Source organism: Castanea sativa, chromosome 7, assembly GCF_040712315.1.
Source record: "Castanea sativa cultivar Marrone di Chiusa Pesio chromosome 7, ASM4071231v1".
In the NCBI taxonomy this organism is placed as follows: domain Eukaryota; kingdom Viridiplantae; phylum Streptophyta; class Magnoliopsida; order Fagales; family Fagaceae; genus Castanea; species Castanea sativa.
This window is the reverse complement of record NC_134019.1, coordinates 43,781,407-43,907,771: the sequence shown is the minus strand read 5'-3', so window position 1 is coordinate 43,907,771 and position 126,365 is coordinate 43,781,407. Positions and strand designations below refer to the sequence as shown.

Sequence of the window (126,365 nt, the reverse complement as noted above, 5' to 3'; positions counted from 1 at the left end):
TAACTGGGCTTCTGATGAGGGGGAGCTAAGGGATTGGATTAAAGAAATCCAAGATGAGATTAATTAGTTGAGAATGAAAGAGATTGACTTTGATGAGGTGTTCTCAGTATTGGTAAAGATAATGAAGAAGGCCAAGCCTTGGCTGGCTTGACTGACAAAGAATTGAATTGAATTGAATTGAAGAGATAGAATGAAGATCTCCTCCCACCAGTGGACTGGAGGGGGAGATTGTTGGGTGCATAAAGCATGTGGTTCATCCCACGAAGTAAAAGCCCACATATGGGCTTGTATTATTCCGTGGCTAGCAGGTAGTAGTATAGTCGCCAAATTCAAGTGAATTAGGATCTGTGTGCTATTAGGAGTGTAAGTCGGTTGGGTAATATATAAAGACAATATATATTAAGTTTTTGGGTGTGCCGGAGATTGAAAAATAGAGAAAAAAGATTGTTGCACATAGGGGTGTCCAACTAGACTCGGTACCCGACCAACCCGGCCAATTCGGCTCGCGAATTGGCCAACCCAACGCCGGCAACGGTTGGTAGTGGGTCTCCATCCCTAAAACCCGAGATCGGCGGGTCGGTTGACGGGTTGAAGCATGGAAAATCGATTTTCAACCGACCCGACTGGAAAACACACTTGAATTGCTGTTCTCCACAGATTGAATTATTAGCTGGTCTGATTTTGTCCGATCTGTCAAGATCCGGTGAGATCTCATTGAGATCTACCGAGAGCTCTTCAAGTTCTAGCCTAATCTCATTGGGATCCACCAAGATCTCTTCGAGATCTCGTTAGATCTAGCAAAAATCAGCAAATTTTGGCAAAATTCGACGATGATTCGCACAGTTCGAAACCGACTGAGACTCGATTGGAAACTGATGACATCTGACCACCCGAATTGCTGCCTTCGGCGGGTTGGCGGCGGGTCTAGGTTCAGGAGACCAGAAATGATTGGATTGGTTCCGAATTGGGTACAAACCTTACCCATACCGACTTGTGGACAGGCCTAGTTGCACAAAGAGCAAAGGTGAGAGTAGCAACAAGGACTGCGGTGCAAGGAAAAAGAGAGTAGCCAAGAGGAAGTCGCTTAGAGAAAGAAGACAACCAAGAAAGAGAGTTGTGCGTGGAGAAGAAAATAAAAAGGAGAGAGCAAAGTGTTGCAGCCTTTGAGAAAGATAATTTGTATGTGAGAGTAAAGAAAAATAAGAGAGATTTTTTCTTTAGCCATGAGGCATATACAAGAATTATTGTAACTGATTTTGATCCCATCAGATTTAATAATGGTAAAATTATTCGGAGTTTATTCCGTAGTTTTTCCATTCAAAGAGAAAGGGTTTTTCACGTAAATATTTATATTCTTGTGTGTGATTGCTATTTTGAATTGATAGTTTTTTTGATAATATTATTTGGGACCCAACACTTGGAGTTCTTGAGTACTACAACCATGGAGAGTTGAAGTATTCATAGGAAGATTTTGCTACTGGCTTTGTGGTGAGATTGTATCTTACTCTTTGAGATTTAATTTGTTGTGTATCTAATTTATTGTGGACTCAAGTTTAAACTTGATAGCTGTAATTTCTATTTTATAATAGATATTTTTCGGAACTGCCCCATGGTTTTTCCCTCTACACTGGAGGGTTTTCCATGTAAGATTTGGTGTTTTTTTGTGGATGTGTTTATGTGGTGTTTGCTGGATTTTTTTTGTCTTTATAATATTGCTATTACTTGGTAGTTATATATTTTAATTCACACATAGACATTATATTGAAGAGATTATGATTTTTTCCCAATGCCACACACACACACACACACATATATCAAATCAAAAGTTATAAACATAAAAACACAAAGATTGATCACAAAGTGAAAAACTAAAGATGAGAAATCTCTCCAAACTAGGGGTGTCAATTTGGTTTAGCGTGTCGGGTTCGTGTCATGTCGTGTCGAGGTAAGGATATTCGACTAAATGGGTCAACCCTAATTTGACTCATTTAATAATCGTGTCATGATTCTTCAACCCTAACCCGACCTGTTAATAAGGCAGGTTGACCTTACCCAACCCATTTGACCCACTTAATAAATGAATCGTATTGGGTTGACATGAATGTAAGACAACCCATTTCAACATGCATAATACTAAATATAATATCTATCTAGAAATAATTTTTTTTTTACATCCCAAAAACAGTGCATACACTTTAAGTTTTCAACCCACGTTCAAAATAATATAATTCAACAAAAATATAATATTTATCTAGAAATAAGTTCTTTACTTTCCAAAATAAGTGCATACACTTCAACCCAAATTCAAAATAACATAGTTTAATAAAAATAAAATAACACAGTTCAATAAAAATATAATATCCTTAGAACTTGCCAAATGCTAAGTATCAATATTGAAAGAATTGGAGCAAACAGTAGGCCAATCCTGACTATGACTACGATTATCAAATCAAAAGTTATAAACATAAAAACACAAAGATTGATCACAAAGTGAAAAACTAAAGATGGGAAATCTCTCCAAACGAAAATCACTATGGGAACAAACAAAAACAGTTGATAAGAAATTCACTATATATGTAAGGAACATTTACAAGTGCCGACGATTTTTCTTCTCAAATAAAATAAAAAGTTGTCAACGATTTACAAAATTTTTGCTAGCCTAGACCCTAGACCCTATGTATTGGAGTATTAGTTAGGACGATCACGTATATAGTCAAACCAGAAGAGTAAAAATGATTTTTCGATTCGAGTCTATCTTGAAATACTTAGCAAATTTAAAATTTTGAGTCCAAATCCACCCCGTATCTAAATTTAGCTAGAAATTTTAAAATTGTCGGTGGGATCAAGAAGCCCACACTTATTGCCGTCCTTTACGTCTCAAATCATCGATTTTTGACAAATTTAGCTAGACAACAAGGTTTGTTGAAAAAATCTATCATGCTGCTTGTCGTTTTCTGGTTACAAATCCAGTGCTTGGATTTTTTGTTTTTTTGCAATAATAAATCTCAAAGGATCGTCATCAACAACACTAAAAATAAACAAAAAACAAAAATCTACACAGTAAAGGCTCAAAAAATATTCTTAGCTTTGTAAATTAAAAAATAGGGAGTGGAATGCAAGATTCAAGAGAACTGATTATTGTCTCGCAGTCTCAATGTGCACATTCCATATAAACTCGACAACCAATTACAAAGTAAGGGCATTAGAGCATCCACAGCAGTGGATCTAAAATTTTAGCAATTTAGCTATACAAAAAGTTACTTTATCTATTTTACCTATACACTTTACAAAACATGCTGCAGCAGTGCATCTATTTTAGCTTTCAACACAATAAAATAATATAAACATCACAATAAAATAATATATCTCCTACAATAAAATAATATATCCCACAACTCAAAAAACATTTATACAACCAACCACAACCACCTTTACCATCAGCCACAGTCACAACAACCACCACCACCACCACCACCACCACCACCAGTCCACAGCAGCAAAAAAAAAAAAAAAAACCAACCGAAATCTCCAATCTTTTTCCTCAACCCAGACCAAACAAAATCACCAATTATAAACAAAATAAAAATCATCAATCATAGAACTGGGCTTCGGTGAGGAGGACAATGTCGGCGTGGGTCTGATCGGCGGCGAGCTTGCGTGGAGCTGAATCGGCGTGGGTCTGATCGGCGGCGAGCTTGCGTGGAGCTGAATCGGCCTGGGTCTGATCGGCGGCGAGCTTGCGTGGAGCTAATCGGCCTGGGTCTGATCGGCGGCGAGCTTGCGTGGAGCTGGAGGACTGGGCGAGATGGGTCGGCGGCGGCGAGCTTGAGAGAGTTGAGAGCTTCGACGGCGTGGGCTGAGGTTGATCGGCGGTGAGCTTGAGAGAGTTGAGACGGCGTCGGCGTGGGTCGGCGGCGAGTTTCAGAGAGCGACTGTGAAGAGAAGACGGCGTCGGCGGTGAGCTTCAGAGAGGGCGGTGATTTCAGAGAAGGAGAGACTGAAATGGATGAGGTTTGGTTTCCGGAGAGAGAGCGTGAAATGAAAGAGGGAGTCTGAAATGAAATGAAATGAAGAGAGGATGAGCTTCAGATATGCGTTTTTTAATCCAAGCCGAATAAAATAGTATTTTTTTTTTTTAACTTTCAGCTACAGTGCTCATGTATTGATACATGAGCACTGTAGCGCAAAGCTAAAAAAATTTAGCTTTGCCTCCACTGCTGTGTATGGGATTTTGTGGTTTGAGTGGAGCTAAAATAGCAATATAGCTATTTAGCTCCACTGCTGTGAATGCTCTTAGGTATTTACATTTTTCAAATTGAGGTGTATATGAAGTATGAACATTAGAAACATGAGACAATAATTTGCTTAACTTCTCAGCACCTATCCGCTGTCCATTTAACATAATAAAGGGCACAATGCCATATAGCCCTATGGAAATGGTGACACTTGCTTTATTGTTTCTTTATTTAGCAATATTATATACACACAAAAAATTTTACAACAGTTTAGTTGACAACTTCTCATTTCCTTCCTGTAATTACTTCAAAGGGGGAAAAAGGTGAATGCAATAAAGAAGACCATAGTTTTGATTCTTTTCAACTATGATTTTGTCGGTTGGGTAAACAGACTCAACAAAAGGAGTAGAAAAGGGCACCACTTGTGTCATTACAGCTCTCTGCTACATGCATAAAAAATGTCACACTGTTTTTTTTTTTCCAAAAGAAATCTCAAATATGGTTATCAACAACACTAAAGGTGGGTTTGGATACCGCTTATTTTGTTGAAAACTAAAAATAATAAAAAAATAATTTTCGGTTACTATTCACATTAAAAAACAATGTTCATATGCCTTGATGCACTGTTCATGGATATGAACAGTGCACCAGGCGTTGCTCCAATAAAAAAGAAGCCAAAAACACAGAAACGCAGGGTTGAAGACACAATCCAAATGCTCACTAAAAATAAATATAAAATAAGGCGCATAATAAAGGCACTCAAAACAATATTCTTAGCTTAAAAAAAAAAGAAAAAAAAGGAGTGAGTTGATCAGTGGAATAAAAGCACGCTTCTTCTATAAAAAAAGAAAAAAGAAAAAACACAAGTTGAGCAATGTAGTGATAAATGATAATTGCACCATGCCATGGAGCCCTACAGAAATGACGACACTCGGCTTCACTGTTTTCTTCAATGAGATATGTTTTTATTTTTGGATAAATGAGATAAGCATTATGATGTATCTAACTCATTAAATTAATTAATAAACACATATAATACCTAAAGAGACGGTATATTACTTGGATTTATTATATAGAATATGCTCTCTCCATTGATGTAATTCTTTTTAGTTTCATTTTAATGAAATTTCAGTTTCTTATCAAGAAGAAAAAAGAGATGAACCAATAGAAAGGCCAGAAACAGCTTTTTATAGAGAGATAAAATATAGTTTAATTAGAATTTATTTAAAGAATACAAGTTTTAGAATTCATATTCAGATTTTGTTTAGTGTTTATTTGCTTTAAGTTAATTAAATTTGTGATACTAAAGTTGTGTTTGGCATTGGCTTAAAAAGCCAGTTTTTTATTTTATTTTATTTTATTATTTAACTTATTTTTGCAACTGTTCATGGATCCTATTGTATTATTTCAACTACTTTTTAATTTTATTTACAGTACTTTCAGCAAAAGATTAACCTTTCTGCCTATTTTTTCTTGGGATTTACTAACATGTGCTCTTAAGGCATACATTAGTAAACTATATTAGAAACTTTTTATGAGAAAACGAAAAAATAATTCACTGTTTTGACAGTTTTTTTAATTTTTCATAAAATTTTTTCTAAACTTGATGGTTAACATGCACACATTAACCAAACCATTTTTTCTTTACCTTTTCAAACGTTTGAGTATTTTTTTTTTGGTGGTAAACTGGATGCAGAGTTTTAAAGTTAACCCTAGGAAAGTCTCCCCATAGCCTTTTTTTTTTCTTACTTTTTGATTGGGTCATGAGAACTTAATCACCTTTACTTTATTTTGTTTTGTTAATTGTCTGAAAAATTAGTAATTAGAAAGAAAAAAAATTGTAGGAAGTGGACCATTAGAAAAGAATTCAAACAGAGAAATTTGGGATCTTGAGTTCCAAATATTAACTCTTTATATATAATGGTCCACTTTCTATTCAAATTATTTATAATTAAAAAAATCTCTATAGATCACTTAAAAAAACCCTTTATAATAATTTTTTAATTAAAAAAAAGGCCTTAGCCCCACGCCACCTGCCTTATCGGCTATATTGGGGGCACCTTCTAAACTCAGAAGGCCTATATATGCTTGGGTCCAATAATTGATACATAATTATATATGAATCACTTATTCTAATTGTTGTTACCTAATATTTTCTCAAAAAAAAAAAAAAAATTGTTGTTACCTAATATGGAATTCAAATTCAACTACTTCACGGGGTCCGTCACAATGGTTGATCCACTTACCCATTTCTTTCACCAATAATAATAATAATAATAATAATAAAAATAATAATTAATTCAACCACTCAACCAAGCACATTGTACTAAAAAAAAAAAAACACACACACATAAACACAACACAAATTTGAAAAATCTAAACGATACAATTAATGTCCACTTCAACATGTTAAAACATTTTTTTTAAGAGAGTTTTAACCTATGATGTCTGCTCTTAATGATAACTCTTTATCATCAGACTAAGATACTTAATTACCAATTTTTGGTGTAAGCGGGGATTGAATCTCAAATTTCTTATTCAATAATTAGAGATTTTACTAATTGAGTTAGCTAAAACCCACTAAAGCTAAACGGATAATCATGTGAAATAGCGCCTGTAATAGTTTTTTTTTTTTTTTTTTTTGTATTCATTTTAAATATCTTAAAAATATCTTGTTGGCAAAATATGTAAAATCCCTTTATTTTGCAAGTATAATAGCTAAAAAGCTTGATAAAATTCTATTAGTATGATAAGACTTTTTTTTTTTTTTTCACTGAGCGTTTAAACCCACCGACCACCACTATCAAACTCCAATAACAGAAACATGATATAGAACAAAATTATTGCAACTTCATAAAATCATAAAAATGATATGGACAATTCCATATATAACTATATTTGATACTAATTACCCATAAGGGCTGTGGGGAGTAAAAGGACCTGAATGGGCATATGGGCCTTTGGACTGTAGCATGGAGGGCCGACCTACTCCAGAATTAAACTCTACAAATTGGCCCATACGCCGAGGATCCGAGGGTACATCCGAGAGTGAGCTTCTCCTTGGACAGATCCAAGAAAACTCAAGACTTCATTATGAAGGTCAAGACACAACTCTGGAAAGACTAATGGTTAAAAGGGGACACCCTGAACCTTCTAGATGCACCAGTGTTAAAGAAAATATCAAGTGCAAAGGCTGCCACCTTCGCATTAAAGGCTCTGCACCTACCTCCCTGGCCGCATTAATGGAGAAGTGACCCCTGAACAGTAGGGCTGAAACTTCTAGTCACTGTCCAAAAAGTATCAGGGAAGGAAGTATTTAAGGGGGGTGGAGGCCAGAGAAGGGGGGGGGGATCAGCAAAAAAGAAAGAAACTAAGAGTTGTAATTTCTAAGGAAGAAATATTAATAATACAGAAGTGGTCCTCGGCTTACGTCCGAGGAGGCCTTTTTTCAGTTATCTTTTGTTATTTACGTGTGTTTGTAACTCTTAGCCCGTTATGAAGTTCTCAGCACTTCTAATCTAGGTTACAAGTCCACGCTCTACAAATTTTATTGTCTAAAGCTCATTGGGCCTGAGCTCGTAGTTGTCTTTGGGTCCAGGTGTAATTGTGCACTTACAAGGGCCATAACTAATAAAAAAAGGGAGACATAAAATAATTTTTTTTATCAAGAATAAATATAAAATAATGAGTTAATGCATAATTTCAATCGGAATAAGGATCTTTTTGAGTTGTGCTTGATCATGAGTTTCCTTGAGTTGTGCTTGCACATTAGTTAGGACGATCACGTCTATAGTCAAACCAGAAGAGTAAAAATGATTTTTCGATTCGAGTCTATCTTGAAATACTTAGCAAATTTAAAATTTTGAGTCCAAATCCACCCCGTATCTAAATTTAGCTAGAAATTTTAAAATTGTCGGTGGGATCAAGAAGCCCACACTTATTGCCGTCCTTTACGTCTCAAATCATCGATTTTTGACAAATTTAGCTAGACAACAAGGTTTGTTGAAAAAATCTATCATGCTGTTTGTTGTTTTCTGGTTACAAATCCAGTGCTTGGATTTTTTTTTTTTTTGCAATAATAAATCTCAAAGGATGGTCATCAACAACACTAAAAATAGACAAATAACAAAAATGTACATTGTAAAGGCTCAAAAAATATTCTTAGCTTTGTCAATTAAAAAATAGGGAGCGGAATATTGTCTCGCAGTCTCAATGTGCACATTTCATATAAACTCGACAACCATTTACAAAGTAAGGGCATTAGGTATTTACATTTTTCAAATTGAGGTGTATATGAAGTATGAACATTAGAAGCATGAGACAATAATTTGCTTAACTGCTCAGCACCTATCCGTTGTCCATTTAACATAATAAAGGGCACAATGCCGTAGAGCCCTATGGAAATGGTGACACTTGCTTTATTGTTTCTTTATTTAGCAATATTATATATATACAAAAAATTTTACAACAGCTTAGTTGGCAGCTTTTAATTAGTTTGGACCCATTTTTGACATTACTTTTTTATTTTTTAATCTATTACTAACAATCTGTCATACAGAAATTGTCAAATTTTGTTGTCAATTTTTTTTTTTTGTTTTTTGTTTTTTGGTGCCTATGAACTACATATTCTCATTTCCTTCCTGGAATTACTTCAAAGGGGGAAAAAGGTGAATGCAATAAAGAAAGACCATAGTTTTGATTCTTTTCAAATATGATTTTGTCGGTTGAGTAAACAGACTCAACAAAAGGAGTAGATAAGGGCACCACTTGTGTCATCACAGCTCTGCTACATGCGTAAAAAATGTCACACTGTTTGTTTTCCCAAAAAGAAGTCTCAAATATGGTTATCAACAACACTAAAAAAAAATATAAAATAAAGTGCATAATAAAGGCACTCAAAACAATATTCTTAGCTTTTAAATAAATACAAAAATAAGGAGTGAATTGATCAATGGAATAAAAGCACGCTTCTTCTATAAAAAAAGAAAAAAGAAAAAACACAAGTTGAGCAATGTAGTGATAAATGATAATTGCACCATGCCATGGAGCCCTACAGAAATGACGACACTCGGCTTCACTGTTTTCTTCAATGAGATATGTTTTTATTTTTGGATAAATGAGATAAGCATTATGATATATCTAACTCATTAAATTAAGTTCAAAATGCAAAATTTACCCTCTAAGTTTCACAACTTTTCATTTCAGTCCTTTAAATTTCAATATTTCTCAATTTAGCCCTCCATTAACATTCCATCCATTCTTGCCGTTAGTTTTGACCCTAATTTAATATTTATTTCTTAATTTAAAAAATACGTTAAAAAATCCATAAATTAAAATAGCAAACTAGAATGGCTTCAAAAAAAAAAAAAAAAAAAAAAGCAAACCAGAAGAACACGAATAGAAACCCAGCCTAACCCATTGATAATTGACTAAGAGGGGGAAAGAAAGATCAAGAGACCGAGACGAAGAGTGAGAGACCGAGAGGGATATGAGAGATAGATCGAGGGATGGCTCCGGCCAATAGTCGGCAGCTCTAGGCCGGTATGACAGGGCAACTCGTTTCCTTTTGTGCACCAATATGTCGATGCCACCACTTCTTCTTCTTCTTCTTCTTTAGTTCATTTACTGTAAAATAGGACATTATATAATCAACCAAAAACCACACCAAAATCACAACAAACTACCCATCAAACTTACTCATATTACACCCAAACCAAAACCACAAATCCAACCACACCAAATACAACCAAACCAAATAGAAGTTTACAAGAAAGACAGAAACATCTCAAACTTGACCCAACCTCACTACTGCCAACATCACATCGCCGTCAACAACCTAAGTAAGCCCTGATTACAGTGACCCACTTCCTCTTGGTTTGCTATGTTAATTAGTCTCTTAGTTTTCATGGTTTGCTATTTTTTATTCCTGGTTTTTTTACTTTAATTTTTCAAATTAAGAAATAAATAGGAAAATAAATATGAAATTAGGGTCAAAACTAACGGCAAGAATGGATGAAATATTAATGGAAGGCTGAATTGAGGAGGATTGAAACTTAGAGGACTAAAATAACAAAATGCAAATTTAAAAGACTGAAATGAAAAGTTGTGAAACTTAAAGGGTGAGTTTTGCATTTTAACCTTAAATTAATTAATAAGCATATATAATACCTAAAGAGACAGTATATTACTTGGATTTATTATATAGAATATGCTCTCTCCATTGATGTAATTCTTTTTAGTTTCATTTTAATGAAATTTCAGTTTCTTATCAAGAAGAAAAAAGAGATGAACCAATAGAAAGGCCATAAACAACTTTTTATAGAGAGATAAAATATAGTTTAATTAGAATTTATTTAAAGAATACAAGTTTCAGAATTCATATTCAGATTTTGTTTAGTGTTTATTTGCTTTTAAGTCAATAGAATTTGTGATACTAAGGTTGTGTTTGGCATTGGCTTAAAAAGTCAGTTTTTTTTTACTATTAAGCTTATTTTTGCTACTATTCATGGGTCTGATTGTACTTTTTGATACAATTCATGAGTACCATTGTACTATTTCAGCTACTTTTTAATTTTATTTACAGTACTTTTAGCAAAAGATTAACCTTTCTGCCTATTTTACTTGGGACTTACTAACGTGTGCTTTTAGGGCATATATTACTAAACCATTTTAGAAAATTTTTTTATGAAATAACGAAAGAAGTAATTTACTGTTTTGATAATTTTTTCAATATTCCATAAAAACTTTCCCAAAATTGATGATTAATGTGTGTCTTAAAGGCACGCATTAACCAAACCATTTTTTTTTTACCTTTTCAAAAGTTTGAGTATTTTTTTTCCAATTTAGATTGCGTGGTCTCCTCTACACAGTCTTGGAATCTTAGATTTATGAGAGTTTTAAAGTTTTTTTTTTTTTTGGTGGTAAACTGGATGCAGAGTTTTAAAGTTAACCCTTGGAAAGTCTCCCCATAGCCTTTTTTTTTTCTTACTTTTTGATTGGGTCATGAGAACTATATTACCTTTATTTTATTTTGTTAATTTTCTGAAAAATTAGTAATTAGAAAGAAAAAAAAATTGTAGGAAGTAGACCATTAGAAAAGAATTCAAAGAGATAAATTTGGGGTCTTGAGTTCCGAATATTAACTCTTTATATATAATGGTCCACTTCCTATCCAAATTATTTATAATTAAAAAAAAAATCTCTATAGATCACTTAAAAAAAACCTTTATAGTAATTGTAGGGACACAATTTTCAGACCAAGCCCAAAATATAAGGGATCTTGGCTCAGTAAACCCAGTACAATAAATTTGTAGAGAGTGAGTCAAAGAACTAGGCTTTAGTGCATGAATAACAGTTAATATGATTTTGGATGATGAGCCAACAAGAATTAAACCCGGTTTGTGCAAGAAAGTTTGTCCTCGGCACAGTCCGAGGAGCTCTGTTCTAATATATATTGGATGAAAATGGTTACAGGAGTTGTTGAGATTGCTATAGTGTTTTCTCTTCTCCTTTTTTCATCCCCTTTTCATGAAGGGCCTCTTCCATTATATAGTTCCTTTTGGATGATCTTAATTCTACACTTGTTGATCCTTTGAGCCACCATTTGAGTGCTTGTTCGATCAGACACTCTTTCTGGTCTTCTGTGAGTTGTGGTTGCCAAGGTAGCACTGTTTAGGGGTATTTTCCATATAAATGCGGTCAGAAAGTTAGCTGCAGGGCATTCAATGCGGTGTAGCAGCTTTCCCTTAGATATTTTTGAGCCCTTATCCCTCTTGTGTGTTCATGATGCTCGTCCCTATCATTAGAACTTCTTGGAAGGTCACTTTGATCATTAGGATCTATATCTGATCTGCGTTTAGCATATCCGAGGAGATATTCCTTCTCGGACTCGGACTACTCACGATCTCGGCCAAAATCCCATGCTCTCGGTCGAAGCCCAAGACCCCACAATAGCCCCTCAAAACTCCGGTTTTTTCTTCTTATCCGAGGAAAAAAGTTGGGTTTTGAATTCTTAAGAGTTAATTATGCTTTGATCCTTTGATTTACACTCGAGGGAGTGCCGTTTCACGCGCCCCATATTTGTACTGTAAATTGCTCCTTTTAGAGCTACCAATCTAAGGATTTGGTTATAATCTTGGGTCTGTTTTGACACTTAGTGAGAAACAAATAGATATCATGGAATGTTAATTCCCCAAAGTATGTGGTCCGATGAGCCATGCATAGCTAAGGTTCCGTTTGAACACTTTGAAACTTGTCATGGAGTGTTAACTTTCCCACATCATCTGGTCCGAGGACCGAGGCATAATTGAGTTATAGTTTAAACACTTGAAGAGAGATGTCATGGAGTGTTAACTTTCCCACATCATCTGGTCTGAGGACCGAGGCATGATTGAGTTATAGTTTAAACACTTGAAGAGAGATGTCATGGAGTGTTAACTTTCCCACATCATCTGGTCTGAGGACCGAGGCATGATACTTTGAGAGTTGTTATGGAGTGTTAACTTCCCTAAAGCAGGAGGTCCGAGGACCCGCATAGCTAAGGTTCTGTTTAACCACTTCTAAAGATGCCAGTGTGTGTTAATTTTCCCAAAGCAGGAGATCTGAGGACCCGACATAGCTAAGTTTTTTGTTTAACCACTTCCAAAGATGTGTTAATTTCCCCAAAGCAGGAGGTCTGAGGACCCGGTATAGCTAAGGTTCTGTTTAACCACTTCTAAAGATGCCAGTATGTGTTAATTTCCCCAAAGCAGGAGGTCCGAGGACTCGACATAGCTAAGGTTTTGTTTAACCACTTCTAAAGATGCCAGTGTGTGTTAATTTCTCCAAAGCAGGAGGTCCAAGGACCCGGCATAGCTAAGGTTCTGTTTAACACTTCTAAAGATGCTAGTGTGTGTTAATTTCCTCAAAGCAGGAGGTCTGAGGACCCGACATAGCTAAGGTTTTGTTTAACCACTTCCAAAGATGTGTTAATTTCCCCAAAGCAGGAGGTCTGAGGACCCAGCATAGCTAAGGTTTTGTTTAACCACTTCTAAAGATGCCAGTATGCGTTAATTTCCCCAAAGAAGGAAGTCCGAGGACCCGACATAGCTAAGGTTTTGTTTAACCACTTCTAAAGATGCTAGTGTGTGTTAATTTCCCCAAAGCAGGAAGTCCGAGGACCCGGCATAGCTAAGGTTTTGTTTAACCACTTCCAAAGATGTGTAATTTCCCTAAAGCAGGAGGTCTGAAGACCCGGCATAGCTAAGGTTCTGTTTAACCACTTCAACAGATTAGAAGATATCAATATATACCTTCGAGAACTAGCCCCGTCGCAGAGCCCCTTTGAATTGCTCATGTGTTGCTGCCACTTCCTCTAATGGAGGTTCAGCGAACTCGGCCACCGGATTCGCGAGGACCTGACCCTTGACAGAGGTACGAGGCATGTACTTGATGTCAGAAGCCCCTAGAACTATGCCCCATTCAGCAATCCTCCCTGTATAATTAGCACTTCGTAGTATAGACCTGAGCGGAAGCTAAGTTAGGACAACAACTGTGTGTGCCTCATGTAGTGACTTGCTCACATAGTAAACTGGTCACCATAATGGCTTTCCCCAGGGACTCTTGCTGATGGGGGCCTTATCCTACCATATTTAACCGTTGCACTCACTATCACACAAGCTCTTCCCACAGACGGCGCCAATTGTAGGGATACGATTTTCAGACCAAGCCCAAAATATAAGGGATCTTGGCCCAGTGAACCCAGTACAATAAATTTGTAGAGAGTGAGTCAAAGAACTAGGCTTTAGTGCATGGATAACAGTTAATATGGTTTTGGATGATGAGCCAACAAGAATTAAACCCAGTTTGTGCAAGAAAGTTTGTCCTCAGTACAGTCCGAGGAGTTCTGTTCTAATATATATTGGATGACAATGGTTACAGGAGTTGTTGAGATTGCTACAGTGCTTTCTCTTATCCTTTTTTCATCTCCTTTTCATGAAGGGCCTCTTCCATTATATAGTTCTTTTTGGATGATCTTAATCCTACACTTGTTGATCCTTTGAGCCACCACTTGAGTGCTTGTCCCATCAGACACCCTTTCTGGCCTTCTGTGAGTTGTGGTTGCCGAGGTAGCATTGTTCAGGTGTCTTTTCCACATAAATGCGGTCAGAAAGTTAGCTGTAGGGCATTCAATGCGGTGTACCAATTTTCCCTTAGATATTTTTGAGTCCTTATCCCTCTTGTATGTTCATGATGCTCGTCCTTATCATTAGAACTTCTTGGAAGGTCACTTTGATCATTAGGATCTATATCTGATCTGCGTTTAGCTTATCCGAGGAGATATTCCTCCTCGAACTCGGACTACTCACGATCTCGGCCAAAACCCCATGCTCTCGGCCGAAGCCCAAGACCCCATAGTAATTTTTTTAATTAAAAAAAAGGCCTTAGCCCCACGCCACCTGCCTTATCGGCTATATTGGGGGCACCCTCTAAACTTGGAAGGCTTATATATGCTTGGGTCCAACAATTAATATATAATTATATATGAATCACTTATTCTGATTGTTGCTACCTAATATGGAATTCAAATTCAACTACTTCATGGGTTTCTCAAAAAAAAAAAAAAAACTACTTCATGGGTCCGTCACAATGGTCGCTCCACTCACCCGTTTTTTTCACCCAAAAAAAAAAAAAAATCAACCACTCAACCAAGCACAATGTACTACAAAAAGGAAAAAAAAAAAAAAAATATATATATATATATATATATATATATATATATAAAATACAAATTTGAAAAATCTAAACAATAAAATCAATGTCCACTTCCACATGTTAAAGCTTTTTTTTTTTTTAAAGAGAGTTTTAAGTTATGATATTTGCTCTTAATGATAACTCTTTATCATCAGAGTAAGGTATCAATCGATTTTTGATATAGGCGGATATTGAATCTCAAATCACTTATTTAATAATAAGAGATTTTACCAGTTAAACTAATTGGAACCCACTAAAGCTGAACGGATAATCATGTGAAATAGCGCCTGTAATGTTTTTTTTTTTTTTTGTATTCATTTTAAATATCTTAAAAATATCTTGTTGGCAAAATATGTAAAATCACTTTATTTTGCAAGTATAATAGCTAATTGTGATAAAATTCTATTATTATGATAAGACTTTTTTTTTTTTTTCACTAAGCGTTTAAACCCACCGGCCACCACTATCAAACTCCAATAACATAAACATGATATAGAACAAAATTACTGCAATAAGGACAATGCCATTTATAATTATATTTGATACTAATTACCCATGAATAATAAAAAAAGGGAGACGTAAAATATTTCTTTTATCAAGAATAAATATAAAATAATGAGTTAATGCATAATTTCAATCGGAATAAGGATCTTTTTGAGTTGTCCTTGCACATGAGTTTCCTTGAAGCTATATCGACAATAGAAAAATAATATAAAATGAATATTGTATAATAATTGAGAAAAAAATGGTTCTCTATAATTTATAGAACAAAATTTACTACAATAAGAAAATTAGTTATAAATAATTGTAGGGACACGATTTTCAGACCAAGCCCAAAAATGTAAGGGATCTTGGTCCAGTGAACCCAGTTCAATAAATTTGTAGAGAATGGGTCAAAGAGCTAGACTTTAATGCATGGATAACAGTTAATATGGTTTTGGATGATGAGCCAACAAGAATTGAACCCAGTTTGTGCGAGAAAGTTTGTCCTCGGCACATTTTGAGGAGCTCTGTTCTAGTATATATTGGATGACAAAGGTTACAGGAGTTGTTGAGATTGCTACAGTGCTTTTTCTTCCCCTTTTTCCTTCTTATTTTTCATGAAGGGCCTCCTCCATTATGTAGTTCATTTTGGATCATCTTAATCCTACATTTGTTGATCTTTTGAGCCACCATTTGAGTGCTTGTCCCATTAGACACCCTTTTTGGCCTTCTGTGAGTTGTGGTTGCCGAGGTAGCATTGTTCAGGAGTCTTTTCCACATAAATGGGGTTAGAAAGTTAGCTGCAAGGCATTCAATGCGGTGTAGCAGCTTTCCCTTAGATATTTTTGAGTCATTTTCCCTCTTGTACGTTCATGATGCTCGTTCCTATCACTAGAACTTCCTGGAAGGTCACTTTGATCATTAGGATCTATACCCGATCTGCGTTTAGCTTATCCGAGGAGACATTCCTCCTCGGACTCGGACTACTCACGATCTCGGCCAAAGCCCTACGCTCTCGGCCGAAGCCCAAGACCCTACAATAATTTTTTGATTAGCCTCAAGCAAGAATTAAAAAATTATGTAGTTCAATTGCCACCGATGATTCTTTATTTAGAGCATTTAGTGTCTGTCAGGGTCCTTTTTTGGATGGTACCCCAGGCCCAAGTTGAAACAAGGATCTTGGGCCCTTTACTTGTTGTTTGGTGGACTGGGCTTGGTTCACCGCAGCTAAATGAGGGCTAATTATGAACCAAGTTGTGCGCAAGTCCATAAATCTCCTTAAGGCAAAAATGCGATTCCTCCTAAGTAATAAAATACCATTATAAGTGTTTTAATGTCATAAAATGACCATTTACTCTTACAAAATAAGTAAAATAAGTATTCTTAATATTCACAATAAGAAGGAGATTGAAATAGAGTATTTGAGACTTATCTTTTATTGTATAAATATTTAGAAAAATTTCCTTCACTTGGTACCCCAGGCGTATTGTCGTGGTACCCCGAACGTGATGTCGTGGTTCCCAGGGATATTAGGCCTGTAAGAACCCAGAATACTAATTCTCTGATCTATACGATTTTTCTCCATGCTTATTATGCAATGAAGTTTTTATTTCCTTTCCCTTTACTTCTATAGATCCTGCATAAAAATATACTGCACAATACACATATCTTCAAATAATTGTTAGTTTCTTAAGTTAGGATATACAATTTAATACATAAACATATATATATATATATAAATGAATTTCATGAGATTGATTCAGCCACGAGGATCCTGGCCCCAATTCTCACAGACTTAGTGCTTTTGCACAAAACTTGTAGGATTTGGAACTCAAGTCCAAGTGGCTTTACTTGGGAATTGCCTTCCAAGATAGTTAGGTGAGGAGGATTTTTGTGGGAGAGAGTGATATCTGATGTGTGCATGTTTTTGGCTTATGTTTCTTTGGAGGTTAAATGATATTTCGAATAATCTCAAGGATATGGGATAAATTCCTACTCCTTGGCTCTCTCTTTTTGTTTATTTCCTTCTCTTCCTTGCTGGGCTTTTAAGGCTCTAAGAATATGTGTTTTAAACCTCTGAACTTTTCCCCTAAATACCCATTTGTCTCCCATCTGAATCCACCCTTTTCTTCTATGCTTTGTGTTTCTTTTATAGCAGAGCTGGTCTGGGACTTCGGGGGAGGACGTGCCAGGTTTCTTGGGTAAAACTACGTCCTCTGTGACTTGAAAAGGTGCATTGGGTAGAAGTTTAGCTTATTTAGGCAATTATAACTCAAAAAGGGCATTTGACTTTAGCTATAAATGCAAGATTCCTTCTGGGAAAGTAAAAGGAATGGGTGGGTTGCTCAGTGTATTGTCACAACTTTGTTGAAAATGACATAGCAGACGTGGTCTAGGACCCCGGGGGACGACGTGCCAAGTTTGCTGGGTAAAACTACGTCCTCTGTGACCTAAAAAAATGCATTGGGCAGAGGTTTAACTTATTTAGGCAATTATAACTCAAAAGGGGCATTTGGCTTTAGCTATAAATGAAAGATTCTTTCTTGGAAAGTTAAATGGAATGAGTGGGCTGCTTGGTGTACTGTGACAGCTTTGTTGAAAATGACAATTGAGAGGAAATTGTGGGTAGGTGTCATGCACATAGAGGAACTGAGTTTTCCATTAGTTCATGCATTCCAAGCAAATATATGAACCAAGAGAGTTTCGGGATCCTCCTTTCACCAGAAATTACTCCCCTACCTACCAAACCATTCCTCCCTTACTATTCACTCGGGTTCCTACGGGCTTGGATCATGGGTTACAAAGATAATACCTGGTTTTTTGCTATATTTTTAATGGCTTGTTTTTTTGCTAGAGATCTGAACAAACATAAGGCCTTGATGTTGATTTTTCTTGCTGCATATCCTCTAGCCTGACCGAGATCCTTGCTGCATGTCCTCTGGTTTGACCGAGATCCTTGTCCGAGATCCTCTTCTTTTTTTTCTTTATTATAATTATTATTATTATTATTATTATTATTATTATTATTATTATTATTTCTTTCTTTTTTCTTCTTTTTGGGATTTTGAGCATTCATGGTCCTTCTTAGCTTCATGAATTGGACTTTCTTTGTTAAGACCCATGGTCTTTTCTTACTTTTCATGGAATGAGCTTTCTTTATGAAATTTTAGCTCTCAACCGTGTTTGATTTAATTTCAATTGAAAGATGGCTAATCTAACATTGGGGTGGACCTCATGATTCTTCCAAAAATGTTGTTAAGAAGAAACTTAATTTTCTTAGGGATAAATTAATTACTATACTAGCTCATGAAAAATGTTGCTAAAGGCCAATAGCAATTAGGTAAAATTAGATTTCGTGAAAAATATTGTCATAGAATTGAAAGTGTTCACCACATAAAGGCAAAAAGATAATGCTTTTAAATTTTATTATGCACTTGACATAACGTCAGACACTCTAAACTTTTGTTCAAATTGAACATTGCCTCAAAAAGCTTCTTTATATTTCGACATGGGGTCTATTGGTTGTTTTTCAATCAACATTATGATTTAAATTTTTTATTTTTATTTTATTGAAATCATGAATACGAATAACAAATTGAATAAAAAAAACTAGGTAGATAAAGCGGGGTAAGGATCCACGTACGAAAGGAACTTTTTTATATATAAAAAATCACAACTATATCCTTCTCAAAAAAAAAAAAAAATCGCAATTATATGATATAAAATAGCCTTTGAAACTTTTCTTTGGGCCCAAAGATCATAGTCGAGAATCTTTATTTACAACAATTGTAACATGTGGATTATATTTAGAATAAATCAAAACGTAAAACATGATTTTCTCACTCTATAAATTAGGGTTACAACTCAATTACAAGTTCACAAATGCAATACAGCTTTAATTAGTTTTTCTCACTAAAACTATGGATCTAAAGGTCTTCTTCAGTCTCCTCCTTCTAATACCCTTCTTCTATCTTTACTTCAAACGCATTTTCTCTAAAAATCCACCACTCCCACCAGGTCCATTTGCATGGCCTATTGTAGGGAACTTTTTCCAAATGGGAAGGCAGCTCCATTCCATACTAGCCAACTTAGCTAGAATCCATGGCCCCCTCATGTCTCTACGGTTTGGCAACCAAATTACTATCATTGCATCATCGCCAGATGCAGCAAGAGAAGTTCTTAAGACCCATGACCGAGATTTGTCAGGCCGGTACATCGGAAACGCTGTGCCACTCATAAACCCAAAACTCAACATTGCATTTGGAGCTTCCCCTGAGTGCAGCGATTATTGGAGGGGCCTAAGGGTTATTTGTAAAACTGACCTTTTTTCAGCCAAAGTATTGGAATCTCAAAACCACATAAGAGAGAAGAAGGTGAGTGAGTTGGTAGGTTTCTTGGGTTCTAAGGAGGGTGAGGTAGTGAATCTAGGGGATACAGTCTATGTTACTTTTACTAATATTTTGAGTAATGCAATATTTTCAGTAGACTTTTTTGACTTTGTGGGAAAGGGTATTGGTAAAGAGTTGAGGAAGCTTATTGTTGAAATAGTAGAATTAGGAATGATTCCAGATTTATCAGATTTTTATCCAATATTAACTGGATTGGATTTTCAAGGTATACAAAAGAAACGTGATAAAATAGTTAAAAATTTTATTACCATTTGGGATGATATTATCAAAGAAAGACGGAAACAAGAGAGAGGTCAGAGAGATTTCTTGGATGCTTTGATTAAAGAAGGGTTTACAAATGATCAGATCAGCCAATTGATTTTGGTACTCTCTCTCAACCCTAAGTTCGCTTTGTTAGTGAAATTTAGAAAGTATGTCATATGTATTTTCATAAATTTAAATTTGATAAAAAAATAATCATCTTTATTTCTCCATGTATAGGATCTACTTATTGCTGGCACTGATTCCAGCAGTATGGTAACTGAATGGGCAATGGCAGAATTGATGAGAAACCAGGATGTCTTGCACAAACTACGTGACGAACTTAAACGTGAAATTGGAACAGAAATGGTGAAAGAATCCCATCTGGCCCATCTTCCTTACCTAGAAGCTTGTGTCAAAGAGACACTAAGATTATACCCTCCAGGACCATTACTCCTTCCTCGCCGTGCCTTAAAAACATGTCAAGTAATGGGCTATACAATTCCTAAAGACTCCAAAATTCTGGTTAACATGTGGGCAATAGGCCGAGATCCTTCAATTTTTAATGATCCATTGAGGTTCAAACCTGAGAGGTTTCTTGACTCATGTTTGGACTTTAAGGGAACCAATTTTGCCTATACGCCTTTTGGAGCTGGAAGGAGAGTTTGTCCTGGACAACCTTTGGCTACTAAGCAAGTTCCACTTATTTTGGCAACATTAGTCCACTCATTTGACTGGTTTCTTCCAGGTAGTATGAAATCAACTGAACTAGACATGAATGATCATTTCGCCATAACACTGAAAAAGAAGCAACCCCTACAACTTATTCTTAAAGGAAGAAAATAGTTGTGTACCGTTTCTTGTGTATTATAAGTTTTTAAGATTATGTTTTGTGTGTCATTTCTTGTGTGCTATTGTATTATAGCTGTTACCATTAAACTAAACTGTTGTGTATTATTTCTTGTGCAATACTAGTTGTAAGGTATCGGTCTTGTAATAATTATTTTCCATGTTAAGTAAAAATTTAAATGCCCAACTCAACCATTGTTTTTTGTTTTGGCGTAAATGCATTTTTGGTTCCTATATTTTGACATTTTTTCATTTTAGTCCCTACATTTTAATTTTACCACTTTTAGTCCCTAATTCAATTAACGCGTTTCATTTTGGTCCTTTTCATCAGTCAACCGACGGAAATAGCTGACGTGGCAAACAGAGTTTACTGTTGAGCTGACATAGCCAATGAAATAATATTTAAAAATGCCACGTCAGGATAAAATAATAATTAAAAAAGACACGTCATCATCCACTAATCTTTTGATTTAAAAAAAAAATAATTTATCAATTTAAACAAAAAAAATGAAAAAAAAAAAAATTAGAACCTAGAATACACTAACCCCACAAACCTAGACACAGCACAATGCAAAAGGAAAGTCTCACGAACCATACCTCTCCGATCAAACGCCCAATCTGAATTCCTCTCATTTCCGATGGCCAACGTGTCGGTGGCTGCTAAGTGGCAACTTCTCGGCGACCGTTATTACCGGAAATCGGAACTCTACCACTCGATGCAGTGGAGGCACATCGATCTTAGCCGCAACAAAGTTGCCTGTGCCCTATTCGGCGGTCCGGTCGCTCTCATCTGCGACGATTCCAAGATCGTCTAGCTCTACTTCGATTCACGCTTCGAAAGCTCTGCCTCTTCTACTCCGCCTCTAAAAGCAGCTAAACTCTCCGGCGAACCATGTCACTAACTCTTCGCACACCAAGCCAGCAAAGAAAACTCAAGTCGAGATCTGCATTGCCGACCAGTCAAACAAAGAGAACATCCTCCACCATCTGACTCAGATCGAATCTCTGGACGCGTTGCTCGCGGAGGAGTTGAGTGCAATGAGGAAGAAGATGGAGAGGCTGAGGTCGGACAAGAAGAAGATGCTGAGAGAAAGGGACTTGATGTTGGAGATGAAGATGAAGATGAAGGAGGTCGAAGAGAGAGGAGAGATTCAGAAGAGCCTCGAAATCGAGCTCGATAGATTGTACAGATTGAAGTAACTCCAATCTCAATCTGTGGTAACCCACTCACTATTCAAATTTTGATTTCTTTTTTTTTTTTTTGTGTTTTGAATTCGTTTAATTTTTGAGATATTTTGTTTAATTTTTTGATATTTTGTTAACTGAGTTTACGGGTTTGATTTGCTGAGAATTTGGTGTTGATTGTATTAGAATTCGGGAAAGAACATGAAGAATTTGATGATCTTGATTTGTGGTAGATCTGATGGTGCTGGGTTTGATGATCTCTGAGGTGTTGAATTTCAGTTTTTTCTTCTTGTTTTCATTTATGTCCTAGTGATTTGGGTTTGTTCTTGGGTTGCTGGGTTTGTGTTCTTGTGATGAGTTTGAGTTCTTGGTTGCTGGGTTTGATTTGGGAAGAATATGATAAACAAGTTGTAAAATGAAGAATAATCTGAAAAAGACGAAGAACAATCTTAATTCCTGTGAATTTTAGTTTTTAATTTTATTATTTAGTTAAAATTAATAAATTAATTTTTTAAATTTATATTCTGATGTGTCATGGGTGATGTTGCATTTTTATAATATTTTAATTCCTCCGGTTGCCACGTCAGTTATTTCCGTCGGTTGACTGACAGAAAGGACCAAAATAGAACGCGTTAATTGAATTAGGGACTAAAAGTGGTAAAATTAAAATGTAGGGGCTAAAATGAAAAAACGTCAAAATGTAGGGACTAAAAGTGCATTTACGCCTTTTGTTTTTTATAATATGGTTTTGTTGCCCTTTGTTCTCTCTCTCTCTCTCTCTCTCTCTCTCTCTCTCTCTCTCTCTCTCTCTCTCTCTCTCTCTCTCTCTCTCTCTCTCTCTCTCTCTCTCTCTCCTTTTAGTAGTCTTTACCTTAACTTGTGTAAGTGAGACTAGAAGACAGCACAAGGAAAATCAGTTTCTCTACAAAGGGATGATCAGTTATTGTTACGAGACTAGTTTAGAGCATCTCCAGCAGACTCTAGAATGATTGAGTTGTAGCCGTTGTGATTGTTAAGTAAAATTGAATATTATAATGGGCGTGTTGAATTTTTTATTCGCATTAATTCTTTTGCTAATGAAAAGTAGGTTATTAGGCCAAAAGAGCCGCTCTTCATTAACAAACAAATTTTTGCTAATAAACAGTGAATTAGAGAGACTGTTGGAACAAGTTTTTGTAGGTTTACCTTCCAAATTTTGGGTTTAGAGAGCTTGTTGGAGATGCTCTCTAAACCCATTATTATCAAAGTATTCGTACTTAATTAGTATCAAAGTACTTAGAGCATACTCGAATTTTGCCCGAGAGCAAGGCTACTTGACTTCAATTTGCAAAGCCACTATAACATTTTCTGTGTTCCTTCTACAGTATTACCAGGAGGTGCTGAATTTGCATTTCTGAAGCATGCAGTTCGATTGATTCAAAATAATCTCGATCTATCAAAAACTTAGTTGTTCAATCGGTCGACTTGCTATCAAAAAACTAAAGCTTGAACTTGTTATGCAGAAACCTGAGTAGCAGTCTTGAATTTAAAGATAAACTTTCTAAGACAAATTACAGGATACTTTTGCTCACGATCTACCAACCTAAACTCTATTTATATTCACATCAAACACAATTTAGAAAACTAAAAGAAACGAAAATCCCAACAACAAAAGCTTTGAGTAATTGAACTAAATTCTTTATAAAAAGCAAACTTAAATACCATTACACAAAGATTCATCCCCATCGGATTTTTTTTTTTTTTGGTTACATTGAGGAGGGGAGGAGGATGACTACAAACCAGAGAGCTGTGGCGTAGAGGACAATGTCTAGTGCTGATAACATAAAAGCCACGCCAATAATCCTGCAAAAATATTCAACCCTAGGCTTGTGTTGGATCAACATAGAACCCATGGAGCCCAAAAATGCGCAGAGGGCAGAGATTAGAAATATGCGATAGAGCGTCGGACGGTCTTTGAACAAGACTGGAACTAGTCTTCCTTCGACGTTTTCCTGTGGAAGAACCATAAAAGTTGCAACTACCATGGTGGAGATGCAAGCGATTAAACGTCCAACATCCTTTGAACGGAGAGCACTTTCTTGAGGAAATTGTTCCCAAGAATTTGATTTCATCTCGGTGTTCGTCTTGACGAATTTCATCTCGGTGTTTTGCATCTTATAGAAAGAAAACGTTTGACTAGAGTTGTAGAGATTCTAGGTTAACCTAGAGTTGTAGAGATTCTAGAAAACTCCTCCAGGCCAGGAGCTGTGTCAATTTTAAAGTAAAGGATCCCATATTTGATCCAACGGCTTCAAATTCATCTCAGCAGCCACTTTTGACTATGACACTTGGCGACTAATATGTAATGTGTACTAACCTCATTGCACGCGTATAGATGAGGTTTTTTATTTTAGCAAAAAAAAAAAAAAATTTGGTGTTTTTTTTTATGAGAGATGTTACGTCTATAATATTTTTACAACAAATCACAGGTGATTAGTTGTTATTGGTTTAAATTTGAATTTAATACAAAGATTACTTTTTTACTCCAAAAATAACAACGGGTAACAACCTTCCATTTAAGATTTGTTGTAAAAATGTTGTAGACATATCATTTCTCTTATTTTATATATATAATTTTTATTTTAAGAATTTAATTTATAAGTGTTTTTTTTTTTATAAAATGAATCTAATTTATAAGTGGATAAAACAATTTGAAAATTTACAGGAGAGTAGTTCTACTTTTTAGGCAATGTTTTAGTGAGAGTTAGAATTGCATTTTTACTGAATTGTCTTTTAGTTTTGTCTCTACTTAAATATAGAGGTGTAAGGAAATTTTTGAACTGAAAAATGAGAAATCCAAACAGGAGAAGTCCCTTAAATAATAGTATAAATACTAGCATGCTTTTTTTGTAGCAATTAAAAAAAAAAACTGTCTTTTCTAGGTTTAGTGGTCCTATTTTATAGCCAAAAAAAAAAAAAAAAACTTGTGTCTTTATTTTTTATATATAATTTTTATTTTGAAAATCTAATTGATAAGTGGATAAACCAATTTAAAAATCAACAGGACAGTGGCTTTATTTTTTAGGCAACGTTTTAGTGAAAATTAGAGTTATATTTTTACCAGATTGTCATTTAGTTTTATCTCTACTTAAACGTAGGAATGTAGGGCTATTTTTGAACAAAAAATTGAGGAATCCAAACAGGAGAAATCCTTTAAATAATAGTATAGATAAGCAATCTAAAACTAATTATTCAATGATCAACCTAGTAATCTTCTCTTCCCCCACTTCCCCCCCCCCCCCAAAAAAAACCCTAGTAATCTTCTCTAATTCTCTCTAATGCCCTTGGATGCTATCTTGTATATATGGCTCTCCCAAACCCCAATAATATTCTCAAACCTACCTTTTGGTATACACTGGAATAAGTTATTGACTCTTTTGATAGTCCTTAGCTCGGCTTGGATGACTTCAATTACATTTTTCGAGTGTTGACAAGTAAGGTGACTAGGTTTTTGCTTCTTCATCTAATGGAGGCTTTGGAGGCCTTATGGAATTTAAACTCCAAAGACCTCATAGGTTCATATATAGCCATGGGATTCTAGGGAAGCCCCTCACCTGGTCCAATAATACACTATCCAAAACAAACATTACCCAAAATTCTAACAAATGGATTAGGAGATATTGCAATAATATACAATGTTAAACAGGTTTTCTACTTGACTACGTTAAGATATATAGTTGAAAGTTAATTTAAATAAAGAAAATTCGAGAATTTTTTAAAAATTTTAGTATGGAATATAATTGTTTTTGAGCCATGTTTTGTGCCTAGAAGGCTATGAAAAGCGTTCTCAATATGAGAGTCAATTATAACCTAAGAGCATTCACTTGTTTACGGAAAAATTACTTATTATTTTAGAATAATAATATACTCTTTTTTTTTGTAAACAATCCATACCAAAACATCCACATTTGATTATCTATTCTATATTCTAGTCCATTAATAATAATAAAAAAAAAAAATTTTCTTTATTTTTAATCATTTCTCTCTCTTCACACGCAATAACTAGCATCCTTCACACAAGAAATAATAAAAAATTATTGTGTATAAACTATAGTGTCTCCTAAAATTGGACAAGCACCGTAAAAAAAAAAATTCTTATTTTTGCATAATCGGTTCATTATTTGATGTGGGTGATTTTTAGATTTCATTAGCAATATTTTGGGTTTTATAATATTTGGATAAGCTTCTAGCATTTTGGTCTATTTAGTCCATTTTGGTCCATTCAGTCCTATTCCATCCATTTCGGTTGTATTAGTGCATTTGGTCCTATTTAGTCCATTAGGTTCTATTAAGCCACTTCGGTTCTATTCAGTCCATATTGGTCCTATTTGGTACATTTTGTTCACTTTGGTTCTATTCGGTCCACTTTGGCCTTATTCGGTCCACTTCAGTCTTATTCAATATGGTTTTATTTGGTCCACTTTGATCTTATTCGGTCCAATTCAGTACTATTTTATCCTCTTTGGTCCTATTTGGTCCATTAGATTCTATTAGGCTCACTTAGGTTCTATTCGGTCCAAATTGGTCCTATTCAGTCCATTCTGTCCACTTTGGTCATATTTAGTCCACTTTGGTTATATTCCGTTCACTTTCGTCTAATTCAGTCCAATTCAGTCCTATTTAGTCTATTCAGTCCACTTTTATTCTATTCGGTTCATTTTCATCCATGTTGGTCCATTCAGACTACTTCGGTCCAATTCGGTGCATTCAGTCTGGTAGTGTCCATGTGGTCTAATTTGGTCTAATTTCGGTCGATTCAATGCATTCAGTCCATTTTTGTACATTTACATAACGTAAAAAGACAAGTCTGAGTTGAGAACATCTATATATACCTCAAGCTTGTAATCTAAAATCTTGAGTATAGTATTTATTGTTGTTATGAAGGCTATGAATATACAAATGTAATCTTTAGGACAGTTACTTATTTGTTTTATCATCTTTGCTTATAAATGAATTGCATGTTTGATTATACTTTCAAGCAAAATAAATATATTTATATTTATAGTGACTATTTTATATATATATATGTGTGTGTGTGTGTGTGTGTATTTATTTATAGTGACTAGTGACTATTCGATGCCACCTACAAGATAGTGACTAGTATTAATATTTGTCAAGAGTATATAATATTTGTCAATAGTCTTGTAATTTAACTAATTTAAATCATATCATATACTATATAATAAAAGTTGGGCTTAGAAGCTGTGGTTACGCCAAGTGGCTTCACTAAATTGTAGAATTTTTTATTTTTTCTTAAAAATGATATAATTTTTCTTCTCCTATAATTTTTAAGTTGATAAAAATTATAATTTTTAAAAAAACCAGAAACATAGTACACGTTTATATGATTTTAATTTCTAATATAATTTCTAAGTTGATAAAAATCATAATTTGATTACAATCTAAATTCTATTTTATAAGAAAAAATCTTAATTAGAAAAAACTAGCAACATAATACGCGTTAGAGTTGAAAAAAGAAAATCTTAATTAAAAAAAAAAACCAGCAACACAATACATGTTTCTATGATATAAAAAAAATAGATATAACTACACTTAAAAGGAAAATAGCAAATAAAAAAAACATGTAATAATAATACTACATGTACAAAGAACCATAATTTTTATAAAAACCAGCAACATAGTAGACATTTATATGATTTTTACTTCTCTTGTAATTTCTAAGTTGATAAAAATCATAATTTGATAACAATCCAAATTCTTCGTCTAATCCTTTATAAAAAAAAATCTTAATTAAAAAAAGGTAATTTTTAAGTTGAGAAAAATCATAATTTAATTACAATCAAAATTTTATCTTAATTTGATTTCAATCTAAATTCTTTATCTAATCCTTTATAAAAAAAATTTACAAAAAAAAAAACTTGCAACATAGTACACATTTCAGTGGAAAAAAAAATCTCATGAAAAAAAAAGTTGAAAACAAAATCTTAATTATAAAAAAAACCCGCAACATAGTGCACGTTTATATGATTAAAAAAAAAATTGATATAACTACACTTAAAAAGAAAACAGCCAATAAAAAAAACATATAATAATACATGTAAAAAGAAAGCAGCTCTACAAATTAAGTTTGAGTCCAAGAGAAATTGAGTTGAACTAAAACTTTACTTCAACTCTACTAAATCTACTCTACTCTACTATTTAAGAATGCTAAAATCAATAAATAAAAAAACCAAAATTAAGTGAAGAACTACTAAAAGAAGGATTTGGCTTTTTCAGTGAGAAGATTCAGATTATCCAATTAAAAAAATCATTTATAATGTTTTTTTTTGAAGTATTTGTGTAATGTATGACCTTATCTTGACCGTACACGTAAGGATTCCCAACCAAGGCAATCAAATTCAAGGGCACGATGATCCGAGTATAAATTCGGTCCCAATTGAATTCAAATTCCCTCCCTCTCCTTCAACGGCAATATTTCTCTCTCTCTCTCTCTCTCTCTCTCTCTCTCTCTCTCTCCAGTTGAATTCAAACCCTGCACATTCTCTCTCATGCTGAGCTGAGCTGAGCTTCCATTTGCGAGAATTGAAAGGAGACCGTGCCTGATGATTCCTCTTCTGATTCCAGCATCAAGGTATTCCTTCTCGTAAACCTAAACCTAAACCCTAGGCCTTTTCACTTTTGGCTTTAGTTCCATTTTTTTTTCAATTACAGAGAGGATCTGGATTCTACGTATATGTGTTAGGTTACCGATTGGGAAAGCTGAATTTGGTGAATGTAAACTTATATTATAGTCAGCTTTGTTTTGTGGAAATGCTTGCACTAGAATATAGACTTTGAATTAGAAATCTGCACTAATTTCAGGAAGATCTTGTGACAAAATTTTAAAGTAAAGTTGATGATTCGCTATAAAATTAATGGACAAACCCTCATTTTTGACCCAGTTGCTGAAGTTCTCCTTCGATGTGATAGTTTTCATGTATACACATTGTATGCGCATAATATGGATACACATTGTATTTTGGTTGCTGTGACTTTGCTGTGATTTGGAGGAATGTTTGTGAACCTCTTCAAAATGTGGGGTTAGTCATAGAGAATTTGGTTCATTACCAAGCATTATTGGGTAAATGGTTGTGGAGATATGCTTTGGAGAGAGATTCTTTGTAGAGACAGATTGTTGAAATAAAATATGATACTAGGCCTGTCCACGAGTCGGGCCCGGTCGGTTTAGGGCCTGAACCGAACCTGACCCTGTTGGATCGGGTGACTGGGATTCGAACCGTATTCGACCAAATGTTCAAATACTGTACATGGACCATATGGGGTATGCCTTTGGAAAAGTATAAGGAAGGGGTGTGATACTTTTAATCGCTTTGTTAGCTTTAAGGTGGGATGGACATTCTATTAAATTCTTGCATGATTCTTTGGTTTGGGGGCCTTCCTTTATAGGAGAATTTCCCTGAGTTGTATGGCGTTGCACATAAATAAAGAGGCATCAGTGTTGGATCTAATTTCCTTCTCAGGGCATAGCTATCATATTTCATGCCCTTGTATGAATGTATGATCTTAAAGAATATTCTACATATATTAGGTTGTTAAGGCGTACTGCAATGGTTCAAGTTCATGACTTAGGGTAATGGGAGAAATGAATACAAACTTAATTGATTTGAGAAAATCAGCCTCCAAGAATTAAAAGGAAGAAATGAGAAAATAAGAGGAAGTGAATAAAGAACATTATGCCTGATTGCTTGGTTAACGTTTTACACTTTGAGCAAGTACTTATATAGGTTTAGTTGACCTTACAAATTAAGATTTATCCATCCTTGCCATTTCTTATAACTAATCTTGCAATTATTATATGTTACAACATTTAGGCCCATTACAGATACAATGTTGTGACAGACTATTTTCATAACTACTGTGATAAGTTGTTAAATCATAAATGTGAGATCTTTGAGGAAACCCTTGTACCTGTACAAGCAACTTCTTTCCCAAGAGGTTGCCAACTGCCTTTTCCCACTAAGCTCAGAAAGGTTCTTTACCCATTCAAAAGCTCTAGAGACAACCTTTTTTCACAAAATATATACAAATATTAAAGTGGCAAATTATTGATGGTAAAAAGTAAAGTGATGTTAGTGATCAGGCCAAACAAAAATCAATAAAAACCTCTCAACTCAATTTTTGTGAGAAATATTGTGAAAATTGTTCTGTTTATAGTGTTTCTCCTTCTGACACATGCATTTCACAAGATTGCCAACATTATGAAATAACAATTGCATCATGTATGTGATTTGGGAGATTCTCTTTTAGCTTAGAAGTGGAATAGGTTGGTGTCAACATTACCTGTCCAAGATACCAATACAAAATACAGACATCTATATGATGAGTTTTGTCATACCAAACTTTTTGTTCTTGCCCTACATTGTTGTATTTCTCTTACTAACATCAAGGAGAAACTGCTTTCTAAAAGGAACTAATTTTGGTTTTAAGAAATTTAGCGTGTAAAGCATGCATTGGCTATTGCTCGGCAGAAGTATCACCATAGACCCAAGTTTGATGTGTTCTAGGGTGATGATACTACCATAGACCAAGTATGTTTTTAGTTTTCAAATCTTTCCTAGACTCAGTTTTGTTTGCTATTAGAGGAGAGTCCAAGAAGCATTTTGTGAATGAACAAAAGAAAATCATAGCAAAACTAAGCATCCTTTTAGATGCTACGTTCTGTAAAAAGAATAATTAGCTCAGCTTTATTTCTTAACATATTCTTAAAAGAACTATTTTACCTAGAGCACATCAAGTTCCAAGAACAAATGTTGGTTTAGGTTTATGAACTTTATAACAGTAACATCTAATTCCAATGCAAAAAAACTTATGCCCATAATTTAGATAGAAATACTATTTTTACATCTATTATGTATGAAAAACAGAGCAACAATTTATGTCTTAATTTTAAGAAAGTAAATTGTTTTCATCCTTAAATTGAGTGTTCTCCAACCACAAAGATAACTATATAACTATATAAGAAAATTCAAGGATTAAGATAATCCTTGATCTCTTTAGTGGCAGCTTCTTTATAAAGCTTTGCCACTCAAAACTGCTTCTGCTAGCAGAAATATAACCACTAACCACCAGTGTAAAGGAAGCTAAAGAGACCAAGGATTTTTCCAATTAATTTTTATGAAGTCGCCCTGCTGTGGCAGTTGCCACTGCTGCCACTGTCTAGGCCACCACCGCTGCCTGAAGCACCGCCTAGGTCATCCATGGAGCAAACATTGGAGTTCTTTTTCTCCTCCCCTCTCTCTCTCTCTCTCTCTCTCTCTCTCTCTCTGTGTGTGGAAACATTCTAGTGATGAATGAGCCTGAGAAAAATAAGGTGCCATTAAATAGGTCAGTTGATGTGACCATTAACAAATTTTTAGTAATGACATGGCCAGTGGTATATTTTTCAACCATTAGATTTCTTATAAATCACTTATATATATAAAAAAAAAGCTGTATCTGTTAAGAATAAAAGTGCATCTTAGTTTTGTGGTTTTCATGGTTTCCTCAGCACATGAGACATTTCTTTGTGTTTGATATATCCTTTCAATGAAGTTTTACTATTTATCAAAAACAATAATAATACAGAAACTTTTCCTATCCTAAAATCACACAAGCATATGACAAATACTTCAAAAGGTCCCACTTCATTGCAACATTAACACCTACTAATGATATTAACTCAATTTTTTGTTTCTTCCACTGTTAATTATGATCAATCAGGATTCCACTGTTTTACACTTCTAAAAGGAAGCATTATTTAAGCTACTGCTAGTTGTTGGACTCGAGAACGTTTGACAACAATATTCTATCAGAAATAGTTATGGAACTAAACATTACTATGCAGACCAATTAGGCTAATGGGTTTTTGAATGGTCAACAGCGGAAGTACTGAAGAACAAAATTGCATAGCTATCTGAAATCCCCATTTGAACACATTTCGGAGTTGCTAACTACAATGGTATACTCTTAAATACATCTCGTTGCTACTTGTAACATTGATAGCCCCTACAATGTGTACAAAATTGCTGGATATTCTCAGCAATAATAACAAAATCTATACAAAATAAAGTAGACAGTACTCAATGAAAATTTTCCCAAACCTTAATACACATTGTTACCTACAATTACTTTCACCAAACACAGGCACAAACAGCTAAAACTATTAATATTTGCAACCTCCACATTCTCTCTAGTCCCTATTGATGTTAATTCAATTAACTGGTAATGCAGAAACTATATAAACACTGACTCAAAAAAAAAGAACCAAACAAAATGAGACTCAAAACAAAGCCAATATTGAACAAAATCAAGTAAATAAAAAAGTTAATCATTATTAAACTTTGTGTCCAAAATTCTAATTAATGACAGTCACTATTTGGCTGCTGAGAAAGCCTAGGAAAAGAAAGAAACATTGTAAAAAAAAAGTGAAGGTGATAATTTAAATTCCAAAATTGACTTAAGTTAGAATTATTAGAACAGGGCCAAGGATTAGCAAAAGGCAAACCTAAGTCTAGCATTCTCTGCTCAAGCTGTTAATTTGCTTATAAGAAATGCCCACTGAAAAGAGAAAAACAAAAGCAACAAGATTGACCTCAATTCAACACTTCGAACTATCATTCCTCAAATGCAATTTAACTAACTTCACCCATTCATATTGAGAGATTTCTTAAACTCAAGGATGGAAACAATTGCAACCTTAGTTTCAGCATCAAAGGTACAAGCTAAAGTTATATACAAATTATGCTATGCTAGCTAAAGTTAATTTTCACAATGATGGTGGCAAAACTAAAAGTGATATTACAGCTAAAGTTAATTTTCACAGTTACTTACCCCCATCAAGTAAAACCAAGCTCTCCATTGAATTAGTCGAGAAAGCCACCCAGGTAGCATCTTCAATGTCGAGAATGTTCTGATTTTGACTCTCAGGGTCAATCGAAACCAGCCCAGTGGCATTCTTAATGAGAAGTTCACCATTGTTAGTGCAGCCAAAGAAATTACCTGCCCAAACCCATTCCATTGGTATCACAAATTTTCTAGTCCAAGACTTGGCCACACTGTACTTCTCCATAACCCATATGTGGCATAAGTTTCTCACAAAAGGCTCATTGCCATCATCAAGAGCGAAAACAAAATCAGCTGGCAATCCCTTGTACGCTGCAAGTTCAGTGAAATTTGTAGTCTCTGAATCAAAGTGATTAGGAGGCATCATTATCTCATGGAAGCTCTCATCACTAATGTTAAAGGACAAAATGAAAGAATAGCCAATAGTATCAGCTAAGGCGTGCAGAGCCCCATTACAAAATGTAAAGGGACCCCAAACACAACAAATAGTCCCAAGTTTGGGTTCAGTCACTTCACACCCTCTTAAGGACTGCATTGATATTACAACCTTCCTCCACGAATCTGAACTTAACGTGTAAATCTCTGCTTCAGCTTCTGATTCATTGAATATCGCTTTACACACAATTCTCAGAATCTTGAAGTCGTTGTTCAGAGAATCATAAGCAAATCCAATAGCGGCTCTTTCATTATTCTTGCAATTAAAGCGAGTAGCTACAAGTTTCTTACACATTCTAATACTTGGGTTCCACAAATAAATAATGTGACTGATGAATCACAGGTTCGTCAGTTGTAGTGAGGTCGTCCAGACGGGACCAAAGGTCTGCTTGTGTCACGACGAAAGAAGAAATTCTCCAGAATGGTCATCGGTGTGGTGCCTGCCACAACGCCTCCGATGCCAAAGTTAGTACAAGGGAGTTTATAATAATAGACTATAAGAATGATTAGGGATATCTTGTAACTGTGTTCGTACATTCTGTTGGCAATGCGTGGGCTTTATATATGTTGTTCTAGATTCTAGCCGTTGTGGCAGTTATTGTGACTTTAATGCCTCTTTTAGTAACGCTTCTTGTTGAGTAATGGGGTTTTAATATGCCTTCAACGGTTTGTCCAGCTGGTTAACCGTCCGGGGTATTATTGGTGGCATTGAATAATCCTGATATCCTCGTCGGTGACGTTGATACTTGCTTAGGCTCGTCTCAGAGAGCGGTCTTGTCAGTCCCATCAAATACCTTAGTCTCGTCGGTAGTTGATCTCGTCAGTCCCATCAGATGCCTTAGTCTCGTCGGTAGTTGATTTCGTCAGTCCCATCAGATGCCCTTGGATTCTGTGGTTGTCATGATGTGCCATGACAACCATAGAAGATGAAAGGTTTTTTTAAACAAAATAATCTTTTGGCTACGTCAGTAGTGTACATCCGTCTAGGCGGAATCCGTCTAGGCGGAATCTTATCACAAAGCTTCGTCAGTAATGTACATCCGTCTAGGCGGAATCTTATTACTTACTTCGTCGGTAATGTACATTCGTCAAGGCGGAATCTTATTACCTAGCCATTTTCGATGATCTTTTGGCTTCGTCAGTAATGTACATCCGTTAAGGCGGAATCTTATTACCTAGCTATTTTCGACGATCTTTTGGCTTCGTCAGTAATGTACATCCGTCAAGGCGGAATCTTATTACCTAGCCATTTTTGATGATCTTTTGGCTTCGTCAGTAATGTACATTCGTCAAGGCAGAATCTTATTACCTAGCCATTTTTTATGATCTTTTGGCTTCGTCAGTAAGCCGACGATCTGGATGCTCCCTCTTTCGTCCTTTACGTTCGTCCTCCCTCTTTCCCCTTTCTTTTGTTTTCTCCATATCTTTATTGGCGGCTAGCGCATCCTCAGCATTCATGTACTTTTGCGCCTTTAAGAGTATTTCTACCATCGTCTTAGGTGGATTTTTTGCCAGCAAAATCACAAACTCTCTAGACTTCAGCCCTGCTATAAAGGTCGTCAACTGTACTTTGTCATCAGCGTCGTCCACTTCCAGGGTTTCTCGGGTAAAGCGTTTCACGAATGACCGCAAGGTTTCTTTCTCTCGTTGCTTAATAGTGAGTAGGTGGTCCGCTGGTCTCTTAGGACGTTGCCCTCCGACGAAATGGCGCAGAAAGGCGCAACTCAACTGTTCGAAGCTATCAATGGATGAGGTTGGCAACTTTATGAACCACTCTCTTGCAGCTCCCTTAAGTGTGGTAGGGAAGGAACGACACATTATTTCATCAGGGGGTTGTTGGAGGCCTAATGTCGTCTTGAAGGTATTAAGGTGATCCTGGGGGTCCTTAAGCCCGTCAAAAGGCTCAAGCTGAGGCAACTGAAACTTCGCTGGCACTGGTCGTTCCAAGACTGCCACGGTGAAAGGGGAATCTGTTGCCCTGATTAGGGATATCTTGTAACTGTGTTCGTACCTTCTGTTGACAATGCGTGGGCTTTATATATGTTGTTCTAGATTCTAGCCGTTGTGGCAGTTATTGTGACTTTAATGCCTCTTTTAGTAACGCTTCTTGCTGAGTAATGAGGTTTTAATATGCCTTCAACGGTTTGTCCAACTGGTTCTGTAACCGTCCAGGGTATTATTGGTGGCATTGAATGATCTTGATATCCTCGTCGGTGATGTGGATACTTGCTTAGGCTCGTCTCAAAGAGCAGTCTTGTCAGTCCCATTAGCTACCTTAGTCTCGTCGGTAGTTGATCTCGTTAGTCCCATCAGATGCCTTAGTCTCGTCGGTAGTTGATTTCGTCAGTCCCATCAGTGACAAAGTTCTTTCACACGACTAGCTAGGCAGAACAAGCCATTACAGAAACCAACAATCATGTACTTGTCAAAAAAAGAGGGGATTTCAAACCTAGAAACCTGGGTCAATGTGCGGTCGTTGTTGCAAACAACTGTACACAATTCTTTGGAAGATGATGAACCATCCTTATCCTCTGTAGTATATAGCAAATACCCACTGTGAGTGTTTGCGGATATTGATGATTTGGATTGGTTGAGGTTGAGCTTGAAGTGTTTGTTGATGAAAGTGGGGTCAGTGATGATGGAGTTCCAAGATTTCGAAACGCACCTGAATCGGGTTAAGGATTTTACAGGTAGCCGAGCCAGGATGTCTTCCCCGACGTCGTCTAAAACACGCTCACGCATTGTTGTAGTTTGAGGTTGGACACTTTTTTTTTTGAGGTTTGACACTTTTTGAGTGTGAAAAAGTGAAATGCAGGAAGGACGAGGAGGAATATCCTTTATATGAGTCATAAAACTCATACTGAGGAGAATAGTGAAGAAAAAAAAAAGAGAGAGATGGAGATTTGGCAAGTAAATCTATTGGGCCCAAGCCTCGGCCTAACCAGAAAGCCCTATAAGGCTTCATTCAAGCTAGAACAGGTTTGAAGCCGTGTATGGCTAATTGGCTATACTATATTGTCAATTTATCTCAATAATCATAAAGTAGACTTGCCATTTTCAAACTTGAATGAATCACTTTAACCCCATTTTTTAACTCAAAAAACCAAAAAATAGTTTGGATGTGCATTAATAATCTTTTTAGTAAAGCAAATTTCATGCTTATTAGACTTTTGTCAGACGCAAAATCTTCAATCATGGAAGAATTGTATGAGTTTTGGGACTAAAAATTTGGTCTCAAGTGCTGAGCTTGCTATGGTTTTTAACAAAATGCCACTCTATTGCTTAAACATCTCCCAATTTGGTGGTGGACTAAATGACTTAATGTATGTGGAACTCATTGATTCAATATCTAAGTAGAACTCAATTCATTTAATACCAAATTTACAGGTAACTAGTGTGTTGACGAACCTGCAAGTTCTAGAATTGATTTTGACCACACCACACCCCTTTGTATTCTCTAACCCCTGTTATCATAAGACATTTAAGCCGCTCCACATCTTCCCACCGCCCAGCTTCAGCATACATATTAGAAAGCAAGACATTGCACCCGGTACTATCATGCTCCAAGGATAAGATGTGTCTAGCTGAAAGTTTCTATGTTTTGGTTGTTTCTGCTTGCAGTCAGTATTGATCCCATATCCTAGCTGTAGGGAACAATGAAATTTCATCAACGAATATCTTGGCTTGCTCAAGATTGCCGTATGCCCAATAAGGTCAAGCATACAGCCATAGTGCTCTATTCCAGGATCTATACCGTAGTCCCTACCCTTCTTCAACCATGCCAGAAATGCTACAAGATGATGACAGGGACACAAAGGCTCATAAGGTTTGAAGCCCTTTTCCTTCATTTCAGAAAACAATTGAACAGAAAATCTACCAAACCCATGGATGTCATATGCCATGATGATTGCGTTCCATGATATTACATCCCTATGTAGAATGTAATCAAAAACTTCTCGTGCAGCCCCTATATCCCCACATTTTGCATACACGTAAACAATTGAATTCAAGATGAAAGTATTTGTACCAAGCTCCGACTTCATAATAAAACCATGGATTTGCTTTCCCTCTCGCAATGAGGCTGATTCGGAATAGGCAGGTAGAATGCTTGCAAATGTAAATGCATCTAGTTTAAAAGGCTGGTGCCAAATATCCTGAAACAAAACCAAGGCTTTATTGTTCCACCCATTCTGTACATAAGCAGCAAGCATGGCATTCCATGAAATCAGGTTTTTTTCGGTCATCTGACCATATACATGTTCTGCCATATTCAACTTCCTGCATTCTCCATACATGTCAACTAAAGTAGTTTCCAAGACTGGATAAGGGAGAAAACCTTTGTTTTTATTTTTTTATTTTTTTTTAAATATTACCAATTTTCAAATAATTTTGTTAGTTAGCATTATTTTTAAATTATTTAAGAAACTAACATCTCGAATGTAAAAGTCAAGTGTACTGTAGCAACTCGAGTCTTACAGACTGGAGTTCCACAAAACCCAGAAATCAAAACTTAACACAGCATGGGAAGCTCAGATGGAGAACTTTGGTAGTAGATCAAGATCCAGAGTGATAGATCAAGACCCAAAGAGAAAATCAACAACAAGAATGAAAAAACCCACCCAATGACTCTGAGAACTTGACTTCAATTGCCGCCGCTGCCACCTGGTTTTGATATCTCTAGTTTGTTGTTTTTGTCTTCGTGGTTTGGGTTTTGTTATAAAGATCTCTTTGGTTTGATCTCTCTATTTTTTGTCTTCTTGGGTTTCTGGGTTTGATCTTTCTCTGTTTTTTGTCTTCGTGTTTTGGGCTTCTATTTTATCTTTCTCTGTTTTTTTGTCTTCATGGGTTTCGTGGTTTGATTTTTGTTTTTTGCTTGTGTACGTTTGTGTGTTTTAAGTTTTAATTTCTGGGTTTTCTTGTGAAACTTGAGTCTCACAGATTCGATTTTCACGTGAATTTTCATAGAAATCGAGTTTGTGATACTCGGTCACAAACTTGATTTGCTACAGTGAACTCGAGTCTCACATACTCAATATGTTAGTTTTTTAAATAGTTTGAAAAAAATGCTAACTAACAAAATTGTTTGCAAATTAATGTTATTTTTAAAAAAAAAAATCCAAAACCTTTTCTAATGGCATAACCATGGACAGATTTACCTTCCAAGAGAGGTTGTGATTGTGCACAAGAGGGAAGCATGTTTATCCTTGTGATTATATCTGAGTTGAGAGGTGTTACGTCTACAATATTTTCACAACAAATCGTAGGTGGTTAGTTGATATTGATTCAAATTTGAACATAATACTAACATTACTTTTTTGTCCTAACAATAACAAGCAGTAATAACCTGCCACTTTGGATTTGTTGTAAAAATATTGTGGAAATATTGTGGACATATCATTTCTTATCTGTGTTCAATTTATCAGCATCTTGCATTTTTCTCAAGAAAGCCAACGACTCAAGAAAACGAGAACTTAGAGCGAAACCACCGATCATTGCATTCCAAACCACCACATTTTTCGGAGATATAGACCATGAAAAACAAAAGAGCCTTTGAGCGGCTTGTGGTAAATAATTATTTTGTGTTTTCCAATGCACAGAATTAAACATGTGGGTATGACTTTCAATAAATGAATAAATAGGATGAACTCTGTAGAGTTAAAGCAAATGGCCGCAACACCCATGACTCAAATGGAGGTCACACAGTGGCTTGGAGTCGTAGAAGTTTGAATCTACTAAAGCCAGCAGTGAAGCTAACAATATAATTGATGTGAGCAAGATAGAAACAGTAAATTCAGATTCACAACTGACGGAGTTTGAAGATATAAGTTTTCATGAGTCTCAGCACCACACATCTGGAAGTGGATGTATGAAGGACCAAATTTCTGAGGATACACTATACAGATGTTAATATGGAAGGAGCATTTGAACAGGAACAGGATGACACCATGATTATTGATTGTGCGGAACCAGTTAAAATTACCTCACATTCTTCTGAAGAATCACGAAGCATAAATGTGAGGGATAATCTTGTGTGCAGAGTCTCTAAACCTCTTGATGGAGTGTCTGTTCTGCTGTCATGTCCAGTTTAGATGCACCTAATGATTTCTCAAATAGATCATTGAATTGTGTGTCTCCTCCTAGTCTCAGTGTAGTTTGATCTGAAGTATCTCCTGCACTTAAGTCCAACTCCAAGTGTTTCACCCAGAATCAGCAACAGAAAAGGTTCAGTACTTCATCAATGCTGACTGCTTCCCAAAAAGATCTGGTGCTCTGTTTACTAAAAAAAAGTTAAGAACTTTCTTACACCACCTGAACATTTGGCAACAAGAATCCGTCAGGACCTTGAAATTACTGATAGTTGTCGACAAAGTCAGCTCTAAGGTGGTCATTGTGCACTTCAGATTTCCATCCAAACCTGAAAAATTCCAAGCCAGTTTTATCAGTTGACAAAGTTGATGTGCGTGTGTAGACCTTTCCTGGTGATATACTATATAAGCTGATTCAGTCATATGTACGTGTACTGGTTGTAAGAATAGAATGCAGCTTGAGTGACAGTTCAAACCTACAAATAGTACCTGTTGATGGATTAGAGTCTGCTGACAAATTGAAGAATCAAGTTCCCAAAGTAAGTATAGGGACAGCTGAGTTTCCAAATATTTTTCTGGGCTCTTAATGTGTATAAGTTGGTTGACCCCCGCCTTTCCAAACAGGCTAGTGAAGTATTTGGCAGGAACCATCAGGTGAGATATGGCAATGGGAAGATTATTGTGCTAAGCAAACTTCTGAGATTGTGCAGCCTAACTGTTTGGTAGGTTTCTTTCAAGTTATACCAATACCCAACTATAGCCATTAGTTTTCTTCTAGTGATGCATGACTTCTTCATTGATTATCTACCGGGGCAACAATACAAGCATGAGAGAGACTGCAACACCATATTTGCATGCATAGACAAGGGAAGAAGAGCTTAAGGTAAAAATTTGTTCTCAAAAAGTTCCCATTCAGTATATTGTGCATATATCTTGCCTATTATCTCCAGATTTTTAAGGAGAAATATAAGAATCATCCTGAAGTTTTAAGAACAAAAACTGAGTATAAAAAAAAAAATCAAGATGAGCTGAATTTGAAGTTTTAAGTAATATTTTATTATGGTATCAAGGTAAATAATCCTAAATTTGAACCCAGTTTCTGAACTCTCTAATTTACATCTCATTTAAAAAAAAGAAGAAGATGTTATAATTCTTAAAGAGAATTGAAAATTTTTAATAGAGAACAATTATATTATCAATAGCAACCCAAGTTTAGTTATAACAACACTCCCATGTATAACATCACATGTCCCCAAAGATAGCATTGTTTTTCATCCATTTCAATATAACTATCCAATATTGCTATTTGTTAGGGAAGTAGACTCAATGGTTTTTATTTTCCCATTTTTCTTCGGTTGGATATTAAATTTGGGTTGGGCTGATGAATGATGGAAATAAAGCCACCAAAGTCTCAGCCCACATAGAGACAAAAATATTATTTATTATAAAATATCACAATCAATTTCTTCCACACAAAAAAAAAAAAAAAATCACAATCAATTATACTGAAAAATTATCGATATTATATTATTATGGACTTAAATAAACCCCTCTTTAATAGCTCACCTACATTATTTCGATTAGTGTGGCTTACAAAATCTCACATCAATAGAGTCATTCCTACCAACCCTAGTGTCAAGTTAAACCCACCACATTGGGCTATATGCCTCTAGTTTCTTAATCTTAAATCCAAATAAAACAATTACGAACTAAAATAGCCAAATTTATCATTTCAATGACTTGCTTATGCATTCCACACCTACCGTCAAATTTCATGGCAGTAAGTTTAACCATTAGTGTCCCCGCAAGAGACTTAAAAATAATAGAATTGAAAAAATTGCATGTGATACCCACATGTCAGTGAGACATGCGTCTCATAGGTTTGATGGAGGAGATACTTTCTCCTAAAACCCTTCAGACCTTGTATCACGACTAAAAAAGCACAATAACCCAAAAATGAGTCTGAGAAATTGTTCGAAACCACCAGGGACATGGCTGCGCTTTATCCTTGCTTGTGTATACGGACTCTACACCACCAAGGACATGTTCTGTTTTCTACATTTTTCTAGTTCGGTTGTCTTGGGCCTGCACCTCCTTTTCCAAGTATTAACGGTTGTGGGTAAATAAAGTCTTATTGGGCTTTCTGGTTAGGCTGAGGCTTAGGCCCAATAGATTAACTTACCAAATCTCGATTTTTTTTTTTTTCACTGTTCTCCTCCGTATATATGAGTTTTATGACACATATAAAACATATCTTCCTCCCTTCATTTCACTTTTTTCACAGTCAAAACACAAACTAAAACCTTAAACCTTAACTTGGTCCCTTCCTAGTGTCTCAAACTACAATGCCTGAGACTGTTCCAGACGACGTCGTAGAAGACATCCTGGGCCAGTGAAATCCTTAACCAGATTCAGGTGCCACCGCACACTATTAATGAAGAACATAGATGGGTCAGTGTTTGGTTTCTAAGGTTTTTATTTATTTATTTTTCTTTTCTATTCTTATATAAATTTAATAAAGAAAAGAAAAGTTTAAGTTGGGCCCTTGGGCTATGCTAGCCCAGCCCAACTAAGGCTACCTCAAATCTTTTATACCGAGCACTTCTTGTCTACTTAGGTCCATTACATTCTCATTCTTTTGAATCCTTTTTCTCAGCTTTAGGGCAGAACATAACTACCCTCTTTAAAACGGAATTAACGGTCTTTCCCACAAGCGAAATGGCAGCAACATAAAACTACTGGGCACGGCTACTTTTTCAGGGCCTAAATTTCAAAGCTCCATCTTATCTGAAAATGGCAGCAACACTTTCTGTTCATCTCACCTACTTCAACGACTCCAACACCCCCCAAAAAGCTTGGCATAAACATATCAAAACAGGCAGAACAAACCGAAACTCCAGGATAGTAAACAAGCAAAAAGTCATGAAATTTGGTCCATTCAATAGGACCCAATTGAATACTGTAAAAGCTTTGGTTGAACCTGAACCAAGCACTTGCTCGCTCACACGGGCTCTTTGTAATATTGTTGATTCTGGGTGTATGGAAAATGCACTCTACCTGTTTGAGAAAATGATTCAGTTGGATACATATATCCGGAACACATATATCTGGAATGTTATGATTAGAGGGTGTGCCAATAATGGGTTGTTTAGAGAGGCGGTTGATTTTTATTGTAGAATGGGATTTGAAGGGGTTCAAGGTGATAATTTTACTTACCCGTTTGTGATCAAGTCGTGTACGGGGTTGTTGTCCTTGATGGAAGGGCAGAAGGTTCATGCAAAGTTGTTTAAGATTGGTTTGGATTTGGATGTCTATGTTTCTAATTCCCTTATTGTTATGTATGCGAAGATGGGGTATATTGAGTTCGCTGAGAGGGTGTTTCGAGAAATGCCAGTTAGGGACTTGGTATCTTGGAATTCTATGATTAGTGGATATGTTGCCTCTGGGGATGGTTGTAGCTCATTGATGTGTTTCTACGAGATGCAGGCTCTTGGGATGAAGCCTGATAGGTTCAGCATGATCAGTGCACTTGGTGCTTGCTCTCTTGAGTATCGTCTACACTGTGGGAAGGAGATTCATTGCCAAGTGCTGAAATGTGGGTTTGAACTGGATGTTATGGTTCAGACATCAATTATTGACATGTATGGAAAATGTGGTATGATGGATTATGCGGAGAGGTTGTTTGACAGGATATCTCCGAGAAATGTGGTGGCTTGGAATGCTATGATTGGTGGGTACGCGCTAAGTTCTCATTTTCTTGAGTCGTTGGCTTTCTTGAGAAAGATGCAAGATGGTGATAAATTGAACCCGGATATAATCACAATGATAAACATGCTTCCCTCTTGTGCACAATTACAAGCTCTGTTGGAGGGTAAATCTGTCCATGGTTATGCCATTAGAAAAGGTTTTCTCCCTCATCCAGTCTTGGAAACTGCTTTAGTTGACATGTATGGAGAATGCGGGAAGTTGGATATGGCAGAATGTGCATATGGTCGGATGACCAAAAAAAACCTGATTTCATGGAATGCCATGCTTGCTGCTTATGTACAGAATGGGTGGAACAATAAAGCCTTGGTTTTGTTTCAGGATATTTGGCACCAGCCTTTTAAACCAGATGCATTTACATTTGCAAGCATTCTACCTGCCTATTCCGAATCAGCCACATTGCGAGAGGGGAAGCAAATCCATGGTTTTATTATGAAGTCGGAGCTTGGTACAAATACTTTCATCTTGAATTCAATTGTTTACATGTATGCAAAATGTGGGGATATAGGGGCTGCACGGGAAGTTTTTGATCGCATGCTGCATAGGGATGTAATATCATGGAACACAATCATTATGGCATATGCCATCCATGGGTTTGGTAGATTTTCTGTTCAATTGTTTTCTGAAATGAAGGAAAAGGGCTTCAAACCTAATGAGAGCACCTTTGTGTCCCTGTTATCATCTTGTAGCATTTCTGGCATGGTTGAAGAAGGGTGGGAATACTACAATTCAATGAAGAGGGACTACGGTATAGATCCTGGAATAGAGCACTATGGATGTATGCTTGACCTTATTGGGCGCACTGGCAATCTTGAGCTAGCCAAGATATTCATTGATGAAATTTCATTGTTCCCTACAGCTAGGATATGGGGATCATTACTGACTGCAAGCAGAAACAACCAAAACATAGAATTAGCTGAACTTTCAGCTAGACACATCTTATCCTTGGAGCATGATAATACTGGGTGCTATGTCTTGCTTTCTAATATGTATGCTGAAGCTGGGCGGTGGGAAGATGTGGAGCGGCTTAAATGTCTTATGATAAAAGAAGGGTTAGAGAAAACGAAGGGGTGTAGTGTGGTTGAAATCAATTCTAGAACTTGCAGGTTCATCAACAACGACAGGTCACATGCTGAAACAAACATGATTTATGATGTATTAGATATTATCATGAGGAAGATAGGAGAAGACATTTTTGTTCATAGTTTTACCAAGTTCAGACCTTTAGATTTGAGGAAGAACAGAGCAAACTCACCCCAGAAACATAGTGTGAGATTGGCTATTTCTTTTGGCTTGATATCCACTACGATTGGAAGCCCCATTCTTGTAAGGAAAAACACTAGAATATGTGAAGATTGCCACATTGTAGCAAAGAAGATTTCAGAGATCATTAGAAGGGAAATAATAGTGGGGGATTCAAAGGTCTTTCACCACTTCAGGGATGGGCATTGCTCATGTCGGGACTATTGGTGACACCCAGTTTATAGGAACACTAGGAAAAATTGTAAAACAAACCTTGCTAGATATGTTGTATTAGCACAATGAGGCTAAAGATCTACCTGACAGTGTATATATTACTTAAGACATTTAATCACACGAGTACTATAATTGCTAAGTTTATTCAATGTTCATGACATTGTCTTATGCAACGTTGCTAATCAACAGCATTTTTAGAATCTCCCTATTGTTTTGCGTGGGCCACTTAATTATATCCTAGTTTTCTCAGATATGTAGGCAGCGTGATAGACTACTGACTTGATTGGAACATTCAGCCAAATGTTGAATCAAAATTTGTCCCTAATTGGCCAGGTTCTGTAACATGCAAAACACCCCCTATATATTTGATTGCAAATAAGAAGTTGAAAAAGAAAAGCCAAATTTTGTAATTTTATGCATTGGTTAGTTCGAATCCTAGAACTGCTCTTCTTTTTGTTGTTGTTGTTTTCCTAGCAAATCTCACCTAGACCATTGCACACAAAAGCAATGAAATTAAACATTTTAATTATATAGTACTAACAGAAGACAAATAAAAAAATTTCAATTCCTTAATTATGCATTTCCTATTTTTCTATTCAGTCTATAAAATCCAAAATTATTTTTGACAATTCTATATACTATTTCAAAACAATTCACAAAAGTAAAGCTGAAAGTAGTGTTTGGAAAAATTTGAGCTGAGACCCAATGGTGAGATTCTTAAACATAACAACATAAAAGCACCCACTGCTCTCTATTCTCCTTGCTTTCTATTCTTGTACAGTTGTCTTTTTTTATCAGAAACCAAACAGGAAGTACGTTTGAACAAAATTGTAAAATTCAAACATTGAGTACAACAACATATTATATAAAATAATAATAATAAAGAGAGAGAGAGAGAGAGACCTGAGTCATGGATATTATTTACCTTGCATCAGGATTCAACAACACTAGATAAAACAATATCTAAGAAAGGGGAAATTGTTATTTTGTGATTTATCAAGTACAAAAGATGAAAAAAATGTTGGGAGTCATGGTGCTTCTGGTAGCTCTGTAGGTATCGAGGTAGTTATTGTATGCCTTGGTGGCTTTTTTTGCTTTTGCTAGCTTTTATTCAAGATATGGCAGAAAAAGAAGAGAGAAGAGCAGCATGCTCGTCCTCTAAAGCTGTTTGAGGATGATGATGAGCTTGAGGTCGAACTTGGTATTCACGACTGAGATCTTTTCTCATTCATGTCTTGACTGTAATCAAGAGGTGCGCCTCATGGCTTTTGTTTTGCCTTTCATTTGTAACGATCACTGCTTTGTTGATATAGGTTGTTTGAAACTTTATATTTACAGCCTTTTCTGCATGATATCTTTATTGAATACTGTTTTGTAGATCTTATACTGATTATGGTTATATGTGATCTATTCCAAGGGATTGTCAGTTTTTCCAAGAAAGGAGTTTTGTTGTGAACCTAGAGTTTTTCAAGGCTTTGGCATTACAGTTCTACTAGCTCCTCCTCATCCCCCCTTAATTCTATGGATTATACTGTCATTTTCTTATGTTGACATTTCCTGCCTCTAGTACATCTTATTGGGAAACGATGATGCTATTTCACCCCACATATGTGCACCATGATAGCAAATCAGCAAGCTCTATCATTTTCTACTTTTACAAATTAAAATACAATGTAAGAATATAAATGCACCACCTCTATGTAGCTTGTAAGAATAACCCATGAACTGTATATGGACATTGAACAAGCGGGGTAAAATTAGTTGTTGGAGAACACATTGGAGGAAGTATAAACACCTTCCAAATTTACATCCCAAATTATGGATGATTACACCCCTTTTCACTGATTGATCTACTTCCAGATACATTTTAGGCAATTCTAACCTAAGGCCAGCCATCCTCACCAAGCTTTAGGAATACATGGCATAATGATGAATTATAACTTATAAGCAATTTTACTATCAACTTGCATTTTAGAAGGAAATCTTATATTCTGTCACATGATTGGGAGTATTTAAGACTATTAAGGATTTAATCATTATCTGTGGGGACCCTGAGTTTATATTATATATATGAACATTGCCTTTGAAGATTGTGTTTTTGAAACAAAATTCTTATTGTGTAAAATCTAGAGGGGACATATTTGGAACAAGATGATTGGAAGTTGTCTAAGATAGTTTGGCATGTATTATGAAGAAAATGATTGTTATGGTTCAACCTGAAACAAAAGCAAGACCAAATAGAATGTGGGCCGAGTGGTGAGAAATAATATGATGGTCTTATGACTAAATGAAATAAAAGAATGTTCATGGCATTGGTTTTTTGTTGGTTGTGCAGTCTATGATTCCATGGAATAAGAGTGTTGCTGGAGTAGTTAGTTGTTAGGTGCAATATCACAGTAATTTTGATGGGGAAATTAGTATTTATTTCAATTCAGGAAATTCTTTCTCTTCTTGGTGGCATGATTAGTGATTTTGATGATGTTGGTAGGGGTGTCCATGTAACCCATTTACCAAACCAAACCGAGAAACCCGCTCAGACTGACCCGCTTACTTCCCGATCCGACAACTCTAGCGGTTGGCGGCGGGTCTCAACCCTCCAAACCCGATTCTGGCGGGTCGAGTGGTGGGTTTTCTCCTCTAAAACCGCAGCTACCTGACCCACCCGACCACCACTTTAGATGAACCCTACTCCGTTCAGATCTGGCGACGATTTTTCTCAAATCTACTTAGATTTGATGATTTTGGCTCAGATTTGGCAATATTTTTCAAAAAATTGCATAGATCGGTGACGTTTAAGCTTAGATTAGTGACATTTAAGCTCAGATCGGTAACTTTGGCTTAGATCCGGCAATGTTTAGGCTCAGATCGATGACATTTCGCTTTCCTCCAACCAGATCCGACGACGTTCCGTTCTCCTCCGCTCGTCGCTGCCGTTCGTCAATTTCAACCGAACCGACCGATCGTTTTTTAGACTCTGATCTGACTCGACCCGTGGTGATTGGCGGTAGGTTGCGGGTCTGATTCTCTCCCACTCGACCTAAGCAGGTCAAGTCTGGGTTAAGTCCAAACTTGACTCGGACCAACCTGTGGTTAGCCCTAGATGTTGGTGTCCCTTCACTATGGTAGTTTAAAACATCAATTAGTTTCTCTTTTTGTTCTTCTGCATTTAAATAGAGGCATGAGTTTGGTTTTGCTGGGAAAAGAAGAAGAAGAGAGAATTAGACAAAAAAGAAAAAGATTATCATAAGAAAATCTAACGCATATTTTTTTATTAAAATACTTTAGATTGGTTTTATGAGAGATGATGATGTTGGCAATTTGCATTTTCATTTTGAAAGTTTAGGACTACAATAACGAGCTATATGGTTTGTCTTCATTTTTTATTCAGTTGGGTGATACTATAGGAAAGTCAAAAACTAGGGTTCTAATGTTAATGAGAGATTTGGGGATTTTTTGAAATTGGGCTAAATTGGACAAAATTGACATGAGTGATTGATAGTTTGAGTAATTATAACATGATTTATGATTGTTATATTGTTTGTAAAGTTTTAGACCCCTTAAGACAATATGATTAACCTAATATTAAGCCAAGTTGATTAACAAGTTTGTTAATTAACACTAGGTTAAACCAATATGTGTAACATAAATATAATGCGGAAAAATATAAAGAACACAAAATCTGATGACCCAGGAAAACCAAATCGACAAAGAAACTTAGGGGGATTTAACCTAGCTATCTTCAAGGTAAAATAGATCCACTATAAAAGAATTGAAGTTTGTACAATAGAACTTAGACCACTAACATCCTATTGCTACATCGAGTAGAAAACTTACTACCACAACTATGTGACAGCTCCGAGTCCACGGACTACTTGTTTCTTTTGATCCACTGCAACCACAAGTTCTCCTACTTGTGACTTTGAGACTCCACTTAAAGATTTTGGATCTTCGTTAAGTTCTTTATGCAGCAGCTGAAGTGATCACCAAGCTCTTGACATTAATCTTGATCTCGATAACCCTAAGTGTGTATGAAGGTAAACACCTCTGAATCTCATAAGAGATTCAACACACAGCACATTAAAAAGCCTCTAAAACGTTGCTAGGGTTTTTCTTTTTATATGAGAAGTAAAACATAAAATCCTACACGTCAAACAAGCTTGGGCTGAGTTGAAAATTCTGCAGAAAATTAATTCTGCACGATTCTCGATCGATCGAATCTAATTTTCGATCAATTGAGCCTTGCAAAATTTGTCCACTAATTTCTGCAATTACTCAATTCCAACTTTATAATAAAAATATACTTTGAGTAAGCCTAAACCTAGACTCTATGTTTTGATCATGGTTTGCCAATACAATACACATTGAAGTTCTAATACATTAGTCCCTAAGGTCTTAGAACCTAACATTGTTCAATTGATCAATATGAAGTTAAAAAAAAAAAAAAAAAAATTAGGTTCTTCAAAATTGGGGTTTTGAGAAATTCTTAATTTTCTTGGTCAATTTTTGAAATTGAGATGAAATTAGGTTGTTTTGGAGCATTAGATCATGCATCATATGAATTCTAATATCATGCATCATGTAGTTTTTCAAAATTTCATGTTCTCTTGTCTCTAACCCTTCTTAATGCAGTTTGCCATTGGTTTTATTTTGTTGTTTTTGATTCTGTCCTTAGTCATGGCTCCTAAGGTTGGTAGGAGGTTTAAAACTAGAGCAAATTGGAACCCTGGGTCTTCCTCTTCTGGTTCAGCCCTAGTTGATAGAGATCGTTTTCTGTTTGCCAAATGTGAGGAGACATATGAGACCTTGACTAAGTATAGGTCTATCTGGGGTGAAAAGGAAATAGTTTTGAGTGAGCTAGATCCTTTCATTCATAGAAACTTTGTGTCTAGGAACTGGGTTTCTTTATGTGAGGTGTCTGATCCTCCTCTTGCAACTTTGATTAGAGAGTTTTACTCTAATCTCTCTATTTATTTTAAGGTCACAGGTGGTCATTACTTGACTTCTAGGATTAGAGGTTAAGGGTTTACCATAGCTAAAAAAACTGTTTCTGAAGATTTAGGAGTACCTTTACTTCGTAAACCCATATACCCGTACTTTGAGTTTCCATTTGTTGATGACAGGATGTCACTTCTTTGTGGTTGACCTGTTTCTTGGGGCATTGAACCAAGAGTTAATGATTTTGAGTTTATAGAAAAATATATATATTTGAGGATTTCCTGTCATAACATCTATCCTATTTCATGTGTTTGTACTGTTCCTATAGATAGATGTGCTTTTCTTTATGCTCTTGTTACTGATGGTTCTATGTGTTATCCCTCTCTTTTTATCCAAACCATTTTTGATATTTCTAGGAGTAAGAGTAAAGGTCGGAAATTGTTTTGTCCCATGTATATTTATAGGATTTTGAGGTTTTTAGAGTTGTCTAAGTTTCCTCCCTTAGAGTTAGTTCATATTACTGCCCCCATTGAAGCCACCTTTCTTAAACAGTGACAGACGCAAATGAAGAGTGCTGAGCCAAGCATTGAGACGTCAAAGAGAACACGAGGAGAAGCTTCTATTGCAGCTCTTTCCTCAGGTTCTATCCCTCCTACTGAGGAGACTTTTGTGGATCCGACTACTGCTGTGGATCCTTCTGTGGTACTAACAATGCAGACCCTACTGTTGCCCGTCCTCTCTCACTTCATGCCATGATGGAGTCTTTCATGACTACTCAGGTGGCTCATGGACAGCTTCTAGAAGAGTTGTTGATGGAGGTTGCTTCCTTGAGAGCGGATTTTATGGAGTATAAAAGTGTTTTTCCACCTCCTCTACCCTCTGATGACTAATGTTGCATTTGGCAATTCATAAATATCGAACTGTAAAATTGTATCATTCTATCTCAAAACCAATTGGTGATGAGGAAGACACTCTCAAATCTTTTATGGCATTCGACATCACACCACACGGGCTTGTTTTTAGAGTGGTTGTAGGGAGTCAAATTGTGGTCCCCCCCTAACAATCCTTCCCTCACAATGACACTCCCATGACTCGAACCCGTGACTTGAACCCATGACCTTGGCTCTGATACCATTTGTCGGACCATGAGCTGTGTCATTCCACCTCAAAACCAATTGGTGATGAGGAAGACACACTCAAATATTTTATGGCATTTAACATCACACCACACGGGCCTGTTTTTAGAGTGGTTGTAAGGAGTCAAATTGTGGTCCCCCCAAGGGTAACAAAAGGGGGAGTAAGTTTTAGGACTTTTTATATGTAAGGGTAGTAGATTTATTGTATTTAGGGGGAGTTTGATGTATTTTTTTTTTATTTTAGTTTTGATGTTTATATCAATGTTATGAATACCGTTTTGGAACCCGTTTCGGTTTGTCCAGTGGAATGAAATATTTCGGTACCGATCAATTTCAGTGTACCGTTTCAAAATGTTTCGGATTCCAAAATATATAAAACTATTGCTTTTAAAAGCATATTACTTTATATATATATATATATATATATATATATATATATATATATATATATATATGTTATTCATAACCTATTACTTTTAAAAACATAAGAGTTATATTTATAAAACTTGTTATTTTAAAATTAATCTAATCAAATTAATTAAACTACTATTATTTTAATTAAAATACTAATTAATTCTTTTAATGCAACAAACTGACAAACCAAGGCTAGGCACACTGCACAAACCATCTCTATTTCCAACATTTTATTATTTTTTATTATTCTTTTTTTCCTCACAAGCTATATTTTACTTTTTTGTCTTATTATTTCTCTGGTTTTTTCTCATCCCACACGTCTTCAATTCTGTCCTTCATCACATCTTTCTCTACACTCTTCATCTTTATTTACACATTGAGTCAGACATGCAATCTTAGCTTTTTCATCTTTCTTTTTATGTTTTTTCACTCACAAACGCAGCTTGTCTTTTTACTCTCTCAGTCTATCTTCTCTATTCCCTCCTCTCTCTCTGTCTCGGATGGAGATCTGTTAAGCGTGAACCATAATATTGCTTTAGTTCTGCTACTGCTATTCTACTACAACTCATGAAGCAAAAGACTACATCGTGTTTTAGGAAAGGAATGGTGGATCGATTTTGGTCTAGTTAGAAGATCCAAGTTTTAACTTTTTGTCTTTTTCTGCAACAATTCATACCGGCCGAATATTGTATTTCGGCCAAAATTAACCGAAACAGCCCGGATCTTCCGAAACACACCGGAACAGGCCGAAATCTTGTCCGAGGTGGAATGGAGGGGCTTGCCGTTCCAGTTTGCTTGCCGGTATGAGATTTTCCGGCCATTTCGGCCGGAACGGAACGGAATCCATAATGTTGGTTTATATCTATTTAGTGTTTATATACTTGATTCACAATCATTGATGTGCTTATTGTTTATGATAGTTATTGATGATGAGGTTATTCATTATTGGTGTGATTACTGTTGTATGGGGTTGGGTCCTAGGCCCCATAAGCCTTGAGCCCAAGCCTCAGTACGGAGATGGGCCCCAAACCCCATGGGCCTTAGGCCCAAATCTCGCAGTGCATTGTTTGGCCCTACATTCATTTTCGGTCCATTGGCCTTGATCCGGACACTCTGATGGCCAATCTATACACCAAAACTGGAATAAGACCTCGCTAACTTAAATACCACGAGCACATTCCCCCCGATCTTCTTTAACATGGTCGAGGATATCGTTTCTTGGAGAACCCTCATACTCGGTTGCTCGATAGTGCCTTTGGGAATATCGCTGCCGGGCGAGTCATGATGGTGGGAATCATTTCCAGTGCCACTATCACTTTCCTACGAGAAACCCACCTAAAGATGATAGAATTGGACCCTCATTTACACTAGGAAGGAGAGTAATCATGACACCTCCACTTATCTAAGGCTATAAATAGAAGAATGGAAGGGGGAAATGAGGTTGGCAATTTGAGAGAGAAACACAGAGAGAAGAGAAAGTCTACAACAAGAAAAAAGAAGAGAGATTTAGAGAAATAGAGGACCTCGCAGAGTCCTAAGTGATGGCATGGGTCTCAAAGCCAACGATCACCCATAGTAGGAAACTCAAAGCCCACGAAACAAGTAGATTGTGAGCCAAAAAATGCAAACTACATATTTTTGGCCCACACAATTGGCGCCGTCTGTGGAAATCTCCTACAAAACTGTGGTTTTGTTGAGATCAGAGTGAGAAAATGTCTAGAGGCTAGTTAGGGAGCTACGCTGAAAGTGGTTCTAGGAGATCTTCCTGGGGATCTACTGGGCGAGAAAAAAGGCAAAAGAGATGCGAAGATAAGGAGCATTAGCAGGAAGAAGAGCAGTTCGGCCTCGGGGATAGGTCGTATCAGACTCATCGGAAAATGTTGGGCACTTCGGAGCGTCAGCGTGCTGATGAGCAGGGCAAAGAACTCGAGCAATTACGAAGGTTGGTGAGACATTTGGAGTTGGAAGCAAGAATGTGGCATCAGAGGAGAGGTCATGGGGAATGTGAGAAAGGGTCAGCAAGTGTGGGGGGTCGATACAGAACCGGATCTTGTTAGTCCGGTCCCCATCTTCACGGGGATCACTCGCGGTCACGGGAATATGCAGATATGGGTTCAACTTCCCTTGAAGAGCGAGGGCCTAGGAATGCCGCCATGGACGCTATGAGCCGAGCCCTACGTTGAGCTGCTCGATCACCATTCTCCGAGGACATTGAGCGAGCCCCTATGCCGAATAAATTTATGCAGCTGTCATTTAACTCTTACGACAGGAAGACGGACCCAGTAAAACACGTAAGCCATTATATACAGATGATGTCGTTACATGCCTATAATGATGCGTTAATGTGCAAGGTGTTTCCTTTGAGTCTCGAGCCTACTACATTGAGGTGGTTCAATGGATTAAGGAAGAGCTCGATTCACAGTATCGTCGAGTTGATCCAGGAGTTCGGTGTCCAGTTCATGACTTGCAGCTGAGTACCACAGCCAGTAGACACACTGTTATTAATGAAAATGGGGGCTGGAGAAACCCTTTGTAACTACACTAGCCGGTACTAGGAGTTTTATAATGAAATCGGTGGGGGCAGCGAGAGAATCGCGGCAAGCACTTTTCGGTTGGGATTACCCGAGGAATCCAAGCTTTGAGAGTCACTTACAAGAAGGCCTCTCGAGGATATGAGGCAACTGATAAGACGTATCAAGGAATATAAGAGGTTAGAAGATGACCAGCTCTAAAATAAAGGTAAGGCCCCGGTTGTAAGCAATCCTCGACAGGGCGATTTTCAGCCGAGGCCCAGGAAGGATTTGAGGGATCAAGAACCAGAAGCCCCGGGTAGGAGAAGTGAATCTGGCATTCAAGGAGCTAGTGCACAAGACCGTGGATCGTCAAACATCAGCCATACTTCCGATGGCCAAACAAGATGGGGGGCGACTCGTCAAGAAGAAATCAAAATCTATATTGTACATACCATAAAGATAAAGGGCACACCACTGAGCAATGTAGGGTGTTGAAAGATTATTTGGGGCAGTTAGTAAAGGCGGGATATTTGAAAGAGTTCGTGGTGGGCCCTAGGAACCAGGAGACTGGGCAGGATGGTCGGCCACAGGGGAATCCTCTTCCCCCTCCTCTTGGAGTGATACATGTCATTCATGTAGTCCCGAGGGGCATGTTGGCACCTAGTAAGAGGAGTGTGTTGGCGGTAGCACCCGTGGGAAGCTGTGGGGGATTGGAGATGGTATGCCACACAGAAGTCCTCCCGTGGAAGGTATTTGTGGATGGCGTGTCTAACGCGTTAGGGGTTGGGGCTAGAATCATAGGTTAGGCTGGAACATTCTTTTAGGTTGGGCTTTAGAGCTTCTAATAATGAAGCCGAGTATGAAGCCTTGCTGGCTGGATTAAGAGTTGTCTCGGATTTGGGTGCTAAGGAGGTGGAGGTATACTCAAATTCTCGATTGGTGGTTAATCAGGTATGGGGGAGCTTCGAGGCCAAAGATCCCCTCGGATGATTGAATATTTGCGGCTGGTAAAGAAGACTATGGGCCACTTTTCGAGTGTGACAGTGGACTAAGTGGCCAGAGGGCAGAACTGCCACGCCGACTCATTGGCCACATTAGCATCATTGGTAGTCGATGGGGTGCCTCGATTAATCAGGGTGGAATTGGTGGCCAAGCCAAGTATTAAGACAAGAATGGGAGTTTCACAAATTACCACCGCCGGGAAATGCTGGATGGATCCTATCATTGACTTTTTAGTTGAGGATCGAATACTAGGTGACGAAAAGGAAGCGGCTAAAGTGCACTGGGCCGCTGCTCGGTACTAGTTATCTACCGATTAGAAGCTATACCGAAGGTAATTCGAGGGGCCATACCTACAATGTTTACACCCCAGCAAGATTGAAGAACTCCTGGCCAAGCTACATGAGGTGGTGTGTGACAATCACGTTGGGGGACGTTCATTGGCCCACCAAGCGATGACTTAGGAATTTCGGTGGCCGCAAATGTGAAAAGATGCCATCGAGTATGCACGGAAGTGTGAGCAATGCCAAAAGCACACTCCGATGATTCACCAACTTGTTGGGAACCTGAACCCTACTAGTAGCCTGTGGCCTTTTGCCCAGTGAGGGCTAAACACAGTTGGTCCTTTCCCTCGGGAAACAAACAACCAAAGATTCGTGTTGGTGGCCGTGGATCACTTTACAAAGTGGGCAGAAGCGGAGACACTAGCAAACATCTGGGATGTGGATGTCAAGAAATTCGTGTGGAAGAACATTATCACGAGATTTGGGGTACCAGAGTCCTTTGTATCAGACAATGGATTGCAATTTGATAGCAAAGATTTCTGCTAATTTTGTGATGATCTCGGCATCAAAAATTGGTATTGCACCTGGCATACCCGCAGAGTAACGGTTAAGCTGAGGCCACCAACAAAACCATCATGGACGGACTGAAGAAAAGGTTAGAGGGAACTAAGGGAAAATGGGCTGAGGAATTGCCCAGTGTTTTGTGGGCATACCAAATGACCTCGAGGAGATCCACGGGAGAGACTCTGTTTTCTCTGACATTTGGAGCGGAAGTAGTCATACCAACTGAGATAAACCTATACAACACTCGGGTTTCAGGATTTGCTTTAGTCGAGAATGCAGAACTGATGTTGAGACAGCTAAACCTGTTGGAAGAGCACCACGAGGCGGCGACCATATGGTTGGCAGAATATCAACAGAAGCTTGCTTGAAGGTACAACAGGAGCGTGAGGAAAAGGGAGTTTACCGCCGAAGACCTAGTGCTTCAAATGGTGGTGGGGAACACCCGAGAAGTTAATGCAAGGAAGTTAGCCCCGACCTGGGAAGGGCCATACAGAGTTACTGCCATTGTTGGCGCGAGAGCATACTATTTGGAAGACTTAGATGAAAGACCACTTCCCCTGCCATGGAATGCTCACAATCTAAAGAAATTTTATCACTGATCATTAGTACATGAAGGCACAACTTGAACATAATGTTGTATGTGCCTATTATTAATATGAATGCGATGTTTATTCATGCTGGTGTGTTTTTACCTATAACCCCATCGTTAGTTAGTTCATTTTCCCATCTAGCAAACGCGCAGAAAGCTTACGCTAATTATTCTAAGGACAGAAACCTGTACCCGACCCGATCTTTATCACCGGGCGGGTGGAAACTAAGTTTCTATATCTAAGGATTGAAACCTACTCTCGATTCGATCTTCATCATCGAGCAAGTGGAAACCTAATCTTGAAACTATATCTAAGGACTGAAACCTGCTTTCGGTTCTATCTTCATCACCGAGCAGGTGGAAACCTAATCTTGAAACTATATCTAAGTACTAAAACCTGCTCTCGGTTCAATCTTCATCACCGAGTAGGTGGAAACCTAATCTTGAAATTATATCCAAGGAATGAAACCTACTCTCGGTTCAATTTTCATCACCGAGTAGGTGGAAACCTAATCTTAAAATCATATCTAACTGAAACCTGCCCCCGAATCGATCTTTATTACCGAGCATGTGGTAACTATGAATCAAAGCATTCATGAGCGGAAACACACTCCCGACTGAACACTAACCACCGGGCAGGAGATTGCTTTTAGCATGAATGAAATCAAGTGCCCATGAGGGGAAAACCGAATGACCCTTCCTAAACACAGAGGCCCACCTCGAACCTAGCCTTGATCACCAACGTGGTTTATGCCTCTCGAATGGAAGGGTGAGTTTTTATCGTTAAAACCGGGTAAACCCCGATGGGGGTACCCGGCCATCATGATTGAGAAAGTAAGGTATGATGAGCAGATTAAACACAATCTTGTATAAGCTTGGCAATTATCTACAAGCATGGATATGTTTAAAAGAGAAGAGGGGGAGGGGAGGGGAGGAGAAAAACATCCAGTTTCCATCTTAAGAGGAATAATTAAAATAATTCAAAGGTTAAAATAATTGTCTTGCCGCCACAACCCGACGACCTAGGCAAACCAAGCACGTAACAAGTAAAAAAAAATAAAAATAAAAATAAAAATAAAATAAATATAACGACAAAAGAGGGTCCAACATAAACGAAACATTAATATTCATGTTGTAGGGTTGGTAGGCAAAAGCTGGGTAGCAGGTTGTCCGGATGCATGCTTGGCTGTCTGGGCTATTGGGAGTGTCTAAGTATGGACTTCTTCGATGACGGTACGAATGTTGCTGGTGACTTCCGGATCGACCAACTCCACATGGGAGTCAATCGCCCATACCAGCTCCCTCATGCTAGGGGTATCTTCCTCGTCCGCGGCATCGACTTGACTTTGAACGGGGGGAGGAAGGGTTGGATAGGGAATTTTCTCGAGATTCCTAAGTGGAGAATCCTCAGCCACTCCCATTGCTTGAAGGGCGGCCAACCACCCCTCCCTGAACCCATGATGCCGGGCTTGGTGGATGATGGGCTCCATAAAGTTTTTAGCTTCCGTGAAACCAACGTTATACCACTTGTCCTCGCAGGCTTCAAGGGCTGTTTTTAGGTCAACAATCTGGTCGGCTTGGGCCAAATTTAGGCTATCTGCCTTCGCCAGTTTGAGCTCGGTTTCCTCCAGCTTATCCCTCATGTCTGTCAACTTGCTCTCTGCTGGCAATCGGGATTTCTTGGCAGCTTGCGCCTTCCTCTCAGAAACCTCAACAGCTTTTCCCCTCTCCTTCTCCGTAGCGACAGCAACCTCTTTCAACGCTTTTTCCCGTTTGATATCCTCGGCAGCCTATTTTAGTCTCTCGTAAATGATGCAGGTCACCTACGCGGCCTGATGACGTAACAACGATGAAACGATAAGTGAAGACATGAAAAATACATATGTGTGGCTAACACATGAAAGAAGATGAGATAGTAAATTACTGTAATGGTGTGCCACTGTAGCCACCTAGCTAGTGATTCGTTGTCCCCTTCTGAGAGGAAATAAGCATCCTCAGGTAGAAGAAGACCCTGCGCTAAGCTTTGGGTGACCCGCCCCCCTTCGTCCTGTACCCATGTCTGCACGCAGGCAGTTATTGGCAAAGGCCTATCGCCCAATTTGAAGATAGTCTGCCAACCCACCTTGAACTGAGAAGAGGACGCCACATTAGACCTGACTTGGGCTGTTGATTGAGAAGCACCAATTGGCTCTTAGATTGTGGGCCTGCCAGTTACACGGGGTGGGGTTCTCGAGGGAGCGTTGCCCAGAACCCGAGGGGTTTTCTTAGCAGCGCACTTCCTTTTCTTAGCCTCACCAACGGGAGGAACCTGGTCCTTTACTTGGGGTAATTGAGGTTGAGTTGCGGGGCAGGTGCTGGGAAAAAACCGATCAATGGTCATCACTCTCTTCTTTACCATCTTTTCTCCTTGATTGGCCTCTGCGCCCAAGGGATTAATCTGCTTGGCTGCTTCTGGCTCAACTACTTGGGTGGGGGTTTCAAGCTTTCTAATGGGCACATGTTTTTTGTGATTCTGAGATACAATCTCAGCAGAGGTGTCCCTTATCGATGTAAGATCATTCACAGTAGTATATTGAGGGCCAAGATCTCGAACTTCACCAACGGTGAGCGTAGGGGAGAGGAAGTTTGCGTGTCAAACGTCTATGTACGAGAGAAGCGGACTATCTACCAATAATGCCTGGCTAAATGATTGCTAGGTAGTATACACCGGGTTGACACCGAGTATCAAATGAGATGCTTGGAGTTGTCCGTCCTCATGTACAAAATTTTTTGACCTAAGCACGAAATTAAGATCTCTCACATGCACGACTCTAAGATCTGGTTCAAATCTTCCCCCCTCTGTAACAAATTGACAAACAAACTGATTAGCATATGCTTAAATAGCTAAGTAGAAGATTCTAATTTTAAAGCAAACAGAAGTTCTATGTACCGACCAACACTACGCAGCAAAAATGGGCAAGGGAGCTCATCGGCAAGCCAATTGCCGCTCACTCGAACAAATTCCCCCACCGAGTTTTTGTTGGAATCGAGAAGGTATGATATTAGCTGTACTCGCATATCCTAGGTTTTTAGGTAGTAATCAGTCTTAATGTTTTCGCACAAACGATACATGAAGTTAATATCGTGGTGATTTAACTGCAGACTAAATATTTGGTTTAACCTATTGACACAACTTACCACTCGGCAAAAATTGGGGGGGAGCTGGTTGGGACACAAGCCATAAAATCCAAGGGTGCTTATAATAAAAGGATCCATGAGAAACCTAACCCCACCCTTGAGAATAGCCATCAAAGGGAAAAATACTATATTTGAGCCGGAGCACCTGTGAAGGTTGATATCGCCCTCGTGACAGTAGGTGATATCAACATCTCTAGGGACATTATAGGCCACTCTAAAATTAGCCAAGGATGCTTCAGAAGAGAGGAGGTAAGAATATCCTATTCTTAAACTCAAAGATCAAAGGGAAAGAAAGAAGATAAATTAAAAATGAAAGATAAACTTACTTTGGGCTCTAGGGAGTGATGAACTGGAGTGGAGTGTTTATGCACAGGAGGAGGATACTCGGCAGGGAAGAGATTGAGAGAGAAAAGATGTAAAAAGTGAAATGGGAAGTTAGGCGAAGCTATATATACAAGTTAAGGCATTTAATGAGGCAGGAGGCGGGAAAAACCCCTCCTAACCCTTTTTGGTAAACTCCCTACACGTGCGGGCGCAGTTCATGAACTGTCAGATTATAATTACTGACGTGATAGCCTGGCGCAGCGCTGCTTTTAAGAAGACGTTGATAATCAACCTGTCCCCGCAGCAGCTGATGCTTGGGGATTCTCAGGGGACCATCAATGCCACTTATATTATCCTTGATTTGTTCTCAGTAATTTGACGCGAATCAAGAGGGGCTATTGTACAGGGCAAGGGGGGCTATTGTACAAGGTTGGGTCTCAGGCCCCATAAGCCTCGAGCCCAAGCCTCGGTACAGAGATGGGCCCTAAACCCCATGGGCCTTGGGCCTAAATCTCATGGTGTGTTGTTTGGCCCTACCCTCATTTTCGGTCCATCGACCTCGATCCGGACACCCAGAGGCCCAATCTATACACCAAAACTGGAATAGGACCTCGCTAACTTAAATACCACGGGCAAATTCCCCCCAATCGTCTTTAACATGGTCGGGGATATCGTTGCTCGGAGAACTCTCATACCCAGTTGCCCGATAGTGCCTTCGGGAATATCGCTGTCAAGCGGGTCATGATGGTGGGAATCATTTCCAATGCCATTATCACTTTCCTACCAGAAACCCACCTAAAGATGATAGAATTGGACCGTCATTTACACAAGGAAGGAGAGTAATCATGGCACCTCCACTTATTTAAGGCTATAAATAGAAGAATGGAAGGGGGGAAATGAGGTTGGCAATTTGAGAGAGAAACACAGAGAGAAGAGAAAGTCTACAACAAGAAAAAAGAGGAGAGATTTAGAGAAATAGAGGACCTCGCAGAGTCCTAAGTGATGGCATGGGTCTCAAAGCGAAGGATCACCCATAGTAGGAAACTCAAACCCCACGAAACAAATAGATTGTGAGCCCAAAAACGCAAACTGCATATTTTTGGCCCGCACAACTGTCTCTTTATACGTTTTGTGAATTAAAGTTCAGATTTTTACTTAGATTATGGTACTGTATCTTCCACACATGTGTTTATGGTTTGTTTTCAGTGTTTTAGGAATTTACAGGTTAATTCTTTCAATAGCTGTTGTTTATACTAGCAACTAATATTAGTAGTTGTGTAAGAATTGTATTAGGGCAACAACTTGTATTTGGGCTAGTATTTAATTTAAGCATTACATATTGTATGTGGGTTTTGTCATGGAGTGCCAAAGGGGGAGATTGTTAGGTTCTATAGATTTAGGTTTAAATGTTTAGAATCATATTATATTTGTGTTGGCCAACTGAGAACAAAACATGTTTAGTCTAGGTGTTAGGCAATGCTTAAAAGTGTTAGTTTCAAGGTTCAAGTCTAGTTGACTGCAAAAAAAGGAAGTGTGGTTTTGCCTTGCTCGACCGATTGAGAATTAGGCTCTACCGATCGAAAATTGCAAGTCTAGATTTTCTGCAGAATTTTTAAATAGGCCCAAGCCCGCGAAAACATTTAGGGTTTCATCTAAAATTCTCCACATATAAAAGGAAAACTCTTGCTACGTTTTGAAGACTTTGGAGTAGACTTGTGTGTTATTCTTTGTGAGATCTAAGAGGTTTTGTACCTTTTAACTACATAAGAATCTACCGGAGCAAGAACTACAATCAAGTGTTGGTAGAACATAGTTGTTGCATTAAGATCATTACTGATGATGATTTGAAACCTTTGAGTGGGATCTCAAAGTCACAAGCAAGGCGGCTTGTGTTGGTGTAAATCCGAAAAGAGAAGCAGTCCATGGATTCGGAGTTTGCACGTGATCGTGTTAGTAAGTTATTACATGAGATAGCAATAAATTTAGAGTTAAATCTGATTGTAAAAAAAATTCAATTATCTTATAGTGGATTTACTTTACCTAGAGGATAGCTAAGTCAAATCCTCCTCAAGTTTTTATCTTGAAATGGTTCATTTCATCAATTTTCTCGAGTCATCATTTCGTGGTGTTATTTATTTTTCTGCATTTGTGCATGATATGATATATGCTTGTTTAACCTAGATCTAAATAATTAATTTAAGTAATCACTTGGTTACTATATTAGGTTAAACAATCTGTTTAAGAGGTCTAAATGAACAAACACTCACGTAAAACAAAACTTCTCTAAAAATCCCTCTAAAAATCTCTACTATCATGTTGTCAAGCTGTTATCACACAACTCTTTTAGTTAAAATTTCCAAATAACTTGAGTTAAGAGAACTCAAGATTTATATTATAAATTTGAGTTTGACGTTGATTTTTTTTAATTAAAAAATGTCGCACTTTTTTAAAGAACTCGATTTTTTAAAACTTGAGTTACAAAACAATGATAAATTGCTAAATATTTTGTAAATAGTGATAGGTGACTAAATATTTCGCCTCAACATGCAGTTTGGCCATTTTCGCCAATACTTTTATTTTTTTTTAAGTTATAAGCTTAATGCGACTTTGATTCAAGCCAATAAACTTAATTGTGACCAAGACCCCAATGTTTTGCTATTGCATGCGGAATCCTTACGTCTTATCAGCAGCTCCTTGTGGGTCAAGAAGTGGGCCACGAATATTAGTAGCAACAAATCTGGTAGCAGTGGCACTTGGGACCAAGATTGATGGACAGATGGCACAATCCTATATCTTGCCAGTTTTAACTCAGTAGTAGGCATCAAGCCAACCGTCGGGCTCACCAGCTGAGTAGGGGTCATCTCAATCTCTCCTAGGCAGGACTCTATTGGGTATGTGATTTTACACTTTTCATTTTGAGATTATAGGAGCACTTGCATCATTCCATGAAAAATGGCTTAAATACAAAATTTTGACCAATTAACTTTAAAAATCACTTACACCAGTCTATATAAAGTTATACATCTATGGTTCATTTTCATTTTAGCTATAATAGCCGTGTAAATTTACATGGTTTCTATAGTTGTATATATGCATATTTTATTCATTCTTAGTGTTTCTCGAAACGAAAAAAGAGACTGAATAGTAGCTCTGATGTGTGAATAATACTGAAGATAGAGAAACAATTAAAAAATCACGAAAAATTGATATTTTAATGAAATAGATAATAGAACATGTTAGGTTCTAAGACCTTAAGAACTAATGTATTAGAACTTCAATGTGTAATTTGTTGGCAAACCATGATCAAAACATAGAGTTTAGGTTTAGGCTTGTTCAAAGTATGTTTTATTGTAAAGTTGGAATCGAGTGATTGCAAAAATTAGTGGACAAATTCTGTAAGGCTCGATTGATTGAAAATTAGATTCGATCAATCGAAAATCGTGCAGAATTAATTTTCTCTAGAATTTCCAACTCGGCCTAAGACCGTTTGACGTGTAGGATTTTATGTTTTATTTCACATATAAAAAGAAAAACCCTAGCTACATTTTAGAGTCTTTGATGTGCTGTGTGTTGAATCTCTTGTGAGATCTAGAGGTGTTTACCTTCATACACACTTAGGGTTATCAAGATCAAGATTCATGTTGAGAACTTGGTGATCACTTCAGTTGTTGCATAAAGAACTTAACGAAGATCTGAAACATTTGAGTGGTGTCTAAAAGTCACAAGTAGAAGAACATGTGGTTGCAATGGATTAAAGAAAGAAGTAGTTTGTGGACTCAGAGCTGTCACGTGGTCGTGGTAGTAAGTTTTCTACATCTGGTAATAATAGAATGTTAGTGGTCTAAATTCTATTGTATAAACTTCAATTCTTTCATAGTGGATCTGTTTTACCTTGAGGATAGCTAAGTTAAATCCTCTCTAGGTTTTTTACCAGTTTGGTTTTCCTAAGTCATCAGATCTTTGTGTTCTTTACTTTCTGAATTATATTTGTTTTACACATATTTTTTTAACTTAGTTTTAATTAACAAACTTGTTAATTAACTTGGCTTAATATTAGGTTAAACATATTGTGTTAAGGGGTTTAAAACTTTATAGAAAAGATAATATAATGTGAGTGTTTTTGAAAATTAAAATGGTTATATAAAATAGAAAAAAAAATTATACTAAAATAGTCAAAAATATTTGCACAAACTAATGTGAATGCTCTAATGTGTTTTTTGTACTAATATTTTTAACCAATTAAAAAAAAGAATACATTATATTTATAGTCACAACATAATGACAAATAAATTAGAAACATAATGAAGCCAGGGTTAATGTAATACAAATATTTTAAACAACTCATTTAGTTAATGTGGCATAACATTCCATAACAAATTTTGTAACAACAAAATTATAAAAATTATTATTTTTATTAAAATACACCAACATTCCATAGGAAATTTTAATTTATTATTTATTTTATTAAAATACACCACCATATGCTTATGAAGCTAGTATTTAGATCCATTTGAGAACATCAAAGGTTGAAACCCATGTTGAAGACTTGCTTGCCAAACTTTCTCCATGTTGGACACTGTGTAACCACACTCATGCTCATTCCATCCTTCTAATGCATGCACTATCCCAGCTATACGCCATGCACTCATCACCCTTCTTGGCAACCAGTTCTGCGATCAAATTTAAATCTTTCTATAAATATTCATAGTTTTGCAATATGTTGGTGCTTGGAGAGAGTGCTCTATTAAAACTCACAAGTAGCTTTTACTTTAAAATTTGGTCATAGTTTGTAAAATTGAATGTAAATGCTCAAGACAAAACATCATTTAGAGTAATATTACGAACCTCACAAGAGTGGACATTCTCAAGAGAAGTGGGAATTAACATTGCCGGTGTGATATGGTATAGGCAGTCCTTTCGAAATTTCTTTGGTGGAAATTGTGAATAGGGAATAAATAATGTTCCTTTCGGTACTTTTAACTGTTCTTCTTCAGTCAATCCATCTCCCACTAACCATATCTATAAGATAGTAGAATGTTTAGAGCATTCAAAGCAAAGCAGCTAAAAATTATAGTTTTTAGCAATTTAAAAAGCAACTTTATTCATTTTAACCACTCACTTTATAAAACACCCAAATCAAAACATCTATATTTTTAGCAACTCATTTAAAATAAAAATAATATAAAACTCTTAAAATAATGATAAACACCCATTGCAAAATCCAAACCAACAGCAACAGCTACTTCCACTGCCTCCACCGTCGCCCCACCAGCCACAACGATAAACCTGCAACTCACTACCAGCCACTACCATCACCACCACCGGGAAAAAAAAACCACAAAACTCATCACAACAACACCCACAACCGGCCACAAAACCCATTATCACCACACTCACAACCGGCACAAAACCCATCACCACCACAAAAGAGAGGAAAAAAAAAAACCACCACCACAACCTGCAACCTATTGCCAGCCACCACCATCACCACCACCGGGGAAAAAAAAAACCCACAAAACCCACCACAACCAAAGTCAACAAAACCCATCACCATTACACCCACAAGTGGCCACAATACCCATCGCAACAACACCCACAAACCGGCCACAAAACCCATTATCACCACACCACAACTGGCACACAGGGGCGGCTTGATGCATTTAGGGGCCTAAGACGAAAATTGATTATATTGTTTTAGATGCAAAATTAATACTAATTAATATACTCAATGTTGAATTTTTTCCTTTTTTAAAAATTTTATAGACACAAAAAATTTGACGAAACTTTTCACACTTCTTGATGTGGCAGATTGATAGTGATACATAAAAGAATGAAGTTAATATAGACCTAGATGAAAACCAGTAAAAATTTGCTAACTCAACTCTTATTATTATTTTATTTTTTAGAAGTGTAACATTCACAATATTTTTCACAATAAATCCTAGGTTTTAAGTTGTTTCTTGTTTTCTATTTGAAAACACCACGATATTTATTTTTTTACCATCAATAATAAGCTGTAACAACCTATTATTTAGCATTTATTATAAAAGTGTTGTGAAAAATATTGTGGATGTAGCATTTTTCTCTCTTTTTTGTTTGTTTTTCATTTGATAAAAAAATTACTTTATAAATTGATTATAAATAACACTATTGGTTAAAATTTGAGGGTCTTTTTTACTTGGGGAATTAGGCGACTGCATTTATTGCTCTTACTATTCAGCTGCCACTACAAAACCCATCACCACCACAAAAGAGAGAATAAAAATTGAAAGAAAGAAAAAGAATAAAAGAAAGAGAGACATATCTTTGACCATACCTTAAGAAAAAAAAAAATAATAATAATAATGCACAGGAGGTTGGCTGAGATATGGAGAAGAAGAAACGAGAAGGTTGGAGAGGAAAAAGAGAAAAGAGAGAGAGAAACAGGTTGGTCAGAGAAGAAAGAGAAAAGAAAAAAAAAAAAAAAAAAAAAAAAATTTTTTTTTTTAAAGAGGAGAGGAGAGAGAAAGATATAAAATAATAAATTTTTCTTTAAATTTTAAGCTATAGTGGGCTGTTATCTTTGACAGCCCACTGTAGCTGTGTTGATATTTTTTTTTATAGATATAGCAACTTATAACAACTTTGCTGTGACTTGCATTTTATTGTTTTAGTTGCTAAAATAGCATTATAGCTATTATACTTTGTTTATCGTGATTGCTCTTAGGTGTAGAAATTACATGATCTCAATTAATTTGTGAATAATAATTTAAACCTTCATGAATAAGGTAACATTAACAAGAACAAATATTGTATGTTATAACTTTTTTTTTTTTGAGAAACAAATTGTATGTTATAACTAAGTATAAAGGTTGAGATAATGGATCAGGAAAAGTATTTTATGGTTCACCTTTTGACTGTAACTTTTGGAAAGGATCAAACTATTCTCTGAGCTCATCTCCAACGATTTGCTAAGCTTCATGTACTCATCCTGCTGTAATGTAGCTACCTAAAATGAGCTCAACACATGTTAGAAGATAAAAAATTTGAAAACATATATCTAAGCAGTGGGGGCTATGGTAATTGGCCATGAGCCCCCTGGCCTTTTAAAATTCTTCCTCCCTCTCATATTTTTCATAAAGAATAAAAATTTATATATAAAATTTAACTATTAGTTCTCTTAAATTTTAAAAAAATTATACTACATTTATAAATGACTAAATTATTTATTTTTGTTTTTTTCTATCACTTTTATGGCATACGTAATTCAGTTTGTATCCAAGATATATTTTTAGACAAATAGATAGGCTTATCTAAATGATTGATGCGTCATTTTTTTTTAATTACTTTTATACCATATACGTAAATCACTAAATCAAAGTGTCATTTATTTTAATTATTTCATTTTCAAATAGAAAATATCTTCTACATTTGTTAAAATTTTCGTTTAGAGAATTAAAGATATGGAAACTATAATATTATTTTTATTTTTATTTTATTGTTATAAGAAATGAAAATTGCTAATTTTGTGGTTCGGGGTTAGAGACCCATATTTTATGTCATTTATGAAAAGTAAAGTTATTATTTTAATTTTTATTATTCTTATATTTTTCTCATATTACAGTATATATTTAGGCATGTAAAGTGACATTTAATATTTTAAGTATTTGTTTCTCAAAAAAAAGTTTAATATTTAAATTGAGTAAATGTTTATATGTTTCATCACAATGTCTAAAATTATCAGTATACTTCAATAGTGAAATCTCTAAATTAGTTTTAAAATATTAGAAAATATTAATTATAAGCCATGGTTTTAGTTATATATGAAAAAATAATAAGGTTCTTTTTTTTTGAGAAAAAGAGAAAATAATAAGTTTTAAATCATATTACAATTATACTTTTTATCTTACCAAAATTAGCTTGACCCCTTGAAAAAAGTTTCAGACTCCGACACTAATTATATATAAACCCTGCTATAGACTATATATGAACGTAGAATTTGATGCTAGGCTGGTTGGATGAAACATTAAATCAAATACCAGAACTGTATCTAAAGCTTATTTTGGTGGTGAGAAACAAAGAATAAGTAATGGGGCTGCACTTTTTGCTTTCAAAATAATGTTCCAATTATGAGTACCGTACCGGTCTTATTACAACATGAATATTAGGGGCTAAACATACCTGAATGCCTAGTTTGCATAAATCAACTGCAATTGCACAGGCAACCTTAGTGATTTTGCCTCGAAGGAGCACTTGGGTTGTCCCTTTGGGAATGCTATTTAGCACAATGGCAGCTGCGAGGCTACTTCCATCTACCACCTTTATTTTCAGTTGAGGATTCCTCTTGACATGGACTCCACCATATCCGTTGAGTTCCTCCCCCTACAAAACCTTCGATGTATTGAGAGAGAGAGAGAGAGAGAGAGAGAGAGAGAGAGAGAGAGAGAGAGATAATATCATGTATTGACCTATCATATGTGAGTATGTTGGATGTAGTGTATATACACACATGTTACTAGAAGTCCCATATACACAAAAAAAATAAAAATAAAAAATTGAATGGAAAGAAATTTAAGAATTAATATAATATAATCGAGTCAAATTCTTAATTTTTGGATTAAGTGTCACTGTATTTTATATCAGATTTTATTAATCTCTCTAAGTTGTTATCTCACTAACGCCATTGTAAGAGAAAACAAATTTAAGGCCACCAATATTTCACATGAGAAAGAAGTCCCACTGGACTAGTAAATTAAGTCTTTAATTAATTAGGGCATTTGTATCAGTGCTTGTATGATAGAAAAAGTATCACATTTTAGCCAACTAAGCCCAAAATTCACCCATATCAATTCAAGCAAAGATTGTAAAAATATATGCTTGCTATAGTAACTGTGTAAATTTACACTGATATTATTCATTATGTATTTTGTTTTTAATCCTTTCTATACATATCCCAAGAATGAAGGAAAATAATGGATGATGGTTGTTGTGTGTTAAAAAAGAGAAACAATTAAAATTTTTAAATATTTTAATGAAATATAATGTAAAATAGATAATCTAATATGAAGTGTTTCAAAAAGTATGTAAAATAAAGAACAAAAAGGTTTATGCTAAAATAGACAGAAATTTTGCATGAATTGATGTGAATGCTCTAATAACTAGTTCTGATATACAAAAAGAATTATTTATTTATTTTTAAATTACATAAAGAAAAAGGGAAAACTGAGACTTACCTGGTTCAAGAGACCTAGACTTAACACTTTAACGCCTTTTTTCTCTGCTTCAAGTATGGCTTGCTCAATCAAATCATTGATAGAGTTCTCATGCGATCTTAAAAAGTACTGTAACAATATGTAGATAAATAGGTGAGCAAAATAGCATAATTATTGATTGAAAATTTGGAATACATTGGTTACCAACAAGATTATTTTATAAACGATGAAAATGCTTGTTTAAGTTCGGAAGAAACATCTAACAAAACTACAAAATTAGAAGCTGGTGGTGAAGACTTTTCTTACTTGTACACTGTACTTCGGGATGACCCAAGTTTGCAAGGTGAGCATATTGAAATGGTTCCTCTCACCAACAAATGTACGACCATAAATCCATGTTAACATCGTAGACAATAATGTTAGGGGCCACATTAACCACATGTACCATTTTGAGGTATGAGGGCTAGAGGCTAAGGAAGAAAATCCAAGCCTCAAATGATAGATGGAGTCTAGTGTTGTGAGATGTGTTAGATGCACTACGTGTGGCACTTTTTCTTTTTTCTTGAGAGAAATTTCATATAATATGTCACTAGATTTGTCCATAGTACCATAGATGTAATCATAAAGAGGCATAAAAAGACAGTAGTTGGTTTGAAATTGCGTATGATGTAGAGAGTGAAACCTGCAGTAAGTGAAACTATTAGAATATTTATTATGTATTCAAGTTAATATACCATATTTCTATAAATTTAAATTCTTGAGATAAAAGATTATTTATAGTTAATTTTTTATTTATTTAGAATTCTCATATATAATGAGGTGGTCATCTGTTTCACATATCAAATGGACACGATCATGTATTTTTTTTTTTTTGGAAAAGGTGTTATCAGTATCTTTATAATTAAGAGAGCATCTCTATTTCCCTAATAAACAAATTTAAAACTTTTTAGTAAGATTATAATACATAGTAACTTTTTATTATAATAAGATCTTTGAAAAATTAGAACTGAAACATTCTATATATGAGAATGAAACAACTATTGGTCTCTAACTATCTTGAAATTTTACAATGATTGTGGAAAGTACAAGAAAAAATATATAATCCAACATTAGATTTGCCTAAATATGCGTCTAATAAAAAGATTTGTCAAAAATATGGTCTCATACCACCACAATGTCCATGGGTGAATATGAAATACCAGTTGATTTACCATTTTGCAATCATTATCCTTTGGAACTTGGAAGTCGGTCATCCTAACAAAGAATTTGGTGATTTTTGGAACAATCCAAATTTTAAGAAGTTGCATACATTTTTTTTCTTCATGTTTTTTTTTTTTAATTTTTAAAACGTGTGTATGTTTAGATGCACATATATGTGTGAAAAGAGAGAATTAAAAATCAAGAACTTATATAAAGAATTATATAGAAGATAAGGGTTATGACTTACGAAGGAGTGTACATGAGAAACTTGAGCGGAGGAAACAATGAGAACAACCACTTTGGAATAAACTCAAAATTACAGTGACCCATGTTGTTCATGAAATCAACATAAGTAAAATAACCGAAAATAGAGGCCAAAGAAGCAGTTCCCGTCAAGATGAGTGTCATTGTTGTTATAGAAAAGAGCATGTAATATATTATAATCTCAGAAAATGGATGTACGACAGCTGCCATAAAAAAAAAAAAACATTATGTAAATATAAGAATATGATTGTGAGATAAATATTATGGGTGTAGTTTACCCATAGCTTGCTAATGCAACTTCTTTAAAGATGAAAAAATTTACAGAATATTTACAGAATTCAATTGTAAATTTTCACTCCAATCAGTTATTTTAAGGAATTCTTAAAAAAAAAGTTATTTTAAGGAAGTTCGAAATCTAAACATATCTTCCGATCGAGGGTAGCACAAATGATTAAGCCCATGGCATAAATATAACGAGTACGATACATAACTTATAAATGAAGGTTATTATTAGTTTGAAACTTCCCTCTCCTCTCTGGAATCAAACTTACTCATAAAAAATAAAATGTCAAAAAGCTAGATCTCTTTTTAGTTTTTAAGTTGACCATCAACTTGTGGGACATTACTGATTAATAATAATAATGATAATAATAATAATTAAAAACAATTATATGTTTACATTTATTGTGCATACAATTGGTTGTATACATTTCTATGAATAGTGTACAATATTATAGCTCATGCAAATGTGTGCAATATTGTTTACATTAGTTTAGTCTACAAAATAAAATTTACATGACTTGTGAATGTGCGTAAAGACATAATTTTCCATAATAATAATAATAAGGAAAAATTACACCTTACTCACCTATAATTTTTTCAAAAAACACTTTGTTTACTTATGGTTTAAAAATTGACACTTTATCCACCCGAAGTTAGTTCTGTTTGTATCTTGTTACTCACTTCTGTTGAAAATATGGATAAATTTGTACATTTGTTATCTTTTTATTGTTTCTGTCTTCTTAAAACATTAAAAAAAAAAAAAAATTAAGGGAAAAAAATATCTAAAAGTTAGGTTTTGTAAAAATTAAAACCTAACTTTTACCTAAAATGACATGAATATTCGAGATGTAATCTGATCAATTAAAGACTGTCTAATGACGGAGGTGGTAAGGGGTTGGAGAAGCTGGTTTGATAGTTTCCTGGGAGATAATTTCGGTATCGACCTTCATTGTTTTCATAGGAAATTAATTTCAAGCTTGTTAACATAACGAGGTTTATCTAGTAATTAAGTGAGGCTATTGGCTTTGGATGATGGAAATCCAACGTGCATGGCCGGCATATATAGTTATATAGAGGTTCTGCAGAGAAAGAGTCAGACTTCACAGCTTATAATTATATAATAGATCTTACATCCATCTGAGCCTGTAGCTGTTAAATATTGTTTGTTTTATTAATTCGGGAGGCTGCATAATTTCGAAAGTTGCTGATGTTTCTGATATCTCTACAATGATTATATAAGGGTACACGATTCAGCCAAATGAATGACGGCAAACTGGTCCAACAATGGTAGAGATTGAAATTGCAATGTTTGGGAATGCAAATAGAAATTTAATTGTAGCCCCATCATATATAAACCTGATTGCATAATCTAAAAGATGATATATGACAAGAAGATGTAAAGGTTAGGTTTTAATTTTTCCAAAACCTAGCTTTTAGATTTTCTTTTCTCTTAAATTTTAGTTTTTTATGTTTTGAGAGGAGAGAGACATAAAAGGGTGTCAAAAATACAAATTTACCATCATTTTTAACCAAGGTAGATAACAAAAGATAAATAGAGCTAACCCCAGGTGAGTAAAGTGCCAATTTTTAAACCCTAAATAGATAAAATGTTTTTTGAACAAATCACAGGTTGACAAAGTGTGATTTCCTCTAATAATAATAATAATAATAATAATAATAATATATTTTTATTATAGCTCATGTAAATGTGTACAATAATGCATTTTTTTTTTATTATTCTGAAAGCCTCCCAAGGCCCCCATCTACTACTGCATGAATGTGAGGTAAAGTATTAATAGATAAAATTCATAAATTTAATTTGTGATTGATTATAATCCCTGAAAAGGCAAATGCAATAAAAATAGATAGTAATAGGTTTTACACGTGATAGGCTCTGTGACAATTGAGGAATGATGGTGAGAATGATAGCGAGAGTAAAGGTAATGGTGGTGCAATGCTCTATGAAGCCAATAGTAGAGGAACTCCACTGGACCCGCATGAAGTAGAATTGCTAGAATTACTCCATCTGTTCTCCAAATGGGAAAGTGTGAACCGCCCGGCACCGTAGTATTGATTAGGTAGGATATGATTCCACTCAGAATTATTTGATCATCCCTAAATATTAACAAAAAAAGACGTAAGATTACAACTTCTACTCAATTTGTATGTGCATTACATTTTGTCAATTTGTTCACATATGTTGCACCCTGCATATTAATAGTTTGTAAGGTGCAACATATGTGAATAAATTGACAAAATCAAATGCTTGTAAAAATAGTTTGTGTGTATTCTCGATGGAATTGGGTGCACATATATAACTTATTCGGATTTCCTACTTTCACAAATCCAAACTCAGTGGGTAGGGTGTCACTATGGTCACACTTAGATAGAAGATACCAACTCAGGTCACTCTCTACCCCTTTTTTTTTCTCAGCAAAAAAAAAAAAAAAAAAAAAGTTTGTGTGTGTATACAAATAAAATTAATACTAACCAACTTTGCTCTCTGTCGACTTGTTCAAATTGAAGACTCTTGTCAACAAGTAGGTTGTTGCCTTTTGCATTTCGGTAACGAGAAATACTAATCCATATTTGGTTGTGAATCATCCTCCATAACAGAAATGGGAATATGAAAAAGTTGGTAAGGTCCCTTTTACTCTCTTCTTTGAATAGGAATGAGTATATGCTATGTATCGCCCACGGAGCCAAGATCAAATACTTCGATTAAATGAAACAATGAGAAGTTAATTAGTATACGAAGTGCAAACCATTTAATCATATATACTTGTTTCTTTCCAAAAAAAGAAAAAGAAAGAAGAAGACACAATTAAGCTTTTTTTTAAGTTCAAGTCTATATATACATGTATATATACTCCCAAAACTCAAGTACGTATATGCATGTATATCTTTTGAGGTTAAAGGTAGCCAAGTATATATAATTATATATTTTTTCTTTCTTATACAGTGGTCCAAATCCGAACTTGTCCACGAAGGTGGACCAAAAAATCGAGTACTAAGCCCTAATAGGCCACATTTCAAAAACAAAATAACAACCAAAACGCAATTTTTTTTCCGTCATAAATAAAGGATATATATTGAAAGAAAGAGAACATTGTAGCAGCCATAGACCAAATTCCATAATACAGCCAACAACTACAAGGAGGCAGAGAAAAAAGAATACAACAACACACATAGAAAGGAATCCAAGAAACGAAGGACTCCAAATATAATATTGTCATAAAACCTAACAAAAAGAAAGCTTCACAGACTACCGAGAAGGAAAGAACCCTAACTTTAAAGCAAAGATTTTGTGGGGTGTGCGTGTGACTGACTGTGTGTGCAAAGAGAGAGATTTAACTTGGAAGGATTAGACAAAGACACCACCTTAAAGCTTCCAAGATGCTTCCATGGCCAATCGGAGAGAATTCCTGGATTAGAAGCCATTCTTTCTTTACTACTTCACTTGCTCTACATGTAACCCTTCGAAGGCTCATATATATATATATATGCTATTAACCTTCTTCATTAATGCGCCGCCCATTACAACTACTTTTATATTAAATTTTTCTATATATATATATATAAACATAAAATGTGTGTTTGTAGAAGACAAGCTGATATATATAATTAAAAAAAGTTACGATATGTAGGCTGACTGATTAAAAAACAAAAAATAGGCAGTTGAAGATATTTGAAACTAGTTGCGATTTGATACAATTTTTTGCAAGTTAAGACTGTAAAAATAGAGATCGAAACAGGTTAAGGTTTTTTTCTTTGTTTTTTTTTTTCTATAGTCAAATGGGTTCATACCAAAATAAGTCGATCTATATTGTCATGATAATTGAGTCCCTTTTTTCATTAAAAAAAATGTCAATTTTGTGTTAACTTGTTTAATTTACAATCAACTCGAAATTATTTGGTTCATTATTTGTATTAAGATAACACAAACTCATTTAGCTCATATAAATAAATTAGATTTTATCCAACATAAATTTAAAATTTAAATATAGTTTGAATAATATATACAATTTTAATGGTTGTATTTGTACAATCTTGACAGATTGCGACCTAAGGCAATGTTAACATTTTCAAGTGCCTTAATGCTTATATTTGTTTTAACAGATTGAGACTTAAGGCAACCTTAAGATCTTCAAATTGGAATGTTTATATTTGATATTACTTAAATAATATTAAGTTAACATTTCATATTCTAAAAAATTTATTTAATTTTGTTAGGTTCGAAAGATTTAGGATTAAATATTTAAAATTTCAATTTGTAAGTGTTGGCAAATTGAGAGCAAAAACTTGTCTAGGATAGGTGTTAGACATTGCTCAAAGCTGTATAGGTCAAAACTCAAGAATGTACAAGCTGCAAGAAAAATAATTAATTTTCTGTGAAGCTTGACTGATCGAAGGATGACGCTCGACCGATTGAGAATTGCAGAAAAATAATTCCTGCAGAATTTTTAAACAAGTCTAAGCCCGTGAAAACGTTTAGGGTTTTAATCCAACACTCTTACATATAAAAGAAAAACTCTAGTAACGTTTTGAAGACTCTTGGAAGACTTGTGAGTTACTCCTGTGAGATCTGAGAGGTTTTGTACCTTCTAACTCTACAAGCGTCTACTAGAACAAGATTTACAATCAAGTGTTGGTAGAATCTAGTTGCTACATAGATCGACAAGTCGTGATCTGAAATCTTTGAGTGGGATCTCAAAGTCACAAGCGTGGGTGCTTATGTGCTGCAAATCCAAGAGAGAAGAAGTCCATGAATTCGGAGTTTGCACGTAGTCATGTCAGTAAGTTACTACTGGAGGTAACAATAGATTTACGGTGAAATCTTTTGTAATAGCTTCAATTTTCTATTAGTGGATTTGTTTTACCTTGAGAATAGTTAGGTCAATTCCTTCCTAGGTTTTTACCTTGAAACTATTGGTTTCATTGGTTTTCCTAGATCATCATATCGTGATGTTATTTATTCTCTGCTGCTTTGCATGATATGATTTATTATTGTTTAACATAGATTTGGATAATTAACCTCAGTAATCACTTGACTAATATATTAGATTAAACAATCTGCTTTAAGGAGTCTAAACAAACAAACAAATTTTTTAAAAACTTTTTAATATGACTAATTTGATTCCAACACACGACTTATGTGTGCTGGTAGCTACTTCTTAGCACATTTCGTGATAGCGTATTGCATTAGAAAGGTCAATGATTGTTTCTAAGAAAAAAAAGAAAAAAGAAAAGTAAATGATTAGTTTAATTAGTCACATGAAAATAAACAATTAACCTTAACCCTATGTTTGGTTGCATGGAAGGAGAGGGAAGAGAAGAGAAAATAATAAGTGAAAGGGAAGGGAAACTTAAAAAATTAAGGCAAAAATACATTTTTAGTCCCTACATTTTGGGCCTATTCTCATTTTGGTTCATAAATTGATTTTGCACCTATCTCAGTCCTTGAAAATGATAAACCATTTCCATTTTGGTCTCTGCCATCAACTTAGTAACAGAAAATGCATATGTGGTGAACGGTTGGTCAGCAAAATATTATTAATAAGAATTACCTAGGCATTTAAAAATGCCTCATCAATATTTTAATTAAAAAAATTAGAATAGAAAAATTTTAATTCCTCAATTTTAATTTTAATTAAAAAAATAAAAAATTTACTTTTTCAGTTTTAAAGACTTAGAAAATATCTAAAGCTCAAATCTCTAAAGATTGAGAAAATATCTAAATTTACTTCAGTCATACAGCTAAGCAAAAATCTCTAAGATCAAAATCTCTTTCTCTCTTAGATCTTAAATCTCTCTCTCTCTCTCTCTCTCTCTCTCTCTCTCTCTCTCTCTCTCTCTCTCTCTCTCTCTCTCATATTGTTGGGTTAAGATAGCTTGACCCTAGTTAATTAATTCAATTACCTAAGTTGATTAATTAGATTAAATTGCATACAAATCCTGAAGGCATCAACAAATCACCAAATAAACTAAATGCAGCGGAAATTAAATTGGCACGGTGAATTGTTGACAAATGGAGAAAACATCTCACAAGGCAAAAATCTCACCAGGTGATTTTAAGGTCACCACTCCCAAGAATCCACTAATCAATAATCAAGCGGTTACAAATATAAGAAATCTTATCACTATCTTGGTCTATCCCAAAATACCAACCTACAGTTGAACCTTCGCTTCAATACCCAATTGAGCTTGATCTTGTAGTAGTCTTTTTTCTCTTGATGCACAAATCTCCAATCTGTTACTAACTCTTTGCACGGATCCCAGTATGTAACTAACTCTAGCAACTTTGAATGATGTTGTTGGCTTGCAAAGTTCTTCACTTCATCAACAATGAAGATCAAGAAACACTTGGTTACAAAATCCTATAGCGTACAAATGCAGTAGTTTCTCAGAGAAAATAAATCTCTAGGTCTCTGGACTTATGTATCAAGGCTCTTAAAATAAGTCTTATATTTGTCTGGGGTTGTGAGAACAGAAACTCTAAAAAAATACAAAAACCTTTGAAAATCGTAATTCATGATATATCGAGTTGCTATCGAGCCATCGATCGAGCTTCACATTAAATCTCGATAGCAAGCATCTGTCGAGCTATCTGTCAAAACTTAATGAATAGCTTTTCTTTACTTGTTTCTTGGACCAATCTTCATGTCTTTTAATACGAACATTTGATATGCTTGAACAACATATTTCTTGATGTATTAAACTCATCTTAGATCTATCAAATTATAAGTAAAGTGCATTTTGACAAAGGATTAGCTAATTACATAAAATATGACCCTAACACATATCAAAATCTTCCTTTCTCTCTTTCTACAAAAATCTTGTCTGAAGCTCACTCTCTCTCTCTCTCTCTCTCTCTCTCTCAACTTTTCCTCAAATCAAGATCTCTCTCTTTCAGCTTTCTCTTTGGGATCTGGTTTTGATCAGGGTTTAAAGAGAGAGATAGGCTAAGAACAGTGGTAGTGGTTGAGAAGTGGTGGCTACTCCAGTGGTGGGTGGGGGTGGATTGTTGGACGGGTTTGTTGTTGGCGTGGGTTGCGGTGGCTTGATAGACTGATTGGTGGTAGTGTTGGTGATTGGTGGTTTGATCTATTCATGTGGGTTTCAGATTGCAGGATTGGTTTGTTGGTTTGTCTGATCGGTGATCATTGGTTGGGTATGTTGTTGGTTTAGGCTTTGGATTGCAAGGTATTTTCTGGGTTTCAATGTTTTTGTTTTCTAGGTTTATGGGTCTTTTTCTTCTTTCTTCGTTCTAGATCTCTCTGTTTTATCTTTTCGTCGCTCACTCTCTCTCTCTTGGATCTACCCAAACACTTATGACCAAAGATCCTAAGCTCCGCCTCTCATGTTTTGGTGGGGTTGGGGTTGGTAATGTGAGTCGTTGGATTCAAGGAGGCAATTGACCAAAAATGCAGAGCAAAATGATTTGGGTTGGTGTTGGCTTTTGGTTTGAACCCAAAAATTGATCACCGAATACTCTCACTGTGGACTTTTAGAGAGAGAGAGATCTGTTGGATTTGGGTTACAAAATTGAAGGAGGTGAAAGTTTTCTTTTGTGATTGTTGTTACTTATTGCTATGTTTGTTTTAAATTTCTAGGTTTTTTTTTTTTTTCATGTGGATTTGATAATTTTTCTGGATTTATGGGTTTGATTTGTTGGAGGTTTCGGTGGAGGATAGAGATTTTGTATGTATTTTTGCATGTTTATTTGCTAAGAAGATGCAAGAAAAGAAAAAAAAAAATTGATTATTTTAATTTTCTGGGCAACCATACATGTTCTTCCTCAAAGAACATGAAGAACATGTTACTTTTGTTCTTTTGAAAATAATGAAAAGAAAAAAAGAAAAAAAAATTAATTACTATTTTTAAGTAGATTGTATTTCATTTTATTTTTTGTTTGTTTTTTATTTTTTCAATTAAAATTAAAATTGAGAACTTGATTTTTTTTTTTTTTGCTTTTATTTTTAATTAATGTATATGCCGATGTGGCATTTTAAAATATTTTTTAATGACCTCATTAGCTCTATAATTAGTCACGTTAGCATTTAATATGTCAACAGTGTACTCCGTTTGTCACGTATGTATTTTTAGGTACTGGGTTGAAGGCATTTTTTAATGACCACATCAGCTCCATAATTAGTCACATCAGTATCTAACATGCCAACAATGTGCTCTGTTTGTCATGTACGCATTTTTAGTTACTGGGTTGAAGGCATGGATCAAAATGGAAATGATTTTTCATTTTCAGGGACTGAGGTAGTCACAAAATCAATTTAGGGACCAAAATGAGAATAGACCCAAAATGGAGGGACTAAAAGCGTATTTTCACCAAAAATTAATTTCACAAAAATAAAAAACTTTCCAAGGGTATATAAGAGTAGTTTTATGGATTTGTTAAGCACTTCAATCAAAATCGGAGGCAAAGTAAAAAAGTATTAAAAAAAAAATTGATAGGACCCATAGAAACCCTTTTTCCACATTTCCTCTCTTATCTCTTTCATTCTAACCAAACAAAGAAAAATGAATCTTGAGGGCCAGGGGAGGGGGGTATTAGCTGTTGAGATAGGTATGCAAGACTTGCTTTAAACTCTTAAGTTTTCTTTCGCTTTCAATAAGGACAATCTTCCCCTAGCCTTAGCAGTTATCTGCTATGAAGCACGGGTGCGTTTCGGGATTCGGGTGCGGGTGCAGGTGCTGGAGCAGGTGCGAGACTCGGCAATTTTTAAAAAAGTAGGGTGTGGGTGCGGAGATTAAAAAAATTTTATTTATATTTTTAATATATTGTTAAACATACTTTTTCACATTATATAAATATATACCAAATTTAAGAGCAATAGTAAATAATAACTAGAATACAGAGAATGGGAGAGAGCCTACCTGAAGAAATTTTTTTTTTTTTTTTGAATTTCGGCCGATTTCGCCGGTATCAGTTTGCGTCCGATACGTACCGATTCGAGCTGAATCGGCTCGAATCGGCCCGATTTCGCGCGCGTCGGCCCGAATCGGCGCTGTATCGGCGTGAATCGCGCCGAAAAAATTGGTTTTTTAATGCCCGATGCGGCACGGATGCGCAGGCAGCGGCGTCTCTTGCGCGTCCCCGCGTCGGGCCGCGTCGGACGCGGGTGCGGCAGCCCAAACGCTGCACCCGTGCTTCCCAGGTTATCTGTAAGGAAGATGTCCAATAGTGTTCCTCCTTTCTTTTTCAATTGATTGAAGCTTATCAAACAAAAAAAAAAACTTAACTATCAGAGCCTCTTGACCAACCTGTTAGAATACAAGGATTCTTTACCATGTGGTCTTTGTCGAAGTCCTTGTTGCGATTTCGTCTCTTCACTGAAATTTCACCCGCCTAAGCATCCTTTCTCTTCCCTTGATCTCTCACCTTCAATGAAATTAAGTCAGCACGTTTTTTGTTGTTGTTGTTGTTGCTGCTGCTGCTGCGTGTGTGTGTAGAAATGAGACTCATCACATCATGGATTAATTAGTAACGCTTAACGTCCAACGCTCAACGCCCAACACCTACTTTATATAAACCAACTCAACGTATGAACATAATGAACCCAATCTTAAGTTCATATTTAATGCAAGTGTAGCATAGCTTAATAAACCGAACTGTCTTTTTCTTTCCAAGATAAATTTTATTTTAATTGCGGCCAAAGGAAACTCCGTTCATCATAATGCAATGAAGTCGGCTAACCGGGCTGTGAAGCATACTGTTCCTCTTCGGTCAGTACCTTCTCCCACTAATCATGTTCGTACAAATTTATAGTAATATTCTTGCTATTAAAACTTTAATCTTTGTCTAGCTAGATATTAGAATTTTCAGGTGTGGAAATGTAATGGTCTCAATTAATAATATATAAGTTTGTGAATGCTAATTTTAATATTTAGTAATAACTAACGCAACAAGAACAAATATGATATGTACTTGAGGTTGGGATAACAGAGGGAAAGTGTTTTATGGTTTACCTTTTAACTGTAACTTTTTGAAAGGATCAAACTACTCTTTGAGCTCATGTCCAACGATTTGTTAAGATTGATACGCTCATCTTCATGCAATATAGCAACCTAAAATGAGCTCAACTCATGTTAGAACTTAGAAGATTATAAAAAAAAATTAAAATTCTAATTTACCTTGTTATTGGCCCATTTAATCTCAAGATTAATGTAAGCTAGCTATTGCATCTTTAAGCTTTTCTTTAAAAAAAGAGTTTAAAATTGGTTATAAATTGACTACACCACCAGTTCATGAAAGCCTATTAGGTTCATGAATTATATATATATATATATATATATATATATATATATATATATATATATATATATATATATATATATGTATGAGACGAGCCCAAAGGCATCGTTCGTCCAAAGACAACTAAGAATGAGGAATGAGCTATAGATGCCACCATTATTACCCGAGCCGTTATGGTTTGGACGAAGTAAAGAGACAGCTCAGAGGCCTTCGTGTCCATGCATTAAGTGTCAAAGGATTCTATATCCCCACATTGAATGCCAAGGGCATTACCAAGGAAGAGAATTAAACCACCATGTTTGGGTATGGGTGTGCATTAATCTCACTAAGCGGACAAACCGACATAATCCAACCCTCTTCGACCCTCGATTTGGTTTTGTAGGTTAGTGAGTTGGATTGAGTTGAGTTGAAATTTTATTTTTTGCTTTAGGTAAGATCAAGTTCAGGTTGATAGTATTTTCAACCTATTTGACTCAACTCGACTCACTATGTAGATAAGTTTATTTTTATTATCTTTAGGGTCCATTTGAATAGAGCTGAAAACTCAAAACTCAAAACACTGTAGCAAAATAATTTTTAAATGTGTGAATAGTACTGTGAAACCTATTTTTAATATTTTTTCTGAATAAAGTGATTGTGGGTCCCGTGAACAGTGCGTGAACAGTGCCAACAGTACGTAAATAGTGACAAACAGTGCATAAACAGTAAATTCTGTCACCTATGAAATGCGTGCAGCAAAAGGGGAAAAAAAAAAAAAAAAAACGCTGAAGTCGCAGACGCCACTTTTTTCATCCGTATCCAAACCCATCCTTATTCTAATTTTTTTAGTTTGATTGATTTTGGTATTTTGAAAATTAGTTTTAATGAATTTGAAACTATGGAATATAGTTTAAGCATATTATGGGAATTGTAATAATTTATTGAAGATGGTGTTCAAGTGATTGATGAAACGCCAAATTTTTTAGCTGTTGAGATAGGTACGCAACCTTGGGCATTGTTACTAGCTAATTTCATCTCTTTTCTTATTCTATTACTGGTACTAACTTAGCCATCAGAGCCTCCTTGACCAAACTGTTAGAATACTAGGATTCTTTACCATGTGGTCTTTGTCGAAGTCCTTGTTGCGATTTCGTCTCTTCACTGAATTTTTCTCGCGCCTACATATCCTTTCTCTTTCCTTGATCTCTCACCTTCAATGAAAATCAGCACGTCTTTGTTTTTTTTGTTACGTGTGTGTGTAGAAATGAGACTCGTCACATCATGAACTAATTAGTAACGCTTAACGTCCAACGCCAACACCTACTTTATATCTGTAAAACCAACTCAACGTATGAACATAATAAACCCAATCTTAAGTTCATGAATGCAAGTGTAGCATAGCTTAATAAACCGAACTGTCTTTTTCTTTCCAAGATAAATTTTATTTTAATTGGGACCAAAGGAAACTCCTTTCATCATAATGCAATTAAGTCGGCTAACCGGGCGGTGATGCATACTGTTCTTCAATTCGGTCAGTCCTTCTCCCACTACTTATGTTTGTACAAATTTATAGTAATATTCTTGATATTATAAATTTATTCTTTGTCTAGCTAGATATTAGAATTTTCAGGTGTGGAAATGAAATGGTCTCAATTAATAATATATAAGTTTGTGAATGCTAATTTTAATATTTAGTAATAACTAACGCAACAAGAACAAATATGATATGTACTTAAGGTTGAGATAACAGAGGGAAAGTGTTTTATGGTTTACCTTTTAACTGTAACTTTTTGAAAGGATCAAACTACTCTTTGAGCTCATGTCCAACGATTTGTTAAGATTGATACGCTCATCTTCATGCAATATAGCAACCTAAAATGAGCTCAACTCATGTTAGAACTTAGAAGATTAAAAAAACAATTTTTTAAAAAAAATTATAATTTACCTTGTTATTGGCCCATTTAATCTCATGTTTGCACAAATTTATAGTAATATTCTTGATATTAAAAATTTATTCTTTGTCTAGCCAGATTTTTGAATTTTCAGGTGTGAAAACGAAATGGTCTCAATTAATAATATATAAGTTTGTGAATACTAGTTTTAATATTTAGTAATAACTAACGCAACAAGAACAAATATGATATGTACTTAAGGTTGAGATAATAGAGGGAAAGTGTTTTATGGTTTGCCTTTTAACTGTAACTTTTTGAAAGGATCAAACTACTCTTTGAGCTCATGTCCAACGATTTGTTAAGATTGATACGCTCATCTTCATGCAATATAGCAACCTAAAATGAGCGCTCAACTCATGTTAGAACTTAGAAGATTAAAAAAATAATTTTTTTAAAAAAATTATAATTTACCTTGTTATTGGCCCATTTAATCTCAAGATTAATGTAAGCTAGCTATTGCATCTTTGAGCTTTTCTTAAAATAAAAGTTGAAAATTGGTTATAAACTGACTACTCCACCAGTTCATGAAAGCCTATTAGGTTCATGAATTATTCAATATATATGTTAGGACATATGTGGAATTTGTTATGAACCTATGTCATTGAGAATTTGCTAATCTTTTGACAAAACGCATTTTACTTGTAATTGGGCAGATCTAAGATGTGTTTAATACTTTAATAACAAGGTTCAATTTCAAGTATTGAAGCCATGCAAATATGTTCAAGAATCAAGTGAAGAAGTGTTGTATTTTAAACCTTAACAAATAGCTCGATAGATTGCATCTATCGTGGTTTAAAATGAGCTTTTAGTTCGATGCTCGACAGCAGCTCGACAGATAACCTATCTATCGAGGTCTACGAAAATCAAACTTTTAGATTTGTTTTTCACGCATATCCAAGCTATTTGTGTAGGGTTTCTTTTCTCACAACCCTAAACATATATAAAGATTATTTTAAGGGCTGTCTAAGGTGATGCAACTTGATGAAAAGTGATTATTCACTCAAATTGTAACCGGAGACAATTTGTTTTAGTTCATCTTTCTCTTGAAGAAGCTGTTGCGTTTGTAAGCCGTAGGGTTTTGTAACCAAGGAGTTTCTTGATCTTCATTGTATGGATGAACTGAAGAACTTTGCAACTAATATCTTTCTCAAGTTGGTGTGTAAGTCGCGTACGGGGATCCGCGCATCGATTGGTTAGTTACGTACTGGGAATCGTGCATTAAAAGGAGAGATTGTCACTACATTGCAAGTCCAATTGTGTATTGGGGTAAATGTTCAACTGTAGGTTGGTATAAGGTACTGAGATTTCTTTACTTGTAACCGCTTGTTTTGATAATAGTGGATTCTCAGGAGTTGTGACCTTAAATTCACCCGGTGGAGTTTTACTTCGATGATTTTCTCCATTTGTAAACAAATCATCCGTGTCAAATATAATTTTCACTGCATTTAGTTATTTGGTGATTTATTTGTGCTATCACGCATATTGCATGTTAAATTGACTTAATTAATTTACTTGGCTAATTAATTGGTTAATATACCCGAGGGGTCAATACATTATTGGCCTATCAAGTGGCATCAGAGCGGATACACTTTGATTAGGGTTAATATTTGCTGTGTAATCCATTTGGCCCTTGTTTGTTATGGATAGAGGACAATCATTAATTATCCCTCCTTTATTTGATGGCACTAACTATGCATACTGGAAAGTACGCATGAGAGTTTTCTTGCAGTCTTTAAATAAGAAGGTGTGGCAAGCTATGGAGATAGGCTAGACCAAGCATAAGGAAGCGTTGGCTGATTGAGATAATGCTAAGATCAAAACGGCAAACTTCAACAGTAGAGCATTGAATGCGTTATTCAGTGCGGTCACAAATGAGGAGTTCAAGAAAATATCTTCTACTAAAACTGTCAAGGAAGCATGAACCATCCTCCAAACAACCTATAAAGGAGGTTTCATCACCTAATGGATCCTGGAAAGAATCCATCTGAGTAACTGAGGATGTGGGAGCTCTTAGTAATATATGCCATTAATAAGCGTGCCTAAGGTCTGACAGGACTAAAACACCACTTCTAGGCTCACGTCCACAAGATAACTCAAGAAAAATAGGATCTTTGATACTTTGAAAACAACCCCTTAGTGTTCTACTTGATTATCAAGTCCAGTGTTCTGATGTGATAAATACAGAGGTTCCACTTATTGTGGCAACTGTAAATCACAGAGCATACTAATCAGGACAAGAATCAAAGTATACTGATCAAAGGAGAGTGAAACTGGTTGTAAGGCACAAGCACAAGCTCTGATACCAATTATGTGTAAAGGACGGACAAACTTAAAGAAGGGGAGTAAGGACGAACAAGGAAGCTACTCAGACAAAGAAAGGGAGTAAGGACGAAGACACGTAAACTATAAACAATAACTAAAAGACGAACACACTGACTGGACAATGTGAGTGTAAGAAGATCATGGACGCTTATTAATGGCATATATTACTAAGATGCTATAGAAAATAAACTGAAAGCATGGAATAGAACATAAAACAAGATACAACAAACTGAGGGATATTATTAGATTAAGCAAGCTTTTTACAGGACTGGAAGACATAAACTGGGAAATATTACACAAGGTTCTCTTTCAAGCTAATTCTCTCTAACTCTTTTCCACTCTCTAATTCTCCGACTCTGCTTAACCAAGGAAACAAGACGCCTATTTATAGGCAATAATGTACCAAAAGACAAAAATATTTTACATTCAGATGATAAACTTTGAGTTGTAAAGGCCGACTTGTTCTTGCCGTTTGTCCAAAAAAGTGGGGGTCTTGGAACTGGAGTGACAATTGTCTTCCGGATGTAAAGATGCCAGTGCAGAAGATATTTGCGTCCGGATATATTGCTGACAATAGTCAATTATGTTTGGGAAAAGGACGAAAGACATTATACAATAGTTGCAAGGTTAAAGGAATAGCTATGGGAAAAGTATTAGAAGGATAGGAAGAAAAGAGAAAATAGGAACTTTGAAAAGTCAAGAATAATGGCTCCTAACACTTTTTTTTTTATTTTTAATTTATATATTTATATATCTATTTTTAGTCATCCTATCTAGGGGTGGCAATTTGTGTTCGCGTGTCGGGTTCGTGTCGTGTCAAGTCATGAGTATTCGACTACATAGATCAACACTAACCCGACATGTTTATTAAACGGGTCAAGATTCCGCAACCCTAATACAACCCATTTATTAAACGGGTCAGTCGTGTCGACCTGTTTATCAGATTATATCAAAATGAAAAATAAAAATTAATGAAAAAACAAACAAATAAATATTTTTAATATAAAATTCAGAACTAACGAGTAACTGCATCACAAATAATCATTCAAAATTAAAACATATCCCAATATCACAAATAATCAATCACAATATGTCAAAGAAAATAAATCACAACAACTAATAAGTTTATATACCTAGAGTTTGAAGGGTATATTGGTAAAATATCATTTAATTAAACGGGTCAGACGGGTCAAACGGGTTCTATGTGTTCAACACTAACCCAACCCATTTATTAAACCGGTTAGCCGTGTCAACCCGAATATGACACGAATTCGTTAACCCTCAACTCATAACCTGCTAATTTCGTGTCGTGTCGTGTCGGGTTCGCGGGTTGTGTCAAATTTTGCCACCCCTAATCCCATCCATCTCTATCTTGAAACCATTCTTCATCGACATCGGCATCGGGATTATGGTTATGGTAGTAAGGGTCATCATGGCCAAATAAAGGATTAGGCATTTCCCAATGGTCTTCATGTGGCCATTGCTGTCTGCAAACATCTGGGTCGGCTGGTACTATGTCTACGAAGATTTCCTGATTGAGAGATTCTGCCATTATGAGGGAATAGTGACAAGATATCCAAGACACGTCCACGTGTGTGTGAAGAGTACCATCAACATTAATTACCTAATGTATATCTGGAGGATGGAGGATTCCTTCTGCTTGAACATTATTTTTGGAATTTAGCTTGGCTACTATGCATGCTGAAGTAATTTTGCTACCAAAACGGGGGTGATCTATTTTGGGATACTTGAACCATTGGCCATCATGAGCATCATTTTTCAAAATTTCAAACCGGAATTTGTGGAAATATTTATTTTCTCGAGGGAAAATGTATGAGTAGAATTTTGGTTCAAAATGGAGGCACAAGTAATACTCATTGAGTAGGTACCACATGTAAAGATAGTGTACAACAGTCCAGTTTGTTAGCCAAAATGCAAATGGAGTTTTCCATGGTTGCTCAATGTGTGGGAAAAGGGCAAGCAAATGACGTTGGTGTTCTTTGAGATAATCATGGAGTACTTTAATGATTCTTTTGGATCTAGCTTGAAGGGTCAAGGTCTTTATTTGCACTTTTATTTCTGAGGGAAATGTTTCTATCATATTAAGGATATCATTAGGGGCTAAAGTAGAAGGGCCTGAGGATGAGGATGAGGATGGATCTGTTATTGGATATACACATAAGGGTGGAGGAATTATTGTAGTATGAAGGACTGGAGGCTTTCGAGAAAGGTAATCAGTGATAAGGTCAGTAATAAGGTTATCTGTACCTTTGATGTGTTTGACTTGGAAAGATCATTGTGAAAACCAATTTGACCATCTGAGTAACTGAGGATGTGGGAGCATTTTTCTTTTGAATTGGAGCATTTTTGGAAAAGAGGACATGTCCATTTCTACAAGGAAGTTGTGGCCAAGGAGGTGAAACTGGAACTTTTCAATTCCATGTTTGACTGCCAGGATTTCTTTGAAAGTAGAATGGTAATGAAGCTCTGAAGGCTTGAATGCACTACTTTTATATCCACAAATATTTCTTTTGCCATCAATTTCTTTAAAGAGAGCTGCTGCCCAATACTCATCACTTGCATCTGTCTGTAGAACTCTTTTGCCTGTTCCTGGAATCTGCAAAGGGGGAAGTTTTTCAGCTAGTTTTTTCAATTGTTGGACCGCTTCTGTATGAACTGGATTCCATTTTGAGGGAGATTTTTTCAACAATTTAGACAAACAATCCCTGTGTCATGGGGGTGTTTTATGCCACGTATGGGTTATAGAGGAGTGTGGTGTGGCCAAATCTTGGACTAGAAAATTTGTGATAGAATTTGTTCATCGTTTCTTTGGCTGCACTAACAATGGTGAACTTCTCATTAAGAATGCCACTGGGCTGGTTTCAATTGACCCTGAGAGTCAAAATCAGAACATTCTTGCAATTGAAGATGCTAATTGGGTGGCTTTCTCAGCTAATTCAATGGAGAGCTTGGTTTTACTTGATGGGGGTAAGTAAATGTGAAAATTAACTTCAACTATTATATCACTCTCAGTTTTGCTACCATCATTGTGAAAATTAACTTTAGCTAGAATAGATAAATTTGTATGTAACTTTAGCTAGTACTTTTGATGCTGAAACTAAGGTTGTAATTGTTTCCATTCTTGAGTTTAAGAAATCTCTCAATATGAGTGGGTAAAGTTAGCTAAATTGCATTTGAGGAATGATAGTTGGAAATGTTAAATTGAGGTCAATCTTATTGGTTTTTTTTTTTTTTCCCTCTTTCCAGTGTGCATTTCTTATAAGCAAATTTACAGCTTGAGCAGAGAATGCTAGGCTTAGGGTTGCCTTTTGCTAATCCTTGGCCCTGTTCTAATAATTCTAAGTTAAGTCAATTTTGGAGTTTAAATTATCACCTGTGCTTTTTTTTTTTCTTTGTTTCTTTCTTTTCCTAGGCTTTCTCAGCAGCCAAATAGTGACTGTCATTAGTTAGGATTTTGGACACAAAGTTTAATGATGATTAACTTTTTTGTTTACTTGAATTTGTTCAATATTGGCTTTGCTTTGTGTCTCATTTTGTTTGGTCCTTTTTTTTAGCCTCTGTCTGGTTGCTGTAAAATAGAAGGAAAATGATTGTTAAGCTAGTGTTAATATTAGTTTATGCACTACCAGTTAATTGAATTAACATCAATAGGGACTAGAGAGAATGTGGAAGTTGCAAATATTAATAGTTTTGATGTGTTTTTGTACTGTCTACCGGCAGGAGGATTGTTTAGCTGTTTGTGTTTATGCTTGGTGAAAGTAATTGTGGGTAACAATGTGTATTGAGGTTTGGGGAATTTTCATTGAGTTCTGTCTACTTTATTTTGTATAGATTTTGTTATTATTGCTGAGAATATCCAGCAATTCTGTGCACATTGTAGGTGTTATCAATGTTACAAGTAGCAACGAGATGTATTTAAGACTATACCATTATAGTTAGCAACTCGGAAATGTGCTCAAAATGGGGATTTCAGATATCTAAGCAATTTTGTTCTTTAGTACTTTCACCATTGACCATTCAATAACCCATTAGCCTAATTGGTCTGCATAGTAATGTTTAATTCCATAGCTATTTCAGATAGAATATTGTTGTCAAATGTTCTCAAGTCCAACAAGTAGCAGTAGTTGAAATTATGCTTCCTTTTTGAAGTTGAAAACACTGGAATCATGATCGATCGTAATTAACAGTGGAAGAAGCAAAAATTTGCGTTAATATCATTAGTAGGTGTTATTGTTGCAATGAAGTAGGACAGATTTGAAGTATTTGTCATATGCATGTGTGATTTTAGGATAGGAAAAGTTTCTGCATTATTATTGTTTTTGATAAATAATAAAACTTCATTGAAAGGAAATATCAAACAAAAAGGAACATCTTGTGTGCTGAGGAAAACATGAAAACCACAAAACTAAGATTCACTTTTATTATCAACAGGTACAGCTTTTTTTTACTATTGATTTATAAGAGATCTAATAGTTGAAAAATACACCACTAGCCATGTCATCAGTAAAAATATGTTAATAACCAATTCTATTGACCTATTTCATGGCACCTTATTTTTCTCATCCTCATTCATTACTCAAAATGCTTACACAGATAGAGAGAGTGAGAGAGAGGAGGAGGAGAAGAAGAACTCCAATGTTTGCTCCATGGATGACCTAGGCGGTGGCGGCGCTTTGGGCAGCAGTGGCGATGGCCACAGCAGGGCGACTTCATAAAAATTAATTGGAAACTTCCTTGGTCTCTTTAGCTTCCTTTACACTGGTGGTTTTCTTGTGGCAGCTTCTTTTTAGAGCTTTGCCTCTCGGAACTGTTCTTGCTAGCAGAAATATAACCACTTATATGACCAAGGATTATCTTAATTTAAGGATGAACACAATTTACTTTCGTACAATTAAGACATAAATTGTTTGTTGCTCTGTTTTTCATTTGTAATAGATGTAAAAATAGTATTTCTATCTAAATTATGGGCATAATTTTTTCTGCATTGGAATTAGATGTTACTGCTACAAAGTTCATAAAAATACAACTCTCCATTCAAGATGATCTTTTGAGGGAGCACTCTACTCTACTTCCAGTTGATGATGAAGGACTAGGTTGCCAACCATCAATACAACCGGTAAGGTCTAACTTCCAAACTTGATCGTACAAAGGGTAGAGTAATGGCTTATACAATAGATAGATGAGTCTAAGACTGCAAAGTAACTCAATCTCTCGACCGCTGTTACTGAAAACGGATTAAGCTTTTGCTTTTGCTCTGCGTCTGTGTCTGGGACTTCAATGGAATACCATTCTATCTGTGTTTTGAAGACTCCATTATCCGTCACCAAAGGAGGTTTGAACCAGTTGAAACCACTGAAAACGATGAAGGGTCTATCTTCATATTGCCTTAATAGCCTTGATGTAGACAAACTTCCCTCGGCCTCAGCAGTAGCAAATAGCTTTTCTTTTGTTTTTGATTGAAGATGGTACGTAAGGGTTTGGGTTGGGAGCTGGGAATAGTTTATACATACATAGAGTCTGACTAGGATCTCAAATCTTTTTGGAATTCAAAGCAAGTATTTCAAGGTTTCTGTTCGAGATTTTTTTAAAAAAAAGATGATTCTAGTAGTGATTTTAAAAATAAAACACCAAACCTTAACCCCCAAGAGAAAAAAAAAAAAAAAAAACTAATGTTTGAAATTATTGCAAACAAAAGGTACAAACCAATATATCAACCCTGTTCTTTTTCCACGCTGATGAAGTAGTATTGTTGGCAGCCATGTGACCCTTCAAATGGCGGAAGAGAGTCACAGAGGTTTGGGAGTTCAAATAGAGGTTTGAGAGTACAAATAATATTGTCAAAAAATTTATGTGTTAATTACTTCATTTTTGTTGGGTTGTACGGTTTTGATTTTTTTAATATATTTTTTAATGGGAACAGTTTTTGAGTCTTTTTTCTTTGGGATAGGGGTTTTTGAGTTTTTGGTTTCACACTTTCACGTTTGTTTTCGAGGTTGTAAGGTTTTAAATCCTAATCCTAAAACGTGAGTGTATCTAATATTGCAGTCTAATTAAAAAAATTTTAAAAATTATAATAAGGTATAAATTTGTGGGGCTTGCAAAGTTAATATGATGGCTTTATGACTAAATGAAATAAAAGAATGTTGATGGCATTGGTTGTTTGTTGGTTGTGTTGTCTATGATTCCACGGAATAAGAGTGATGCTGGAGTTGTTAATTGTTTGGTGCAATATCAAAGTAATTTTGATGGGGAAATTAGTGTTTATTTCGATTAAGGAAACTCTTTCTCTTCTTGGCGGCATGATTAGTGATTTTGACGATGTTGGTGTCCCTTCACTATGATAGTTTAAAACATCAACTAGTTGGTTTCTCTCTCTTTGTTCTTTTGCATTTAAATGGAGATAAGAGTTTGGTCTTGCTGGAAAAAGAAGAAAAAGAGAGAATTAGACAAAAATGAAAAAGATTATTATAGGAAAATCTAACGCATATTTTGTATTAAAATATTTTAGATTGGTTTTATGATTGGTGATGATGTTGGCAGTTTGCGTTTTCATTTTGAAAATTTAGGACTACCATAATGAGCCATATGGTTTGTCTTCATTTTTTATTCAGTTGGATGATACTATAGGAAAGTCAAATGTGTGTTTTACTATATCTTAAATATTAAATTAAACATAAATATAACTTTTTAATCATTGTGCTCAAGTGATCAAGTTGGAAGACTTTTAAAATTATTGAAGCTATAGCTGCACTAGAGCACCCCCTTTGGGAATTTAATGGTCCATTTGAATTGAGAGTAAGGGGAAGTAGAGTAGATTTAACCTAAAATTAGCCTAGTTTTAGCCTACTCTATTCTACTACTCCCCTCCTTCCCCCCTTAATCCAAACAGGCCCTTAGGCTTTTCAAATGTAAATAGCCTCAATGAAAATTTTTAGAAGTCTACATTTCAGATCATTATCACTTATTTTTAGGGAATTATAGATACTATTAACTGACCAATGGATAGGACTGTGTACTTCAAGATCTAGCTCACCACAGAATGAAGCTACAGGGGTCTGGTCTCTTGCCATTTGTTGCGTAAAGATCAACTTTGAAATTAGGCCCAAGAATTAGTCATTCTGATGTAGAAATTGGTGGTTCATGAGCTATGTTGGAAATTTTGTGATTTTTGAGGGGAAAGCAATCTGTTATAGCTTCCTGAAATGCAAGATTCTTTGCACCCTCTTGAGATTAATCTCATGCAATATGTGAGTTTCAAGTGAAGCCATATGTTGAACCCCATACATTTCTCAATTGATTTTTTTGACTCTCTAACACAAAAAAGGGAACTTAAAATATTACTTAGAAATTAAAATCAACATGACAATTCAAAAATAGAACTCTACAAGTGAAGTCAAACACATCGTTTAATCAAACCAAGCTATAGGAGTATACATATTAGGGACAATTATTTTATATTGGAGCAATATATTTTTCCTCTTATAACCTATCCAAAAAAACATATCTCTTCTTTTTCTTATAGCTACACACTCACTATTATGTTGTTGGGGGAGGGAGTTTAGTGTACTAAATAATTACTTATTACATGTAACTTAGGTATTAAATGAATTGAGTTCTACATAGATATTGAATTGATGAGTTCCACACTAAGTCAATTGATCCTCCACCACATTGAGAGATGTTTAAGCAGTAGAGTGGCAATTTGGTAAGAATTATAGCGGGCTAAAGGTTTGATACCAAGTTTTCAATGTCTTAAAATTCATATAATCCCTACATGATTACAGATTTTGTATTCAAACAAAAGTCTGACAAGTTTGAAATTTGGTTTACCAAGCGGGTTTGGCAAGCTCCACTCACAAAAAGATTATCTTTCCCACCCTTCCTCTTAATTATTATTACCTTACTTTCAACAAATAGGCAATTATTAATGCACATCCAAACTCACTTCGGTATTTTGAGAGGAAAAATGGGATTGAAAGTAATTCACTTTGGGTAAATAAAGCCTTCTTGGGCTTAGTAATTATTCTCTGAGGCTTAGGCCTATAGATTCACTTACCAAAATCTCCAATTTTTTATCTTCACTGTTCTCCTCCTTATGAGTTTTATGAAAGTCAAAACACGAACTAATTAAACCTGAAACCGTAAACTTGATCTCTTCCTAATGTCTCAAACTACAGCAACAATGCGCGAGCTTGTTCCAGACGACGTCGTAGAAGACATCGCTGACCCCATCTTCATTACCAAACACTTGATTGTGAGTGTTTGTGGACACTGATGATTCGGATTGGTTGAGGTTGAGCTTTAAGTGTTTGTTGATGGAAGTGGGGTCAGTGATGATGGAGTCACAAGATTTCGAAACGACTTCAAGATTCTGAGAATTGTGTGTAATGCGATGTTCAATGAATCAGAAGCTGAAGCAGAGATTTACACGTTAACTTCGGATTCCTGGAGAAAGGTTGTAGTATCGATGGAGTCCTTAAGAGGGTATGAACCCAACATTGGGACTATTTGTGATGTTTGGGGACCATTTAAATTTTATAATGGAGCTCTGCACGCTTTTTCTTTTACTGTTGGCTATTCTTTCATTTTGTCCTTTGACATGAGTGATGAGAGCTTCCATGAGATAATGATGCCTCGTAATCACTTAGTTGAAGTGTCTATAAATTTCACTGAACTTGCAGTGTACAAGGGATTGCCAGCTGATTTTGTTTTCGCTTATGATCATGGTAAGGAGCGTGGTGGGAGAATCTTATGCCACATATGGGTTATGGAGAAGTATAGTGTGGCCAAGTCTTGGACTAGAAAATTTGTGATACCAATGGAATGGATTTGGATAGGTCATTTCTTTGGCTGCACTAACAATGGTGAACTTCTCATTAAGAATGCCACTAGGCTGGTTTCAATTGACCCTGAGAGTCAAAATCAGAACATTCTCGCCATTGAAGATGCTAATTGGGTGGCTTTCTCGGCTAATTAAATGGAGAGCTTGGTTTTACTTAATGAGGGTAAGTAAATGTGAAAATTAACTTTAGCTATAATATCACTTTCAGTTTTGCCACTATCATTGTGAAAATTAACTTTAGCTGTTATAGCTTAATTTGTATATATACCTTTAGCTAGTACTTTCAATGCAGAAACTACGGTTGTAATTGTTTCAATCCCTGAGTTTAAGAAACTTCTCAATACGAGTGGGTGAAGATAGTTCAATTACATTTGAGGAATATTAGTTGGAAATGTTGAATTGAGGTCAATCTTATTGATTTTGTTTTTCTCTTTTCAGTGTGCATTTCTTATAAGCAAATTTACTGCTTGAGCAGAGAATGCTAGGCTTAGGGTTGCCTTCTGCTAATCCTTGGCCCTGTTCTAATAATTCTAACTTAAGTCAATTTTGGAGTTTAAACTATCACCTATGCTTTTTTTTTTTTTTTTTTTTTTCTATATACTATTTCAAAACAATTCACAAAAGTAAAGCTGAAAGTAGTGTTTCGAAAAATTTGAGCTGAGACCCAATGGAGAGATTCTTATACATAACAACATAAAACCACCCACTGCTCTCTATTCTCCTTGCTTTCTATTCTTGTACAGTTTTGTCTTTTTTTATCAGAAACCAAACAGAAAGTATGTTTGAACAAAATTGTAAAATTCAAACATTGAGTACAACAACATTTTATATAAAGTAATAATACTAATAATAGTAATAATAAGAAGAGAGAGAGAGAGAGAGAGAGAGACCTGAATCATGTATAGTATTTACCTTGCATCAGGATTCAACAACACAAGATAAAACAATATCTAAGAAAGGGTAAATTGTTATTTTGTGATTTGTCTAACAATTTGTGTGTATTTGAAGGCTTTGAGAATGATTCTTCAAGTACAAAAGATGAAAATAATGTTGGGAGTCATGGTGCTTATGGTAGCTCTGTAGGTATCAAGGTAGTTATTGTATGCCTTGGTGGCTGTTTTTGCTCTTGCTAGCTTTTATTCAAGATATGGCAGGAAAAGAAGAGAGAAGAGCAGCATGCTCGTCTTCCAAAGCTGTTTGAGGATGATGATGAGCTTGAGGTCGAACTTGGTATCCACGACTGAGATCCTTTCTCATTCGTGTCTTGACTGTAATCAAGAGGCGAGCCTCATGGCTTTTGTTTTGCCTTTCATTTGTAGCAATCACTGCTTTATTGAAATAGGCTGTTTGAAACTTTATATTTACAGTTTTTTCTGCATGATATCTTTGTTGAATACCGTTTTGCAGATCTTATACTGGTTAGGGTTATAGGTGATCTATCCCAAGGGATTGTCGGTTTTTCCAAGAAAGAGTTTTGTTGTGAACTTGCGTTTTTCAAGGCTTTGGCATTACAGTTCTACTAGCTCCTCCTCATCCCCCCTTAATTCTATATGTTATACTGTCATTTTCTTATGCTAACATTTCCTACCTCTAGTACATCTTATTGTGAAACAATGATGTTATTGCACCCCACATATTTGCACTATGATAGTAAATCAGCAAGCTCTATCATTTTCTACTTTTACAAATTAAAATACAATGTAAGAATATAAATGCACCACCTCTATGTAGCTTGTAAGAATAACCCATGAACTGTATATGGACATTGAACAAGCAGGGTAAAATTGGTTGTTGGAGAACACATTGGAGGAAGTATGTTTACCTTCCAAATTTACATCCCAGATTATGGATGATTACACCCTTTTCACTGATTGATCTACTTCCAGATACATTTTAGGCAATTCTAACCTAGCGCTAGCCATCCTCACCAAGCTTTAGGAATACATGGCATAAAGATGATTTATTTATAAGCAATTTTACTGTCAACTTGCATTTGAGAAGGAAATCTTATATTCTGTCACATGATTGGGAGTATTTAAGACTATTAAGGATTTAATCATTATATGTGGGGACCCTGAGTTTATAGTATATCTATGAACATTGCCTTTGAAGCAAAATTGTGTTTTTGAAATGAAATTCTTATTGTGTAAAATCTGGAGGGGACATATTTGGAACAAGATGATTGGAAGTTGTCTAAGATAGTTTGGCATGTATTATGAAGAAAATGATTGTTATGGTTCAACCTGAAACAAAAGCAAGGCCAAATAGAATGTGGGTTGAGTGGTGAGAAATAATATGATGGTCTTATGACTAAGTGAAATAAAAGAATGTTCATGGCATTGGTTATTTGTTGGTTGTGCAGTCTATGATTCCATGGAATAAGAGTGTTGCTGGAGTAGTTAGTTGTTAGGTGCAATATCATAGTAATTTTGATGGGGAAATTAATATTTATTTCGATTTAGGACATTCTTTCTCTTCTTGGTGGCATGATTAGTGATTTTGATGATGTTGGTGTCCCTTCACTATGGTAGTTTAAAATATCAACCAGTTTCTCTCTTTGTTCCTCTTCATTTAAATGGAGGTAAGAGTCTGGTTTTGCTGGGAAAAGAAGAAGAAGAGAGAATTAGACAAAAAAGAAAAAGATTATCATAAGAAAATCTAACGCATATTTTGTATTAAAGTACTTTAGATTGGTTTTATGAGAGATGATGATGTTGGCAATTTGCATTTTCATTTTGAAAGTTTAGGACTACAATAATGAGCTATATGGTTTGTGTTCATTTGTTATTCAGTTGGGTGATACTATAAGAAAGTCAGATGTGTATTTTAATATATTTTAAGTAATCAAATTAAAAATAAATATAAATTTTTATTCATTTTGCTCAAGTGATCAAGTTGAAAGGCTTTTCAAATTATTGAAGCTGTAGCTGCACTCGAGCACCCTCTTAGGGAAGTATAGGCTTTTCAAATGTAAATAGCCTCAATGCATATTTTTATGAGTCTACATTTTAGATCATTATTACTCATTCTTAGGGAATTATAGAAACTATTAACTGATCAATGGATAGGATTATGTACTTCAAGATCTAGCCCACCACAGCAAGAAGCTACAGGGTCTGGTCTCCTGCCTTTTGTTGTGTAAAGATCAACTTTAAAATCAGGCCCAAGAAATCAGTCATTCTGATGCAGAAATTGGTGGTTCATGAGGTGTGTTGGAAACTCTGTGATTTCTGAGGGGAAAGCAACCTGTTATAGCTTCCTTAAATGCAAGATTCTTTGCAGCCCCCTGGGATTAATCTCATGGAATATGTGAGTTTCAAGCAGAGCCCTCCCAGAAGGTTGTTTTATTCTCATCATAGAACAAATAGCCTAGCCATTCATTGTTGTTATTAGTTTTTTCAGGTTCTCTTCTAATGGACTATTTGTTTGAAATGCATTCTATAGTTCTCTTGGATTTGTAGCTATTAGATTCTTCCGGCCAATTTTCATCCTAGGCTTACAAAAACTTTTACCTCAATTACTTGGCTAAAAAATACGATATCCTTGTTGACGAGAGACACCAAATATTTCTTGTCAAGAAGATGACATTGGGTAGAAACAGCATGACGTTAGACTTAGACAAGCTGAATCTTGTATGGCATGTTGGTATAACTAAAAATGCCATGTTGTTTGCATAAATTAGCATATGTCGTTTACCCAGAATGGCATGTTAATCTTGTCATAAACTCACATGTTTAGCCCCATGCGTTCCTCAATTGATTTTCTGACACAGAAGAGGAAACTTTTTTTTTTTGGATAAGAGGGAACTTAAAAGTTAAAACATTACTTAAAATCAACATAACAATTCAAAAATCAAACACATCGTTTAATCAAACCAAGCCGTAGGAGTATACATATTAGGGACAATTATTTTATATTGGAGCAATTTTTTTTTTCTTCTAATAACCTATCCAAAAAAAGATATTTCTTCTTTTTTCTTATAGCAATGCACTCAATAATATGTTGTGGGGTGGGGGGTGGGGGGGGGGGGGTGTGGTATTACATTTGGTTTACAAAATAATTACTTATTACTTGTAACATAGGTATTAAATGAATTGAGTTTTATATAAGTAATGAATTGATGAGTTCCACACCGAGTCAACTAAACCACCACCAAATTGAGAGATTTTTAAGTTATAGAGTGGCAGTTTGGTAAGAATCATAGCGGGCTGGGAGCTTGAGACCAAATTTTCATAATCCTAGAACTCATACAAGCCCTCCATGATTAAAGATTTTGCATTCAGACAAAAGTCTAACAAGTAAAAAATTTGCTTTACCACGTGGGTTTGGCAAACTCCACTCCCTATTTTCAAATTATTATTACCATGCTCAACCAATAGGCAATAATTAATGCACATCCCAACTAACTTTGGTATTTTGAGAGGAAAAATGGGGTTGAAAGTGATTAATTTAGGGTTGAAAATGACAAGTCTACTTTATGATTATTGAGATAAATTGACAAATAAAAAATTTGTTTGAACGAGTTTCACCAAACAACTTTGATAGTTGAGATCAGAGTAGTAGATATACACACATATATCTTTTCTTGTTTGCTTCCAAAGGAAGTGGATATTTAAGTAATAATGTCTTGATTTTATTGAGCATCGAAAACTAATCTGTCATCAATTTGATCTAAATAGCCCAAACGTAATTTAGAATTTTTGTATTAATCTGTCTTCAATTACTTTAGAATTATCAATTTTTTTTTGGAAGTATTTGAATTAAGTTCTAAGTAACTCAAATTCACAAGATAAATTTTAATAAAAGTGAGGTTTTTGTAAATTTAAAAACTGATGATCTAATATAGTATAGCCAATTATCCTTACATTAGGCTTCAAACCTGTTCTAGCTTGAATCAATAACATTTTGTTTTACAAGTATAAATGTGGTAAGGACATGTTCTATATTCTTCATTTTTCTGGTTCTGTTCTCTTGGGCTTTGCCGAGTATTAACTGGTGTGTGGGTAAATAAAGCCTTATTGGGCTTTCTGGTTAGGCTGAGGCTTAGGCTCGGTAGATTCACTTACCAAATCTCCTTCTTATTTTTTTTTTTTTTTTTTTTATTAACAAATTACAATTTAACCATTTGTAGTTTGATCAAAATTTAAGTTGTCTACTTATTGTTTAAAATTTAACACTTTACCCACTTGAAGTTAGCTCAGTTAGAATTTCGTAACTCACATTTATTAAAAACATAGCTAAATATGTAATTTTGCTCCACTTTTATGTCTTTTTCTTCTAAAAATAAAAAAATAATATCAAAATAAAATATCAAAAGGAATCTAGGAGAACACTTATATCATAGAATTTTAAATCACAAATAAGCAACTTAAATTTCAGTCAAATCTCAACTTAAATTTCGACTAGCTTAAATTTAGGCCAAACTAGTGTGGGCATCATGTAATTTGTTCTTTTCTTTTCATTCACTATTTTTATGACACGAGAGATATTACGTCCACAATATTTTCACAACAAATCACATGTAGTTAGTTGTTATTAGTTCAAATTTGAACCTAACACTAAGATTATTTTTTTGTCCTAATAATAACAATCAATAATAATCTACCACTTAAAATTTGTTATATAGATATTATAAAAAGCTCGTAAACATATTATTTCTCACGTAAAAAACATGTTCCAACTAGAAGGGGCATCACGTAATTTGCTCTTTCCTTTTCCTTCACACTATTTTTATGACACAAAAACATATTCCTGCAGCTCCTTCCTTCATTTCACTCTTTTCACACTCAACTCAAAACACAAATTAAAACCTCAAAACCTAAAACTTGGTCCCTTCCTAATGTCTCGAACTAAAACAATGCGTGAGCGTTTTCCAGACGACATCGTAGAAGACATCCTGGGTCGGCTACCAGTGAAATCCTTAACCCGATTCCGGTGCGTTTCTAAGTCTTGTAACTCAATCATCACTGACACCACTTTCATCAACAAACACTTCAAGCTCAACCTTAACCAACCCGAATCATTAATATCCACAAACACTCACAGTGGGTATTTGCTATATACTACAAAGGATAAGAATAGTTCACCATCTTCCAAACAATTGTGTACGGTTGTTTGCAACAACGACCGCACTTTGACCCAGGTTTCCAGGTTTGAAATCCCACTCTTTTTGAAAAGTACAGTATAGTTGGTTCCTATAATGGCTTGTTCTGCCTAGCTAGTTGTGAGAAAGAACTTTGCCACATTATTTATTTGTGGAACCCAAGTATTAGAATGTTTAAAAAACTTGTATCTACTCGCTTTAATCGCAAGGATAATGAAAGAACCGCTATTGGATTTGCTTATGATTCTCTGAACAACGACTTCAAGATTCTGAGAATTGTGTGTAATGCGATGTTCAGTGAATCACAAGCTGAAGCAGAGATTTACACGGTAAGTTCGGATTCGTGGAGGAAGGTTGAAATATCAATGGAGTCCTTAAGAGGGTGGACAGTGACTGAACCAAAACTTGGGACTATTTCTTGTGCTTGGGATCCCTCTCCCTTTATATTTTATAATGGAGCTCTGCATGCTTTAGCATTTACCATCGGCTATGACTTCATTTTGTCCTTTGACATTAGCGATGAGAGCTTCCATGAGATAATGATGCCTCGTAATCACTTAGATGGAGTGACTTTGAATTTACATAAACTTGCAGTGTAAAAGGGATTGCCGGCTAATTTCGTTTTCGCTTATGATCCTGGCAATGTGCGTAATGGGAGTGTCTTATGCCACGTATGGGTTATGGAGGAGTATGGTGTGCCCGAGTCTTGGACTAGAAATTTGTGATACCAATGGAATGGGTTTGGAGGGAATATTTCTTTGGCTGCACTAACAATGGTGAACTTCTCATTAAGAATACCACTGGGCTGGTTTCAGTTGATCCTGAAAGTCAAAATCAGAACATTCTTGCAATTGAAGATGCTAATTGGGTGGCTATCTCAGCTAATTCAATGGAGAGCCTGGTTTTACTTGATGGGGGTAAGTAAATGTGAAAATTAACTTTAGCTATTATATCACTCTCAGTTTTACCACCATCATTGTGAAAATTAACTTTAGCTAGAATAGCTAAATTTGTATATACCTTTAGCTAGTACTTTTGGGGTCAATCTTTTTGATTTTGTTTTTCTCTTTTCAGTGTGCATTTCTTATAAGCAAATTTACAGCTTGAGCAGAGAATGCTAGGCTTAGGGTTGCCTTTTGCTAATCCTTGGCCCTGTTCTAATAATTCTAACTTAAGTCAATTTTGGAGTTTAAATTATCACTTGCGCTTTTTTTTTTTTCTTTCTTTTCCTTGACTTTCTCAGCAGCCAAAGAGTGACTGTCATTAGTTAGGATTTTGTACCCAAAGTTTAATAATGATTAACTTTTTTCTTTACTTGATTTTGTTCAAAATTGGCTTTGCTTTGTGTCTCATTTTGTTTGGTTCTTTTTTTTAGCCTCTGTCTGGTTGCTGTAAAATGGAAGGAAAATGATTGTTAAGCCAGTGTTAATATTAGTTTATGCACTACCAGTTAATTGAATTAACATCAATAGGGACTAGAGAGAATGTGGAGGTTGCAAATGTTAATAGTTTTGATGTGTTTTTGTCCTGTCTACCTGCAGGAGGATTGTTTAGCTGTTTGTGTCTATGTTTGGTGAAAGTAATTGTGGGTAACAATGTGTATTGAGGTTTGGGAAAATTTTCATTGATTACCGTCTACTTTACTTTGTATAGATTTTGTTATTATTGCTGAGAATATCCAGCAATTCTTTGCACATTGTAGGTGTTATCAATGTTACAAGTAGCAACGAGACGTATTTAAGAGTATACCATTGTAGTTAGCAACTCCGAAATGTGCTCAAAATGGGGATTTCAGATAGCTAAGCAATTTTGTTCTTTAGTACTTTCGCCATTGACCATTCAAAAACCCATTAGCCTAATTGGTCTGCACAGTAATGTTTAGTTCCATAGCTATTTCTGATAGAATATTGTTGTCAAATGTTCTCAAGTCCAACAAGTAGCAGTAGTTGAAATTATGCTTCCTTTTTGAAGTTTAAAACAGTGGAATCCTGATCGATCGTAATTAACAGTGGAAGAAACAAAATATTGCGTTAATATCATTAGTAGGTGTTAATGTTCCAATGAAGTAGGCCAGATTTTAAGTATTTGTCATATGCATGTTTGATTTTAGGATAGGAAAAGTTTCTGTCTTATTATTGTATTTGATAAATAATAAAACTTCATTGAGAGGAAATATCAAACACAAAGAAACATCTTGTGTGCTGAGGAAAACATGAAAACCACAAAACTAAGATGCACTTCTATTATTAACAGGTACAGCTTTTTTTTACTATTGATTTATAAGAGATCTAATAGTTGAAAAATACACCACTAGCCATGTCATCTGTAAAAATTTGTTAATGGTCTCATCAACTGATCTATTTAATGGCACCTTATTTTTCTCATCCTCGTTCATTACTCAAAATGTTACACAGATAGAGAGAGGAGGAGGAGGAGGAGAAGAACTCCAATGTTTGCTCCGTGGATGACCTAGGCGGTGGCGGTGCTTTGGGCAGCGGTGGTAGCCTAGGCAGTAGCAGCAGTGGGCTGGGCAGCAGTGGCAATGGCCACAGCAGGGTGACTTAATAAAAATTAATTGGAAACTTCCTTGGTCTCTTTAGCTTCCTTTACACTGGTGGTTTTCTTGTGGCAGCTTCTTTTTAGAGCTTTGCCTCTAGGAACTGTTCTTGCTAGCAGAAATATAACCGCTGATATGACCAAGGATTATCTTAATTTAAGGATGAACACAATTTACTTTCGTACAATTAAGACATAAATTGTTTGTTGCTCTGTTTTTCATTTGTAATAGATGTAAAAATAGTATTTCTATCTAAATTATGGCATGGGCATAAGTTTTTCTGCATTGGAATTAGATGTTTCTGCTACAAAGTTCATAAAAATACAACTCTCCATTCAAGGGAGCACTCTACTCTACTACCAGTTGATGATGAAGGACTAGGTTGCCAACCATCAATACAACCGGTGCTCTAACTTCCAAACTTGATCGTACAAAGGGTAGAGTAATGGCTAATACAATAGATAGATGAGTCTAAAACTGCAAAGTAACTCAATCTCTCAACCGCTGTTACTGAAAACGGATTGAGCTTTTGCTTTTGCTCTGCGTCTGTGTCTGGGACTTCAATGGAATCCCATTCTATCTGTGTTTTGATGACTCTATTATCCGTCACCAAAGGTGATTTGAACCGGTTGAAACCACTGAAAACAATGAAGGGTCTATCTTCATATTGCCTCAATAGCCTTGACGTAGACAAACTTCCCTCGGCCATAGCAGTAGCAGATAGCTTTTCTTTAGTTTTTGATTGAAGATGGTACGTAAGGGTTTGGGTTGGGAGCTGAAAATAGTTTATACGTGCATAGAGTCTGACTAGGATCTCCAATCCTTTTGGAATTCAAAGCAAGTATTTCAAGGTTTCTGTTCGAGATTTTCTTAAAAAAGATGATTCTAGTAGTGATTTTAAAAATAAAACACCAACTCTTAACCCCCCCCCCCCAAAAAAAAAAAAAAATCTATTGTTTGAAATTATTGCAAACAAAAGGTACAAACCAATATATCAACCCTGTTCTTTTTCCACGCTGATGAAGTAGTATTGTTGGCAGCCATGAGACCCTTGAAATAGCGGAAGGAAAACACAGAGGTGTGAGAGTTCAAATAGAGGTTTGAGGGTACAAATAATATTGTCAAAAAATTTATGTGTTAATTTTTGTTGGGTTGTACGGTTTTGATTTTTTTTAATATTTTTTTTATGGGAGCGGTTTTTGAGTTTTTTTCTTTGGGATTGGAGTTTTTGGTCTCACACTTTCACGTTTGTTTTCTAGGTTGTAAGGTTTTAAATCCTAATCCTAAAAGAATGTTGATGGCATTGGTTGTTTGTTGGTTGTGCTGTCTATGATTCCACGAAATAAGAGTGATGCTGGAGTAGAAATGGCACTTTTTCTCTGTCCCGCTAAACCCGCCCCTCCCCGCTTCGTCCAGCGCAGGTTTTCCCCGGCCTTGCAAAGGTGGTGGGGCGAGGATGGGCTTAGATTTTAGCCCCGCACCATGGGGTGGGGCGGGGATGGGTTTAAACTTTTTAGACCCACCCCGCCCCGCCCCTCCCCTCCCCTCCCCTCTTTACTAAAGGTTATAATTGTAAATTTTTCATATTAAACAAACATATTAATATTAACATATTTTATTTTACCAAATGTGGTCCTCTGTCTTTATTTTGTTTTTTGTTATACTATGAGATTTGTTTTTTTATGATTGTCTTGTTAAACACTTGGATATATTATTCAATTTTTTCTAAAAATTTATTTGATTTGATGGGATAAATTTAGTTATAATTTCAAGTATATTTTTATTAATGAAATAAATTTCATTAAAAAATTGTACCAATTGTAGGGCAAATCAACAAAAAATAGAGTTTTACGAGGTGGGGCGAGGCTTCGCGGGGCTCCAAGGGGCCGGGATGGGATGAGAAAGTTTTTCCCGTCATGTGGGGGCAGGGCGGGGCGGGGCAGGGATGGGGCAAAACAAAACCATGCAGGGCGGGGACGAAGACCCCATCCTTCGGCCCCGTCCCGCCCCATTGCCACCCCTATGCTGGAGTAGTTAATTGTTTGGTGCAATATCAAAGTAATTTTGATGGGGAAATTAATGTTTATTTCTATTAAGGACATTCTTTCTCTTCTTGTTGGCGTGATTAGTTATTTTGATGATGTTGGTGTCCCTTCACTATGGTAGTTAAAAACATCAACTAGTTAGTTTCTCTTTGTTCTTCTGCATTTAAATGGAGATGAGAGTCTAGTCTTGTTAGGAAAAGAAGAAGAAGAAAGAATTAGACAAAAAAGAAAAAGATTATCATAGGAAAATCTAACGCATATATTGTATTAAAATATTTTAGATTAGTTTTATGAGTGATGATGATGTTGGCAATTTGCGTTTTCATTTTGAAAATTTAGGATTACCATAATGAGCCATATGGTTTGTCTTCATTTTTTATTCAGTTATATGATGCTATAGGAAAGTCAAATGTGTATTTTACAAAATCTTAAATATTAAATTAAACATAAATATAACTTTTTTTTTTCTAAAAAAGAAAACATAAATATAACTTTTTATTCATTGTGCTCAAGTGATCAAATTGGAAGGCTTTTAAAATTATTGAAGCTGTAGCTGCACTAGAGCACCCTCTTTTGGAATTTAATGGTCCGTTTGGATTGAGAGGAGAGGAAGGGGGATTAGAGTAGAGTAAAGTAGATTTAACCCAAAATTAACTTATTTTTAACCTACTCTATTTTACTCCTCTCCACTTTCCTCATTTCCCCCTCAATCCAAACAGGCCCTTAGGTTTTTTAAATGTAAATAACCTCAATAAAAATTTTTAAATCTAAACATATTATTAATTTTCGTTTGCTGCCACATAAAAAGAAAAAAAAATTATTAGTGCAGTATTATTGAAAATGCTAAAATAATAATTTGTTATCAATATTAGTGCAGTGTTGAAAATGCTAAAATAATAACCTGGTACATATGGGCAGCCGCCTCTGGTGTCGTAAATAAGTGAACATGTTGGTGGTACCATGTTGTGTAGTCCACATCTAGATGAAAATTTTCATCCTCAACTATATTTTGAGCTCGCTCGTTCCAAAGTTGGTAGTAATGTGCATAATGCGTACACCAATCAACACCAGGCTTTCCTATCAACTTTACACAATGCACAGATTTATCAAAATTGTCAGTAGGCCACTTTGGACATCTTTGCAACAATCCAAATTGTCGCATGACTCTCTCTGGATGGTAATACTCAACAATTTGGAAACATAGCAATGGCGCTATTGTAAGTCATATATGTTTTCTTGCAAGACACCATGGATGCAAATAATTATCATATGGTGTCCAAACAACCTGCGATTTTAATTACAATAACTATGTTATAATCGATCAAGACAATAATATAACTAGTAAATTAATCATTGATACATTGTGACAACATATATTACCTGATTCTTATTATGTGTGTCATGATTAGAACGGTACGCAAGTAGAACATGCGTTGGTGTGTGAGTATACGTTCTCCTGGTATCCCACCTATACACAATTAATGATTGCTACTGATTTTAGGGTTTGGAAGTATTAAGGATAAACGCTACAGTATACAATATTGTATAGAAATAAAAAGTAAATATTATACCTGCAACCGTATGGATCGTCACCATTTAAATTTATTATAATTATTGAAATTGGGGTCAGATATGGAAGATGCTCTCATGCCCATAATTGTAATATGAAAACTGGACCTGTAACCTCCGTACTTTTTTTAATAGAAGCAGTATACAACTCTTTATAAAGCAAAGCAAGTGTGGCACTACCCCAGCTATATTGCCTAGCTACACCAAAGTTCGCTAACAGCTTGAGAAAGCAGCAATGCAAATTATTTTGGCTCTTATTTCCAAATAGTAAAGCCAAAACTTAGAACATGTATGCCCTAGCATACTGTTGGGTTGTTACAACATTGGCACCCTCCAATAGGTTTAAGAATGTATTCCTAACCCATGTTATTTTAAGGCTACCATATGTCAATGCAGTTTTAGGTGATGTCACTCCAAGTAAATTCTGACAAACTGGTTCCCATTCCATATTAGTGGGTCCGCGCACTACATTGCCATCAATAGGCAATCCTGTAATGATTGCTATATCTTGTAGAGTGATCGACATTTCACAATTAGGTAGGTGAAATGTATGAGTTTTAGATTGTCACCGCTCCACTAAAGAAGTGATAAGACTTTAGTCAATATCTATATGTGGTAGGCGGGTAACACGATATAGTTTACATTGATGCAAATATGGGGTGATACGCTCACCTAATTGCTGGGGGGATGCAAACCGTTGGGGTTGCACTCGTAACGTGGAAACCTGAATTTTTTAAAAAAAAATGTATAATGTTATATTGCTAATGTTGAAATTATTTTCATGTAAATTGAATAATTGTAGATATTATTAGGATATTAATAAATTTGGATTTCGCAACATACACTGCCTTCCATTGCATCATTAGAGATGTGATATTGTTGTTGGGTTAGCAGAGAATGATCGAATGACCCAGGCTCCATTTCAAATATATCCTACATTAAATGCTACAATGAGTTAAACCATATCTAAAGATGTGTTTTCACAGTATCTTTAATATATAAATACTGAGATTAAAAAATTACAATATCTGAAGGTACATTTTTTACAAACCATCTATATAAAAAATTACAAACTAAGCAAATAATTTTCAATTAAATTAGGGGCTGAGAAGTTTACTACAATTGTGATACAAAGTGAAGGAATGTAAGAGTTATAGAGTGATACTTGCAAGAAAAGAAAGAAAGCAAAAAAAAAAAACATAATCAGATAATCATAAATATCTTCTAAGAACAAAAGAGCAACAATAAAATATAATAACATTAATATAACCATATATAAAACATATAATTAATTTTTATGCCAACTAAACTTTAAAGAAAAAGAAACACAAATGTACTATTTATTGTACTAAATAAAAATAATACACATACATATCTTTATTATAAATCAACAAATATATTATGCAATATATTTTTTTCCAAGTAATGATGTAATAACTGATAATAACAAAGTAAAATTGATTATAAAAATATCACAATAATACAATTTGTTACAATATTTGTGGTCATATGCTAATAATAACAATAAATAATATTAACTAATTTCAAAATTAACAAAACATATACATAAATTTAATTAGATAGAGAGTTGAGATGCTTACGATAATTGTGATACCAACTGAAAGAGTGAGAATTATAGAGTGATACTTGCAAAAAAAGAAAAAGAAAAACACAATTAGATAATAATAAATAAACAAAAATAACAATACTAAAAATGTTTGTAGTCCTAACCATAAAAAATTCATTAATCTAAAATTTGAATAAAAACAACAACAACAACAATAATCACAATCACTGAAGCAAAAAGTAAAAAAAACTTACATTAATCCAAAACTTACAATCTTTAGTTGTGTACGCTAAAGCAAAATTGAAGAAAAACTGAACAATCAAAGAGATGAAAAGTAGAAGTGTTTTTGTGAGAAAACTTCAGGAAGGACTTGCCTTTTATTACAAAGATGTGAAATAAAAGACAAAGAAAGTCATTTGTCACGGGAGGTAAACTGAGATAAATTCTCTTTGTTACATCAATCATTATTTTTGCAGAGATTCTTATTCAAATACCGTTTGATTCTTAGCAAAGAATCTATGTATTGCAAAAATTTCATTTGTCACATCAATCATTTTTTTTTCTATAACTTTCACGTTTTAGAATCTATGTACAACTTGAATTTGTTTCAGGCAGATAAGAATCCTTCTATTTCGGCAATGCCATTGCTATAATTGATTTTTTTTTTCACATTTTCGACAATGGCATTGCCACAATACCCACAATTCTTTTTTTTTTTCTTTTTTTGCCCCTATTTCGGCAATACCATTGCCATAATTCTTTTTTTTTCCCTATTTCGGCAATACATTGCCACAATTCTTTTTTTTCCCCCCTATTTCGGCAATACCATTGCCACAAATTTTTTTTTCTCTTTTTTCCCCCCTATTTCGGCAATACCATTGCCATAATTCTTTTTTTCCCTCCTATTTCGGCAATCCCATTGCCATAATTCTTTTTTTTCCTCCATTTTCAGCAATGAGATTGCCACAAAACATTTTTTGCTTCCTTTTGGGCACTCGCGCACGAGCATTGGGCACTCACTGACTCGGGCAGGGGCTAAACAGAAGAAATTTCAGCAACACTGTTGCCAAAATTCCAAAATTTCTCTCTCCTCAATTTCCCTTTTCTCTCTCATACTTTTCTTAAAATTTCAGCAACAATATTGCCGAAATTCACTCTCTCTCTTCATTTTTCCAAATAACTTAGAACAGTTACTATAACCACAAAAAACTTCATTTTTAGCCATTTTTACCAAAAGACTCGTTTTATGACACATAAACATATTCCTCCAGCTCCTTCCTTTCATTTCACTTTTTTTCGCACTCAAAAGTCAAAACACAAACTAAAACCTGAAACCTTGAACTTGGTCCGTTCCTAATGTCTCAAACTACAACAACAATGCGCGAGCGTGTTCCGGACGACGTCGTAGAAGACATCCTGGCTCGGCTACCAATGAAATCCTTAACCCGTTTCAGGTGCGTTTCGAAATCTTGTAACTCCATCATCACTGACCCCATCTTCATTACCAAACACTTGAAGCTCAACCTTAACCAATCCGAATCATCAATGTCCACAAACACTCACAATGGGTATTTGCTATATACTACAATGGATAGTTCATCATCTTCCAAAGAATTGTGTACGGTTGTTTGCAACAACGACCGCACACTGACCCAGGTTTCTAGGTTTGAAATCCCCTCTTTTTTTGACAAGTATATGATTGTTGGTTTCTGTAATGGCTTGTTCTGCCTAGCTAGTCGTCAGAAAGAACTTTGCCACATTGTTTATTTGTGGAACCCAAGTATTAGAATGTTTAAAAAACTTGTAGCTACTCGCTTTAATCGCAAGGATAATGAAAGAGCCGCTATTGGATTTGCTTATGATTCTCTGAACAGCGACTTCAAGATTCTGAGAATTGTGTGTAATGCGATGTTCAATGAATCACAAGCTGAAGCAGAGATTTACACGTTAAGTTCGGATTCGTGGAGGAAGGTTGAAATATCAATGGAGTCCTTAAGAGGGTGTGCAGTGACTGAACCCAAACTTGGGACTATTTATTGTGTTTGGGGTCCCTTTACATTTTATAATGGAGCTCTGCATGCTTTTGCATCTACCGTCGGCTATTCATTCATTTTGTCCTTTGACATTAGCGATGAGAGCTTCCATGAGATAATGATGCCTCGTAATCACTTAGATGGAGTGACTATGAATTTACCTAAACTTGCAGTGTACAAGGGATTGCCAGCTAATTTTATTTTTGCTCATGATCTTGGCAATGTGCGTAATGGGAGTGTCTTATGCCACGTATGGGTTATGGAGGAGTATGGTGTGCCCGAGTCTTGGACTAGAAAATTTGTGATACCAATGGAATGGGTTCGGTGGGAACATTTCTTTGGCTGCACTAACAATGGTGAACTTCTCATTAACAATGCCACTGGGCTGGTTTCAATTGACCCTGAGAGTCAAAATCAGAACATTCTTGCAATTGAAGATGCTAATTGGGTGGCTTTCTCAGCTAATTCAATGGAGAGCTTGGTTTTACTTGATGGGGGTAAGTAAATGTGAAAATTAACTTCAACTATTATATCACTCTCAGTTTTGCCACCATCATTGTGAAAATTAACTTTAGCTAGAATAGCTAAATTTGTATATAACTTTAGCTAGTACTTTTGATGCTGAAACTAAGGTTGTAATTGTTTCCATCCTTGAGTTTAAGAAATCTCTCAATATGAATTGGTGAAGTTAGCTAAATTGCATTTGAGGAATGATAGTTGAAATGTTGAATTGAGGTCAATCTTATTGATTTTGTTTTTCTCTTTTCAGTCTGCATTTCTTATAAGCAAATTTACAGCTTGAGCAGAGAATGCTAGGCTTAGGGTTCCCTTTTGCTAATCCTTGGCCCTGTTCTAGTAATTCTAACTTCTAAGTCAATTTTGGAGTTTAAATTATCACCTGCGCTTTTTTTTTCTTTGTTTCTTTCCTTTTCTAGGCTTTCTCAGCAGCCAAGTAGTGACTGTCATTTGTTAGGATTTTGGACAAAAAGTTTAGTAATGATTAACTTTTTTGTTTACTTGATTTTGTTCAATATTGGCTTTGCTTTGTGTCTCATTTTGTTTGATTCTATTTTTTAGCCTCTGTCTGGTTGCTGTAAAATGGAAGGAAAATGACTATTAACCCAATGTTAATATTAGTTTATACACTACCAATTAATTGAATTAACATCAATAGGGACTAGAGAGAATGTGGAGGTTGCATTCATCTCACATTTGGAATTTAGTTCCAGCGTGCTTGATGTGGTGTATTTGGAGGGAACTAATCGAAGGACATTTGAGGATTTGGATGAATCTGATGACCACCTGCTTGCTCTCTTTGCTGGTTCCCTTTTTGACTGGGCTAGGGCTTGGGGACTCACTTCTAGTGATTCTCTTCCTGCTTTCCTTAGCTCTCTTCTTCTATGTAATTAGTGCTCTTGTTATGTCTTAGCATTTCCCTCCTTTTTGTACTTTTGTTGTGCTAGTGCGTTTTTGCATTTAGCAGTTTTTTGAATATACATGTTTCTTATCTATCAAATAAAAAGAATGTGGAGGTTGCAAATATCAATAGTTTTGATGTGTTTTTGTATGTCTACCGGCAGGAGGATTGTTTAGCTGTTTGTGTCTATGTTTGGTGAAAGCAATTGTGGGTACCAATGTGTGATTGAGGTTTGGGAAAATTTTCATTGAGTACTGTCTACTTTATTTTGTATAGATTTTGTTATTATTGCTGAGAATATCCAGCAATTCTGTGCACATTGTAGGTGTTATCAATGTTACAAGTAGCAACGAGACGTATTTAAGAGTATACCATTGTAGTTAGCAACTCCGAAATGTGCTCATAATGGGGATTTCAGATAGCTAAGCAATTTTGTTCTTTAGTACTTTTGCCATGGACCATTCAATAACCCATTATCCTTATTGGTCTGCATAGTAATGTTTAGTTCCATAGCTATTTCAGATAGAATATTGTTGTCAAATGTTCTCAAGCCCAAATTATGCTTCCTTTTTGAAGTTTAAAACAGTGGAATCTTGATCCATTGTAATTAACAGTGGAAGAAACAAAAAATTGCATTAGTAGGTGTTATTGTTGCAATGAAGTAGGACAGATTTGAAGTATTTGTCATATGCATGTGTGATTTTAGGATAGGAAACGTTTCTGTATTGTTATTGTTTTTGATAAATAAAAAAACTTCATTGAGAGGAAATATCAAACACAAAGAAACATCTTGTGTGCTGAGGAAAACGTGAAAACCACAAAAATAAGATGCACTTTTATTATTAACAGGTACAGCTTTTTCTTACTATTGATTTATAAGAGATCTAATAGTTGAAAAATACACCACTAGCCATGTCATCAGTAAAAATTTGTTGATGGCCATGTCAACTGACCTATTTTATGGCACCTTATTTTTCTCATCCTCTTTCATTACTCAAAATGTTTACACAGATAGAGAGAGTGAGAGAGAGGAGGAGGAGAAGAACTCCAATGTTTGCTCCATGGATGACCTAGGCGGTGGCGGTGCTTTGGGCAGCGGTGGTGGCCTAGGCAGTAGCAGCAGTGGGCTGGGCAGTAGTGGCGTTGGCAATGGCCACAGCAGGGCGACTTCATAAAAATTAATTGGAAACTTCCTCAGTCTCTTTAGCTTCCTTTACACTGGTGGTTTTCTTGTGGCAGCTTCTTTTTATAGCTTAGCCTCTAGGAACTGTTCTTGCTAGCAAAAATATAACCACTGATATGACCAAGGATTATCTTAATTTAAGGATGAACACAATTTACTTTCGTACAATTAAGACATAAATTGTTTGTTGCTCTGTTTTTCATTTGTAATAGTTGTAAAAATAGTATTTCTATCTAAATTATGGCATGGGCATAAGTTTTTCTGCATTGGAATTAGATGTTTCTGCTACTAAGTTCATAAAAACACAACTTCCCATCCAAGATGATCTTTCGATGGAGCACTCTGCTCTACTACCAGTTGATGATGAAGGACTAGGTTGCCAACCATCAATACAACCGGTGGTCTAACTTCCAAACTTGATCGTACAAAGGGTAGAGTAATGGCTAATACAATAGATAGATGAGTCTAAAAATGCAAAGTAACTCAATCTCTCAACCGCTGTTACCGAAAACGGATTGAGCTTTTGCTTTTGCTTTTGCTCTGCGTCTGTGTCTGAGACTTCAATGGAATACCATTCTATTGGTGTTTTGATGATTCCGTTATCCGTCACCAAAGGTGGTTTGAACCAGTTGAAACCACTGAAAACGATGAAAGGGTCTATCTTCATATTGCCTCAATAACCTTGACGTAGACAAACTTCCCTCGGCCATAGCAGTAGCAGATAGCTTTTCTTTTGTTTTTGATTGAAGATGGTACGTTAAGTGTTTGGGTTGGGAGCTGGGATTAGTTTATACATACAAAGAGTCTGTCTAGGATCTCCAATTCTTTTGGAATTCAAAGCGAGTATTTCAAGGTTTCTGTTCGAGATTTTCTTAAAAAAGATGATTCTAGTAGTGATTTTAAAAATAAAACACCAACCCTTAACCCCTTTGAAATTATTGCAAACAAAAGTTACAAACCAATATATCAACCCTGTTCTTTTTCCACGCTGATGAAGTAGTATTGTTGGCAGCCATGAGACCCTTGAAATAGCGGAAGAGAGTCACAGAGGTTTGAGAGTACAAATAATATTGTCAAAAAATTTATGTGTTAATTTTTGTTGGGTTGTACGGTTTTGATTTTTTTTTTTAAATATTTTTTTATGGGAACTGTTTTTGAGTTTTTTTCTTTGGGATAGGGGTTTTTGAGTTTTTGGTTTCACACTTCCACGTTTGTTTTCTAGGTTGTGAGGTTTTAAATCCTAATCCTAAAACGTGAGTGTATCTAATATTGCAGTTGTATGTGGATCCAAACGAGTGATGGGCTCAAGCCTAAAGAGCCTTATACAATGAAATTTGTAGAGTATGAGTTTGAAACCTAGGTTAGGGATATTGGAAAGTTGATAAACAGGCTAGAATGCCGTAATCTATGTAAGTAATAGATGAATATGACAAAAAACTCTCATCGGACGTAAGCCGAGGACAATTTGTATATCTTTTCTTTTTCTAAGCAAAAGATTACAATTTTTTGGTTTCCAAAAGAGATCCCCCCCCCCTTCTTTCCTCTCTCGTCCTCTTATATCCTTCTTCTTTTTCCTTGTTTCATCCACGTGTAACACAAATTTTCCTTCTAGATACTTGTCACATCCACCACCTTCCTAAAGTCTTCAAATAATAGCTGGAAGGCTGAATACTACTGTTCAGAGGTCATTTCTCAATTAATGTGGCCAGGGAGGTAGATGCAGGGCCTTTAATGCGGTGGTAGCAGTTTTTTCCTCAGATATTTCTCACACGTTCCTGCTTCTAATGGGTGCTTGGATCATGCCTTTACCCAACAGATTTTCTAGAATTCTGTCTCTAAACCCTTTAGCAAGTCCCCTGGCCTTTACTGGGCCCGTCTGAGGAGATACTCCTCCTCGGATAACTCTTCGGCCCCTTGTAGCGCGGACTGACCTGTGGGCCTCGAAGACTCTGACTGAATGGACTTATACCAACAAACCAGGCCCAAGGCCCAAACGTGCATTTAAGCATTTTTACCCCCCCACAATAGCCCCTCAAAACTTCATTTTTCCCCCCCATTCGAGGAGAGAAATGGAGTTTTGAACCAACAGCACACCCTCCACACACTTTGCAAACTGCCACACGTGTAGGGGTCCTTTTGTTCCTTTAAAATCACCTCTGACGCTTCGAAACCCGGAACACTCGCATTAATGACTGCAAGTTACATCTTGTTCCCCACGTTCAACCGTGAGATACGCATCCAACGGTCCCGATTCGTTCTAAAAAATTGAGCGGGATAATTCTGATTTGATGCCGCCTCCCACATGCCAAAACGCCTAGGAAACCGTATCTCCATCCATCCTTTCAGAAATCAATCAAATCTAAGAGTTAATCACTATCTTTTCTCTCAAGAAGCTCGTGAAGAATCGCCTAATTATTTCCCGTAAGTTTTCAACTTCCTTTACTCATTTCTTCTCGGCTTCTGTCCTCGGTCACCATCTAGACCCCTCCCCTTCTCTAAAATTTCATTCTCACTCCCACCAAATGGGTAGATTTAAGTGTTTAGTAGATACCGACGCCGGTATGGAGGGTTTTCGGGCCAAATATCAAATTCCCCAAGACATAGATTTAAGATATTGCCCAGTAGAAGCCATAGGTAACGCTAGGAGAGAGGGAAAAGTTATCATTCCTATTATCGCCTTCCTAGAAAGTGGGATGACCCTCCCCATGAAAAACGTAACTAGCGAATACCTACGCAACCATAGGTTATGCCCAGATCAGTGCACGCCAAATGTATTTAGAGTCTTAGGTTGTGTCGATACTTTAAACGAGCTGATGGGTCTGAACCTCACATGACACGACGTTGTTTACATGTACGAGTGCCATAAGCTTAAAAGTGTAGGATACTACCTCAAATCCAGATCTAGCATAGTTAGGCTCATATCCTGCCTTCCCAAAACCAACAAAGGCATGAAAAACGACTACCTTATCGCCTCGGGAAACTAGTCTGACGGCCCTCACTGCCCTGTCGAATGAGGAGACCCAGGTGTGACTCCATAGGAGTTAGATTCCCTAACCCGTGACTTAGTCCCATTATCTTTCCTTTTTTTTTTTTTGCTACATTGCATATTATTACACCTTTCTTTGATATTTATTGTCGATTTAACCATGTTCGTCTCCTCGGATGTTTTTGACAGATAAACAACACGTACGGCCGCACCTAAGTCTTTGCAACGTCGCAGACCTCAATCGCAGTCTCTGATCCGAAGTCTTTGTTAGCAAAGACCTACAAGTGAGAGCAGCTCACCTGATATTAGGATAAGATCCTTTATTAGACGACTTCCAAGAGATTGACATCGCGATCACCGCAGGAGACAAACAACGCAGAAGAATAGACGTTTCACGACGAGACTTCCTTTCTGACCACAAACTCCCAGACGACCCCTCCATCATTCTATACTCTCGTCCCATTACAGCAATTCCTCTCTCGGCACATTCCCAAACAACAGCCGTCTGAGAAGAACCTGCGTCCTTGCAACAATCGTTGGACGAGGAGATTGACCAATTTCGCCTTGAAGAAGCTGAGAGACCTCGAGAGGATTAACTCGTCATCCTCTCAGACGAAGAGCTTGTGCCCGCAGAAATTTCGGGCATAAAAGGTTTAATAATTGCACAGCTCGACTCTAGATCTGAAGAAGATGATATGTCCACTCTTAGGAAGTTGATGTCGAAGAGGGGCACGAAAGCCTCTAAAAAGGACGCGGGTGAGTCCTAGATCCCTCCCCCTCTGCCACCGTCCCCTCCTCCCTCCGACCCTAAGGTTCCTATTCCGGAGCCTAAGAAGAAGAGGAAAAACGAGGCCGAGGAGGCCGAATGGAGAGGCAGAAGAAACTAAAGCAACAACAACAACAATCGAAAATAAGCTAAGGTAAGGAACATGCCTCTTCGGTAGAGAGTGGGGAGTACTGTGACCTGGCCGAGGTACGCCGTACACCATCCAATTGGACTCCCGAACTAAAGCTAGATGGAGCCCCAATCTCCTACCAATCTAGCATCAGGGCATTCCAGCAAGGACACACTCATCACCTTGCTGAGGCTTTGGAATGGCCTCTTCTCCTACCAAAGGACATGGATGCCCTAGATAAGATGAATCAACCACATCTTTTTCTCTCGCTCAAAAAGAACTTGGCTTTGGTGAGTGTCTCATGTTTACCCCCGCCTTACTGCTTTCATTACACCTTAATGAAAAAATTGTTTTCATGTACTTTGAATTTGCTTTAACAACAATGCATTTATTTTAATATCTTAACGCAGGCCATTCAAAAAGTCTTTGCTGCCAAAAACTGGGTGGAAGACTCTCGGAAGAAAGCTGCAGCTGAACTTGAGGTCAGGCAGGAGATCGAGAAGTCCCTAGGCCAAGCTCTTGTGGAGAACGAGAACCTAACCAAGCAATTAGCAGAGTAGAAGAGGGAGAGGGACGGTGCCAAGGCCAGCCTAAAAACGATGAGAACCCAAGTGGAGGGGCAACGCAAGCTTCTGCGTCAGAAGGACGAGGACTTGTCCAAAGCCCAGCAAGAAAACTCCGACCTGAAGAAGGAGCTTGCTAGAATGAGGGAAGAGGCTCGTACCTTCAAGGAAAGCATGGAGGCCGCGAAGAAGGCTACTTACAAAGAAGGAGTGGAAGCGACAAAAAATCAACTAACAGAGGAGTTCGCCGAGCTATGCCGGGAGTACTGCAACAAGTGTGGGCGGAAGCTCTAAATGTGGCAGGGATTTCCACAACTTCTGAGTTGAGGAAGCCTGAGAACATTTGGCTTCCTCAGGACATCCAAGTGCTCGAAGAGCTTCCTCCTGTCGCCCGTACCCCCTAGACAGCGCCTTATTCGCATCCATCCATGATTCTAGAGCCCATTCCAACTCCTAAAGAACCTGCGGGTTCTGACAAATAGAAGAAACAAGGCGACGGAGCCGAGAAGCCTACGAGCCATAATGCCGAGCCCAATGTTCCTCCACCAATGGCAAGAGATAAAAGGAAACAAGTCCAGACCTCGTTCGAAGCAGAGCTAAAACAAACAGAGGAGGACTGCAAAGCAAAAGGGGCTACCAACACTTCCAAGCAGGACCCTCCTACCAAGGCTTAAGGCTCAGGCCACTTAGGACCCCTTTTTCCTTTTTGTGATGAGTTTTTTTTTTTTTTTTTTTTTTTGTATTAGGACTTTCATTTTAACTTTTTTATTGTAAAATTTTATTTCCAATGTATCCATTGACAAAAATTAATGAGAAATTTGAAAGGTTTGATTTTTCAACTGGCTTTCAACCTTCAGTACAACAATAATAATTCGCTTCTTCTTACCGTAAAATTACATGAAGTACCTTCAGTACAACAATACTAAAGTTTTTACAACATTTCGATTAGCAGTAGCTTCAAATAAAGTACATACACTTGGTGTATATATGTAAATCATGCCTCAAAACCATAATACATGTAATACAGTAATACACAATCTAAAACTGAACTTAGCATTTAGTTTGGGACATAAAGCAATCCATCAAACTTACTGTGGCTCATCAACACATCAACACTCATGTCGTATGGTTTCTGCTAATTTTCCCAAAGTAGAGGGTCTGAGGACCCGACATAACTAAAGTTCTGTTTAACAGTCAATAGGATATCAATTCCCACAAGGTATTTGGTCCGAGGACAATGCATGACCAAGTTTCTGTTTGACGTTTAGCAATAGCGAATTGAAATGTTAATTTCTCCAAAGTAGAAAGTCCGAGGACCCGACATAACTAAGGTTCTATTTAACAATCAATAAGATATCAATTTTCACGAGGTATGTGGTCCGAAGACCATGCATGATCAAGTTTTTGTTTGATATTTAGAAGTAGTGTATTGAAAATGTTAATTCCCCAAAGTAGAAGGTCTGAGGACCCGACATAACTAAGGTTCTGTTTAACAATCACCAAGATATCAATTTTCACAAGGTATGTGGTCCGAGGACCATGCATAACCAAGTTTCTATTTGATATTTAGAAATAATGAATTGAAATGTTAATTTCTCCAAAGTAGAAGATTTAAGGAACCGACATAACTAAGGTTCTGTTTAACAATCAATAGGATATTAATTTTCATAAGGTATGTGGTTCGAGGACCATGCATGACCAAGTTTCTGTTTGATATTTAGAAATAGTGAATTGAAAATGTTAATTTCTCCAAAGTAAAAGGTCTGAGGACCCGACATAACTAAGGTTCTGTTTAACAATCACTAAGATATCAATTTCCACGAAGGTATGTGGTTCGAGGACTATGCATAACCAAGTTGCTGTTTGATATTTAGAAATAGTGAATTGAAATGTTAATTTTTCCAAAGTAGAAGATCTGAGGACCCGACATAACGAAGGTTCTGTTTAACAATCAATAGGATATCAATTTCCACAAGGTATGTGGTCCGAGGACCATGCATGACCATGTTTCTATTTGATATTTAGAAATAATGAATTGAACTGCATAATGATAATTTGAACAACGAACGACAAAAGTGCTTTTTATTAATAATAATATCTTCGTAGGTTGTTTACATTCCAAGGGCGTTGTACAATTTTTTCATCTAGATCAACTAAGCGATATGACCCTATGCCCGCTACAGAAATGATCCGATATGGTTCTTCCCAATTTGGTGCTAGTTTTTCCCACGCTGGATTTTTGGAAGTACCCATGACTTTCCTCAACACCAAATCCCTAGGCGCTAGTGGCCTTAGCTTCACATGAACATCGTATCCTCGTTTGAGCTTCTACTGATAATAAGCCATTTGAACCATGGCGGCCTCTCGCCGTTCCTCAACCAGATCCAGGCTTCTTTCCAGGATGCCATCATTATTTCCCGGGCTGAAAGAACTCGTCCTTAATGTGGGAAACCCAGCTTCCAAAGGTATTACCGCCTCGGCCCCGTAGGTCATGGAGAAGGGTGTTTCTCCCATGGATCTTGGCGGCGTAGTCCGATATGTCCACAAAACGTGTGGCGATTCCTCTACCCATCTACCCTTTATGTCATCCAGCCTCTTCTTAAGTCCATTAACTATAACTTTGTTAACAGCCTCGGCCTGCCCATTTCCCTGAGGATAAGCGGGAGTGGAGTATCTATTTGTGATGCCCAAGTCATTACAATATTTCCTGAAAGCTTCACTATCAAATTGCACGCTATTATCTGAAATAAATGTGTGAGGTACCCCAAATCTAGTGATAATGTTCTTCCAAATAAATTTCTTGGAGTCCACATCTCTAATATTTGATAAAGGCTCAGCTTCGACCCACTTGGTGAAGTAATCAGTTCCCACGAGTAGCCACCTTTTGTTTCCCACAACCCTCGAAAAAGGCCCAACTATATCCAGTCCACATTGAGCGAATGGCCAAAGACTAGACAAAGGATTAAGGACACCACCAGGCTGATGAATATTGGGAGCAAAGCTCTAGCATTGGTCACATTTTCTTGCGTAGTCCTTAGCCTCTCTCTGCATATTGGGTCACCAATATCCCTGAGTCAGAGCTCTATGGGCTAAGGATCTCCCCCCAGTATGGCTTCCACAAATTCCTTCGTGTAGTTCTTCCAAAAGTGCCTTCGTCGCTTCAGGATGTACACACAATAGGTATGGTCCGGAAAAGGAGCGTTTATACAACTTCTGATCCTTGGACAACCAGAATCGAGGCACCTTTCGACGAATTTTATCTGCTTCAGACTTCTCCTCGGGCAGAACATCGCTTTTTAGAAAAGAAACCACGGGGTCCATCCAGCTAGGTCCGGGCCTTATCAGATAGATATGAACGGCACCTGTGGTAGTTAAAGTCGGTTTCAACAAGGCTTCGACAAGGATAATCCTAGGCAAACACTGAGCCGAGGACGTCGCCAAAGTGGCCAACGAGTCCGCATGCGTGTTTCCACTTCTAGAAACATGCGAAAGGAAGAAAGAATCAAACTCGGATTGTAAACATTTGACATGGGTCAGGTACTTTTGCATTCTTAGATCCCTAGCCTCCATGGTCCCCGTCACTTGGCCCACAACTAATTAAGAATCCGAGAACATATGAACTGCCTTTCACCCCATTCACCGTACCATATCCATACCGACTAAGAAAGCTTCGTACTCAGTCTCGTTATTAGTGGTCGAGAACACTAATCTCAATGATTTCTCAAAGGTAATTGCCTCAGGGGATACCAAAACTAGTCCAACGCCAGATCTCCTCTGGTTTGCTGCCCCATCGACATAAACTTTCCAAATCGGAGGCCCTTTGCATGTGATCATGCCAACTGATTTTTCATCTATGTGCGATTCCTTCACAGTTTCTTCTAACAATGGTTCGATGAATTCTGCCACCAAATCAGCGAGGACCTGGCCCTTCACCGAGGTGCGTGGCATATATTTGATATCGAAAGCTCTCAGAATAGTTCCCCACTTGGCTACCCTCCCTGTGTAGTCAAAACAACGACAGTGTGGGATTGGAAGTAGTGAGGAAGTTTTCGTGTAGCATGGATTACGGCAAGAATTTCCTTCTCCAAAGGTAAATAACGCATCTCAACTTCATTCAAAAATTTGCTGACATAATAAACCGGTCTTTGTACCCCACCGTCTTCCATTATCAAAATCAGGCTGATTGCATGGATAGCTACAACTAGGTATACAAATAGGATTTCATCGACCTTCGGTTGAGACATGATGGGTGGCCGGGAAAGATATTCCTTATGTTGCTGAAAAGCTAACGCGCACTCCTCGGACCATTGGAATCATTTCCATTTATTTAACAATTGGAAAAAAGGTCTACACCTATCAGCAGACCGAGAGATAAATCTGCTAAGAGCAGCAGTCATCCCGGTCAATTTCTGAACTTTCTTCGGATTTCGAGGTGGTTGCAAGCCCTGAATGGCTCTGACCTGTGTTGGATTTACCTCTATTCCTCTATGAGTCACCATGTAGCCTAGGAACTTTTCGGAGCCCACCGCAAAAGAACACTTTGAGGCATTAAGGTGCAGCTTGTACTTCCTAAGTGTTTGAAAGGTGTCGTCCAAATCTTTCACATGCATAGGTACTGTCTTACTCTTCACTACTATATCATCCACATATACCTCAATGGTCTTCCCAAGCTGAGATTCGAACATTCTGGTCATCATCCGTTGGTAAGTAGCCCCTGCATTTTTCAAACCGAATGGCATCACTTTATAGTGATAATTCCCCGTAGAAGTAATGAAGGCAGTCTTCTCCTAATCACCCAACGCCAAAGGTATTTGGTGATAACCTTAGAAGGCATCTAAAAAACTTATCCGAGAATGCCCAATCGTAGCATCCACTAGTTGATCGATGCGAGGCATCAGGAATGAGTCTTTGGGGCAGACTTTATTCAGGTCTGTGAAGTCCACACATACTCTCCACTTTCCGCTCTTCTTTTTTACTACGATAGTGTGCGCCAACCATTCTGGGTAAAAAACTTCTTTAATAGCCCAGCCATTTTGAGCTTGAGCACTTCTTCCTTGACGACCTCGGCATGTTCTTTCGAAGAACGCCGAGGTGGTTGCCTCTTGGGAATAACAGCAGGGTTGACGTTCAAATGATGGCAAATGAAACTTGGGTCAACCTCCGGAGCCTCATAGGGATCCCAGGCAAAAACATCGATATTATTTTTCAAAAACATCACCAATTCCATCTTCTCTTGGTGTGGTAACCGTATCCCTACTTGAAAGAACCTTTCGGGGTCATCATTTATGAGAAATCTTTCCAAAACTTCACACATGGCCTCCTCTGCTGTTACCGCACCGGGCGCATCCAGAGTTGTTAATAGCTATAAATCTTCTACAACCGAGGTCGAGGACTCTGACTTGGCTTGATGCAGCACCGCGGCCAATATACATTGCCTTGCTACTGATTGGCTACCAAGAATTTCTTCAATTGATCCACCCGAGGGAAATTTCACTTTAACATGTATAGTCGAGGAGACAGCACCCAAAGCATACAGCCAAGGCCTGGCGATGATGGCCGTGTATAAAGAATATGCGTCAATCACAATAAAATCTACATCGACCGTTTCAGAGCCCGATTGCACGGGCAATCGAATTTGTCCCTTTGGTATAACAGTCTTCCCTTCAAAGCTTATCAACGGCGAGTCATAGGTAGTGAGATCCTCCAGCCCTAACTTAAGCCCCTTGAATAAGTTAGGGTACATAATATCCGCACCGCTACCCTGATCGACCATCACCCTCTTGACATCATAATTCCCTATCCTCAATGTGACCACCAGGGCATCGTCATGTGGTTGGATAGTCCCAACCTTATCCTCATCAAAGAATCCCAAAATAGGCGTACTCCCTTTGATCCTTTTCGGCCTCGAGCCAGATTCCTCGGCCTGGGTATGTGACACCGCCATCACCCTTGTAGGATAGAAACCGGTCCTGCCAGGTGCAGCAAAGATGACATTAATCGTTCCCAAGGGCGGCCGAGATGAGTTATTCTTCTGATTATTTGAACCCGAATGATTTCCTTGTCCGTTGGGTTGATACAGGTGCTGCTTCAATTTTTCCTCGCTAACAAGCTGCTCTAGATGGTTCCAAAAGGTCCGACGATTCTCGGTAGTATGACCCACATCCTAATGATACTGGCAAAAGAGGTTCTGATTCCGTTTCACAAGGTCCCCCGCCATCTTATTGGGCCACTTGAAGTAGGGTTCTTTACAAACTTTCTCCAGCAATTGGTGTACTGGTTCTCGGAATACGGTATTAACTACTTGAGGAGTGGCTGAACCAGATTGCCCAGAGAAATCTCTCCTTGGCTTATTGTTATGGTACCTGTCCAACCTGAAATCCCTTCTCTCTTGGGGGATAACCTTTGTCTTACCCTTACCTTGTTGTTGATCTTCCTCAACCCTTTTGTACTCGTCGATGCGATCCATGAGGCGACGTACACTTCGCACGGGCTTTTTGGTCAGAGATTTCCTTAAATCGTGATCAATTGGGAGGCCCACTTTGAAAGTGTTAATTGCCACTTCATCAAAATCACCTTCGATTTCATTAAACATTTCCTAGTATCTGTCAGAATACACTTTCAAAGTCTCACCCTCCCTCATGGCCATGGATAACAATGAGTCCAAAGGCCGAGGGACTTTGCTGCATGTAATGAATAGAGACGCAAATGCCCTAGTGAGTTCCATGAAAGAATCGATAGACCCCGACTTTAGTCCGTTAAACCATCTCATAGCAACAGGTCTGAGGCTAGAAGGAAAGACTTTGCACATCAAGGTTTCGTTCTGAGAATGTACCGCCATCCTCTGATTAAAATGACTCACGTGTTCGACTGAGTCTGTCTTGCCATTATAGATGGTGAAGGTGGGCTGAGTGAACCGCCGTGGGAGCCTTCCCTTCTCGATCCTGTGTGAGAAGGGTGACTTGGAGAGTTGGTGCAACGCTCGGCTCATAGCATCGTTCCCTAAGCCCCTGGAGGGAAACTTTTTATGCCTACGACCTGGAAGCTCATCCTTCTCGTAAGAAAAGGTTTCGCTAGGGGGAGTCTTGGACCTTGGACTGTAATTGCTTCCCTGGGAACCCCTAGAGGAAGGATTGGACGGAGGTGAAGCCCGCCTTCATCTGACACAGTGTAGCTTTTTCTTAAGGTGGTCAATCTCCCTTTGCATGGCCTTGGCATCATCCTCATGGGTGGCCCTGCTCCCACCACGCAAATGACTTGCATCAGGGTATATTGTATACACGCTTCCCTCTCGATCCCTCCGACGCTCAAGACGCTCAAAATGATCTTTGCGCTGGGACCCCTGAGACTCTGCATGATGCGAATCTAAGCCTGCCATGATGTTCCAATTCCTTCAACCTTAGATTTCCCACAGACGGCGCCAATTGTATGTGCACAATTTGTACCCGGACCCAAACAAGTGATGGGCTCAGGTGCAAATAGCCTTATACAATGAAATTTGTAGAATATGGGTTTGAAACCTAGGTTAGGGATATTGGAAAGTTGATAAACAGGCTAGAATACTGCAATCTATACAAGTAATAGATAAATATGACAAAAAACTCTCATCGGACGTAAGCCGAAGACAATTTAAATATCTTTTCTTTCTCTAAGCAAAATATTACAATTTTTTGGTTTCCAAAAGAGATCCCCCCACTTCTTTCCTCTCTCGTCCTCTTATATCCTTCTTCTTTTTCCCTATTTCATCCACGTGTAACATAGATTTTCCTCCTAGATACTTGTTCCATCCACCACCTTCCTAAAGTCTTCAAATAATAGATGGAAGGCTGAATACTACTGTTCAGAGGTCATTTCTCCATTAATGCGGCCAGGAGGTAGATGTAGGGCCTTTAATGCGGTGGTAGAAGCTTTTTCCTCAGATATTTCTCACACGTTCCTACTTCTAACGGGTGCTTGGATCACACCTTTACCCAACAGATCTTCCAGAATTCTGTCTCTAAACCCTTTAGCAAGTCCCCTGGCCTTTATTGGGCCTGTCCGAGGAGATACTCCTCCTCGGACAACTCCTCGGCCCCTTGTAGCGCGGACTGATTTGTGGGCCTCGAAGATTCTGACTGAACGGACTTATACCAACAAACCAGGCCCAAGGCCCAAACGTGCATTTAAGCATTTTTACCCCCCACAACAGTCTAATTAAAAAAATAAAATAAATTGTAGTAAGGTATATATTTGTGAGGCTTGCAAAGTTAACATGATGGTTTTATGACTAAATGAAATAAAAGAATGTTGATGGCATTGGTTGTTTGTTAGTTGTGCTGTCTATGATTCCACGGAATAAGAGTGATGCTGGAGTAGTTAATTGTTTGGTGCAATATCAAAGTAATTTTGATGGGGGAAATTAATGTTTATTTCGATTAAGGACATTCTTTCTCTTCTTGGTGGCATTATTAGTGATTTTGACGATGTTGGTGTCCCTTCACTATGGCAGTTTAAAACATCAACTAGTTAGTTTCTCTCTCTTTGTTCTTCTGCATTTAAATGGAGATAAGAGTCTAGTCTTGCCGGGAAAAGAAGAAGAAAAGAGAATTAAACAAAAAAGAAAAAGATTATCATATTGAAAATTTTGTATTAAAATATTTTAGATTGGTTTTATGAGTGATGATGATGTTGGCAGTCTGCGTTTTCATATTGAAAATTTAGGACTACCATAATGAGCCATATGGTTTGTTTTCATTTTTTATTCAGTTAAATGATATTGTAGGAAAGTCAAATTTGTGTTTTACTATATCTTAAATATTAAATTAAACATAAATATATTTTTTTCTAAAAAAGCATAAATATAACTTTTTAATCATTGTGCTCAAGCGATCAAGTTGGAAGGCTTTTAAAATTATTGAAGTTGTAGCTGCACTAGAGCACCCCCTTTGGGAATTTAATGGTCCATTTGAATTAAGAGTGAGGTAGGGGAAGTAGAGTAGAATATAGTAGATTTGACCTAAAATTAACATATTTTTAGTCTACTCTATTCTACTACTCCCCTCCTTCCCCCCTTAATCCAAACAGGCTCTTAGGCTTTTCAAATGTAAATAGCCTCAATGAAAATTTTTAGGAGTCTACATTTCAAATCATTATCACTTATTTTTAGGGAATTATAGAAATTATTAACTGACAAATGGATAGGACTGTGTACTTCAAGATCTAGCTCACCACAAAATGAAGCTGCAGGGGTCTGGTCTCTTGCCACTTGTTGTGTAAAGATCAACTTTGAAATAAGGCCTAAGAAATTAGTCATTCTGATGTAGAAATTGGTGGTTCATGAGCTATGTTGGAAACTCTGTGATTTTTGACTGGAAAGCAATCTGTTATAGCTTCTTTAAATGCAAGATTCTTTGCACCCACCTGAGATTAATCTCGTG

General features: G+C 36.4%; 4 protein-coding genes and 3 pseudogenes across 5 annotated transcripts; 4 read left to right on the top strand and 3 right to left on the bottom strand.

Moving 5' to 3' along the window:
• The first annotated feature begins 19,345 nt into the window (after positions 1 to 19,345).
• LOC142644659 (putative (S)-N-methylcoclaurine 3'-hydroxylase isozyme 2) lies at positions 19,346 to 21,127 on the top strand. The gene is made up of 2 exons (XM_075819234.1): positions 19,346 to 20,221; positions 20,339 to 21,127. The coding sequence occupies exons 1-2, from the start codon at positions 19,370 to 19,372 to the stop codon at positions 20,942 to 20,944; spliced, it is 1,458 nt and encodes a 485-aa protein (XP_075675349.1). The 5' UTR covers positions 19,346 to 19,369; the 3' UTR covers positions 20,945 to 21,127.
• A 9,903-nt stretch (positions 21,128 to 31,030) lies between these two features.
• LOC142642148 (F-box/kelch-repeat protein At3g23880-like) lies at positions 31,031 to 36,252 on the bottom strand (annotated as a pseudogene).
• A 561-nt stretch (positions 36,253 to 36,813) lies between these two features.
• LOC142644525 (pentatricopeptide repeat-containing protein At4g35130, chloroplastic-like) lies at positions 36,814 to 41,527 on the bottom strand (annotated as a pseudogene).
• A 547-nt stretch (positions 41,528 to 42,074) lies between these two features.
• LOC142642839 (pentatricopeptide repeat-containing protein At4g35130, chloroplastic) lies at positions 42,075 to 44,892 on the top strand. The gene has a single exon (XM_075817265.1). It carries the CDS (start codon positions 42,328 to 42,330, stop codon positions 44,770 to 44,772), a length of 2,445 nt encoding a protein of 814 aa, XP_075673380.1. The 5' UTR covers positions 42,075 to 42,327; the 3' UTR covers positions 44,773 to 44,892.
• A 19,299-nt stretch (positions 44,893 to 64,191) lies between these two features.
• Positions 64,192 to 74,112, bottom strand: LOC142644667 (very-long-chain aldehyde decarbonylase CER1-like). Of its 2 annotated transcripts, none has more exons than XM_075819241.1 (10): positions 74,029 to 74,112; positions 73,139 to 73,362; positions 72,530 to 72,762; positions 70,349 to 70,568; positions 69,208 to 69,583; positions 68,923 to 69,030; positions 67,871 to 68,071; positions 66,600 to 66,698; positions 64,556 to 64,729; positions 64,192 to 64,380 (listed from the first exon to the last, which is right to left on the bottom strand). In XM_075819241.1, the coding sequence occupies exons 1-10, from the start codon at positions 74,086 to 74,088 to the stop codon at positions 64,204 to 64,206; spliced, it is 1,872 nt and encodes a 623-aa protein (XP_075675356.1). In that variant the 5' UTR covers positions 74,089 to 74,112; the 3' UTR covers positions 64,192 to 64,203. The 2 variants fall into 2 exon arrangements, with proteins under 2 accessions (XP_075675356.1, XP_075675357.1); XM_075819242.1 differs by having other exon boundaries at positions 69,214 to 69,583.
• A 25,760-nt stretch (positions 74,113 to 99,872) lies between these two features.
• LOC142644728 (F-box/kelch-repeat protein At3g23880-like) lies at positions 99,873 to 102,672 on the top strand (annotated as a pseudogene).
• Positions 102,673 to 109,162: 6,490 nt separating this feature from the next.
• Positions 109,163 to 112,776, top strand: LOC142642726 (F-box/kelch-repeat protein At3g23880-like). Its single transcript, XM_075817145.1, has 2 exons — positions 109,163 to 110,404; positions 112,336 to 112,776. Exons 1-2 carry the CDS (start codon positions 109,231 to 109,233, stop codon positions 112,497 to 112,499), a joined length of 1,338 nt encoding a protein of 445 aa, XP_075673260.1. The 5' UTR covers positions 109,163 to 109,230; the 3' UTR covers positions 112,500 to 112,776.
• Positions 112,777 to 126,365: the final 13,589 nt, after the last annotated feature.

Coding starts and splice junctions, on each gene's coding strand:
- LOC142644659 (XM_075819234.1), top strand. CDS start 19,370: ATGGATCTAAAGGTCTTCTTCAGTCTCCTCCTTCTAATACCCTTCTTC. Junction 20,222..20,338: donor AGATCAGCCAATTGATTTTG/GTACTCTCTCTC, acceptor CTCCATGTATAG/GATCTACTTATTGCTGGCAC.
- LOC142642839 (XM_075817265.1), top strand. CDS start 42,328: ATGGCAGCAACACTTTCTGTTCATCTCACCTACTTCAACGACTCCAAC.
- LOC142644667 (XM_075819241.1), bottom strand. CDS start 74,088: ATGGCTTCTAATCCAGGAATTCTCTCCGATTGGCCATGGAAGCATCTT. Junction 70,569..72,529: donor TGTCACAGAGCCTATCACGT/GTAAAACCTATT, acceptor TTTTTATGGCAG/CTGTCGTACATCCATTTTCT. Junction 64,730..66,599: donor CCAAAAGTTACAGTCAAAAG/GTGAACCATAAA, acceptor ACTATCTTATAG/ATATGGTTAGTGGGAGATGG.
- LOC142642726 (XM_075817145.1), top strand. CDS start 109,231: ATGTCTCAAACTACAACAACAATGCGCGAGCGTGTTCCGGACGACGTC. Junction 110,405..112,335: donor CTTGGTTTTACTTGATGGGG/GTAAGTAAATGT, acceptor ATGTTTACACAG/ATAGAGAGAGTGAGAGAGAG.